This window comes from Podarcis liolepis (genome assembly GCF_965112155.1).
Source record: "Podarcis liolepis genome assembly, chromosome: 6".
Taxonomy (NCBI): Eukaryota; Metazoa; Chordata; class Lepidosauria; order Squamata; family Lacertidae; genus Podarcis; species Podarcis liolepis.
Genome location: NC_139559.1, coordinates 6,469,554 through 6,574,352, shown reverse-complemented (window position 1 = coordinate 6,574,352; position 104,799 = coordinate 6,469,554). Strand labels below are relative to the sequence as shown.

The window sequence follows — 104,799 nt, the reverse complement described above, 5'->3', positions numbered from 1 at the left end:
AGTTTAGCCCTTTAGCCATTCACGCTAATGTAACGTACCTCTTCTTCTGCTTAGCTTATTTCAGGTGTAGGGAGCCTGGGACCCTCCCAGGGGCTGTTGCATTGTGGTGCCCATCACCTTTGACCTTTGGCCATGCTGGCTGGGGTTGGTGGGAGCTGGAGTGCAAATGCTCCCTGACCCTGGCTTATTTGGTGGGTTGTTCCCTCCCTCTTTTATTTGGCATGCCGAGGAATGGCAAGAAGCAGCCCAGGAGACGATGCCATCACCGCTGCTGCGGAATGCGTGCTGGCGCTTCATGCCTGCCCTGGGAGCGTCCCTCCAAATTTCGGCTCCCAAGAACCCCCTCCAAGCCACTCCTGCTACCTCAGTTTTCTTAATGAAAAGCTATTCACCTCAACCTGTCGTTGATTTTGAGTGGTGTATGGCGAAGGAACCAGTTCAGGACCCCTGTGAGTCACCCAGTCCAACATCTCATTCATGTTTGTTTATCCGAGTTGCATGTTTGATTGGGGGATGTCAAGTGAGCTTGAGATAAGTTGAGAAGGGCCCTCGACACTAGCTCACGCGTGCTCCAAAGGAATGATCTGGGCCATGCTCCCCAAACCTGGTGCCTTCCAGATGTTGCTGGACTACAACTCCCATCATCCCTGACCATGTTGTTGGCGGATGATGGGAGCCGGAGTCCAACAATCTCTGAAGAGCACCCGGTTGTGGAGGTGAGCCTGGATAATGAATTCTGTTTCTTGGGCTTCTGAAACCTCCTCTTCCCAGTCCCACCACCACTCCCTGGTCTCTGAGCCTTCTTCTTCCCTGAAGCGTGGTGTAGTGGTTAAGAGCGGTGGACTCGTAATCTGGTGAACCGGGTTCGCGACCCCGCTCCTCCATATGCAGCTGCTGGATGACCTTCGGCCAGTCAAACTTCTCTGAAGTCTCTCAGCCTCACCTCACAGAGTGTTTGTTGTGGGGGAGGAAGGGAAAGGAGATGGTTAGCCGCTTTGAGACTCCTTAAGGCAGCGGTTCTCAATCTGTAGGTCCCCAGATGTTGGACTACAACTCCCATCATCCCTGAGCTCTGGCCTTGCTAGCTAGGGATGATGGGAGTTGTAGTCCAACAACATCTGGGGACCCACAGGTTGAGAACTGCTGCCTTAAGGGGAGTGAAAGGCGGAATATCAAGTCCAAACACCTTCTCTACTTCTTCTTCTTCTTCTTCTTCTTCTTCTTCTTCTTCTTCTTCTTCTTCCCTTGAGGGTTTCCCAGCTGGTTCCTCCCACCATTCCTCTGTGCCCAACCAGTCCCTGACATGATGCTTCAATCTTCCAACACTTACTTTTCCTTCTTGGGGGTCTCCAGCTAGGCCAAGGGTGGGGAGCCTCGGGTCCAGGGGCCCAGTGTCCAGGCCTCTCCATCTGGTCCTCAGAAACTCTCACCAGGCCACGCCCCTCTTGACAGGCCACACCTCTTGGGCCCGGCTTTGCGCCTGCCTCAGGCGTGTTTGGGTGTAGGACAAAGGGGGTGTGTGTGTAGGAACTAGCCTACTTTTGCTTCTGGCCCCACCTACCACTGGGATGTGGCCCCCAGAAGAGGAAATGGCCCTCAGGATGGCCTAGACTGTGCAATAACTCTCTTTGGGGGGGGGGGAATCTAAAGCCATAGAGCATCGTCCTCTTGGGGAAAGCCATCAACATCTTTGGACTCTTGTCCTGAAGAAACTAGATGTATTGCAGCTGATGGGATTTGGAGTCCAAGCATCGAGGGCACCAGAATGGGGGAGGCTGCCTTAAACAGATACAGCTAGGTGAGAGATCTGAAGTTTGAGTGGCGTGTGTCTTGGGGATAAAGGGGCCGGTTCACAAGACGTTTTGTTTCTGAACCGTGTGGCTCTTGTTCTGTTAACCCCCTTCTAAGCGAAGGACGTAGAAGCTTGCACTTAGATTTTAAAAAACCCACCAAAATCCCCAAATAACAGGAAGAGAAAATATATCTTCAATAACTGAAATAATAAAGTGTGGAGACTTTACGCATGCTTTCCTGTGCACAGATTATTTTCCCCAGTCTGAACATTTGTGGATTTTTATTTTTATTTTGTAAAACTAGATTTAAGAAGGGTTGGGAACAACGCATCACTGGGAAGGGGCTAATGTGGGTGGGTGCAAAATATGATGGGCTGTTTTGGGGTGGGGGAGGGAACTGGAAGAAGAACTCCTACCTCATTTTCCAGCCAGTGCAACCCAAACTTCCTCTGGCTCATAAGCCTCTAAATGACTTCAGGGTTTTGTTTCATTTTCCTGCCTCGATGAGGGCCAGGAGCTTATTTTTTACACAATGAAAACCAACGTTGCTCAGGGTTCACCGTGAGCAGCAACCTCTCGTCCTATTTGATCCTGTGCTCACATTTGACCTCAGAAAAGTTCCGCCGGAGCTTTTCTCCCTGCGACTGCTGCCCTCACAACACGACTGAATTGTATGTGTGGCGGGTCGTTCCATCCGAATGGGCCATTCATACTGGGTCGCCATCATTTCTCCGCAAATTGTGTTGCAGCCACCACCATAAGTAATTTCTGGACCAGCTAGCAAGTGAGGTGTTAAAATTTCAGTTTCAGGGAATATAAGGTAAAGGGACCCCTGACCGTTATGTCCAGTTGTAGCCGACTCTGGGGTTGCGGCGCTCATCTCACTTTATTGGCCGAGGGAGCCGGCGTACAGCTTCTGGGTCATGTGGCCAGCATGACTAAGCCTCTTCTGGCGAACCAGAGCAGCGCACAGAAACACCGTTTACCTTCCCGCCGTAGCGGTACCTATTTATCTACTTGCACTTTGACGTGCTTTGAACTGCTAGGTTGGCAGGAGCAGGGACTGAGCAACGGGAGCTCACCCCGTCGCGGGGATTCGAACCGCTGACCTTCTGATCGGCAAGTCCTATAGGGTCAGGCAATAAGCATCCTATATGTATTTTAAGCCCTCTGCCCCTGAGTTTCTAGAAGCAACCCACCCTTTCCCACTGCCCCCCAAGACTTGGGCAGATTCAGATTTTGCTGCTGAGAGGGAGGTTGGAGGAGCTTAAACAAACATGTGCAATCACCTGTGTGCACCCAGAGGTCTCTTTGCAGCATCAGCTGACCTTGGCAGAAATGCTCACAACTTCTTTTTTGAGATGGTCATTCATTGTGCGTCCCCACACCTGCGATTTCAGGTGGAAATCACCAGCTTTTGGCCTTCCTTCCCCCATGAAAGGCGTCCTGTTGAATGAATGGGCTGCCACCCTTCCAGAAGGTCGTTCCAGGTTTGGCCTCTGGCATCTCAAGTTAGTAGGCCATTGGTAGCCAGTCATGGGGGAGCCTTTGCCCGCAGAACCTGGAAGAACTGCTGGCAGTCAAAAGTAGGCAGACCTGGAGCGAGGATGATCTCAGATTTCTGCCTCCAGAGAGGCCAGTTTTGAATCCACTTCTCCGTCAAAGCAAAGAATTCAAAACCTCCTTGCAGGCGAAGAAGCAGCACTTCACAGCTCATTTATTTGTTATTTATTTAGAAATATTATTACGCTTTTCCTTACAAAATAAATACAGTGGACGCTCGGGTTGCAAACGTGATCCGTGCGGGATGCACGTTCACAACCCGTGTCTGTGCACGCACGTGTTGCAATTGGGCGCTTCTGCGCATGCACAAAGTGCAATTTAGCACTTCTGCGCATGTGCGACCGCCGAAACCTGGAAGTAACCCATTCTGGTACCTCCAGTTTTTGGCAGTCCCCAACCCGAAAAAACGCAACCTGAAGTGTCTGTAACCCAGGGTATGACTGTACATGCAGCCAGAGTGGTCTTGCAGCATACAAATTCATATAAAAACACATGGAACTTGGGGTTCTAGCTTAGCTTCCCCTCCCTGCTCTGCTCCTTTTTTAGGGTGTGACTTCGTCATTTCAAAAGCACAGGGGAGTGTTCAAAAGTCAATTCCTGCACCTGCAGCCTGAAGTGGTATAGTCATCTCCCTCATGTCAGGACTCTCCCACTTCATACCACTGGCTGCTCTCAGGCCTCAGATGTCATAAGATGTGTTTTTGTGTGTTAGCTGTGGCTGTACGTGAGCACTTTTGAGTACTGGTTATGCGCTGGAGCTGTCCCAGGGTTGCAGTACCCCTTATGAAGTGTGGTTGGCTTTGAACGTCAGCTGTTGACACTGAAAGCTCAGTTTGTTGCCACCAGGAGCTGAAGCTAGCATTTCTGGAGAAACCTGCATGCGAGGGGACCATAGCAGATGAGTCTCGCGTGGCTGGGACCTTGCACCTACCCTGTGCCCTTGGGGAAGGTTAGGCGCATCACCTTTGCGTGCAGAAGGTCCCAGGGTGAAACCCGGGATCGGGAGAGGCTCCTGCCTAAAACCTTGCAGAGCCGCTTCCAGACGTTGTAGACAGTACTGAGACACATGGACTAATCAATTCATAGAATCATAGAATTGCAGTATCCTGTACGCTCAGTCATTAAAAAAGAAATAAATTAAGGGAGGACAGGGGAAGGCGATCTACAGCGCTGTCACTCCCGAACAACACCCCTGGACCGTGTGGAAGTTTTTGAGAGTGAGCTTGCAAGTACAACATCAGTCTTCCTAAATTAGTAAGACTTGGACGGTCAATTGAAATCGTTTACAAGTTCTGTAGGGTGGTCTGGACTCCCAATTCCCCAGCAACCTGAGGTGCAAAGCGGAAAGTTTGTGATAGAGGAGCGTCCCGTTAGCAGAGTAGCTAGTGCAACTGCAGCAACTATAGTGCAACTCCAGCAACTTTATATGAGATGATGTTTTCTCAGCATGAAATACTTGCATGGAGGCAAGCCAGGGAGAGGCCAGACGGATTTCAGATCTTAGCAGCATTGCTTGTGTGGATGCTATGGGCTCGCAATTCCACGCAGCCATGACCATCTTAGTCCCGGTATTGTCATGCTCAACCTAACCTACCTCGCAGGCTTGTTGTGAGGATGTACTGGCAAGGGAAGAACCTTTAAGCTCCTCAAAGGACAGGTTGGATATCGTAATGGTTTATTATCAGCTCTGCATAAGACTGTTTTCCCAGGTTGATGCTGTTTCGTATGGCACAGCTGGAGGTAATCTTAACTGCTATAGGATTCTCACTGGACCAGCTGTGGTTTGTGTTAAATTAGTGGTGGTTTTGTTGCCACGACCGCAATAAATGACTTCAGTGATAGTTTACTAACTAGTGTTTCCCCTGGGGGGGCTTGTAAAAGACAGCAAAGTCAGTTCTGCCCTGCACCATCCATCTGTCTTCCTGGGCATAAAATGTTTGGTACAGTGTCCATTAGAAAATGCACCATTCTCCCATGATCCTTCACTCAGTGGACAGGAATATGGGTTAGTTAGCCGCTAAATTTATTAACACGGAGGCAAAGCAAGAACTGCAACTGTTGTCTGAACCCAACAGAAAAACCGAATCGTCAAAAGTGCCGAAGTTGTTTATTGCAGGAGTTGCAAAGGGGAGGGGTAAACCCTAATTTATTCCTTGGTGGCTTGCTAAAGTGAGTCCATTCACACCATTGCTTTCTCACCAAGTGATCAAGTTTCTCAGTCGCTTTGGGATGGCGGTTTGCATCATTTGGTCATTTGGCCAAGGTGAAGTCTTCAAAAAGTGAACTGTTGGATTTCTACCGAACTTTTCAAATGACCCTGTTGCGTACAGAGCTCTCAAAACATCTGAAAACCATGGGGTTGGGGAGGAGGGATCAATTGAGTTGGCGGCTTCCCACAGCTTAAGTTGCATTTAGCTCTGCCACATAAAGTAATCTCAAAAAAATTGCTTTTGTACAATGAAGTGGTTGCACTGAATTTCTCCCTACGGCACTTGGATGTCCACTTCTGCTGAAGAAAGGTGAGAAAACAGCTATTTGAATCCACACCGAAGCTTTTCCGCTATCTTGACAATCAGGTCCTTGGCGTTAATGGGGTAAGTGGCAAATGTGCCCAAAGGGTCTTTGCACACCACTGAAATTCAACACACTTAATGGGGCACCCTGGCCCTATGCAGAGTTAGACTGGGCCTAAGCCCAGTGAAATCAAGGAGCGCTGAAGCTTCTAATTCTGCCTTAGACTGGACTGTTAGTCGCATTAAAATCGGACGGCACAATGTGCTTTTGTGCTCGATGCCACAAAAAGGGCTACAGATGGAGAAACAGTCCTATGCATCCATCAAAATGTGCTTGGGCCCTGATCTTGCCATGCGCTCTTGGAGAGACCAGCCCAGGAAAGACCCAAGGGCCTTTCCTCCTTACCAGGAGCATTTTATGTTGAGGACAAGACTGCCACATGCAAAGCTGGCATACCAGCAGAGCGGGGTGGGGTGTGTGTGGAGGAATTTATCATCTTGCTACTGTAGTTCTCCAACTCTACGGAGATCAAACGTCACTTCCTAGAACGATGCATTCGGAATTAAAGACAATCACCCTGAACATGGTGCCCATCACTGGGATGTGGGCACACATATCTGCCACCCCCATCAAAGTGGACCAGGGGCAGTTCTGTGAGAGAGATGGCGGGAGGAGAGGGGAGGCAATGGAAGCTGTGCTTTGGTGTGACACATGTGCTTCCATGCGTCCAAGGAGGCCTGCCCCCGTGATACATTCTCGCCCATATATCCGAAACCATCTTTCCTTTTCCCCTCCCACTGCATTCCTTTCTTCGTGGTACCCATTCCCGGGCATCTCCAAATGTTGTTTTGAATTGTTTCTTCTTTTTTTGTCTTTTTCTTTCTTCTGATGCCAGGCATTAATGCATAAGTGTATTTTGAAAAGTTAAAATGGGGAGGGGGAAAAAAAAAGATTTTCAGTCTATCACTTGTAACCATATATAAATAAATATATATAAATATATATTAAAAAGTGTTTATTTGCAAAAAAAAAGGAGAAAAAATCCAACACAAAAAATTAAAAAATGTTTTAACTGTAAACTCTCTTATAGACTTCTGATTTGTGACGACCTGTCCTTTTGGTAATCATTGACAAAATAATTCATCAGCTTGAGTACTGTAATAAAATAAATATTAATATCGGCGCCACTGAAAACCCTTGAAGGGAGAAATCTATGTACTGTATGTATTTAAAAAACAACAACAACCCACAGCTGTATGAAATAAATGTTTATTGCCTTTTTTCATACTTGGCGTGAGTTTCCTTGCTGGTGAAAAGAAAGCGTGGCAGAGCTTGACCCAAAGAGCCTTATGCACAATTATGTATTGTGCTCTGATTCACAACTTTCAGGGAGTATTTTAAGGTAGCATCTGCTAATGCATTCACCTCACATACAACTACCAGTTATAGGGCTGATTCACACATAATACTAAGCAATTATTCTCCAACCTTGTGCCCTTACGTTGTGTAGGACTGCAAATCCCACCAATCAAGGCCGATGGTCGGAGATGATGGGAGTTGTAGTCCAAAATGTCTTGACGGACCTAGGTTGGGGATGCCTGCACTAAACAACAGAGGAGCCTTCAAAGGTCATCACATCCATGTTCTTTCTGTTCCCCACTTGATGGACACCTGTCATTCGTGAACTGAAGCCAACCATCGTTTGCTGCATTTTCTGAACTGCTGGGGGTCTGCTTGTTTCCAAAGGATTGGGAACGAGTCTGGTTTTTCAAGCTGATTAAGATGAAATCACGTGGGTGGCACTGTGGGTTAAACCACAGAGCCTAGTACTTGCCAATCAGAAGGTCAGCAGTTCAAATCCCCGCGACGGGGTGAGCTCCTGTTGCTCGGTCCCTGCTCCTGCCAACCTAGCAGTTCGTAAGCATGTCAAAGTGCAAGTAGATAAATAGGTACCACTCCGGCGGGAAGGTGAACGGCGTTTCCGTGCACTGCTCTGGTTCGCCAGAAGTGGCTTAGTCATGCTGGCCATGACCCGGAAGCTGTACGCTGGCTCCCTCGGCCAATAAAGCGAGATGAGCGCCGCAACCCCAGAGTCGGTCACGACTGGACCTAATGGTCAGGGGTCCCTTTACCAGATGAAAATGCAAACCATGGTTTGCCTTAAAAGGAGGAGGGACGAAATTGCCACACGTCAGAAAGGAATGGATCTCTGGTTTGCTCTTTCTCTGTGCAAATCCAAGTGTTTCACCACGTGCCATTCAAAGTTACACGCTTCTTGGCATTTAAATTAGGCGCATTTTGTATCTTGAGTTGAGCTGGTAAAGTGAACAGGTTCCTTGCTGCTAGAGAGAGCTGAAATCCCACTGAAATCCTTGCAACATTATGGTCTGGATCACAAATAATGCTAAGGCATGGCATTTTAATAAATCACAGATTAACCACAAACAGACAAAAGTTTACTTTATTTTCCATCTGCTCCTGCCTTATGTTTAATGTAGTTTGGTGAGCTTCCAGCGTGGGGTGATCAAACAAGCCATAGTTAATGAAGAGTGCTAGGTTCACCAAACCATAGTTAAAAGGCTTGTAAGCCAACAACCAACCCTGGTTTCAGACAGTGGCTTGTTGGCTGTAAACAAACTGGGCAGGCTTCACACATAATGTTAAGCCAGAGTTCAATAAACTATTGTTTAATAAGCCATGGTTTACTGATTTCTGCAAACCGGGCCTATTTCCACCCAAATATTAAAATAATAATAATAATGGTGCAAAATGCAGGCAAAGCTGCTGGTAGAGTTTTCTAGCGGCAAATTCCATGTGTAAGTTCTTTTCTTTTTTAATAACCCCTCTGTGTTTACGCTGTTGGCTGAAGAACGAGAAGCACTCGTGAGACAAAATTGACGCGGCTTTTCCATCTGCTTCCTGCAGCCGAAGCCTGACAGCTGTCCTGAAAGCTTGTAGTTGTAAAAACCAAAGCTGTTTTCGTGGAATAAACATGGCGCATCAGGGAATGGGTGGCTGGAGCCAAACAGCGGCGCCTGATGTGTTGGCGTTGAGACGGCAGCATCAGGTGGAAGCTGACTGGAGCTCGCAGCTCTCCTGGGGATGAGCTGGGAACACGAGAGGGGTCTCTCGGGAGATGTTGTTCCTGTCGTTCGCAACAAGGGGGCATGGATGGGAGGGCACAGACATGTTTCTGCCTAACGCCAAGCTTTTGTTTGTTTGCTGTGCCGCTGGGAAGCTTGCCAATCTGGCAGAGACTGGCGATTCTTTCTGATGCTGACCATGGCACCGCAAAAATTAAATATACCACTGTGGGGTTTTCAGGGGAGGGGACAGGAATTATTGCAGAGAGCGCTGAAAAGAAAATTGGAATCTGTTCTGTTTCCGCTGTCAGCTTTTACACAAGGCCTTTCCATTCACACCAGGCTTCTTGCATAGCTCAGTTGGTTGGTAATAGCAAGGTCTCAGGTTTGATCCCCGTATGGGGCATATTCCTGAATGGCGGGGGGGGGGGGTTGGACTAGAATCAGGGGCCAGCAAACTTTTTCAGCAGGGGGCCGGTCCATTGGCCCTCAGACCTTGGGGGCCGGACTATTTTTTTTGGGGGGGGGAATGAAAAAATTCCTATGCCCCACAAATAACTCAGAGATTCATTTTAAATAAAAGCACACATTCTACTCATGAAAAACACCAGGCAAGTCCCACAAATAACCCGGAGATGCATTTTAAATAAAAGGACACATTCTACTTATGTAAAAACACTCTGATTCCTAGAGCATCCGTGGGCTGGATTTAGAAGGCAGTTGGGCCAGATCTGGCTCCCGGGCCTTAGTTTGCCTACCCATGGACTAGATCAGGCATCCCCAACCTTCGGCCCTCCATGTTTTGGACTACAATTCCCATCATCCCTGACCACTGGTCCTGTTAGCTAGGGATCATGGGAGTTGTAGGCCAAAACATCTGGAGGGCCGCAGGTTGGGAGTGCCTGGACTAGATGATTGTTGGTGTCCATTCCACCTCTTCAGTTCTATGATCTTCTACATGAAAGAATATAGAAGACTTGACATACCAAAAGGAAAGTAAAAAACAAACCGCAGGTACCACCTTAGATTACACTCTAATGGGCTGCAAGTTCTCATTTTTTACTTTGCAGTATTTTCCATGGAGAAATTGAAACTTGCCTTGTAATACTGGTTTAAATAAAGAGAGTTATATTTATTTGGCTTGCTTGTCATTTGTGTGCCAATCAGAAGGTTGGGGGTTCGAATCCCCGCGACGGGGTGAGCTCCCGTTGCTTGGTCCCTGCACCTGCCAACCTAGCAGTTCGAAAACACGTCAAAGTGCTAGTAGATAAATAGGTACCACTCCGGCGAGAAGGTAAACGGCGTTTCCGTGCGCTGTTCTGGTTTGCCAGAAGTGGCTTAGTCATGCTGGCCACATGACCCGGAAGCTGTACGCCGGCTCCCTCGGCCAGTAAAGCGAGATGAGCGCTGCAACCCCAGAGTCAGCCACGACTGGACCTAATGGTCAGGGTTCCCTTTACCTTTTACACATAGAAAGCACCTCAATTGGGACGCTGCTACACAGAACAGGCATCATATGATTTCTTCTCATGCTGACGGCATTCCTCCAAGGTTGAGGGATCATGGCAATAGGTGATTCGATCAATAGGCACAAAGTTGGCTGGGTGTGTGATGGTTATGCAAAATAAAGAGGGGGGTGATCTCCAGGGTCCCTTCCAACTCTTTTGCACTTGGGCAAAAAAAATGAGAGGCACAAATACAAGATGGGTGACATCTGGCTTGAGAGCAGTACATGTGAAAAGGATCTAGGAGTCTTGGTTGACCACAAACTTGACATGAGCCAACAGTGTGACGCAGCAGCTAAAAAAGCCAATGCAATTCTGGGCTGCATCAATAGGAGTATAGCATCTAGATCAAGGGAAGTAATAGTGCCACTGTATTCTGCTCTGGTCAGACCTCACCTGGAGTACTGTGTCCAGTTCTGGGCACCACAGTTCAAGAAGGACACTGACAAACTGGAACGTGTCCAGAGGAGGGCAACCAAAATGGTCAAAGGCCTGGAAACGATGCCTTATGAGGAACGGCTAAGGGAGCTGGGCATGTTTAGCCTGGAGAAGAGGAGGTTAAGGGGTGATATGATAGCCATGTTCAAATATAGAAAAGGATGTCACATAGAGGAGGGAGAAATGTTGTTTTCTGCTGCTCCAGAGAAGCGGACACGGAGCAATGGATCCAAACTACAAGAAAGAAGATTCCACCTAAACATTAGGAAGAACTTCCTGACAGTAAGAGCTGTTCGACAGTGGAATTTGCTGCCAAGGAGTGTGGTGGAGTCTCCTACTTTGGAGGTCTTTGAGCAGAGGCTTGACAACCATATGTCAGGAGTGCTCTGATGGTGTTTCCTGCTTGGCAGGGGGTTGGACTCAATGGCCCTTGTGGTCTCTTCCTACTCTATGATTCTATAATTCTGTGATTCTATGAAGTACCATCAACCAATCATGAGGTTACAATAGACCATTCTACATAGTAATTACAACCCACTCCATTAAATCTAAGCCAGTCAGATGTTCAGATTTTACACAAAGATTTCAAACTACGTGTGTGCCAAGAACCTTTCAACTCCTCAACATAGTGCTCTTATTCATTAACTTGCGATAGCGCATTGTGGTTATCCATCACTGATTCCTACATTATTCTGTCAAGTCCATGTGCTGGCCATACCGGGCACAGTGTTCTTTTTCAATCTATAAACTTCAACATCCTTTTCCAATACCTCTTGGTTCATTATCTTATTCATTAGCTGGGTTCCATTCTTATCCAAGAACAAACGGTTCAGTGAAATCGTTCCGCATAGAGGATTCCCTGCATTCCTTTGCCGGAGACGTCTGCGCTTTTGTGCCAAGCTAAAAACTACCACGAAAATGGGCATCTTTAAGAAAATGCAGTTTTAAGGAAACAAGAGTTTTCTTCTCTGTATGTTCCCACCTTTGTGCTCTAAGTGCGGCACGAGCTTTCGTGGAAAATGGCCTGTTTCATGAGAGGCATTTGTCGGCACATTCAAGATTTCTCTCTCACAATTCCCATCAGGCCACTGGGTGGCGGGCTTAACACAGATTCTAAGGCATTGCACAAAGGCTACAGTGACTAGTCACAAGAAAACTGAATTCTCCGCTTCTGCAAAGCTGGCTCTAGCTGTGTGGTCTTTCTGGGCCAAAAAGGCCAGCTTTGAAACCTGCCATAGCTCAGTTGGTAGAGGGTTGCGGGTTTGAGTCCCACCTTCAGCAAAATATTACTGCCTGGCCAGGGGTTGGGCTAAATGATCATTGTGGTCCCTTCCAACTCTACAATTCTATATTTCTATGAAAGGCACTAGCCTTTTTCTAGTCTGGGAATGGCAATGCTTCACAGAAGCAGAGATGCACCTAGGGGTCCTTTGCACCCTCAGAGGAGGAATGGCCAGCTGAGAGAAGCACAGAAAGAAGAAACGTCATGGTGTGTCTGCAGCAACACAACCAGATGCCTTCATCTGCCCCGGCTGCAACAAAACATGTCTCTCCTGCATCAGTCTCTACAGCCACAGCAGGCGCTGTAACTCTCAGACAGTTTGACTTCACTCCCAAAGGCGCCCTCTTCCATTGTCTCCCAAGACAGATGGATGCCTATATACCGTAAATATAATATAATATAATATAATATAATATAATATAATATAATCATAATACAGTGGTACCTCTGGTTGCGAACCGGATCCATTCCAGAGGCCTGTTTGCAACTTGAAAATAACGCAACCCGCGTCTGTGCATGTGCGTGGGTCGTGATTTGCCGCTTCTGCGCATGCGCGTGATATCATTTTGCGCGTCTGCACATGCGTGAGCGGTGAAACCCGGAAGTAACCCTTTCTAGTACTTCCGGGTCGCCGCAGGACACAACCTGAAAACGCTCAACCTCAAGCAAACATAACATGAGGTATGAATGTAATCATAATTTATTATTTATACCCCTCCCTTGTTGGGTGGCTTTCAACAAGAAATTAAAAATACATTAAAACATCAGTCATTAAAAATTTCCCTAGTTGCCCTGGACACAGAATTGACCTGCGCCTCCATGAACAGCTGTGAGTCCAAAATGACTCCCAGGCCGCGCACCTGGTCCTTCAGGGGTACAGTTACCCCATTCAGGACCAGGGAGTACCCCGCCCCTGCCCGCCCCCTGTCCCCCAAAAACAGTACTTCTGTCTTGTCAGGATTCAACCTCAATCCATTAGCCGCCATCCATCCTCCAACCGCCTCCAGGCACTCACAGAGAATATAATATATACTGTATTTTTTGCACCGTAACACTCACTTTTTTCCTCCTAGAAAGTAAGGGGAAATGTCTGTGCGTGTTATGGAGGGAATGCCTACGGGTGGCATGCCTACGGATTTTCCTCCTCTAAAAACTACGTGCGTGTTATGGTCGGGTGCGTGTTATAGAGAGAAAAATACGGTATATTATTGTGGGAAGGGGGATATTGATTTGTTCTTGTTTTGTTCTTTGTTACGTATTTTGTGTTCTTATTTTGCAGCTTCCTGCTGTGAACTGTCCTGTGATCTTTGGATGAAGGGCACTATACAAATTTAATGAGTAAATAAGTATACATTTGGTTACCCGGAAGCGAAGCCATGCTGGGCTTCAAAAACAAGCACATGCACTTTGGATTATGTTCCCCCACGCTATTTTTTTATTATTATTATTATTATTATTATTATTATTATTATTATTATTATTATTGCAAATATAGCAAAGGAAGAACAATCCAACTTCAGATTGTGCTTGGAAGCAGACCAGTCGCTGTTGGCGTTCTTTCAACTCAGGCGAGATATGTTCCCTCCTAGTACTTCATAACAGCTGCATTTTATACAAGCTGCAGTTTCCAGGCCATCTCCCAGCCCCGTGTGCATTGCGGTAGTCCAGCTGTACATTTGAGGGAACCATTGCCTTGCCCTTTCGCTGTGCTCCCCTCCAAAGTATCAGAGAAATTCTGAGACCCAGATGACCGGTGGAGATGGCCTGAGTTTAAAAAAGGATGACTTGTGTTGCCAAAGTGAAATTTCCATTATTCGAATCCTTGTGCCTTCTTAATTTGCATGCTGGTCTTCCTGTGCCCTCACGAGAGGCTATTAATGGCTCCCCAGGACAGCTGCGCTGACAGTCAGAGAGATACCAGAGAGCAGGCTGTGTTGCCTGCTGCCTTCTTGACTTCAGCTGGCGGCATGTGTCTTTCCTGCAACAGCAGATAATATTCTATCAGCAGGGTGGGCATGTATGTAAAAAACAGAGGAGTCTCTTGTTGCGGAATCAAGCAGAGAGCACCCTTCCTTTTGCAGGAACGCCTCTTCTGCTCAACAAATGTCTGGCGTGTGTGTAATAAGAGTCCGTTTGGGAGAGATTGAACCCTTTCGGCTCCAGAAACCCAAGTGGCTGGTTAGACACCTCAATCCCATGCACAACTTGGCGGCATAGCTGTCAAGCGTCCCTTATTTGGCGGGACAGTCCCTTATCCCAGCGCCATGTCCTGCTGCTGTCCCTTATTGATGAAGCTTCGTTTGGCTGCTGGCTGGGCTTTCTGCCTTTGGCTCGGAGGGGCTCAGAAACTGAACATACCTGTGCCCTGAAAATCCCTTATTTTGACTGCTGATCCCTTATTTTCGAAGCTGCTGGTCCCTTATTTTCAAATCTGTAAGTTGACAGCTGTGCTTAGCGGAATAATTTATGGAACGCTAGAAGCCGCAGAGATCAGGAGCTCCACATTGATGCTCCCCCTTCGAGGCCTCGCCCCACTGCTAGGCCCCTATGTGGGGACACAGCTGTGCTATATAAATATCTTCAGCAGATCTTGGGGGGGGGGTTGAGGGCAGGGGGGGACAAAGTCTCCATACTCTGTATCTTGTGGGTCGTTGGTCAGCCAGGGAGACAAGAATAGCAATGCAGCCCAATGCTCCTGTTTCCTCCCCATCCTTTTTATTAACATATAAAACACATACATATACATTTACACAATACACGTACACAACACACTACCTAAATTTCATAACATAAAACATACCTACATTACTCTATATAATACCTACCTATACTATACATAGGGGACGCGGGTGGTGCTGTGGGTTAAACAACAGAGCCTAGGGCTTGCCGATCAGAAGGTCGGCGGTTCGAATCCCCGTGACGGGGTGAGCGCCCATTGCTCGGTCCTTGCTTCTGCCAACCTAGCAGTTCAAAAGCACCTCAAAGTGCATGTAGATAAATGGGTACCGCTCCGGTGGGAAGGTAAATGGAGTTTCCGTGTGCTGCTCTTGTTTGCCAGAAGTGGCTTAGTCATGACCCGGAAGCTGCACCTCGCTTTATTGCCCGAGGGAGCCGGCGTTTGTCCGCAGACAGCTCCTTGGCAGGAGCAGGGACCGAGCAATAGGAGCTCACCCCGTCACGGGGATTCAAACCGCTGACCTTCTGATCAGCAAGTCCTAGGCTCTGTGGTTTAACCCACAGCGCCACCCGTGTCCCTACTAGCATATATAAAAACAGACAAAATATGTATTTTCTATATATATTAACACAGCTTGAGAGGGAAGAATATATGACATATAAATTTTACAAATCCATTAAGCTGTTATTCAAATTACCTCAGTCTACTCTAAATAGGTTGTACCAACCTCATGGGAACCCCATAAACCATGGGAGAAGTCTTCGTGCTCAAACCCCATTGGAATGAATGGATCTGCCTTAAAATGAACGGACATGTGGCAAGCTGTGATCGGGCAATGGTTTAACCATCCAGACAAAAGTTTCCCTCTAAACATTGGGATTGGACTAGATGACCCTTGGGTCCCTTCCAACGCTATGATTCAGTCATGTTTACTTCCCCATAATAAACACACCGAAGGTCTCAGATGGAAAGTTTTACGGAATCAAGTTCCACGACAAACTAACCCGTGATCGTGACTTAGCTTGAATCATCCAGAATGGAAAGAAGTTCATTGCGCAAGCGCTTTTTCCATGGTCCAACCGTATTAAGCATTTCCCCGTTGCAACCCAAAATGGCAAAATCTTGGCCAAACTGGTCAGAAAAAAATGACTGTGGGACCAGATGATGCCCCCAAACTGGGGGCTATCCACCCCACCCCCCAGCTTCCAGAGTGGGTGGCTTGGTGTACGGTTCATACGGCCTCGGTCCAGTATACCTGAAGGAGCGTCTCCACCTCCATCGTTCTGCCCGGACACTGAGGTCCAGCGCCGAGGGCCTTCTGGCGGTTCCCTCATTGCGAGAAATGGGGTTACAGGGAATCAGGTGGAGGGCCTTCTCGGTGGTGGCGCCCGCCCTGTGGAATGCCCTCCCATCAGATGTCAAAGAGAACAACAACTACCAGACTTTTAGAAGACATATGAAGGCAGCTCTGTTTAGGGAAGCTTTTAATGTTTAACAGACTATTGTATTTTAATATTCTATTGGAAGCCGCCCAGAGTGACGAATGCCTCGCAAGACGGAAAACTCGCTAGACGAAAGAGTTTTCCATTTTGGAGGTGCTTCGCAAAACGAATCTCCTATGGGCTTGCTTTGCAAGACGACAATGTCTTGCGAGTTCCTGCTGGTTTTTCCCCCTTTCCCCCCTTTTTTCTAAGCCGCTAAGCCACTTATCAGTTGATCCGATCAGCAGATAAGCCGCTAAAAGCCGCTAATAGCGCTAATCCGCTAATCCTTCAATGGGCTTGCTTCACAAGTCGAAAAAACCGCTAGACAAAGAGAATCACAGAACGGATTCTTGAGAGCCAGTGTGGTGTAGTGGTTAAGAGTGGTAGACTCGTAATCTGGTGAACCGGGTTCGCTTCCCCGCTCCTCCACATGCAGCTGCTGGGTGACCTTGGGCCAGTCACACTTCTTTGAAGTCTCTCAGCCCCACTCACCTCACAGAGTGTTTGTTGTGGGGGAGGAAGGGAAAGGAGATTGTTAGCCGCTTTGAGACTCCTGAAGGGGAGTGAAAGGCGGGATATCAAATCCAAACTCTTCTTCTTCTTCTTCTTTTCGTCTTGCGAGGCACCACTGTATTGAAAATGCATCTCTGGGTTATCTGTGGGGCATAGGAATTCGTTCATTTTTTTCCTTTCAAAATATAGTCCGCCCCCCCCCCCACATGGTCTGAGGGACAGTGGGCCAGCCCCCTGCTGAAACAAGGTTTGCTGACCCCTGATGTAATCCAACCCCATGATGCAAGAATATGCAGCTGTCCCATGCAGGGAATCGAACCTGCAACCATGGCATTATCAGCACCATGCTCTAACCAACTGAGCCATCTGGTCTCAGGCATTATGTGAGCCTGGTTTTTGACAGCTTTCATACATAATTTCCAGATGATGAGGTTGGATAGATCTTTCTATATCCTTTTTTGTTTTTTTAACATTAAATTTTATTCGATGTTACAAAAAAAAGAAAAGGAAAAAAAAGAAAAGAAATAGAAACAAAACATAACCATGTATAAAAACATTTATCTACACAGTTTTCCAGAATGTAGACTAGAAAAGAAGAAAGACGAAAGTTAAAAGAAAAAGAATGAAGAGAAAAATACTTTTCATAATCAATAATTCCAAATTCATACTTCAAACATTACAATATATAAATCCTCGGGTTAAGTATTTAATTCATTCCAGAGATCTGTTCTTAACCTGAAACTGTTCTTAACCTGAAGCACCACTTTAGCTAATGGGGCCTCCTGCTGCCGCCGCGCCGCCAGAGCAGGATTTCTGTTCTCATCCTGAAGCAAAGTTCTTAACCCGAGGTACTATTTCTGGGTTAGTGGAGTCTGTAACCTGAAGTGTATGTAACCTGAAGAGTATGTAACCTGAGGTACCACTGTATATAAATCCTAATTAATATCCTTTTTTGGTTTTGGTGGCTCTCCTCCTTAGGAACATCCTTGCTGGGTTTTAACGACCTAGGAAAATAAAAAGCTTGCCTTATGGGGAGTTAGGTTACCGGTTCATTGTGCTCAATGTTGTCTACACTGACTGGCAGCAGCAGCAGCTCTCCAGGATCTCAGGATCTCGTAGCCCTACCTGGAGAAGCCAAGGGTTGAACCTGAGACCTTCTGCCTGCAAAGCAACTGCTCTGCCGCTGTACTAGCCTAGTTGATATTCCTGCATTGCAGGGGGTTGGACTAGATGATCCCTGGGGTGCCCTCCAACTACAGTTCTGTGATTCAAAGCAAGTTGGTGCTGCAGGTGGGAATTAAATACACTGGCGCAGGGGACCTAACAGAACTCCACCAAAGCCAGCAGGCTCAGATTCAGCAAGGGGGCGGGGGGGGGGGGGAGAGGGGCTCTGCCTTCTCCTTGCTGATAAGAAATCTACTCATCTTCTTGACCCAGGTTTGAGATCTGTAATGCCAAGCAGAGCATAAACCATTCCTAAGGACAAAAGAGTCTTGCAGGGCCAGGGCCTTTTCAGTGATGGCTCCGACCTGGTGGAATACTCTGTCCCTTCAGGATTTAACCTTCTTCCGCCGGGCCTGTAAGACAGAGCTATTCTGCCTGGCCTTTCATTTGAATTCAGCCAGATCTTTTATTTCCTTTCTCTTCCCTCCCCCTCCCCTTTTATAAAGACTCCACAGCTAATCCTCCCCTGGCCTCCTCGCTGGCCCAATTAGGACCAATTCAGCCAGCTAGCCCTGGGGATTATCTAATTGATTTTTGAATTCTGAATTTTATTGTTATTCATGTTTTTATACTGTGTTTTATGCTGCTTTTATAATTAAGTGTTTTAAATTTGTTGTTAACTGCCCTGAGCCCAGGTTTTGAACCGGGAAGGGCGGGGTATAAATAAATTATTATTATTATTATTATTATTATTATTATTATTATTATTATTATTATTGATTCACAGATTTGTTATACGGCCCAAGGCTCCTTGCAATAAGTAACCTGGCTACCTTTTGTTTTGTTTTTCAAGTTTTTATTTATACTTTTCAAGTTTATACATTTTGTTAGTTTTACAATCAATCTAACATTTCAAAGTCTGACCTCCTTTCCCCTCCTTCTGCGGTTCCTTAAAATTTATTTTTAAATATCTCCTGCATATCCAAATTCATTTAATTTACTCATTTAATCATCTACCTTAAATATATACTCTTATGAAACTGCAGGTTATTACAATAATCCCGCCAATGTTTTTATCTGTTGGCAATTTATCTGCAAATATTCAATCAACCATTTCCATTCCTTTATTAAAAAGTTTGTTTTCTTGTTTTCTTATTCTTCCTGTAAGTTTCTCCATTTCTGCATATTCCATACGTTTTTGTATCCATTCTTCCTTTGCTGGGACTTCTGCTTCTTTTCCGGTTTGGGGGCAAGTAGCAGGTAGTTCTGTCCCTATAATTCCCAAAGGAAAAGCTTCTGGTTTGGTTTGGTTTTTACAAAAGTGATTTCAAACGTCCTTTTCCATTCCTTGTATATAATCGATAACCTGGCTACCTTTTGGGAATCATATGGAGATTTTCAGATCCAGGTAAGCAGGTATTTTAATAGGAAACAGGGGGTCATCCTCCGCTGGCCTTGGGAATGTTTGCGCCTGGGAAAGGCAAACAATGGGAGGCAATTTCAAGGAATGCCAGAAAGAGAGGTGGAAGCTGGAAGCTGGACAAAGGCTAATCAAACTAATAGTTTCAGTTTGCTCCGAGATAAGGACTGCTCCAAGGCTTCATCGGTGGTGAAAAATTTAAGGTGGCAGGGAGAGAGAAAACGCCTTGCTCTCATAGAAAAAGCACATTGTTTTAAGTCAGGGGTGAAGAACAGTTTTCTGTCTGAAATTGGGTAACTTTTGTGGAGGCAGCCGGGGGCCATGCCACTGATGGGTAAGGCCCTGGGTGTTAAGTTGTGGGTGAACATATCAGACGACACAGCGATTCTTCAAACAGCTCTTGTTTCTTCACAGGCCAGAACAGAACTGAACTGAAGGGTTCAGCCAACCTGCTTATATAGAGCTCAACTACAAAGCAACTGTAACAACTTTCTGTAACTATCCAATCACTGAACATCATTTTCAATCCCTTATTTGCATATGTGGACCTGAGTGAAAACTATCTACAGTATCCCCCCCTGCTGGCCCAGGGTGAGAACTTCAGTACATAACACTGGGCGTAGCAGGGCTTTTTGTTAGGGGCAGGCATTTGTTAGGGGGGTGTAGAACATGGGCGTAGCCAGTATTGGGGGGGCCAGCTTTTTTTTAGGAAATCAAATTTGTTGAGCTTTCTTGGGAAATCATGGGTAAAAATACCCCGTAAATAGGACATTGAGGGGGGCAGGCTTCTGCTGGAGGGGCAGAACATCAAGATAACTGAGCACTCTCTATGCTTTCCAATAATATTTGTGGATCTAAGGGGGGGGAGCTGCCTCCCTGCCCCCCCCCGGCTATGCCCATGGGTAGAGCCTCAGATTTGTATTGATTTTTTTGTTATGGGGGGCACGCTCCCCCCCCGACATGGGCATAGCCAGGATTATTGGGGGGGGGGGGAGAACCGACGTGATTGGTCAGTTAGTTAAGTATTTCTATTGTTTTACTTGATCTGGGGGGAGGCAGCTACGCCCATGCCCTCTGCCCGCCTTGACTATGCCCATGGGTGAGGTCACGCTTTCCTAGGAGTAAGCCCCGCTGACTTAAGTGGATCTTATTTCTGAGAAAATGTACATAGGTGGCTAAAGCTCTAACTATCTTTTTAAGCTCAGCCCTTTCTAAAAATGCAGAACGATAAACTGCTTGATATTGGCATTTATCTAAGCAGAAGTAATGTCGGGCGATGATGGGCCGATCTGTCCTTTGGAACCAAGAAGCACCAAGGTAGCTCAGTCGGCAGAGCAGGAGACGCTTCGTCTTAGGGTCCTGGGTTCGAATCCCGAGTTGGTCAAAAAAAAAAAAGGCGCTTGGACTAGCGATGACCCTCGTGCTGCCTTCCAAATCTAGACTTCTATTATTCTCTTCTGCCCAACTAATTCCTCTGCAAAGGCCGAACTCTTTCAGTTTCTATTCTCTCCCTTTGCGTAAAGCTCTGCTTTGGAGATCCTCCCAAGGCGCAACAAAACTACAGTTCCCGTCGTGCACCGGACAGCAAAGCTTCCGGGTGCTTGTAGTCCTCTGGCGCTCCCTCTTGCCATGGCATCGGGGGAGCCGGGCCCGCCTGGCGAACTACAACTCCCATGGTGCCGCGCGGCGCGCCTCCGCTTCGCCCCCCCCTCTCTGTCTCCCTCTGCCTCTCCCCGCTCCGCGCTCCGAACAGCTGATCGCGAGGCGCAATGGCTGCAGCAACCGCCGCGGATGCGGGGCGCGGGACGGCGGAGAGCGAAGCGGGAGGCAGGGATCTCGGGGGCGACAGGTAAGGGGAGAGACCCCCCTTTGGCAGACGCGCACCTTTGGGTGGGGGGGAAGGGAGGGAGGGAGGGAGCCCCGGTGCTTCTTCCCGCCCGGGGGTTCCCCGGGGAGAGACGCGCTCCGTTGCGCCTGGTTGCGAAGGGCGCCCGGGGCGGCTGGATGCGAGGAAAGCGGAGCCCCGGCCGGGCTGAGCTCGCTCGCCTTCTGCGCGGATGGTCCCGGGTTCAATCCCCGGCACCTCCCGGGATTTGCGGGGAGCGGATCCCATCAGGAGAGCGACTGCCCATTGGCGCAGAGAATGCCGAATTAAAGGGACTCAAGGGTGCCCACTGGAATAAAACATCGGGGAGGGGGGAGAGGTAAGCCCTGTCCCACATAATTGTGGCGCAGGTACACCATTTGAATGGCCTTGCCTATCAGCTTGGAGGGAGGGGGCTCAAATATTTCGTTTGCGCCCTGGCACCTTCCTTTGCGCACCTGAGCACTGCCTCGCTTTGGGTTTCAGTAGTTGGCATGTGGAAGGGCTCAGTGGTCATGGAGTTGGAAGGTACCATGAGGGTCATCTTGTCCAATCCCCCAGCCAGGAATCATTTGGGCCAACCTGGGCTCGAACCCACAACCTTAAGGTTTAGAGTTTCATGATCTAGTGACTGAACTATGTGGGAAGACTAGGAGCCCACTGGGGGCATACAATGGAGTTGGCGAGTTTGGCCTCTTACCAGACATCCCCAAACTCGGCCCTCCAGCTGTTTTGGGACTACAACTCCCATCATCCCTAGCTAACAGGGCCAGTGAGAATTGTAGTCCCCAAACAGCTGGAGGGCTGAGTTTGGGGATGCCTGGTCTCTACCATAGGAACCAACTCCTAGGGGCCAAGGTCCCTTTGCCCCCCCCCAAAATAAAATGCCCCCCGAGTTGATGGGCATTGCCATTCAAATGATGTGCATGCACTGCGTCATGTGATTGATTACATGGGGTGGGGTTTACCTGTCCCCCTCAATCTTTTATTCAAGTTGGTCCCCCTGGTGCTTGCCAAGGAAGGAGGCCCAGAGGGGCACCCAAAAACACATCTCTCACCTCTGGCTCACACGCTCCCTGGGCTGTCTGAGTGAGGCATGCGGGCACCTTTGGGTGCCTTGGCAGAGAGGTACAAGGTGGGGGCAGCAGTCAGGATGACAACTTGGATAAAATATTTGCGGGGGGGGGGGAGGCGGGTAAGCCCTGCCCCATATAACGGATCACAATCCACATACACCATTTGAATGGCAATGCAGGTCAACTTTCTTGGGGGGCTGGCCCCCTGAAATACTTTATGGGGGGACGAAGGGTGTGTCCAGGGAGCTTCTTGAAGGGCCTAGGAAGAAGAGGAATTTAGGCAGAAGGAGAGATTTAGACAGGCTAGGAGACCTGAATTTCACATAACATGTGAAAAACAACGAGGCACTTTTGACACCTTAAAGACTAGTCAATTTTATTACGGATTAAACTTTTTGCAGACCAGGGCCCAATTCATCAGATGTAGCACACTTATTAAAATCTGCTCGTCTTTACGGTGCCCCAAGATTGTTTTCGCTACAGCAGACTTAACACCCTTTGAATTGTGTTTGCAAGTTTTGAGTGCTTGTATATATCATTGTCCTCATCCGGTGATGACCTTTGGGATAGGATAGGCGTTTAAACAAGCAAATAATACTGACCACCGACGAGGTCAAACATTGCTCTTTCTGTTGCCGCAAACTCTCTTCACACCAGAGCCGTAGCTGAGTGATCTTGTGTCCCTGGCAGAACTGTCCAGATTGGGCCCCTAGGTCAGTGTTTCCCAACCGGTGTTCCGCGGCACACTAGTGTGCCGTGAGACACCGGCTGGTGTGCCGTGGGAGGGAGGCGGGCGAGTCGGGCGCCTAGGAGAGAACAAAACCAAGTGAGCAGCGCGCGAGAGGGAAGCGACCCGAAAAAGAAGCGCGTTCGGAGTCCGGAGGCACTTTTGGGGCTGCGTACGAAGGGAGGGGGGGCACGGACGGCGGAAGGGGGCGGGGCGCGGTTGCAGAAACCCGCCAATGCTTCCACCTCATTGGGAAAGGGAAGGGGTTGGGCCACCTAAAACTCTCCGCCGGGGCCACATCCTGCCTCCCAGCCCCCTTTCCTCCACCCACGGAGGGAGGGATGTTTTTAACACCCCCCCCCCGCTCACAACCCTTTGGTAGCGTTTCTCCAATCTGAGGCGAGCGCCCGCCGACGCCCCCTTCCCCTGCTCAGTCGCGCAAAAACCGAAGTCTCCTCCCTACCCCTTATTCCCTCAAACCCCGTTTCCATAAGGGGGGGGGAATAACCCCTTCCGTCGCGCGCAAAGCCCAGCTCCCTCCGCCCTTCGCGGTCTCCTCAGCACTTCAGCCAGCCGTTTACACTCTCGGAGCCACTGGGCAAAACTCGCTCTCAGAAGCGCACGCGCGCGGAGAGAAAGAGAGAGGGAAACAAAGTTAACTTGTGGGGAGAGAGAAAGAGCGAGCGGGAGCTAACTTGTGTCCAAAGGCAGATACAAAGTAGCCCCCCCCCCCCCGCCCCGAAGGCGACCTCTCTTGCTCTGCTCCTCTGGGGTGGGGAAACCAACTCCACCACGCGGAGCAGCCCCGAGGCGGGGAATTTCGCCCCTTCGTAATGTATGCATGTAAATGAGGCGGGCGCAAGGGGTGGGCGCGGAGAGGAACTCGCGCCTCTGAGGCCGCCGCCTCCTTCTCCTCCTCCTCCGCCCCCCCCCTCAAACCCAGGCGGCGGCGGCGGCAGGAGGCAGCAGCGGCAATAACAGAAGCAGCTGCGCTGACAACAACACGTGTTCGCTCGGGCACCATGGAATTCGAGGAGCTGGGGATTCGGGAGGAGTGCGGCGTGTTCGGGTGCATCGCCTCCGGCCTGTGGCCCACGGAGCTGGACGTGCCCCATGTGATCACGCTGGGGCTAGTGGGGCTGCAGCACAGGTAGGGGACACGGCGGTGGGGGGGGAGACGGTCTGGGGAAGCGGGGGGAGGGTGGGTTGCTTGCGAGACAGCGGAGGAGGAGGAGGCCGGCATGTCCGGGCAGCAGCAGCAACAGCAGCAGCAGCAACTCCCGGCGACGGCTCCTCCTCCGCCCGCTATCGCCGCCGCCTCAGCTGCCGCCGTCCCTCAGTCCCTCGCTCTGCTGCCTCCTCCCACCCCGGCAAGGGGAAGGAAAAAAACTTTCACTTTTGTGCGTCCCTCCCGGCGTGACGCTGCGCGCTGACGTCACGGGGCGGGGCTGTAATGGTGGTGTGCCGCGAGATTTTTTTCCGGTAAACAGGTGTGCCGTTGCCCAAAAACGTTTGGGAAACACTGCCCTAGGTAAAGGTAATGGGACCCCTGACCATTAGGTCCAGTCGTGATCAACTCTGGGATTGCAACGCTCATCTCGCTTTATTGGCCAAGGGAGCCGGTGTACAGCTTCCGGGTCATGTGGCTAGCATGACTAAGCTGCTTCTGGCAAACCAGAGCAGCGCACGGAAACGCTGTTTACCTTCCCACCGGAGTGATACCTATTTATCTACTTGCACTTTGACGTGCTTTCGAAATGCTAGGTTGGCAGGAGCTGGGACCGAGCAACGGGAGCTCACCCCGTCGTGGGGATTCGAACCACGACCTTCTGATCAGCAAGTCCTAGGCTCTGTGGTTTAACCCACAGCACCACCCACATCCTATGTTGCATTCATAGCTCAGTGTAAAACATGGTTCACCTCCCATCCTCAGTTAATCCGCACAATGACCCTGTGAGTTAGGTTAAGAGGTTGCTACCGACTCCAAGATCACCCAGTGAAACTTCATGGCTGAGTGGGGATTTGGACCCTGATCTTCCATGTCCTAGTCCGACACTCTAACCTCTACACCACACTGCCTTCCTGGAGTTATTCTGCTGTGGGCCAGCTCTATAAATCAAGCAAGTGAATCAATATGGGGAAAAGCCAAATGTCACTTAGAGAAGGATCTGAAATGCCGTATGTTTCGGTCTATAAGACGCCCCCATGCATAAGAGGCCCCCTATTTTGGGGGGACTCAGATTTAAGAAAATGGGGGGAGATGTATCTGTGTATAAGACGCCCCCTAATTTTTGACATTATTTTTTAGGGGAAAAACCTAGTCTTATACACGGAAAAATACAGTATTTTCATTGAAGCTTGAATTTGTTTACTTCTGGATTGTTTCATTTGATGTTTTCATGCATTGTAAACCGCTTTGAGATTTTTTCCCTTTAAAATATAAAGTGGTATAAAAATGAAATTATTAATAATAATAAAAAATAATAATGGTAAATTTCACCACGAAAAGCTGCCTAGACATTCCTTTTTTGTGTCTGTAACCTAGGTTTAAGGTGCCATTTGGCGATTAGCTTATATATCTGAATTCCTAACACTGTCAGCTGGGCTGGGCTTTTTCTTTGTTTTGCCGCTGTAGGTCTGGAATTTAATCCACTGTGGGGATTAGCCTTCTGAGAAGCATGGGCAGTTTTAACCTGTTGCTGACTTGCACGCCTGGCTGTTTTCGAAAACACCTGTGATGTTGTCCTGAATATCACGCACAGGGCTCTGGAGTTGCACATTTTGACCAACAATAATAATTTATAATAATTTATTATTTGTACCCCGCCTATCTGGCTGGGTTTCCCCAGCCACTCTGGGCGGCTTCCAACAAAGATGAAAAATACACTAAAATGTCACATATTAAAAACTTCCCCGAACAAGCCAAAGGCATACCCAAAGTTTAAAAAGAGGAAGCTTCCAGCATGATGTCAGTTCTCTGGGAGTTTGTCCGTCTCTGTATACATACATACAAAGAATATATCTGAATGACAAAAAACAGACAACACACACAAAGAGAAAGGCAAAACAACTAAGTTCAACGAGAAGAGCTTTAGATAATGAAGTCAAAAGAAAAAGTAATATCAAGAGTGAATGAAAATGATGCAATTATGAATCTACAACCGGGGAATAAAATACAGCTTGCATGGTGCAATGAAAGAGATAGGCAATTCCCTCCCGCCCCCTTTTTTTTGTATTTACAGATGCCACCAAATAAAATCATATTTCTAAGGGATTTGTCACGCATGTGACAGTGCTGTGCTATATTTAATAAATAAAACCCCCACAAACAGAGGTGAAATGAGAAGGCTCAACATCACCCCAGCTGCAGAAAAATAACATGCCATTTTTTTCTGAAAAAGCAATGAACATAACTGTTTTTAGAGAATATTTACAGTCATACCTCATGTTGCGTACTCTTCAGGTTGTGTTTTTTCGGGTTGCAGACTGCCGAAACCTGAAAGTACCAGAACGGGTTACTTCCGGGTTTTGGCAGTCGTGCATACTCAAAAGCGCCGAATTAGGCTTTGCACATGCGCAGAAGCACCAAATCACAACCCGTGTGTGTGCAGACATGGGTTGTGAATGTGCATCCCGCATGGATCACGTTCGCAACCCGAGTGTCCACTGTATAAAGCAGATAACTTTCTTGCACAGCTTAGGGGCCACCACAGAGAAGGCCCTCTCCCAAGCCACCCCCCCAGCCTCTGAGGGCAGAGGAACTAGTAAGATGGCCCCCTCTGCCAATCTTAGCACCCCAGAGGGACTGTAGGGAGGAAAACATTCAGATATTTGTTTGAGAAAATGGCCTCAGGCCCCAGGATCTCGATGGAGGCACTCCCAGCCTCCATATCTGGGTTCGTGCAATATTTTGAACAGCTGCGCAGGTGTGTGGAGGGCAGGGTAAGACCAGCAACTGGCTAAAATGTCAGTGCTTTCCAGAAACTAATGCTAAACCATTGACTAACTTCCTGCTGAGTTACAGTATGGACCTATTATTCCTCCATCCCTTCCTCTCCAGAGATTGGAGCACTCTCTTAGCCTGGCAACAAGCCTGAGAGGTAGGCAAGGTATATGTTGCACTACTGCGGAAGAAGAGAAGGATGTGTTGTACGGGAAAGGAATCCAGTTTCTCAAGAACGTTCAGCTTTTAAAAGGAAAAAGAACCCAAAGCTTATCTCCGATGGTTTTCGTGTAAATACATTTTCAAGGCGTCGCTCCAAATCCTGGCAGGTCCGCTATCTGGGGAGAAAAAACACATTTTTCTAAGCAACAATAGCCTGCAATTTGAATGCTGGGGGGGGGGGGAGCAACATCCTTGAAAACAGAAGCATTTCCTTGAGGGGTAATTTCTGAATTCCACGCAGTTCAGTTAAAAATAGCCTGTTGATAGATTGGGTGGAGCTCCACTGAGCCTCCAAGTTCCCAGTCCATATGGAACATCTCTCTGAAGCAAGCCATGCTGGAACAAACCGGGGGTCTGCTGGAGCCCAGCCGCCCATGAATCCCCTCTGGTTTAGCAGGCGTTGTGCAGGAGATCTTCCTCCCGGTGGATCGCCCTGAAAAGTTCCTTTAAGATGTTTCAGTTCTTGCAGTTCTGCTCCAAGGAAAGCTTCCTTGCTTCTCCCCTCTTCCATTCACTGTTGAAATTCAGATTGTTGGCACTTGGGACTAGGAGGGCTGTGTTTTGGTCTTATTGACAAGAGTGTGACATATGCACTGATGGTTCTATGCACTGAATGGCCATGCTGCCTACTCTAAAGGCAACGAAGGCCTGTGTCCAATGCTTGCCCTACTCAAGGTAGGCCCATTGTAGGTAATGACTGGGAGCGGCCATTGAGACCACATAACACCGGTCTTGAAAGACCTACACTGGCTCCCAGTACGTTTCCGAGCACAATTCAAAGTGTTAGTGCTGACCTTTAAAGCCCTAAACAGCCTCGGTCCAGTATACCTGAAGGAGCGTCTCCACCCCCCATCGTTCTGCCCGGACACTGAGGTCCAGCGCCGAGGACCTTCTGGCAGTTCCTTCGCTGTGAGAAGCCAAGTTACAGGGAACCAGGCAGAGGGCCTTCTCGGTAGTGGCATCCGCCCTGTGGAACGCCCTCCCACCAGATGTCAAAGAGAAAAATAACTACCAAACTTTTAGAAGACATCTAAAGGCAGCCCTGTTTAGGGAAGCTTTTAATGTTTAATAGGTTATTGCATTTTAATGTTTTGTTGGAAGCTGCCCAGAGTGGCTGGGGAGACCCAGCCAGATAGGCGGGGTATAAATAATAAATCACTATTATTATTATTATTATTATTATTATTATTATTATTATTATTATTATTATTATTGGCATGGTTACCTTACTGCAATCTTAGGCTTGGATTCAGCTATGTACCCTACCCTGGAAGTAAGACCCATTGCATGCTATGGGCCTTCTGAGAAAGCATGATGAGTCTCTGTGACTGCGAGAACGACTTTGGAAACAAGTGTTCCTGGATATTGTTTCTCTTACCAAAGCATGCAATCGCATTCCCCTGCTGCTGGCTTATTTTCAATACTTGCCTTTTGGCAGCGGGAGCAGAGCAGAGACGCTGGCAGGCCTCTGGACAGATCCTGTAAACAGATCAGTTTTGTTTGGCCCTTCGCAATTTTTCAACTGTCTTTGCTCGGAAAGGGGGAGGGATATTTCCAAGTCGTAAATGAGAGGCAGACGCCATGCAATATTGTTCTCTTGGTGTATGGATGTGATGGCCCACCTATAGCTACATGCATGGAGATCTTGCATGTAAAGCTACCACTGGATGGCCCCAGCTTCATATGGATTGCAGAAGCTGTGAAGTGGTCAGTTTGTGGGGTGGAACGGCTTTCTCCCGGCCTCTAGAGCACTGTCTGGAGAAGGCAGCGATGCCCAAGAAAATATACCGTATTTTTCGCTCTATAAGACACACCAGACAACGAGACGCACCTAGTTTTTGGAGGAGGAAAACAAGAAAAAAAAAATTCTGAATCTCAGAAGCCAGAACAGTAAGAGGGATCACTGTGCAGTGAAAGCAGCAATCCCTCTTGCTGTTCTGGCTTCTGGGATAGCTGTGCAGCCTGCATTCGCTCCATAAGACGCACACACATTTCCCCTTACTTTTTAGGAGGGAAAAAGGGAGTCTTATAGAGCAAAAAATACGGTAAGTCGATCCCTGAAAGAGAGACCTAGTTCTCACTGAAATAGTAAACTGGTGTCTTGGCAGTACCACTTCATATTGCCAGTAGGGTTTGCATTACTGGCTATACACCATTTCCCCACCTCATAGAAAGCTAGCATCTCAGCCCTTCTCCTGGACAGCTAAGTTTCTTTCTGCAGGGAACTGTATTTTAATTTTTTTCTAGCAAGGAGACATGCGAGCCTCTACATGCATTCTGAAGTGGGTTGCAGCCCAAATAAAAGGTAAAGGCAAAGGGACCCCTGACCATTAGGTCCAGTCGTGACTAACTCTGGGGTTGCGTGCTCATCTCTCTCTATAGGCCGAGGGAGCCGGCATTTGTCCACAGACAGCTTCCGGGTCATGTGGCCAGCATTACTAAGCCGCTTCTGGCAAAGCAGAGCAGCGCACGGAAGCGCCGTTTACCTTCCCGCCGGAGTGGTACCTATTTATCTACTTGCACCTTGAGGTGCTTTCGAACTGCTAGGTTGGCAGGAGCAGGGACTGAGCAACGGGAGCTCACCCCGTCACGGGGATTAGAACCGCCGACCTTCTGATCGGCAAGTCCTAGGCTCTGTGGTTTAACCCACAGCGCCACCCGTGTCCCTATTGCAGCCCAGATAGCTCAGTCTAAAAGCACGAGATTCTCTTAGTCTCAGGGGCACGGGTACAAGCCCAATATTGGGTGAAAGATTCCTACATTGCCCGGGCCAGAGGGTTGGGCTAGATGACCCTCGCGGACCCTTTGTGACTCAGGCTTCGAGCCACAGCTTGAATCCCTTCATGAGAACCAGAGCATTTGCTGAGATTAATGTGCCGTTCAACAAGACAGCGTCCTTTCCGCCCACTCTTATTTGGACGGCGCTGCTTTCAATATAAACCATTAGCCAAGGCAAACACGCCTTGCTTATCTTTTGCGGTTGGTGCCAAGCTGCCATGAGTCTGCATTTTTGCGTGTGGCAAGTGAGGATCCCAGTTGCTTCACCATGTGTTTACTGGAGACAGGGCGGCTGGCGTCCCTTGTTTCGTTTCTTTGAGGAAGGTGCCTGGTTGCTCATGTGCCACTAGGGGGAGATGTAAATCCTGCAGCTCAACTGGAGAGAGGGCCACGATTCAGCAACTCTCACTCAGTGTACAGTGGTACCAGGGCCGTCTTAAGCATATGCGGTGCTGGGGTGCAAAGATCTGCCCGGTGCCATCCCCCCCAGGTTCCCCAGAGTTGTCAACCTTTTTTAAGGGGACTAACACCATGCTTTTCCCAGTAGTGATGTATGGAAGTGAGAGCTGGACCATAAAGAAGGCTGATCGCCGAAGAATTGATGCTTTTGAATTATGGTGCTGGAGGAGACTCTTGAGAGTCCCATGGACTGCAAGAAAATCAGACCTCTCCACTCTGAAGGAAATCAGCCCTGAGTGCTCACTGGAAGGACAGATCCTGAAGCTGAGGCTCCAATACTTTGGCCACCTCATGAGAAGAGAAGACTCCCTGGAAAAGACCCTGATGTTGGGAAAGGTTGAGGGCACAAGGAGAAGGGACGACAGGGGACGAGATGGTGGGACAGTGTTCTCGAAGCTACCAGCATGAGTTTGACCAAACTGCAGGAGGCAGTGGAAGACAGGAGTGCCTGGCGTGCTCTGGTCCAGGGGGTCACGAAGAGTCGGACACGACTAAACAACAACAACAACAACACCATGCTTATCTCTGCTCAGGAAAAGAAGAAAGGAAACAGGTGCCTGGGGCTGCAAAGATGAAGGAAACGGACTATGTGGGGAGCAGGATTTAAATCCACACTCACACGCTTAAAAAAAAAGAAATCCCCCATAAACGCTGCTAATAGAATCCAGCCAGATGGGTAGGGTATAAATTTTAATTTTAATTTTTATTATTATTATTATTATTATTATTATTATTATTATTATTATTAATTTTTAATAAGATATTTATTAAATTTTTCAAAGTATTACAAAGTAAAAATAAAAAAGATAATAAAAAATACAAAATAAAAATGGTTAAAAACAACTCATTCTTTCCATTACTTATTTTTCATTAGCTTATTTCCCTGACCTCCTCACGCCTCCCTTTTTTGTATTCCAGTTCAGTTTGTTGGTTCAGCAAATCCTTACCCTCTTTATTTATCCCAATCATTAATCTTAAAATATTATAACGTTGAATTTTTGCCTATTAATAATCCATTTTTCATATTCCCTTATAATATTACAGCTGAAAACCACTTAATTTCTATCCAACATCATTCTAACGTTCATTAATTTTACAATATTTCTGTAGATAGTCTTTAAATTTATTCCAATCTTCTTCCACCGACTCTTCTCCCTGGTCTCGGATTCTGCCAGTCATTTCCGCCAGTTCCATGTAGTCCATCACCTTCAACTGCCATTCTTCCAGGGTGGGTAGATCTTGTGTCTTCCAATACTTTGCAATGAGTATTCTTGCTGCTGTTGTGGCATACATAAAAAAAGTTCTGTCCTTCTTTGGCACCAATTGGCCGACTATGCCCAGGAGAAAGGCCTCTGGTTTCTTCAAGAAGGTATATTTAAATATCTTTTTCAGTTCATTATATATCATCTCCCAGAAAGCCTTAATCCTTGGGCACGTCCACCAAAGGTGAAATAATGTACCTTCAGTTTCTTTACATTTCCAACATTTATTATCGGGCAAATGATAGATTTTTGCAAGCTTGACTGGGGTCATTTACCACCTGTATACCATTTTCATAATATTCTCTCTTAAGGCATTACATGCCGTAAACTTCATACCTGTGGTCCATAACTGTTCCCAGTCAGCCATCATTATGTTATGTCCAACATCTTGTGCCCATTTAATCATAGCAGATTTCACCGTTTCATCCTGAGTATTCCATTTCAACAGCAAGTTATACATCTTTGACAAAATCTTAGTTTTGGGTTCTAACAGTTCTGTTTCTAAATTTGATTTTTCCACCTGGAAACCAATTTTCTTGTCCGAATTATATGCCTCCATTATCTGATAATAATGAAGCCAATCTCGCACTTTGTTTTTTAGTTTCTCGAAACTCTGCAATTTCAGTCTATCTCCCTCTTGTTCCAGAATTTCCCAATATTTCGGCCACTTGGCCTCCATATTGAGCTTTTTCTGTGCTTTTGCTTCCATCGGTGACAACCACCTTGGGGTTTTGTTTTCTAGTAAATCCTTATATCTTATCCAGACATTAAACAATGCTTTGCTAACAATATGATTCTTGAATGCTTTATGTGCTTTGACCTTATCATATCACAGATATGCATGCCATCCAAATACGTTGTTAAAGCCTTCTAAATCCAAAATGTCTGTATTTTCAAGAAGCAGCCATTCTTTCAACCAGCAAAAAGTTGCTGATTCATAATAAAGTTTAAAGTCTGGCAGGGCAAATCCACCCCTTTCCTTTGCATCAGTTAATATCTTAAATTTTATTCTGGGCTTCTTGCCCTGCCAGACAAATCTAGAAATATCTCTCTGCCACTTCTTGAAGCAATCCATTTTGTCCACAATTTGCAATGTTTGAAACAAAAACAACATTCTAGGCAAAACATTCATTTTTATCGCAGCAATACGACCCAGCAGTGAAAGCTTCAAGTTTGACCAAATTTCTAAATATTTTTTCACTTCAACCCAGCATTTTTCATAGTTGTCTTTAAATAAATTCCCATTTTTTGCCGTCATATTAATCTCCAGGTATTTCACTTTCTTAATCACTGTCAATTCTGTCTCATTCTGAAACCTCTCTCTCTCAATCGGTGTTAAATTTTTCTCTAAAACCTTGGTTTTTAACTTATTCAGTTTAAATCCTGCAACCTGACCAAATTCTTGAATCAGTTCTTCTTATTATTATTAATATACCACCTTTTCCTCCAAGGTGCTCAAGGTGGGGCACGTGGTTCTCCCTCCCATTTTATCCTCAAAACAACAACCCTGTCAGATAGGCCAGGCTGAGAGATGGTGACTGCCCCAAGGTCACCCAGTGTGCTTCATGGTGGAGGGGGGATTCGAACCCTGGTCCCAGTCCGACACTAACCATTACACCACAGAGGCTCTCTGTTTCAGCGTCACACATCTTAAATCTTTAATCTTATGGTGAACGTCATCATTGTTTTTTAAAATCATTTTTATTGGTTTTCCCAATACAACGTTGTAAACAAAGAATAAAAAAGTATATTCAAATAAAGAGATTCCTCCAGGTATCCGGACTCTTCCCCGCCCCATCCACCCCATGGTGTCCCATTTTGAACACTAATTACTGCATATTCTTTCATACTCCAATTTTTATATCAAACCACATTTTCCGTGGTAATTGCTAAACTACAAGTGAGATCAAAATCCTGCTAATGTTTCCATCTGCTTACAGTGGTCTCCTAAGTAACTTATAAATTTTTCCCATTCTTTTATAAACTTTTTGTCCTGTTGGTTCCCAAGTTTTCCAGTCAGATTTACTATCTCGGCATAGTCTATCAGCTTGCTTTGCCTCTCCTCTCTGCTAGGGACTTTGTCTTCTTTCCATCTCTGGGCTAGTAACATCTGGGCAGCTGCTGTTCCATACATAAAAAGTCTCTTCTGTTCCTTTGAGATATCAGTACCTATAATTCCTAACAGAAAAGGAATTAACAAAAGTTATTTTTTGTTAATTTGGTTTCTTAACAAAGAAATTTGGTTTCTTAACAAAAGTTATTTTAAACATTTTCTTCCTTTCATTATATATCATCTCCCAGAAAGCTTTTTTTACCTTACAAGTCCACCACATACGATAAAAGTTGCCTTCTTTTTCTTTACATTTCGAACAAGTATTTGTAGTTGTCCTATACGTTATGGTGAACATCATTTGATCCACCTGTCAAGCTGCCCCGCTCAGTTACTTTCCACATGCGTTGTGCAATTTTGAATCAGTGTTCCCATTTTTTATATATGGAAAACTGAGGCCAAGGTGTTGCACTCATTCATTGCACCTGTAGGTCACACCCAAGCACACCTCTGTTCTCCTGCATAAACTAGAACACGTCGTGCCTCTTGGATAAAGGGCAGGTCAGCCAACATAAGCTTTGTGGAAACATCTAAACAAAATGGGGCAAGCTCGGAGTTAGGCATATTTGGGACAGTAGCATTGCCCCCCACAGATTTTTTTACTGGGGAGGGGGAAAAGGGGGAGTGTGGGCTAGTTTTCCCACCCAACCGCAATATAAGGAGCATTTGCTCTCGTATCTCAGGTTCTACAAATGCTAAAAACTTTGGCAAAGTCTCTTGTTCAATGAAATCTTGCCCCACACCGCACTCCCCAATCAGCTCTGGGGATGCCCACTAATACTCAAGCAGTTTGGAGGAAGGAGAAAGGGGGGAAGTTCTGTGGTGCAAGCATAAATGTTCTAACACTTTAAAGATGCTCTCAAGGCAGAACTTTAAAAAAAATTCAGTACAATCACAGATAACTGGGAAACACTGGCCTGCGAGCGCTCCAATTGGAGAACAGAGCTATTGCACAGCCAACCTTACTGTATGCTAGTGAAACATGGACCACTTATAAACGCCATCTCCAACTCCTCGAAAGATTCCATCAATGGTGTCTCTGAAAAATTTTACACATCACTTGGGAAGACAGGCGAACTAATTTCAGTGTACTGGAAGAAACAAAGATCACCAGTGTCGAAGCAATGATTCTTCAATTCGTTGGACTGGTCATGTTGTGCGGATGCCTGATGATCGTCTTCCAAAGCAACTACTCTATTCCGAACTTAAAAATGGAAAGCGTAATGCAAAAGAGGTTTGAAGACTCTCTCAAGGCAAATCTAAAAAAATGTAGTATAAACACAGACAATTGGGAAACACTGATGTGCGAGTGCTCCAATTGGAGAACAGCCTCTACCAAAGGTGTCGTGGGTTTTGAAGACGCTTGAACTCAGGACGAAAGGGATAAACGTGCTAAGAGGAAGGCACGCTTGGCAAATCCACACCACAATCAACTCCTGCCTGGAAACCTATGTCCTCACCTTGGAAGGACATGTGGATCTAGAGTTGGCCTCCACAGTCACTTATGGACTCAATGTTGAAACCATGTTTATGGAAGACAATCTTACTCGGCTACGAGGGATCGCCAAAGAAGAAGATATGTTTTAACAGAGGAAGACCACTGGACGCTACCATTAAGGGGGTGGGCATTCAAATGAAGAAGAAGAAGAGAAGAAGAGTTTGGATTTGATATCCCGCCTTTCACTCCCCTTCAGGAGTCTCAAAGCGGCTAACAATCTCCTTTCCCTTCCTCCCCCACAACAAACACTCTGTGAGGTGAGTGGGGCTGAGAGACTTCAGAGAAGTGTGACTGGCCCAAGGTCACCCAGCAGCTGCATGTGGAGGAGCGGAGACCCGAACCCGGTTACCCAGATTACATGACTACCGCTCTTAACCACTACACCACACTGGCTGGGGATTTCCCCCCTTGGCACCCATTGATAGCAAGCAAATTTCTGCCCTTCATAGGCAAGGGTTGCACAAGGCAGAGAGGCCTTCTCCGATTTTGGCAACATAGTGGAATCTTCCAACTCATCCATTGGTTTTGTTAACTGGGAAAGAAGGAACTGAGCAGTTAGTCTTGGTATCTATTCGATTTTTATTTAGCAAGATTTATATATCACTTTGTCAAAATAATATGATTCTCTCAACGGTTCACATAAAAGATGTAAGATAAGTCACAAGCAAATACTGCTGAGATCAAAACATGTTTTGAAAACACCTGGCTGTAATAAAATGTATCACAGTATAGGGAAAAATCCTATATTTTTAAAGACAAATGTGCACCATAAAAAATGCACAAGTCTCAGTAGGCTCAAAAAGCACTTTTTAGCTGGCGCTGAAAACAGTACAAAGGAGGTTAATATTAATAGGCTGGGAGTTCCAGAAAACAGGGGATGCCAATATTGATTTCTTGCAAGTGTGTTGCAAACAAAGTGGTTGAGTATTGAGTGCTTTTCAAATGGATCTGGAGGCAGAGGAATTGAGAGTGGGTTTGGTTGTTGTTGTTTTGTATCTTGTTGTTTGGCAAAAACTTTCAAGGCCACTAAAAGTCACAATCCAAGGATGTGAACGTTAAACTTGCAACTCACAAAACAGCAGCAGTGAAAGCAGGCATGCGTGAATCCATAATAAAACCGAATGCCCTTGATTTCATGGAATGCTCTTTGTGAGATGGCTTTGTTTGCCGGCTGAAAACATACTCTCTCTGTGCAGGCTTTGGGGGGAGTTTAATAATAATATTAATAATATTAATAATTTATTATTTGTACCCCACCCATCTGGCTGGGCTTCCCCAGACACTCTGGGCAGCTTCCGACAAAAATTAAAAAGACATTAAAATGTCACACATTAAAAACAGGGCTGCCTTCAGATGTCTTCTAAATGTCAGGTAGTTGTTTATCTCTTTGACATCTGATGGGAGGGCGTTCCACAGGGCAGGTGCCACGACCGAGAAGGCCCTCTGCCTGGTTCCCTGTACCTTGGTTTCTCGCAATGAGGGAACCACCAGAAGGCCCTCGGTGCTGGATCTCAGCGTCCGGCAGAACGATGGGGGTGGAGACGCTCCTTCAGGTGTACTGGGCCGAGGCCATTTAGGGCTTTAAAGGTCAACACCTATATTATTAGAAAGGCAGTTCTGAATATCAGAAGAGCCATCCTGTTAGATCCAGCCAGTGGTCCATATTGTCCACTGTTCTTTCAGTGACCAACCAGCTGCCTCTGGAAGGCATGCAAGACAGATCTGAGAAAAACAAGAGCTTTCTCTCCACTTGCAATCCCCATCAGCTTGAATTCAGAGTGGCATCTTTGGCTCGGCGTTTCATCTGCTCCTCTTGTTTCATTAATTGGATGGCAGTCACCTTTTATGTTTTGAGGATTTGGCATGCAACCCTTCCCTGCAAAATACTGATGCAATCAACAGCACTTCTTGGCTGAGTAAACCTCACCTGGGAATTTCAACTGTGCTGTTTCAGGTAAATGTCTCGTCGTGAGGAGGAGCGATTGCCTCTGGCTTTAAAAGAGGCTGTTGCGCGACCGCTCCTAAAGAACACAACTTTGGATGAAACTGGGGCGAATGTTTATTGCCCAGTTGCCAACATTCCTTTTGAGTACAAGGCGATCAAGAAAGTAGTCGCAGCACAATGATAGAGACAGGCTTGTGGTTTCAGGGTGGAACTGGCCTTGCCCTCCCTGACAGAGAACCTTTATCAGCAAAGGGACGTCGAGAGTGTGACCTTGCATTTAGCACGGCCGCACCAGAAGTTTGCAACACTGCTCCTAAGGAAGTCAGCCAGACGCCCACAGCCCTGATATTTCATTTTCAGCTGAAAATGTGTTTCTTTTGACAAGTGTTATTAAAGAATTGATACGATTCAGCTCGGTTGGCAGAGAACGAGGCTCTTCATCTCAGGGCTGTGAGTCCAAGCCCCATAGTTGGATTCTATGACTCTATGTAGTGTTGGTTGCTTGTTCTGTGTTTAATAGTTTTATGATGTTTGAGCGATTTCATTGTACATAGACTTAATATTTTTATGAGCTGCCTGTTTATAAATATTAATAATGGTAGCAATTGGGACGTGGTTGGCGCGGTGGGTTAAACCACAGAGCCAAGGACTTGCTGATCAGAAGGTCGGCGGTTCAAATCCCTGAAATAGGGTGAGCTCCCGTTGCTCGGTCCCTGCTCCTGCCAACCTAGCAGTTCGAAAGCATGCCAGTGCAAGTAGATAAATAGGTACTGTTCCAGCGGGAAGGTAAACAGCGTTTCCGTGCGCTGCTCTGGTTTGCCAGAAGTGGCTTAGTCATGCTGGCCACATTACCTGGAAGCTGTAGGCCAGCTCCCTTGGCCAATAAAGCGAGATGAGCACTGCAACCCCAGAGTCGGCCACAACTGGACCTAATGGTCAGGGGTCCCTTTACCTTTACCTAATGGTAGCAATCAAAATTAGCAGTGTAGGAGAATAACATTGTCTGCACCAGACAGAGGGCCTTCTCGGTACTGGCACCCGCCCTGTGGAACGCCGTCTCATCAGATGTCAAGAAAATAAACAACTATCTGACTTTTAGAAGAAATATGAAGGCAGTCCTGTTTAGGGAAGTTTTTTATGTTTAATGTTTTGTTGTGTTTTTAATATTCTGTTGGGAGCTGCCCAGAGTGGCTGGGGAAACCCAGCCAGATGGGCGGAATATAATTAAAAATTATTATTATTACACTCAAGAGGTAGCATAGTAAGTGTCTCTTGTGAGTGTATTGTACACAACCCAGGTGCCACCAGTGAAAAGGCCCTGTCTCCTCACCTCCTATAAAGGCCTGTGGAATGGAAGGTGAGATTTAATTCTGATCTCATCTTTGTGTGACGGATCCCAGCAGAAGTCACTGTGGCCACCTTGCCTTGTCATTCAGATTGTAATCCTCCTGAGGCAGGGACCTTCTTAGCTCACGCCACCCAGTTAAGTTAGTGGTATATGCTACAGTACTAATAATGTTTAAGAACAATAGATGATATGCCTTGTGGGACACCTTTGGGTGAAGAAAGGGCTAAGGAGTAAGCCCTACACAAAGATAGTCGGATGGCATCTTCCTTCTGGCAGCTCCTGCAGCCAAGCTGGTGCCAAACATATTGCTTTCCTTTCTTTGGGATCACATCAGCAAGGCTGAGAGGAGGGGTCTTTTTGTCTGGACAGACCAGGACCTCCAGACACACTGCCCAGGCGTGCACCCTAGGGGAGTCACTTCGGTGCTACAAAGACAGCAGGGAAAAAATCTGAATTACATTAAATAACATAGTCACTTTATAGCCACAGACGCAGGTCGCGCTGTGGGTTAAACCACAGAGCCTAGGACTTGCCGATCAGAAGGTTGGTGGTTCGAATCCCCGCAACGGGTGAGCTCCCGTTGCTCAGTCCCTGCTCCTGCCAACCTAGCAGTTCAAAAGCACCTCAAAGTGCAAGTAGATAAATAGGTACCGCTCCGGCGGGAAGGTAAACGGCGTTTCCGTGCGCTGCTCTGGTTCGCCAGAAGTGGCTTAGTCATGCTGGCCACATGACCCGGAAGCTGTACGCCGGCTCCCTCGGCCAATAAAGCGAGATGAGCGCCGCAACCCCAGAGTCGGTCACGACTGGACCTAACAGTCAGGGGTCCCTTTACCTTTACTTTACAGCTCTTCCCTAGAGTTCTGGGTTGATTTAGCAAAAGATGTGTTAATATGTGTTAATATCCCTCCCCCCATACATGGTGTTTCTTGCATAGCTCATCATCTTTGTAGCTCATCACGGGTGCGAATTGCACAATTGTGTACTTCTCCACATTAGTTGGCCTGGTCATGTGAGGTTGGTCAATCAGTAGACGGACCAGACGACTTCATGTATTTGAGCAATTTAATTTCCAAACTTTTTTAGGCACTGTTGCCTTGGTTCCATAAAATCACCCCAAGGGCCCCCGCCCTGCCCTGCCGATCAAAGGTGTTATTCAGAATAGCAGTTTTCATGAGCCACCAGGGAACATGACGCAGTAAAGTTCAAAACAGTTGCACGTTTGTTCAAAAATCCAAAAACTGGGTTTCAAAGGAGGCTATCTCCAGTTCCAGGCCATGGATGGAGGTGGACGAAACCAGGAAAGGAGATTGACAGCTGTCCCAAAAGAGAATGCTGCTTCAGCACCAGTAATTACAGGCCGCTTAGTTCAGGTCTCACCAACCAGATGTTTGGACTACAACTCCCATCATCCCCAGCCAGCGCAGCTGATGGGAGTTGTCCTCAAAAATGTCTGGAGGTCACCAGGTTGGCAAAGCCTGATGTCGTTGATGTATTGCTTAGGAAGAGGAAGAGTACAGGAAAGGATGAGACAACAGTGTGAGATATCACTGCTAGCACACTTGCTTCTGCTTCCTGGCATGTGACCTTGGGGGGGGGAACCGCAAGGGCCCCCAAAATATGTTTTGTATGAGAAACCTATAAAAAGCCCCAACTGAATGAGATATTGGTGTTCTGTTAAAATCCTTGGTTCATAATAGTTTCCTTTTGTTCATAAAAGACACGTAGCCTAGTTGCTGCTTGGTTGCTGGAAATACCAGAGATAAGGCATTTGGGGAGGGAACTTCTGAAGAGTAAAATTATGGGAGTCTGGCTATGCCAGCTTACCAAGTACGACTCCCCTTATGTAGGCTTGTTATCTAAGTGAACATAAATCTCAGACTACAATTCTCCTTTCGTTAGTATGTAGGCTTGTATCTATGTAGGCTTCAAAAGTTTAGAAGCGAGGGGCCCTGGAAGGGCTGGACACACATCAAGTTGCAGGCTGGGCATCCAGAAAGTTGTACCCAATGAGTTATTGCCAACTACTCTCTGCTAATGTTTGCAGCGTTTTGATTGGATCTTATATGAATTCTTTGTCTGCAAACCCATCACTTGGTAAGACAGGCAAAATAATGCCAGTGTACCGGAAGAAGCAAAGATCACTGGTGTTGAAGCAATGATTGGACTGCTCATATTGTGCGGATGCCTGATGATTGTCTTCCAAAGCAACTACTCTATTCCGAACTTAAAAATGGAAAGCGTAATGCTGGTGGTCCACAAAAAAGGTTTAAAGACTCTCTCAAGGCACATCTTTAAAAAATGTAGTATAAACACTGACAATTGGGAAACACTGGCCTGCAAGTACTCCAATTGGAGAACAACCTTTACCAAAAGTGTCATGGGCTTTGAAGACACTCAAACTCAGGACGCAAGGGAGAAACGTGCTAAGAGGAAGGCACGCTTGGCAAATCTACACCGTGATCAGCTCCCACCCGGAAATCTATGTCCCCACTGTGGAAGGACGTGTGGATCCAGAATTGGCCTCCACAGTCACTTACGGACTCATTGTTAAAACCATGTTTATGGAAGACAATCTTACTCGGCTACGAGGGATCGCCAAAGAAGAAACCCTATAAAAGGTCCGGTGTGTGTGTGTGTGTAACACACGCCCTTTCAGCCTTTGTGGAAGTGACTGCGCTGAACCTATTTACTGCAGTAAATAAATTTTGGGCTCTTTCTTCAACCCAACTCATGAGTAGTTAATGGTACTAGCGAGACAAGCAGATTTGCCATGCAACAACCTAATCAGCTTTTTCTTAGTCCCCATTTTTGGCAGCTTGGTTTGCTTGGACAGCCAGGGCTCCAGCAGGCATCCTGAAAGGGGCCTTCTCCATCTTGGCACCCATTGGCACCATGGAGAAGTCTACAGATAAAATAGGTAAAGCATGGCTTCAGTTTCCCAAACAACTAGCTTTTTAAACTGCACAACAGGTTATCAACAATATCAGACCATGACTCCATGGTGGAGATAGTTACAACTTTCTTTTTATTTTGTAGATGGCAGGAAATATTTATTACCTTCTGAGGGATGCAAATAAGCAAACATTAAAAATGCAGCATTTTTTGTTAAAACTGGAACAGGATCACCACTTTGCTGCTTGTTGTTGTTGTTTAGTCGTTTAGTCGTGTCCGACTCTTCGTGACCCCCTGGACCAGAGCACGCCAGGCACTCCTGTCTTCCACTGCCTCCCGCAGTTTGGTCAAACTCATGCTAGTAGCTTCGAGAACACTGTCCAACCATCTCTTCCTTCTCCTTCTCCTTGTGCCCTCCATCTTTCCCAGCATCAGGGTCTTTTCCAGGGAGTCTTCTCTTCCCATGAGGTGGCCAAAGTATTGGAGCCTCAGCTTCAGGATCTGTCCTTCCAGTGACACTCAGCACTCGGGGCTGATTTCCTTTAGAATGGATAGGTTGGATCTTCTTGCACTCCATGGGACTCTCAAGAGTCTCCTCCAGCACCATAATTCAAAAGCATCCATTCTTCGGCGATCAGCCTTCGTTATGGTCCAGCACTCACGTCCATACATCACTACTGGGAAAACCATAGCTTTAACTATACGGAGCTTTGTTGGCAAGGTGATGTCTCTGCTTTTTAAGATGCTGTTTGTTGCTAATCTGCCTTTGTTTATTTGGAACAGAATCTGTGGGCATATCCGCTCTGTGTGCAAAAGACTTTCTGTACAACTGGAACCCCGATTTGTCAGGGCTCTCAAAATGTATCTCCAGTTGAATGTGCCAGTGGTGGGGTGGTACCAGCAGTTACGTTGCCCACTGAGCATTCCATGTTTGCAGTGCTTCTCTTTGCAATAACAGTTTCATTAGGGGAAAGCTTGCGGGAATCCCCCTTTGACTTTCTTTCTCTTTACCGCAATGCGTTCTCATCCTCTTTCAGGCAGATCCACCCTTTGTATCTGATGGGTTTCGTTTCCCACAACAGACCCTGGGGCATGTGATGGCTGTAATTTATCCGAGAGGGCAAGCAGCCAGTCAATTTGCTGAGAGTGCAGAGTGAGGAAGCTGCAGTGGGTGGCGATGAGGGGAGTTTATTCTTAGATGTCTTGATGGCCCAGATGGACGGCCTGCGTTGGGGCTTATGCAACCACCTCAAGGAGGAACATCCAAGGCTGGGGTAGCTTAACCTGAGGCTAAGCATGGAGGAGAAATTCGATTCAGGGCACATTTGAAGGTGGACTTATCAGATTTGCACTCTACTCTCCAAAACAGATATCCTTCCAACTTTGAAATTACCCGAATTTTGCAATGCAAAATTCCAACCAAGCAATGTTTGCAAAAGCGCATCTGTTAGGAGGAAGTGTGTGAGAGACAAAGACAATATCAGGGAAAATAACATATTGCAATGCGTTGTAGAAGGAAAAATTGCTTCTGAAAATGTGCATGCTAAACTGAATATACAATTGTACCTTGGATCTCGGACGACTTGCAAGATGAATGTTTTGGGTCCCGAATGCCGCAAACACGAAAGTGATTGTTCCAGTTTGCGAACATTCTTTGGAACCTGAATGTCCGACAGGGTTTCTGCAGCTTCTGATTGGCTGCAGGAGCTTCCTGCAGCCAATCAGAAGCTGCGCCTTGGTTTCCAAACATTTTGTAAATCAAACGAACTTCCAGAATGGATTCAAACCTTCCAGGGTACCACTGTAAAAGCATGTTTGTTAGAAGAAATTCACACTAAAATGCAGATTAATTTCCATGAGGTTTTTTTTTAATTATTATTGCATGGAGAGCTTTGAGAAACAGAGAACCAAAACTCCCATCTCCACCCACCTCCTCCCTGCAGCTTTCCAGTCGTTGTTGGACTGTCATCAGCCCAGCCAGCCAATGTTCATGGATGGCAGGAGTTCTAGTCCCGCAAAATCTGGAGGAGGGCAGATTAGCTGCCCCTGCACTAATGTTTTGCTTTGCAGCAAGATAATTACAAGCTGAGGAGCCTCTGCTCACATTAGCGCCTAGGATCTGGGAGTGTAGGACTAAGGCAGCTTTCCCAGACCTGGCGCCTTCCAGGTGCCTTGGACTACAACTCCCATCTGCCCCGGCCAGCTTGGCCCACCTAGTCCAGCATCATGTCCTCACGGTGACCCAACCAGATGCCTGTGGGAAACCCACAATCAGGATTCAAACCCAAGAGCGTTCTCCCCTCCAGTGGCTTCCAGCAGCTGGTACTCATAAGCATTGCTGCCTAATCTTATTTTAAAGCGATCTGATTTGTTGACCACCCCTGCGTCCTGTGGCAGTGAGTTCCACAGTTCATGCTCTTTCTTTTATACGTCCCGGATCTTCCAACATTCAGCTCCACCGGCGTTCTCATGCTGAGGAGGGAAGAAAAGCCTTCCTCTGCCCTCTCTTCCCATGCCAGGTGTCTGCCCACCTCTCTTGTGCATTGCCCTTTCTCTGCCAGGCCCCGGACACGCTCCAAATGTCAGGAGCGGCTGCCTGTGGCCCTCCGCCAGCCATTTTTTGGTGTCTCCGGAGCAGAGGGGCTGCTTGGGAGGCTGTGCCGTGCGACTCCTCCTCTCTTTACAAAGTCAGTGCTATTAATATCAGGTAATGAACATAATCTCTAGGTTAAGCTATCCTCTTATGCGTGTTGGCTACTCTCTCGTTCCCCGGGCAGGGCTCTCTTTTCCCTCCTTCTCTCGCTGTTGACACCACACCGGACTTTTTCGGGTCTCCTTGAACACTACCAGTTTGTAGGTTCTCCCAAGCCCCTGGGTGGTGTTTTCCACCCCTTTCCTCCCCTTGTGATCAGAGTGGCGAGACCCACGTTTCGTTTCACTGTAAAGGCCAGAATGCATGTAGTCAACTTCCTAGGGACTCTGAATTCTTTGAGGCTGCGATGAGACACACACACACACACACACACACACACACACTCCACAAGCCAGCTCTCCCAGAGTCAAAAACACCTGAAGCCTTTCTGCCACTTCCACAGTCACCCCAGACCCTTCTCCGGCTAGGGGGAGATGAACAGATCCCCTGTATATTCGGGGGTCAGGATCTCTGGCTGCTGGGCCCTCGGACCTGAAGGCAGGTGAGTGCTTTTGTCCCGTACCCCCCCTTTCCGGATGTAAATTAACTCTCGGATGCAGGATGGACGAGTTTTTAGAAGGCTTGGAGGAGGGGGTGGCGAAGAGAGGAGAGGGGAGATCCGCTTTCTGGATTGCAAAACAAAACACTTGTTTTTGGAAATTTCAGGAGCAGCGCATTAGAGAACTGGCTGTTTCGCAGATATCGGGAGGGTGCAATGCGGGGGGTGTGTGTGCGTGCAACTGGGCTTTTTTTGGGGGGTGCTGCCTTTCATTCACCTGGGCTGGTTCTTTCTTTTGTGAACTGATTCACTGCCCCACCCCCTTAATGGTAACTAGGGAGCAAAACGTGTTTCTGCGGGAGAACGTGCTCTTCATAAAACATGCATCCTTTGGTCAGCCGGAGGCAGGTGGAAAGGTTCTCAACTTGCCCCTTACTGGACCTATGAGCTATCTGGGGAGATGAAAGGTGGGTTTTGATGCATCATTTGAGCCGAAAGACTATTCTGCGCTGTACTGATGATAACAGGTGCATGGTAAAGGGGTTTGGATGTTATTCCACATTAAATCTCAGAGGGTGGGGAGAATGATCGTTCCCTCTAATTCTGATGTTCAAGCTGTGAGTGCCATTGCTTGTGTAGTCAGAATAGACCCACCCACACACGTAAGAGAGAAGTATCTGCAAACTTGGAGGATCCCAAAGTTTGCAATAGAAAAAAAAGTTTGCTTTTTTAAAAAATGGTCAGGAGTTGGTGGGTGGAGGGCAATACAACCAAATGAGGAACTGGGCATGCTTACTTATTGCAGAATGCTGACAGATTGTGGTTGAGACGGAACGGAAAACTGAGTAGGAGGGGGAATGGAATGGAGTATCCTGGAGGAACAGAAACACTCCATACTGCAACATTTTGTTGCAGATCCTACTTGTCTATTTATGGATTTGTGTGTGTGTGTTTGCTTGTGTTTCTGTTGTTTCTTCCCACCCCTGTTTTCAAGATGGAAAAATAACAGTATTATTAAAGATATCACTTCACTTCGCCCTAGCGAACGCCATACCTTCCAACTCTCTGATGAATAGCTATTTTTTTCACTGCATATTTGGCTTGCGGGTGTATATGATACAAGAGTTCATTCCCTTTCTTTCTCCTTTGACAGCGGAGACAATAATTTTCGGCAACCTTGCTGGTGTCTCCTGAATTTTGACCTTTTCACCATTAATAGTATTTTGGAGAACAGGTCGTTCGGCGTATACTCGGTTCTGATGTATATTTTGCTGTAGGAGGCTTAGTTTGGACAGAATCGAATACAGTGGTACCTCGGGTTACATACGCTTCAGGCAGGTTACATACGCTTCAGGTTACAGACTCCGCTAACCCAGAAATAGTGCTTCAGGTTAAGAACTTTGCTTCAGGATGAGAACAGAAATTGTGCTCCGGCGGCGGCAGCAGGAGGCCCCATTAGCTAAAGCGGTACTTCAGGTTAAGAACAGTTTCAGGTTAAGAACGGACCTCCGGAACGAATTAAGTACTTAACCTGAGGTACCACTGTATACCCTTTCAGAGTTAATGCCAAATACATTACTTATGAGAAATGAGCCACCATGTTTGCTAGAAGACCGTAAAAATCTGTGTCCTGGGCTTTTTAGACTCGTCTGCCCATGTACTATCTGAAACCAATGGGGCGTATTGCTTGTCACATGTGAATTCCCTGCCCCTCAGCTCTCCCACCCCACTGCCAGTGGGAAGTAGGGGCAGCAATAGGGACAAAGGCATCTCACACAAATTACCTGTAAATATTGGTGCTGCCGAGGTGCCCAAAGTCCCCTCTGTGTCCCTCTGGAGATTCCAGTGTTCAGATGCAGCAGAAGCAAACTCCTTGCGCATGAATAACAGCTACCAGCGAGCGTCATGGATTCCTGCCTTATTCCTCCCTCCCTCCTGTTGTTGTCGCCGCTTGCTCATGTCAGCGTCGCTCTGGGAACAAAGCACACTTGTTAATTGCCGCCGCAGCGTTATTCTGTCTCTCTGAGGGAGCCGGTTGGTGGTTATTTTGCAGCTGAAATGCATGTGTGCTTCCCCGGCCCCCAGTGCCTGATTCCATATTCCAGCGGATCGATGTTGCTAGGAGCAAAGTGCGAGCTGCAAGGAGCCTCTGTGTTGCGCTCACAGAGATGCCCTGCAGCTGCCCTGGCAAATTGTGAGGGGGCCCCAGCATTGTGCTTAAAAACCACCTGTCAGATGGCAGTGGTGGTTGCTCGTGAGTAACCAGTCAGGGCTCCGACCTGTCTTTTACAGGTTTTTATTTTGGTGCAAACTATTTACAGTGCAGAACCACAAAGTTCATGGCTGCCTCAATCACTAGCAGAATCTAGTGGTCGTTTCTGGGCCCTCCCACAACATAATACTTTAGTCACCCCCAGCCTTTTCCTTCCTTCTTTGCATTTTACACCTCTCTGCAGGGTAGGCAATGGAAGAGGCGTGCTTCCCCTCCTGGCCAGCTTGACCAGGAGCGGTGCTGAGGCTCCCGGCAGCATCCTCTGGTCCTTTCCCCTCTTCCCCATTGGAGGTGTGGCTTTCTCCACCACAGGAAGAGGAACTGCTTCTCAAGATTTTTGGAGGTTCCCTGTAACCCAGCTGCCCCTCAGCTTCCCTTCCCTGCTCCGATGGCAGTCCCCTGACACCACCCTTTAAAAACAGGGGTGCCAGGAGTGGGGGACCATTAGGCAGAGTGAGGCAACCAGCTTAGGCGGCTGTTGATGGAGGACACCAAACGGTAGCAAACTGTGGGCTATTTATTATGATAAGAGTCCGCTGGATCAGGCCAGTGGCCCGCCTAGCGCAGAATCCTGTTCTTCTCACAGTGGCCAACCAGAATCAGGATTTGAACACAAAACCACTTTCCCCTCCTGTGATTTCCATCAACTAGTATCCAGAACCGTGGCTCAGCTTCAGATTTAGGGTGGTGCGGTCTGAAGGCAGCCCTGTGTAGGGAGGTTTTTAACATTTGACCTTTTGTTATGTTTTTATATGTGTTGGAAGCCGCTCACAGTGGCTGGGGCAACCCAGCCAGATTGGCAGGGTATGAACGCATTATTATTATTATTATTATTGTTGTTGTTATTAATAATAATAATAATATTCAAAATTGAGAATACAGTCATACCTCAAGTTACATTTGCTTCAGGTTGCGTGTTTTCAGGTTGCGTCCCGCGGCGACCCAGATGTACCAAAAAGGGTTACTTCCGGGTTTCATGATTCGCGCATGCGCAGACGCACAAAATGACGTCGCACGCATGCGCAGACACAGCGAATTGCGACCCGCGCACGTGCAGATGCGCAGAAATGGGTTGCGTTCTTCTCAGGTTGCGAGCGGGCCTCCAGAATGGATCCCATTCGCAACCAGAGGTACCACTGTAAACATAATTGAGAAGATTCATTTGGGGGCACCAAATTTTAGCCTTGCTCTGGGCACCGTTTTACCAAAGATGATCAAAGTCTGTCTGTGGCGGCAGAGCATATCCCTCATGGCCAGTAGCCACCTGTAGCTGTTATGGGTACATTGATTTATTATTACTGCTCGGTAGTATACACAAACCAAGGGAACATAGCAACAACACTGCTTTCTGGCTCTTGGGCCCTAGTCACTTCCCAGTCCTCTCCAGTGGTTGCGAGAAGACAAAGCTTGAAGGTCCCTGGGGTAGCTCTCAGTGGAGGCCAGGCTACTGATTCGGTGTCTGGATAGACGCTCCGAAAAGGAGGCTTGTGTGAAAATCTGGATCGAAGGAGGGGAAAGTGTGGGAAGGCAGTGATGAGGAGAAGAACGTCATACAGACATCGGAGAATTAATGGAGGAGGTGCAGGAAGAGGACTATTCTCATGAAACAACAGAGTGGATGACCCTTTGTCTGTGCGCACGGGCAGTATCAACACACAGTGAACAAGGGATGGCTAGCCTTTGGATTCCAACCCCCTCTTACCCCCCTGTCTTATTTTTCCTGCTGGTTGGGGCTGATGGAAGTTGAGAGTCCTGCAATTTCTGACGGACAGCAACTTCCCTGCTCCTGCAGCTGCTGGAGCAGACCTTGAAGTGACATGCGGCTGTGAAGAGTGTTCGCATGTTGCAGCAAATGAGTGCGCACTCGAAAAGGGATGCTCGCATGTTAACGTTCAGCAGGTGTACAATCTTTGTCCTTGGTCTGGGAATACCACTGTCAGAACCTCACCCTTCTGCTCATCGGAGATGCAGGATAATTTGTTCAGAAAGCACTCTCAAACTGCAGAGCCACTTCCTTCGGCATCCAGCCAGAAGTTTGGGTTTTCAAGCCGGCACCGAGACCACAAGCAGAGTGGGGAGGGGCTCCCTCTTTCTTTTCCCTAATTGCCCTCCACGTCTGAGTGTTGGGGTGGGCGAGGTGGCTGTCCAATGGCAGCCTGGTGAGGTGATTCCTTTTAATCTCTCCTGGCAGCGTTCCAGGTGTTGCTCTCATTGCTCCCCTCCGGCAGGTTTGGAAAAGTTGCTGGTGCAGCGCTGAGCTCCCCTTCTGTATTCTGTGTAACACCCCTGGCTCTCAAGCTGTCGCTATAAGTCGGTTGGTGGGCTCTGTGTGTTTTGCATGTATCCATCTTCAAATATCTGAAGGGCTGTCACACAGAAGATGGAGCAAGCTTGTTTTCTCCTGCTCAGGATGGTAGGACTCAAACCAATGGCTTCAAGTCACAAGAAAGGAGATTCCAACTATATAATAATAATAATAATAATAATAATAATAATAATAATAATAATAATTTATTTATACCCTGCCCATCTGGCTGGGCTTCCCTGGCCACTCTGGGCGGCTTCCAACAAAATATTAAAATACAGTAATGCATCAAACATTAAAAGCTTCCCTAAACAGGGCTGCCTTCAGATGTCATCTAAACGCCTGGTAGTTGTTGTTCTCCTTGACATCTGATGGGAGGGCGTTCCACAAAGCGGGCACCACTACCAAGAAGGCCCTCTGCCTGGTTCCCTGTAGCTTTTCTTCTTGCATTGAGGTAACCGCCAGAAGGCCCTCGGAGCTGGACCTCAGTGTCTGGTCAGAACGATGGGGGTGGAGACGCTCCTTCAGGTCTACTGGACCGAGGCCGTTTAGGGCTTTAAAGGTCAGCACCAACACTTTGAATTGTGCTTGGAAACGTGCTAAACATCAGGAAGGTCTCCCTCAGATGGTTCTGGACTCTTCTTCCTTGGAGGATTTTTAGCAGAGGTTGGATGGACATCTGTCATGGATGCTTTAGCTGAGATTCCAGCATTGGAGGGGGTTGGACTAGATGGCCCTTGTGGGTCCCTTCCACCTCTACAATTCTATATGAGGCCCCCGCTCCAGGCATATGCTCTTCCCTGAAGGGAGCATGAAAATCTTTCCAAGAGGCATCTTCTCTGGAATATTTCAGCTCTCTTCTCAGCGGCCCTGGAATAAGCCAAATGCCGAGTACTGTATGCATAATGATAGAGTCATACCTCATGTTACATTTGGTTCAGGTTGCGCATTTTCGAGTTGCGTCCCGCAGCGACCCGGAAGTACCGGAAAGGATTACTTCCAGGTTTCGCCGCTTGCGCATGTGCTCAAAATGATGTCATGCGCAGAAGCGGCGAATCGTGAGCCGTGCAGACGCGGGTTGTGTTCTGCTCATGTTGCGAATGGGGCTCTGGAATGGATCCCATTCGCAACCAGAGGTACCACTGTAGTAACTTCGTTATGGGAACCCAGGGAACTCTTACAAGGAGCTTTCCAGATGTTGAGTTTCCTAGATCAAAGGCAAGGGGGAGCACTTTGCAAGACGGTTTTCCAGCTTTGCAAAACCTGAGCAATCAGATAAGAAGAGGGGAGGGAAGTTCGAGACTGCTTTTGTTTACCTTGGTACTCCTTGTGCAACTTTGAAACCCAAACACATGACCTGTCCTTAATGTAAGAGGCAGAGCTGTCCTATACACCAATTACAGTGGTACCTCGGGTTACAGATGCTTCAGGTTACAGACTCTGCTAACCCAGAAATATTACCTCGGGTTAAGAACTTTGCTTCAGGATGAGAACAGAAATCGTGCTCCGGCAGCACAGCGGCAGCAGGAGGCCCCATTAGCTAAAGTGGTGCTTCAGGTTAAGAACAGTTTCAGGTTAAGAACGGACCTCCAGAATGAATTAAGTATTTAACCCGAGGTACCACTGTACGTCTGAGGAGGAGACAGACGCTGCTTCCATGCCCATGTGGTGGGACTGCAAATTCATGGGGAAGAGAGCCATTCATGGCTGCTCAACATGTTGGCTCTGCCCTGCCCCTACAGTCGGAGGCAGCGATGCTTGTGAAGAACACTTTCTGGAAACCGCCGGAGGGGAGAGGGTGGCTCTTGTACTCGGATCGCGCTTGCAGGTTTCTCTCCATGGTCAGCCACTGTGAGAACAGGGTGCTGGACGAGCTGCTGGAAACCCACAACCAGAAAATGGCAGCAAAAGTGGCCTGCACGCCCCCTGTCATCGCTGGAAACCATGGGTGATTTTCTTGTACCAGTGTAATGAAAGTTCCACTCACTCTACGTGGGGCTGCCCTTGAGACTGACCCAGAAACTCCAGCGGTGCAGAATGCTGCAGCGAGACTCCTTACGGGTCTTCGCCACGGGATCACATTCACCTGGTGCTATACTGGCTCCCAGTGGAGTACAGGATCAGGTTTAAGGTGCTGGTTTTAACCTTTAAAGCCCTATACGGCCTAGGACCCTCGTACCTACGGGGCCGCCTCTCCTGGTATGTCCCACGGAGGACCTTACAGTCTGCAAATAAAAACATCTTGGAGATCCCAGGCCACAGGGAGGTTAGGCTGGCCTTGACCAAAGCCAGGGCTTTTTCGGCTGTGGCCCCAGTCTGATGGAACGCTCTGCCACAAGAGACCAGGGACCTGCAGGACTTGACATCTTTCCGCAGGGCCTGCAAGACAGAGCTGTTCCACTAGGCCTTTGGCCAAGGCACAGTGTGACCCCCTCCTTCGGTAATCCTCATAGAACTCTAGCCCAATGGTTGCCATTAATTTGATTTCGAATTGATTTTAGAATGAATTGGTTTTAGAATGCTGTGTTACTTTTATTGTTGTTAGCCGCTCTGAGCCTGGCTTTGGCTGGAGAGGGCAGGATATAAAGAAAAAATTATTATTATTATTAATTATTATTATTATTATTATTATTATTATTATATGTCAAATCCTACAGTCCCATGACCGGGATAGGATCGTGCCCCACGGCTGGGAAAACTTCCATTCTAGAGAGAAGACTTCCTCTCTTTATCTTTTCTCCTACTGCTCCTCTGCCTTTTCACAGCAGCCTGGCATGTGGAAACCAAATAGGCGAAGCTTCTCTTGTCAAGAAGACACCCGGCAGGCTGCTGTTAAAAGCACAGGTGTGGGGCCGGTTCAAGTTTCGAAAAGGAGGTCACCCTAAAACAACCCCAGGTTTAGGAACACAATCCCAACCACCTCTTTTCTTCAATATTTCAGCCTGACCTTGGGCTTGGAGACCACATTTTTGACTCCCTGGAAAGGGGAGAAACTTTCCCCGCAGTTACTGGGTAGGGGGGGGGTTGGATCTCCTTACCTGTACGCAAAGGGGAGGGGTCCCCCCTCTCTGCTTTCATTTGCAGGGCACTCTTATAAAGTCCCACTTTTGCAGTGTTGCTGTCGCCATCAGTGCATTGGCAAGAGGATGTGAGCCCAGGGTGGAAAATGGGAGGCGGAGCAGAGAGAGGCCGGCCGAGGGGAAAAGATCAACTATAAATAACCTGTCCTGTCCTGTCCCCGGCTCAGTGAGCTGCTGTTTTGCTCCAAGCGGCTTATCCCGTTGGCCTGGGTCCATTGGGGGTGGAGAGGGGCGGCTGCGTGCCTGCCCTGTGTTTGCCAACCACGAAAGAGCTCGTTGAGGAAGTTTATCTGCCCTGCTCCCAAAACCGCGCAGGGATTGATGGCTGAGAGAACCTGCTTCGCTGACCTTTGCCAAGTGCTTCGTTATCGTATAAATATCAGAGAGACGGTAGCCTGCAGAGCTTCATCACAGCGCCGCGGTCCGGCTGCGATGGCCACGTCGGTGCCAAACACGCCGTTTGTGTCCCTCTCTGCCCCCTCAGCTGCCGGCCAGAGGGCAGGGTTCGATATACAAGTTGCAAGAGCCTCTGTGGCAGAAGAACGGGGGCTTTCTCTGGCCCCCAAGATAGCATCCGCACCGTATTTTATTTTATTTTTAAATTATTACCAGTTTTCACATAACAAACTATTCAAACAAATCATCATTATTCCCCCCCATTTTTCCCTACCACCTCCCCAACAAATGCCTACGGCTTCCCTCACCTCCTCTCTCTGATTTCTCAACCAGTTTTAACTTCTGCCTATTATAAAATTTTATACATCCTTATATTATCTATCTACTATGTTGACCCTCCATAAATTTGTGTATGTTTATTCACAACCTGCCAAGGAGTCCAGTTCATTTTGTTGTCTTTTAAAATAGTTTGTGAAAGGTTCCCATTCTTCTTTAAAGTCGCAGTTGTCCTTGTCTTGTAGTCTGCATGTCAATTTTGCCAGTTCTGCATAGTTCATTTGAAATATACTCGGAGTCGAGAGTGGATTTCATGCTCTTTATTCAGCTCATAGTGGTGAGGAGGAATGGAAGTTCCCCCACAATATCTGCTTTATATACATTATTTACACAATGGGCTGCATGTGATTGGCTAATTCCGGGATTCTCCTGTAGGCCAATCAGGTTGTGGATTCACTTCCACCTGGAGCTGGATTGGGTGGCTCCTGCGGACCAATCATACTGCTGCATTGTTCTAGGACCAATCAGACTGCTGCATTCTGAATCCTATTGTTCTAGGGCCAATCAGTCTGCTGCATTTTGGATCCTATTCAACTCAGTAACATCATTCATTTCTCTTGCCACTGTTCTTTGGTCTGGGTTTCCTCATTCTTCCATCCTTGTGCAATCAAGACTCTTGCTGCTGTTGTTGCATACACAAATAATTTCTTTCTTTCCCTTGTCAGGTCTTGTCCTACAATCCCTAACAAAAATGCCTCCGGTTTTTTTTGGTAAAATTTATTTTGAACATCTTCTTCAACTCATTATATATCATTTCCCAGAATTTTTTAAATTTCATCCCGCACCGTATGTTTAAAGCGCTATGATACTGCTTTAAACCGTCATGGCTTCCCCACGGCCACCCAAGTATCCCGGGAGCTGTAGTTTGTTCAGTGTACTGGGAGTTGTCAGGAGATTCCCCAGTCCCCTCCCCAGAGCTACAATTCCCAGAGTTCCCCGTGAAGAGGGATGAATGGTGAAACCACTGGGAATTGTAGCACTGGGGCTAACATCTTGGATGATTTGAGCCCCTCACCTGAAGCAGGAGATCAGGTTGTTATTTCTACTGCCCTTCATTTGAGTGTCCCAGGGCAACTTACAGGTACCTGTTACAAGGGGGCATGTTCACTTTTTTCAACTTTCAAATTCCAAAAGCAAACAAGCAAAGTTGTAACATGGCTCAGGAATTCAAAAGGTATTTTGATTAAATTAATATAATTTCGGTTTGCTTGGTAAAAGTAAAACGTGCGTAAAATTGCACGGAAATCTTTAAAACTGATTTCCAGGTACTTTCAATCAGAGTATTATATTATCTATTATTATTATTGTTGTTGTTGTTGTTGTTGTTGTTGTTGTTGTTAGGATTCAGCATCACCTGACGTTCTCAGAAGGAAAAACTGAAATTCTTTGGCTTGCTGAAACAACTTTTGTGCTTCATCAGACGTAGACTTACCAATCTAAATGTTGTCCAGACACAAAAAGAATAGCAGGTTTTAGTTCCTCACACCCAGAAATGTTCTTTTCTTTTTTAAAAAAAAAACTCACTGAAGAAATTAGCAAAAAAAATGTTCCGCCCCTTAAAATGACACACCCTACTGTTACAGCTACCCTGTTACCTGCACAGGCTCAGATTTGTTTGTTTCATTACATTTAGAATAGAATTTATTATTTATACCCCACCCATCTGGCTGGGTTTCCCCAGCCACTCTGGGCAGCTTCCAACAGAGTACTAAAATACAGTGGTCTGTTAAACATTAAAAGCTTCCCTAAAGAGGGCTGCCTTCAGATGTCTTCTAAAAGTCTGGTAGTTGTTCTTCTCTTTGACATCTGGTGGGAGGGCGTTCCACAGGGCGGGTGCCACTACCGAGAAGGCCCTCTGCCTTTTACACCTTACACCTTTTACACCTCTGCCTTTTTCTGCTAAGGAGCTTGAGGCGGCCTGCGTGGTTATCTCCTTCCCTCCTCTAATCCCTCACAGCAACCCTGTGAGATAGGTTTCCCACCTCATCCGCTGATGGAGGCCCAGACTTCTCCCTCTCCTTGTCTCCTTAGCAACAGCAGCGCCGAATCCCTGGACAGGCTGCTCCCCGCAGTGGGTTCCACGAGGTCGCCGCGGAAACGGACCACCAGCCAGTGCAAATCTGAGCCGCCCCTGCTGCGGACAAGCAAGAGGACGATTTACACAGCCGGCCGGCCCCCCTGGTACAACGAGCATGGTGCGCAGTCGAAGGAGGCCTTTGTCATCGGTAAGACACCTCATTCTGAGACCGAGGGCTGGTCGCGTTTTGGGAATAAGACGGAGAGGCAGTTCATCATCATCATCAAACCTTTTATTTGCATCACATACATACATCCAAAACAAATCAATACAGAATTATCACTTCCCCAGTGGCACAAAACATTTGCTAAAAGGAAGGAGGCAGAGCAGTCTATCGTCACATTTCTTGGTCTCCAGGGAGATCAGACGTCTGCAGTGTATTTCGACGAGAAAAAACCAAATAGAGATATTTAGCCACTAACTTGATGAGCTCCTGATCATTCCCCAGTAACAGAAAATGTATGACCTCCGACTCCGGTTTCCAGTTGGGGGTGCAGAGTTGATCTAGAAATTGCTGACGGAGATCAGCATATAGTTTACAATTGAGAACCATATGTGTGAGGGTTTCCACCAGGTGGTCTTCACATGGGCAAGTTCTTTCTCCTTCCACCCTTCCTGAGAACCTTCCCCAAAGGAGGTAGGATGGATTTGAATTAAACCTGGCCAGAGAAAATGCCCTTCTTTCTTGAGGGTTAAGCAGAAACTCAAGGTAATTGTGGTTAGTTTCATGTGCCCAAGAAAGTTTAAAATAAAGAGGGGGACATGTTTTCTCTGCTGCTGCTGTTCGTTCTTGGCGTTCAATATCCCACAACCTAGTTTTTGTTATAGCCTTGGCAGATGGCAGGGACATCGATCCCAAAAGTTCCACTGACAGCCCGAGTTGCTGCCCCTTCTTATTAAACTGTTGTAGCCCTGGGGAAAGAAAGGGGTCTAAAGAAACTTCGCTGAGGAGAGGATCTTTATCAGATGTAAGGCAGATGTTTAACCAGCATAGAAGAAAGAGGCAGTTCAGTGCTGCCTTCAGAGATCACATCTGCTAGAGTTATGTGAGCAGAATTCCTCCATCTTGACTCCGTGCACAGTATGGGTCAATGAGCTCTCCACCACAAGAAAGTGTTCCCATGTTTACTGCAAACTGTCTTAAACTCATTGCAAAAAAAAAAAGTTGCAAGTACAACTCAACACACTGCTCTTAAACAACCAGCAATGCATTCTGGTTTTCTTTGACTTATTGCCTGTTGATATAGTCCAAGAACTGGGACCAGAGAGAGAATAACAACAACAACAATAATAAATTTTATTTATACCCCACCCTCCCCAGCCAAGACCAGACTCAGGGCAGCTAACACCCGATATAAAAACAAATTGATTGAAATACAACTTAAAAACAATATTAAAATACAACTTAAAAACAATATTAAAATACAACATTAAAACAGTAAAAACATTAAAATGCAGCCTCATTTCAATGGAAACTCAAATCAAAAACTTTTTGGGGGATGAAAACGTCAAGTCTTCACCAGGCTAGCTATCCAGACTGGTCCTACATGGGCCAGAAAAAAGCCAGGGAAGTCGCCAAATAGGAGTTCCATCACAGGAGGAGAAAGGAAAAAATAAGAGGGGGAGGGAATCAAATTGATTCAGATAAGCAAGTTGCTTCCTCAATATGCTGGCAATATTCGGGGAGTGGGGGGGGCATAGACTCCCAGGACTGAGCCATCAGTAAACACAAGATTGAAACGAAGTCTGCACCCAGAAGTGGAGAGAACGTTCTTCCACATGTGGTGGACTTGTAAAAGGGTAAAATAGTATTTGGAAATGATACATAATGAATTGGGGTGGGACGTTTAAAAGTACGTCCCCCCCAAAAAAACAGAGTCCTTTCTGTTGGGGATAATTCAGACTGAAATTCCCAGGTGTCAAATAAGGTTTTTTATGTATGCTACTACTGCGGCACGTGTTTCGTTAGCCCAAAAATGCAAAACGAGCGAAGTCCCAACCAAAGAAGAATGGCAACTTAAGTTGACAGAATGTGCACAATTCGCAGACTTAGCATATAGAATAAGAGAACAAGAAGAACATGCATTTAAAGAGGATGGGGAAATGTTTACTGAATATATGGGAAATAATTGTGTACAGCTGAAAACATTGGCAGCATTAAGATAAATTCAAGTGTGTAAATAAGTTTTGATGGATGTAATAATGGAATACTGAATGGTATAGTTTTTTGTAAAAATATGCAGGGGTTTATGATGTGTAAAGGGACGTGGGTGGCGCTGTGGGTTAAACCGCAGAGCCTAGGACTTGCCGATCAGAAGGTTGGCGGTTCAGATCCCCGCGACGGGGTGAGCTCCCGTTGCTCAGTCCCTGCTATCAGTTCGAAAGCACGTCAAAGTGCAAGTAGATAAATAGGTACTGCTCCGGCGGAAAGGTAAACGGCGTTTCTGTGCGCTGCTCTGGTTTGCCATGCTTAGTCATGCTGGCCACATGACCCAGAAGCTGTACGCCGGCTCCCTCGACCAATAAAGCGAGATGAGCGCCGCAACCCCAGAGTCGGCCACGACTGGACCTAATGGTCAGGGGTCCCCTTTACCTTTATGATGTGTAAAACAAACCATGGAAAGAACAGAAGGGAAGCCATTGATATCTTAAGGATGTAAAATGTTAAATTATAAAACAGAAAACTTAATAAAATTATATACAAAAAGAGAGAGATAAGAAGCGAAGGTTGCACCCTCGGTCTCTTTGCAGCTCCAACTGCAAAAGCATCCACCTGCGCTTGCTTTCTGCAAAAAGATGAAGGGCAGTATGCAAATTTAATCAATAAAATAATCAATAAAAATAGGCTTCCTATTCTGCCCTGGGATCTGCCAGGATAAAGGAAGGTTGGCAAAAATACGTTTTTAATAAACAGACGGAACTGAAACTAAGCTGATTCCTTTACGTCCCCTGCACCCCTGACCCAGGTCTCGGTGGAGGCAGTGCCTCGGGGAAGACCACCGTGGCCAGGATGATAATCGAAGCCTTGGACGTGCCCTGGGTGGTTCTCCTTTCCATGGACTCCTTCTACAAGGTGAGAGAGGCAGAGCTCAGCATCATAACCTTCATTTCTGTTTAATTTTCTTCTTTTAGGAAAGGGAACGAGGTAAAAGTGTTAGAGAAAGGCATCCTATTTGTCTATTCAGAGACATTTGTTTCATGCCTTTTCTCTTCAGCTGGAAGAAACTCCCTGGCTGCTTAGAGCAGTGTTTCCCAACCTTTTTTGGGCAAAGGCACACTTGTTTCATAAAAAAAATCTCGAGGCACACCACCATGCCAGATGGGGAAAGGTCACTTTTTACTTATGTAAAAAAAAAATAAAAAAATAGTAACAGCATAGAAGGTAATGGTTAGGCTAGCATCCCTCTTCCAAACACCAGGCGTGCTTCTTTCTCGTCACGTCCAGCCTCGCTCGGTTCCCCTTCGTTCACACAATTTCTATCGGCCCGTGCGAAACTTGCATGCCCTCCTCGGCTCTCCCCTCACCTCGCGCCCTTGGGCTTATCTCCTCTTTCCCAGAGCGCGCTTTCGGCGACCAACTCGGCGGAATGCTCCCCTCTCCTAATGGTGGCTGGGCGCGTCCGTCATCGGGAAAGGGGTGGGATCTGTGGGCTGGGCGAGAGCTTGGTTGGCTGCCTCGGGATTTGCGCCTCTCTTCGGGTTGCACAGTCAGGCGGCGGGTGTACGAGAGAGAGAGAGCCGGGCAGGTTGCTCCTCTCTCTTTCCCTCTCTCCACCCACACGCGCCTCCCCCACCCCACTCCGCCTGAGACAGCGGCGGGGACTCTGAGGCGGCGGCGGTGGTTAGAGCAAGAGCAGACGCGGGCGGGGATGGTGCGTCTCGGGGAGGCGGTGGCCTTTGCCACTGCCACCGGCGGCGGCGCTCTGCTGGAGGGGCGCCCGAGATTACTGGGGGGCAGAGCCCCCCCAAACGAATTTTTGAGGGGGCTCGGGCCCCCTCAGGCCCCATGGAGTCGCGCCTATGCTCCTCGCCGCCGCCGCCCCGCCTCTCGCTGCCCGACTCGCCCGCCTCCCTCCCACGGCACACCAGGCAACGTCTCGCGGCACACTAGTGTGCCACGGAACACTGGTTGGGAAACACTGGCTTAGAGCATATACCGTATTTTTTTGCTCTATAAGACACACTTTTCCCCTCCTAAAAAGGAAGGGGAAATCAGTGTGCGTCTTATGGAGCGAGTGCAGGCGGGAGGCTCTGCTCAGCGCTCCCTTTAAAGACCCACGTGGAGCGTGTGTGCGGCTCTTGGGGGCTTTCCCCTGAGGAGGGAGAAAACCATCACCACCTATTTTGGTAAGAAGGTTTCCAGGACGATGATCCGTCCCGGGATTTCAGCCTCGACAATGGACCCACCTCAGTTTCTTCCTGCCTGCGCGGCTAATTAAGAGGCCACCCAATTTTCTGCAAAGCTGTCAGGCTTTATCTTCCAAAGCCCACACAGTTTAATTAGCTGATCGTTGCTTCTGAAGTTATCTTTCCATGCCTTCAATCAGATCCTCCCATATCTCGTCATCGCAGCTAATCCGTTTGTTCAACAGAACACGCAGCTCATCTGCCGCCTTTATTGTTCCGTCTTCAGCAGCTCAGTGGGAGGGCGGGTGCTTGGCACGCAGAAGGTCGCGGGTTCGAATCCCATTCAGCAAGAATTGGGTAGCAGGCGATGGGAATGAGCGTCCTGAGCTTGAGACTCTGGAGAGCTGCTGTTGGCCAGAGTGAGCAATACTAGGCTAGATGGACCAGTGGGCTGAATCGGTGTAAGACAACCCTCTATGCGTTTAGTTTTCTCTTCCATCAATACGGTGCTCTAAACCTCTGTTTTCTGATAAAAACATTTCTGTTAGGCCTCCGAGGTGGTGAACCTGTGACCTGCAGATCAGATCCAGCTCGTGAAGCCAGTAGACTCTCCTTTTTTGGTTTTTAAGCAGAGGTTAGGGACACGGGTGGTGCTGTGGGTTAAACCACAGAGCCTAGGATTTGCCGATCAGAAGGTCGCTGGTTTGAATCCCCGCGACGGGGTGAGCTCCCGTTGCTCGGTCCCTGCTCCTGCCAACCTAGCAGTTTGAAAGCACATCAAAGTGCAAGCAGATAAATAGGTACCACTCCGGCAGGAAGGTAAACGGCATTTTCGTGCGCTGCTCTGGTTCGGAAGAAGAGGCTTAGTCATGCTGGCCACGTGACCCGGAAGCTGTACGCCGGCTCCCTCGGCCAGTAAAGCGAGATGAGCGCCGCAACCCCAGAGTCGGCCACGACTGGACCTAATGGTCAGGGGTCCCTTTACCTTTGCCTTTTAAAGCAGAGGTTGGATAGTCATATGCCATGGATGCTTGAGCTGAGATTCCTGCATTGTAGCGGGTTGGACTAGATCAGTGTTTCCCAACCACTGTTCCGTGGCACACTAGTGTGCCGCGAGATGTTGCCTGGTGTGCCGCGGGAAAAATTAAAAAATTCGAAAGATATTTTTTTTAAAAGTCAAATTTTCGATTGGGGCGCCGTCACTAGATGACCCCTGGGGTTCCCTCCCTCCCTCCCGCTCTGCGCCTCCCTCCTCCTCCTCCTCCTCCTCCGGGGAGGCCCTTCCTGGCTCTCGGCCAAGGCTTGGCGGCTGCCACTCACTCACTCGCTCGCCCACCCGTCCCTCCATCCCTGCACCCGGCCTCTCCCCCTCCGTCCCCAGCGCGGGGGCTGCCGGGATCCGTAGTCCCCTCGCCCTTGGGCTCCGCGCCCGCGCGGGGTGCGCAAACTATGTTTCCAAGCGTGGCCTGGCGGGCCGGGCGTTTTGTTTGAAGCGCTCTTCTCCCAGCCATGGAATGAGCGCAGCGGCGGCGGCTGGGCGGGCAGGGGCTGTTCCGCGTAGACCCCGCGCAGCCTGCCTGCGCCCCCGCGGAGATCGGGCGGCAGGATTGAGCCCGGGGATCCCCGCGGAGGCGGAGCGGCGGAGGCTGCCCCCCAGGTAGGGCTGCGTCGGGGTTTTTTTATTTTTGCAATGCTGCATCCGCGCCGGAGGGGACGCATCGGACCGCGGGGAGACCCCTTGGCGGGCGTGCAAGGCAATGCATGCGTGCAGGCGTTGCATGGAGTGCAGTGCAATGCAATGGCAACGCGGCGCCCTGCATGCATGCATGCAACTTCCACCGGCGCTCTGGACTTGGCAGGTGAGGGGGGTCCCCAGTGGGCAGCAGAGAGAGCCGGGAGGGCGAAGGGGAGCCGGGGGGGAGCAGCGCTGCTCCCCGAGCCGAGCCCGGGGGGAAACTTCGGCGTCGTTGCGCCGGGTGTTGGAAGCGGAGGCTGGCGGGGGCCCATCACCTGCAAAACCTGGTCGCCTCTCATATATTTCGTGCATTGCATTCATCGCCTGCTTTCTCCTCCAAGGAGCTCCCGGGGGCGCGCGTGGTTCTCCCCATGTTATCCTCGCAACAACAGCCCTGCGAGGTGGGTCAGGCGAGTGGCCCAAGGGAGCACCCAGGGATTGTCCTGGCCAGGTGGGGTGATTTGAACCCTGCTCTCTGCCCGGTCTTCGTCCTCATTTAGCCCCCACATGTGCATGACTGTGCATGACTGAGGTTTTCCCCCCTCGTCTTGGCTATGGTGTGATTCTGTGCTGTTAATTAATGGGGTTCTGCCTTCGGAGAAGATGAGCCAGCCCTCAAGGAGGTGATTATGTAATTTGCTAGCAATTCATGTCCCTCCCGGCGTGACGCTGCGCGCTGACGTCACGGGGCTGTAATGGTGGTGTGCCTCGAGATTTTTTTCATGAAACAAGTGTGCCTTTGCCCAAAAAAGGTTGGGAAACACTGGACTAGATGATTGTTGGGGCCCCTTCCAACTCTACAATTCCTACCCTCGATCTTTCCTCCCTCTTTCTCAGTGGTATTGTTATGAGTTTGGGGTGAGGGGGAAGCAGGCTTTTATGCAGAGAGCCTTCTCACCCTGGGATCCAGCAATAGAAGCCTGTCTAGCTTCCTGGGTTGAGGCGACTGCCTGGGCGATGGGCCATTAAAGGGAAGGGGCTCTGTGTGAGATGGGCAATGGGTGGGAAGCCCCACTCCGTCAACGGGCTGGTAGTTAGAAAAAGACCAAGGCGAGTGTTGAGACTTGGCAATGATGTGACCTAGAAGTAAAGCAGTGAGCAGGAGAGTCACGGCACCATTTGAGAACAACACTTGATTTCTCTTTGACTCCAAGCGAGAAACAAGATCCTTTCGAGGTGTTAATACTGTGAGCCCCTCCACCGTAGGCTCAGGTTATATATGTGTGTGTGCAAATAAGCCATATATCACAAGGACGCCACAGTCTCCTGTGTTCCTAATAATAATAATAATAATAATAATAATAATAATAATAATAATTTATTACTTAAACCCCGCCCATCTGGCCGGGCTTCCCTAGCCACTCTGGGTGGCTCCCAACAGAATATTAAACACACAACAAAACAACTCACAGTCCTGTCTGTTAATATCGTCTCCTACAATGCCGAGTAAAAATGCTTCTGGTTTCTTAATAAAGAGAGCGTAGAGATTCAGGGAACAGGAAGCACTTCTAGACTGTAGCCTTATTAGACTTTACTGACTGGTGGGGTCTGTGTTGCTCCCGGGAGGAAGGAAGGAGGTCAAATGACACTGAGATTGATTCAAAGAAAGAGTTTATTCTGCTCTCCGGATAGCAGAAGGCACTTGCGTGGTCAGTTCATAGCAAGTCCAAAAAAATGAGAAATTTCATGCAGTATATATATCCTCCAGGCACCCTCTCCCCCCTTCCCCAGGAATCCAACCACGTCAGCTTATACACGTGAGTTGACATCCATGCCCATAAACAAATATTCCTGTTCCAGTACTCTTGACCATAAAAGGTTGTTCCTGTTCCTATACTCTTATCTTGAGGCAGGAGGTCACCAACTCTAAGAGCGCTCCTGGCGCCGTTCCCGGGCCTCTTGTCAGACCTGACAAGGTCTGTGCGTCTTTTGTGGTCAGGATGTAAGATAAGACCCAGACGTGCCATCCCTGCTCCACTGGGACTGGCAAGGTCATCCATTGCCGTCACGGACTGATAAAGGAGAAGGCTTTGAGCACTTGTTTATACAGCTGGCTTTCTGTTTATACATTGACTCAAGAGCTCAGGTTAATGCATTTTAGAAATGCTCCCTTGGAGGAGGAAAATGAGGATTTTGGGTCCCATTTCAGACTGATGGAACAGAAAACCCATTCCTTCCCCCTTCAAGACCGTCTTATAACGGAACCACACCAAAAGAAGTGTTCCTTTTCCAAGGGCTTTCCTGCTCCCTGATTTCCCACCCTGCCCTGCCTGTCCTCCCCACAGCTGCACTTCGGAGGGTGACCCCCTCTTTCTTTCTCCGTCAGGTCCTAACTAAGGAGCAGCAGCAACAGGCATCCAGCAACGATTTCAACTTTGACCACCCCGACGCCTTCGACTTCGACCTGATCATCTCCACCCTGAAGAAACTCAAGCAAGGCAAAAGCGTCAAGATTCCCATCTACGACTTCACTACCCACAGCCGCAAGAAAGAATGGGTGAGCCACGCCTCAGGTTGTCTTTTAAGGGTTATTATATACTGTATCTTTCGCTCTATAAGACACACCTGACCACAAGGTGCACCTAGTTTTAGAGGAGGAGAACAAGGGGAATAAAATTCTCCCTCTCTGCGCAGCGCCACTCCAGCAAACCGGGAGGAGAAATGGAAGGGGCTCCGTTTCTCCTCCCGCTTCGCTGAACACAGCGAAGGCACACAGGTGGCGCTGTGGGTTAAACCACAGAGCCTAGAACTTGCTGATCAGAAGGTCGGCGGTTCGAATCCCCGCGACGGGGTGAGCTCCCGTTGCTCGGTCCCTGCTCCTGCCAACCTAGCAGTTCGAAAGAATGTCAAAGTGCAAGTAGATAAATAGGTACCGCTCCAGCGGAAAGCTAAACGGCGTTTCCGTGCGCTGCTCTGGTTCGTCAGAAGCGGCTTAGTCATGCTGGCCACATGACCCGGAAGCTGTCTGCGGACAAACGCTGGCTCCCTAGGCCCATAGAGCGAGATGAGCGCCGCAACCCCAGAGTCGGACACGACTGGACCTAATGGTCAGGGGCACCTTTACCTTTACCTTTATATATACTGTATTTTTCGCCCTATAAGACGCACCCGACCTTAAGATGCACCTAGTTTTAGAGGAGGAGAACAAGAAAGAAAAAATGTTCTCCCTCTCTGCGCAGCGCATCTCCAGCGAAAACTGACGCTTTTGGGAGTCAGACAGCTCCCGGAACAGATTCAGTTTGAGAACCAAGGTACCATTGTACTCTAAACCACTACACCACACAGAATGACCCAGACCTGTAACAGAATGGATGAGTTTGGATCTTCTCCTATCATTATTCAGTGAATCTCGGGGGTGGAACAGAGATGTTACTTGCAGAACACAAAACTCCCCCTGATCCATAAGATTGGATCCTGCACCACAGTGTTATTTTTATACAGGGCATTTTAGTTGTTTAAATATGTTCCTTTGGCGTTACACATTTTTGTTTGTTTGATAGGATTTCTTACCTGGTAAGGTCCCGGGTTGGATTGCAGGAATAGAATCGCACAATAATAAAACAATTTTGCATTGCTGCAGACCACTTAAATATTGTTAAAATAGTAAGCGGTCTAGAAATACTTTAAATGAATAAATTGCATGTGCACTCACATGCATCTGTATATCTGTATGTCCACTCCCATCGTTCTGCCCGGACACTGAGGTCCAGCGCCAAGGGCCTTCAGGCGGTTCCCTCTGTACGGGAAGCCAAGTTACAGGGAACCAGGCAGAGGGGCTTCTCGGTGGTGGCACCCGCCCTGTGGAACGTCCTCCCACCAGATGTCAAAGAGAACATCAACTACCAGACTTTTAGAAGACATCTGAAGGCAGCCCTCTTTAGGGAAGCGTTTAATGTTTGACGGACTATTGCATTTTAATATTTTGTTGGAAGCCACCCAGAGTGGCTGGGGAAACCCAGCCAGATGGGCGGGGTATAAATAAATTATCATTATTATCATTATTATCATTAGGATGATGAGATGAGGGTGCTTGCAAACATTTGCGAGATGCTGTGCCCTTTTTATTAATAATAATAATAATAATAATAATAATAATAATAAATTTATTAATACACACACAAACATACTTGGGCACTTGGCAAAGGGGAAGTTCTGGTGGCTGGCAGGGATAGTGAGCTTATGGGGCCATCCTGGTGCTTTTGGACTCCCAATAAACAAATGAAATCAAAGTCTAGAGATGAACATAATATATTTCCTCAGCACTGGCATGCAAGAACTTAAACCGGTCGATATCCAGGTGCAATCTATGACTGATAGCCAACTGAGCATGCAATCATAGCTGTATAATCTTTTATGGTTTGACGCATACCGTACGGCCCGAATATAAGCCGCGCCCACAAATAAGCTGCACCTTTAAAATTCAAGGGGGGTGGGAAGAGAAAAAGACAATGTCCGAATATAAGCCCTTAAAATTCTTCAGGCACTCACACCTGTTCCATTTTACTGTATGTCTGTTTCAGCCGCAATATTGAGGAAGCCAATTTTTGTAATCTTTTACCTAACGATTATTACATTCTTGTCATTTTTGTGCCATACTTCCCAAATCACACCTTACCTTTTATTATTTCCCCAGTTGTTGCACCTTAACTTTTATCTTTGTTTTCTTAATTGTAAGTGTTACAGATAGGTAGCCGTGTTGGTCTGCCATAGTCAAAATAAAAAAGTTCCTTCCAGTAGCACCTTAAAGACCAACTAAGTTAACTAACTTAGTTGGTCTTTAAGGTGCTACTGGAAGGAACTTTTTTATTTTAATTGTAAGTGTTTACTCAAATCCTGCTAGTGAGTCCACTTCTTTGCAATATTTCTGTAAATACAACAGATTGCAAAATTAAAGTAGAGTAAAACAGGCAGGAGAAAAAAATATTTAAAGAACCAGAAGGGGGAGTTGAGGGAAGTCATGATGATTGTGTGGAATATAAAGTAAAATTCAATAAAAATTATTTTGAAAAAAGAAGAGAAAGCCCATTTTTGTAAGGTCGCGAATTTAAGCTGCACTTTTAGCTTTTCATGGTCGGAATTTGGAAAGAAAAGTGCGGCTTATATTCGGGCCAATACGGTAAAGTTAGATGTTCTTTACATTTGGAGCGCAGCACTTGTGATCTCGGCGTGTTTGGACAAGAACACCTTTGTTCGTGTGAGATAACACGCTGCTCTTTGCAAGGAAAAGTTGTAAAAGCCACAGAAGGTCATTCCGTTTTGATTGCATATTCTTTTGGCGGTCAGCCTGGAGTCATTTCTGATGAAGGTTCACATCCTTGCATACATCCGCTGCAAAAATATATATTACTATGTTCATATGTGCCTTGACTCCTCCACACTTTTCTCTGTACTTAGCGTCTGGCTGGGGGGAATCGCAGGTTCCAGGTTTGGTTTTGGGGCTGGCAAAGGTTGAGAGCCCACCAACATCTAGGGAAGCCACAGCCTCACCCCCAAGACCTGATCTCACCAAAGGCCACTTCCCTTTGACAGCTCTCCTAATACAGTGGTGCCCCGCAAGACGAATGCCTCGCAAGACGAAAAACTCGCTAGACGAAAGGGTTTTGCGGTTTTTGAGCTGCTTCGCAAGACAAAAACGTCTTGCGTTTTTTGCAAGTTTGTTTCCTTTTTCTTAACACCCTTAATACAGTTGCAACTTGACTTCGAGGAGCAACTCATAGAACGCGGTGTGGTAGCCTTTTTTGAGGTTTTTGGCGATTTTTGAAGCTTTTCCAAAACTTTTCCGACACCGTGCTTCGCAAGGCAAAAAATTCGCTAGACGAAAAAACTCGCGGAATGAATTAATTTCGTCTTGCGAGGCACCACTGTAATGATGATGGTGATGATAATTTCATTATTTATTTACTGGGTTGCCCCGGCCACACTGGGTGGCTTCCGACAGAATATAAAAACATAACAAAGCATCAATCATTAAAAACTTCCCTATACAGGGCTGCCTTCATAGGTTTTCTAAAATGCATATATACCGTATTTTTTGCTCCATAAGACACACTTTTTTCTTCCTAAAAAGTAAGGGGAAATGTCTGTGCGTCCTACGGAGCAAATGCGTGGTCCCTGGAGCCGAATTGCCCAGGGGCAAAAAGCAGATCATGCTCTCTTTTTTTGAAAGAGGGAAGTGGGTGTTGAAACAAAGCCGCTGATCGTTTGCCGATCGGGGAGAGAGATAAGGGACGCTAGAGATAAAGGAGGCTGCCTGGGAGGGGGGAGGTAAAGACAGCAAACTTGCAAAGGGGGGAAACAGGAATACTAAAGCAGTAAGGAGAGAAATTAGAAGAAAAGGAGGAGCAAAAAACTGCTCTAGCTAAGGAAAAGACACTAAGGCAAAGAAGAGGGAAGGGAGTGTTGAAAGCAAACAGCTGATCCGTGGGATCAGAAGAGAGATAAGGGATGCTAGTGGAGGCTGCCTGAGAAGGAGGAGGTAAAAGCCCATGGATCCTCAGGATTTTTGCATTGGGTCACCCCAAATTCACCTTCAGCTCACATAGCATGTCCATGGCTACAGCCTGCACCAAAAAAAAATCACGCACCCATTGTTTCGTTCAGAATATTTTTTTTTCTTGTTTCTTAAATCCAGGTGCATCTTATGGAGCAAAAAATACGGTAGTTTATCTGTTTGGCATCCGATGGGAATGCTCCCGCCCTCTTCCTTTCTCTCTCCTCCTTGCTTGCAAGCATTTTTACGCCTGTTTCAAATCCCATATTTCTTACGAGAGAACCTCTGCTCTCCCCTTGGAAGCTCCTTGTCCCCTCCTTCCCTTTCCCCTTCTCTTTGTATTCTGATTAGAAGTGGCTCCCAGGCGGCGGCTGCTTCTTGCGAGGGAGAAGAGGGCCGAGGTGGTAGGGAAGCCTCTGTTGGGCAACCACAGGCAGCGTGCCAGATGTGCACAGCTGGTGCATTTGAACCAGGCTTGCCCTCCTCTCTTAGCAAATCAGTCTCTTAAACTTAAGCCAAGAAAGAGAATTCTCTATAAAACTGAATATCAATATACATGTCAAGACCTACATTGGCTCCCAGTATGTTTCCGAGCACAATTCAAAGTGCTGGTGTTGACCTTTAAAGCCCTAAACGGCCTCGGCCCAGTATACCTGAAGGAGCGTCTCCACCCCCATCGTTCTACCCGGACACTGAGGTCCAGCGCCGAGGGCCTTCTGGTGGTTCCCTCATTGCGAGAAGCAAAGCTACAGGGAACCAGGCAGAGGGCCTTCTCGGTAGTGGCGCCCACCCTGTGGAACGCCCTCCCTTCAGATGTCAAAACGATAAACAACTACTTGACATTCAGAAGACATCTTAAGTTCAGGGAAGTTTTTAATGGATGATATTTTAGTGGTTTTGGGTTTCTATGGAAGCCACCCAGAGTGGCTGGGGAAACCCAGCCAGATGGGCGGGGTACAAATAAATTATTATTATTATTATTATTATTATTATTATTATTATTATTATTATTATTAGACCATTGAAGAAGCCCGGAAAACTATCTTGGGAGTGGGCTACCTGCAAGCCCCAGTAAAAGGGCCTCTTGATTACTTGGACTGAAAGGGCAAAACACCTGCACCCTGTCGTCTACAACTCCACTAACATCTCTCGGTATTGTGAACAACACCGAACTTACCTTTTGCTGGTACCTTCATGAACTTATCTAAAAGACTGAGTTAAGCATTTGAAAAATCTATTGAAACCAGACATTATAAGTTCATCTTAGGTTGGGTAGTTCGCAAGTCTCTGTGGCTTCGTTTAATGTTTTGTATTTTTCTCGGAAGGTTGATAAAGAATGTATAATTTATTATTCTGTGTATATTAATCGCCAATGTGTTGCCTGAGTCACACTACTCCTCTCCTTTCCAGCAAGCACTGGCGACCCACCTGAGGAGGACGTTTTTTTCTCCCTTTCAAAGCCACGTTTTGTTTCGTTTCGCTTGTTTATCCAGTCTTCATGGCGTGCCTTTCTCTTTCCAGAAAACACTCTATGGCGCCAATGTGATCATATTTGAAGGCATCATGGCGTTTGCAGACAAGGAACTCCTGAAGGTATGGCAAGATCCCTGGTGTTTCAGAAATGGCCCATTAACCCTGTTTTTTTAATTGATATTTTTATCTGCAAAGAAAGTGAAGGCCCTTGCCATTGCTCAGGTGCACCTCTTTTTTATTTATATATATAAGTCGTGTAAAAAAGGAGACAGAGGACTCCTTTTAGGGAAGGATCTGTTTCTACTTAAGGTAAAGGGACCCCTGACCATTAGGTCCAGTTGCGGATGACTCTGGGGTTGTGGCACTCATCTCGCTTTACTGGCCAAGGGAGCCAGCGTACAGTTTCCGGGTCATGTGGCCAGCATGACTAAGCCACTTCTGGCGAACCAGAGCAGCACACGGAAATGCCATTTACCTTCCTGCCGGAGTGGTACCTATTTATCTACTTGCACTTTTGTGCTTTCGAACTTCTAGGTTGGCAGGAGCAGGGACCGAGCAACGGGAGCTCACCCCGTCGCGGGGATTCGAACCACTGACCTTCTGATCAGCAAGTCCTAGGCTCTGTGGTTTAACCCACAGCGCCACCTGCGTCCCTTCTTAGAATGTCCCTGATTCCAATCGTTTCCAGATTTAAATGCCCACGTATCAGAGGGTGGGGAAGATTTCTCTCTGCCCGAGAACTCGAAAATCTGCTACTGCCGGTCCGAGTTGACAGAGTAGGGCTAGGTGGACGAATGGTTTGACCTGGGGCACAAAGTGTGTCTCCCCACAAAGAGTGACCACAGCTCCCTAAGGATTGTTGTTGTTGCTGCTGCTATTATTGTTGTTGTTATTATTATTATTATTATTATTATTATTATTATTATTACTTATTACTATTATTATTATTTCAGTTTATATACTGCCTCTTTATTCAAAGATCACAGGGTGGTGTCCAACATTAAAAACACAATTTACTACCACCAATAATAATAACAAACAATAAACCGATCACAGAAAAAAAATCATAATGTATCCTGGACGTTCCTTTAATGGTCTGTTTCACAGTCGGGCAATCTTGGGGCAACAGTGACCTCCAGTGGCCAGCTGGGGAATTGTCAGCAGAGAAGGATCTGCACTAGAGAGAGGGGAGTGGGTGGTTTGGGGCTGCTTCTCTTGCTTAAAAGACAAATCTGTGAATGGAGAAAGCCTTGGCACTTCCTGCCCGCAGCCCAAGCGCTCCAGGGTGGGCTCCACTTTTGCAAGCAAGTCTTCTCAGCTCCACTGTTTCCTTCTTTCTGGATGCAGCTGTTCCCTGCTGTTGAGTACCTGAAACTCTCATAGAATCATAGAGTTGGAAGAGACCACAAGGGCCATCGAGTCCAACCCCCTGCCAAGCAGGAAACACCATCAGAGCACTCCTGACATATGGTTGTCAAGCCTCTGCTTAAAGACCTCCAAAGTAGGAGACTCCACCACACTCCTTGGCAGCAAATTCCACTGTCAAACAGCTCTTACTGTCAGGAAGTTCTTCCTAATGTTTAGGTGGAATCTTCTTTCTTGTAGTTTGGATCCATTGCTCCGTGTCCGCTTCTCTGGAGGAGCAGAAAACAACCTTTCTCCCTCCTCTATGTGACATCCTTTTCTATATTTGAACATGGCTATCATATCACCCCTTAACCTCCTCTTCTCCAGGCTAAACATGCCCAGCTCCCTTAGCCGTTCCTCATAAGGCATCGTTTCCAGGCCTTTGACCATTTTGGTTGCCCTCCTCTGGACACGTTCCAGTTTGTCAGTGTCCTTGAACTGTGGTGCCCAGAACTGGACACAGTACTCCAGGTGAGGTCTGACCAGAGCAGAATACAGTGGCACTATTACTTCCCTTGATCTAGATGCTATACTCCTATTGATGCAGCCCAGAATTGCATTGGCTTTTTTAGCTGCCGCGTCACACTGTTGGCTCCCCTAACACTGCTCTCCTTTAAAACGTGGAGTTTGCAATGTTGTTAAGGCCGGCTTTGATGGATTCTGAGCATTATTCACTAACAGCTATTACGGAAATGACGGGGGGGGGGGCACATCTTTAAAGTTGTTACATTGATACAAATATTATGCCTGAAAGTATCCTTTCGACTTGACAGCTCAGAGAAGATACCTAGCTTTATAAATTCGTAGAAAATCCATACTTTAACCGACTCTCCTCATTCCAACGCCATTTTAACCCTTAAAGAAAGGTGAATTTGGGCTCCAGCTTCCTCCATGAACCAAGAAGCAGGAAGTCACTGTAGGCAGCAGGATCAGGGCATCCCGTCATAATTCCCCAAGCAACAAGAGACATCCACAGAGGCAGTTTAGCAAGTCAGGTGTTCTGGAAGCCCATCTCCAGACAAGTCCTGAAGGCAAGGATATGTAAAGAGTTTTATTGTTATTTCAGAGATGAGTACTTAATTATTATTTTTATAAGATATTTATTAAAGTTTCAGAAATAAAAAAGAAGTTACAATAGTAATGGTAAGAAAAAGAAAAAGAAAAAAAGAATAAAAAAAGAAAAAAGAGAGTACAAAATACGAAAAAAGTAAAAACAATTAAAAACAAATCAATCTTTCCATATCTTGTCTTTCATTCACTTGTTTCCCTGACCTCCTCACACCTCCCCTTTTTTGTATTCCAGTTCAGTAAGTTAATTCAGCAAATCCTTTCCCTCTTTGTTTTTATCTTAAACCTTTGTCTTAATATGTAATAACTGTATATTCTCGTCTGTTAACAGTCCATTTTTACATACTCCTTATAACATTGCTGCTAAAAACCCCTTAACTTCATTCCAACATCATTCTAACATTCATTAATTTTACAGTATTTCTGTAGATAGTCTTTAAATTTCTTCCAATCTTCTTCCACCGACTCTTCTCCCTGGTCTCGGATTCTGCCAGCAGAGATGAGTACTTAAGAGGTGCTGGGAAAGGTGTCTGATAAAGTGACCTAATGTTGAATTTGCGTAACGCTTGTGTAAAGGTAAAGGGACTCCTGACAATTAAGTCCAGTCGCGAATGACTCTGGGGTTGCGGTGCTCATCTTGCTTTACAGGCCAAGGGAGCCGGCGTTTGTCCGCTTCCGCAGACAGTTTTTCAAGGTCGTGTGGCCAGCATGACTAAGCCGCTTCTGGCGAACCAGAGCACGGAAACACCGTTTACCTTCCCGCTGGAGTGGTACCTATTTATCTACTTGCACTGTGTGCTTTTGAACTGCTAGGTTGGCAGGAGCAGGGATACAGTAATGCATCAAACATTAAAAGCTTCCCTAAACAGGGCTGCCTTCAGATGTCTTCTAAAAGTCTGGTAGTTGTTTATCTCTTTGACATCTGGTGGGAGGGCGTTCCACAGGGCGGGTGCCACTACCGAGAAGGCCCTCTGCCTGGTTCCCTGTAACCTCGCTTCTCGCAGGGAGGGAACCGCCAGAAGGCCCTCGGAGGTGGACCTCAGTGTCCAGGCAGAACGATGGAGGTGGAGACGCTCCTTCAGGTATGCCGTTTAGGACCTAATGAGTGATTCCCTGGGAACACATTGTATTCAGTAAGTGGAATATCTGCGAGTGCATCATCCCCTCTCCCTTCTTCCAGCTTCTAGACATGAAGATATTCGTCGACACAGACTCTGACATCCGCCTGGTCCGGCGCCTCCGCAGGGACATTGGCGAGCGCGGCAGGGACATTGAGGGCGTCATCAAGCAGTACAACAAGTTTGTCAAGCCGGCCTTTGACCAGTACATCCAGCCTACCATGCGGCTGGCGGACATTGTCGTCCCTCGGGGTAGGTGTCCCTTCTCTGGTCTCGCCTGGCGGGACAACAGCTTGTCCAGTGCTTAAATTCTGCATATTTTCTGCGCAGAATAAGGCTCTCCATGGTTGTGAGACATGATGGGTATAGTGAGCCTCGAGGCCCACACAAGTGTCAGGGGCTGGACTGAGGAGGAATGGCCCTTTTCTGAACCTTCCCAAGGGCAGGAGGGCAGTATTGATTTAGAACAGCAGTTTGCAGAAGGGCATAGTCCAGAGGGGGAAAGCTGGGAAGTACTGGGTGAGGAATAGCTAGAAGAGGAAACACCAGGAGAGAGACAGCTGGAAGGTTCAGTGTCCTTGGACAGCATTCCTGACGCCCCTTCGCCTAAGACTAGACGGGCTTGGAAAGTGATAGAACAGAAAGCGCAGCGGCAACAAACTCAGATTACCCAACGTAGGAGTGATGTAGATTAATGGGGGTGGAGGGGTGAACCTTAACTGGGAGCAACACCATTTCTAGAGAGAGATTCATTCCTTTGTCTCTTGCTGTGATTATTAAGGAAACTGAATATTAAGAAGGCTCCTTTTGTTTGATCTGCTTATTTACTGCAACCGGGGGAGGGATCCGATTCCTCGAAGCATGACTCCCCCCCCCCCACCAGGGAAGAAGGGGTGAGTGATGATCTACATCAGAAACAAGGGGGAGATATAATAATATTTATTATTATTCGTACTCTGCCCATCTGACTGGATTGCCCCAGTCACTCTGGGTAGCTTCCAGCATATACAGAGACATAATAATTCTAGAGTTTGAAGGGACCCTGAGGGTCATCTAGTCCAACCCCCTGCAGTGCAGGAATATTTCACCCAATGTGGGACTCAAACCCACAACCCTGAGATTAAGATGCTCTACCAGCTGGGCTCTCCCTGCCATGACATGTAGTCTGAAGCAGCTGGAAGGAACGCTGCCTTGGATAGTTGCCGTCTTTTTCTCAGCTGGTAGAGCAGGAGACACTTAATCTCAGGGTTGTGGGTTCGAGTTCCACATTGGTCAGGGGGTTGGACTAGATGACCCCCAGGGTCCCTTTCAACTCTACAATTCTGTGATTCTATAAATCCCAGTTGGTTGGAGCTGATGGGAGTTGTCATCCAAAACAGCCAGAGGGCCCCACGTTGGCAAACAGTGCTGTAAGCAAAGGACATTGCAATGTTAATTCGATTGCATACCGGTTGACTGTGTTCTGCTGCCCTCTAGTGGCTTTTCCGGATCATAGCTGTTAGGAAACAGGTATCCACAATTCTCTTTCTCTCTCTCTCTGCTCCGCTCCAGGCAGTGGGAACACCGTAGCCATCGATCTGATCGTGCAGCATGTCCACAGCCAGCTGGAAGAGGTAAGAACTGCCGTGGGACGGGGCAGGAGGAAGGGCTGAACTCTGGGTGTGCTGGTTGGGTAGGGGGATTCTTGCAACCCCCTCCTTTGCTTCCACATCTTCGGGCAAACAGAGCTGCCAGGGTGGGTTTTCCGGTGGGGTCTGCAAGGAGGCCCGGCTCCTTCCCAGAACGTGTCCCAAAGACCCTCAGATTCTGCTGAAAAGGATTCCAGATCAGACTCCATACTTGGCCCAGGCTTCCCAGTCATCTAGCAAAGAGGACAAGGGAACTCTCAAGGCCATCTTCTCCAGCTGGTCAAATTCCAGACATCTTCAGGCCATCTTGGGGAAGTCTGCCCTCATGCAAATTCTCCGGGCAGGACTGCAAATGTCATTTTCCATGTCTTTATCCCGCCCTTCCTCCGGCAAACTAAGGCAACCTATCAGGTTCTCTTCCACATTTTCCTACACAACTTGAGCATTTGATCCTTTCCACCTGTGAGGTGGGCCACGGGCGCCCGATCGCCCAGAGAGCTCTGCGGCTTTGCAGGCAGCCAAATGCTAACCGGCTCAAGTCCTAATCCAGTGTACTCTCCCTGGCTTCCTCCAGCCTTGCCCCTTCCAGATGTTGATGCGCTACAACAACCCATAAACCCCCCAGCCATTGGCCACACGGGCTGAGGCAGGTGGCCGTTGGAATCCAACAACATCTGTCGGCATCGTTAGACTGGGGCAAGGCTGGGGCAACCAAAGCCAGGGCCGTCTTAAGCATATGCGGCGCCAGGGTGCAAAAATCTGCCCGGTGTGCCCCCCCCCCCAGGTTGCCCAGACTTATTGACCTTTTTTTAGGGGGAGAACCCCAAAGTTGTTGACTTTTTTTTAGAGAGCTGACACCACACTTATCTCTGCTCATCAAAAGAAAACAGGGAACATAAAGAGCCCAGTGCAACAAACCAACCCGAGGTGTCAGCGTATTATTATTATTAATAATAATAATATTTATTTATACCCCACCCATCTGGCTGGGCTTCCCCAGCCACTCTGGGCGGCTTCCAACAAAACCCTAAAATACAATAACCTATTAAACATTAAAAGCTTCCCTAAACAGGGCTGCCTTCAGATGTCTTCTAAAAGTTTGATAGTTATTTTTCTCTTTGACATCTGGTGGGAGGGCGTTCCACAGGGCGGGTGCCACTACCGAGAAGGCCCTCTGCCTGGTTCCCTGTAAATTGGCTTCTTGCAGCTAGGGAACCGCCAGAAGGCCCTCGGCACTGGACCTCAGAACGATGGTGGTGGAGACGCTCCTTCAAGTATACTGGACCGAGGCCATTTAGGGCTTTAAAGTTCAGCACCAACACTTTGAATTGTGCTCGGAAACGTACTGGGAGCCAGCGTAGGTCTTTCAAGATTGGTGTTATATGGTCTCGGCGGCCACTCCCAGTCACCAGTCTAGCTGCCGCATTCTGGATTAGTTGCAGTTTCCGAGTCACCTTCAAAGGTAGCCCCACGTAGAGCGCATTGCAGTAGTCCAAGTGAGAGACACCTAGAGCATGCACTGCACCAATCCCAGGTACGCAGGAGGGTGGAGCCGGCCGGCCGCCTCAGCGACTCGCTAGCTCGCTCACCCCCAAACTCACATCACAGAGCCGTCCGCAGTAGAAGAGCCCTCCGCGGCGCTCCAACCAATGGCCGGGCTCTTCCCCGGACTCCAACTCTCAGGGCCCGGACTCTCAGTCTGGCGCCCCTGAGAGCCTGGGACCCAGGTGCCCCACACCCCTGCCGCCAATGGTTAAGACGGCCCTGAACAAAGCAGAAGGGTGGCATTATTATTGTTACTACTCTAACCACTATGCGGCACTGCCCAACACAACTGAGGCAGAGTGTGACCGCATAGTATTTGATTGGGCAGCAGTTCTGAGCTCACATCAAACTGCTTCTTGGCACTGGATCAGATTCTACGATCCTGTGGTGAGGATCAGCCCCACATCAACTAACTGTGTAGAACAGACCCAACTGCAGAGAGCGGCCCTCTAGATACTAGTGGACTCCAACTCCCATCATTCCTTGTCAACCTGGCCAGTGTTCAGCGCTGATGGGATTTGTAGCCTGGGGGGGGGGGAAATCTGGAAAGCCACCAGTTCTCTGTCCTTGCAATAAATAATACGGGAAGCCACTGCAGCTGAATTTGAGAAGTACTGGTCTAATTGGGAAATCCCAGGAAAGGGGGAATTTGCTCCCACTCCACTCCGACCCTTCTGAGAAGTGGGGTGGGGAGTTTTTTGTAGTGGGGGGGAGCTGCCCCACCCCCTCCATTTAGGGACCATCAAAAAGGATCAGTAATCTAGAAGACAACCAAGGAGGAACCGAAGAGCCTCTGCCCAACTCTTGAGTTGCATATATAGGCAGCAAGTTAATTTTTGTCCTGTCTGAGAAGGTTCTTGGGACCTGCCCCCGAATGACTGGGGGGGGAGGAGGGGGGGGCGAAAGGCGCCAAAGGTGGGGGCAGGTCTCCGGAACTCACTTGCAAACTAACCGCATGAAATCCTCTGTTGCCCACCGGGTTGTCAGTTTGGGTACTTGGATGTCTTTATTCCAACCGCCCGTCCCCGTTTTCTGTGTTATTTCTTAAAAAGCTGTTTGCTTGCCCAGCTTCTTTGCTCAGTTTGCAGCTCTCACAGGGTGGGGAAAAGATTTCAACTCATGGGGGGGGGGAGAAGGGGGCGGTTTGCAAGAAATCTGCAACTTGGGGCTGCTCAGTATATGGAGCAAACAATGGACAAAAAATCTTGTAGTCAAATTTCTGAAAGGTGCTCTCATTTGATTGCACCGCACTTTTTAAAAATCGTAATTTTTAATTCAAGGACTAAACCATACTAGCAGGGGGGATATGACGAAACCATTTGTCTCCCTGCCCAGGAAGGCATAGCTTCTATACTAAAACGCCTGTGGCCCTCAACTGCACCCCCTAAAATAGCTCCCCCCCAGCATGGGGCCTTCCAGATGTTTTTGAACTACAACTCCCAGGGCACGCAACAGCCAGGGATGATGGGAGTTATAGTTCAAAATATCTAGAGGCCAACAGCTTCAGGAAGGCTGCTCAAAAACCACTCGCTTTTCTTCCTCAGAGATAATATTTATGCAAACGTCTTGTGTGTGAAGCGCAATTTCGTACCTGCTGCCGGCTGGTGGAAACACCACAGATCAGTTTAAAGGAAAACACCAGGAAACCAGTTTAAACAATGGCAGGAATTTGAACAAAGAGCATGAAAGAACCAGGAAGAGCACGCTTAAAACCTTCAGTGCTGAATTTCAAAGAGCTGAAGTGAAATAAATCTTTCTGTTCTGCCTGCCTGAGAGTCACCAGGGATGGGGCCAGAGCAGTACCCCCAGGGAGGAAACCCCATAACCTGGGGGGCTGCCACAGAACTTAGGCAGATCTGATGGATTCTGAAGCTGAACGGCAGGGTGACATTTCCAGTGGCTTCAGCTGACTCAAGATGTCTTTATTTGGTCATTGGCCCATGGGCTTGCGCACCATGTGGGTGTTCAGAGCGAGAATTCAACGGGTCCCTGTAACATGCGCCATTCAGACTGCGCGCGCGCACACACACACCCCAATCTCTCCCTCCTCACAGTTATTTTTAAATGCTAATTTTAAATTCTAGGGCTAAATCATACCAGACAATTCTGAAGCTGCCCTTACCAGTTTGGGGTTCAGGCGTATTTCCCCCCTTCTGTTTTCTCCCCACCACACACACTTTTTTAACCCTTTCAGTCTCGAAGAGACACCGTAAGAAAAATTAGATTTGAGCGAAATCCTAAATCCAATTAAATATGTACGCTACAGGGGGTTTTTTTGGGGGGGTGAACCTGCCAGACATGGCGGTATTTGGGAAACATAGTCGCACGGTTAGTTGTGGCCACTTTGCAAAGCGGCCTCCCTGCCCCCCCAAGAGAGCTGCCCCCTGAGCAAAGCTGAAATCGCAGCGGGTGCTTTTTAGAAATAATAATGATAATAATAAAGATGCTAACTGCTCCAAGTGCTGTGAATCCCGGGAAAACGTGTCTCCCTGTGTTTTTGTTTCCCTTTTTGCCTCTTAATGCCCTGCTGGTGTTTCCACTGTTTTAATACGGGGTTTGCTCGCTGTTCTTTGTGTTGCCGCGGCAGAGGGAACTCAGCGTCAGGTAAGGGCTCCTCCTAACTGTCTCCCTCTCTGTGTGTCCTCCTTTTACTGTCTGCAAGGACAAAAATGCATCTTAATAACCGGTGCTGCTAAGCCGACTGTTTGCTGAGGCTGTGTGTTTGTGTGTGTGTGTGTGTGTGTGTGCGTGCATATTTGTGTGCTTAAACATTCAAATTCCTGCAGAATCCTCACCGGATACATGCACAGAGATCTGATGGTCAGGGGGCAAGGGCCATCACTTATCTGCGTTATTACAGAATCACAGAGTTGGGAGGAAACCTGAGGCTCATCTAGACCAACCCCGCCCCCCGCCTCCCCCCCAGCAGTGCAGGGATATGCAGCCATCCCTTACAGGAATCGCTGCCCCCTGTCCCTGCACGACAAGCCCTCAGGTTCTGTGTTGAAGTGCTCTTGCGGTCCATTTGGTGAGGACGGTTGGTCCTGTGATAAGAATTTTAAGGTTCCCGCCTGGCTTGACCCAGCCAACCTCCCAAAACAGGAAGGAGCCTTTTCAGGGGAGTATCGGGGAGCGCAGGTAATAATAATAATAATAATAATAATAATAATAATAATAATGGTTTATTATCTATACCCCGCCCATCTGACTGGGTTTCCCCAGCCACTCTGAGCGGTTCCCAACAGAATAAACATGATAAAAGATCAAACATTAGAAACTTCCCTGAACAGGGCTGCCTTCAGATGTCTTCTAAAAGTCAGGTGGTTGTTTATTGCCTTGACATCTGATTGGAGGGCATTCCACAGGGCGGGTGCCACTACCGAGAAGGCCCTCTGCCTGGTTATATAATCATAATCATAATCATAATCATAATCATAATCATAATCATAATCATAATCATAATCATTTATTATTTATACCCCACCCATCTGGCTGAGTTTTCCCAGCCACTCTGGGCGGCTCCCAATCGAGTGTTAAAAACAATACAGCATTAAATATTAAAAACTTCCCTAAACAGGGCTGCCTTCAGATGTCTTTTATAGATAAGATAGCTGCTTATTTCCTTCACATCTGCCGGGAGGGCGTTCCACAGGGCAGGTGCCACTACTGAGAAGGCCCTCTGCCTGTTTTCCTGAAACCTTACTTCTCGCAGGGAGGGAACCGCGAGAAGGCCTTCGGAGCTGGACCTCTGTGTCTGGGCTGAACAATAAGGTTGGAGATGCTCCTTCAGGTATACAGGACCGAGGCCGTTTGGCGCTTTAAAGGTCAGCACAACACTTTGAGTTGTGCCCAGAAACGTAATGGGAGCCAATGTAGGTCTTCCAGGACCAATGTTATGTGGTCTTGGCAGCCGCTCCCAGTCACCAGTCTAGCTGCTGCATTCTGGATTAGTTCAGTTTCCGGGTCACCTTCAAAGATAGCCCCACGGAGAGCGCATTGCAGTAGTCCAAGTTTGGGGCTTCAGCTTGCTACCATGAACATGGGAAGCTGTACTGAGTCAAACCAATTGTCCTTCTAATTTAGCACTGCCTATGCCAGCTAGCAAGGGACGTGGGTGGCGCTTTGGGTTAAACCACAGAGCCTAGGACTTGCCAATCAGAAGGTTGGCGGTTCGAATCCCTGCAACAGGGTGAGCTCCCATTGCTCGGCCCCTGCTCCTGCCAACTTAGCAGTTCAAAAGCACGGCAGAGTGCAAGTAGATAAATAGGTACCGCTCTGGCGGGAAGGTAAACGGCGTTTCCATGCGCTGCTCTGCTTCGCCAGAAGCAGCTTAGTCATGCTGGCCACATGACCCAGAAGCTGTACGCCGGCTCCCTCGGCCAGTAAAGCGAGATGAGCACCGCAACCCCAGAGTCATCCACGACTGGACCTAACTGTCAGGGGTCCCTTTACCTTTACCTTATTATAGATTGATAATTCATTGTTGTGGCTGATAAGTGTTCAATTATTATTTGCTGATGTTTAATGTTTACCTTTACCTATGCCAGCTAGCAACAACCCTCGAGGGTTTCAGTCAGGGGTCTTTCTCAGCCCCCCATGGAGACATGGCTGGGGTGGTATTTGGGACCTTCCCTTGAGCCATGCCCCCTGCGCCCTGCCTGACAACCCTCCCCTCTTTCGGCCCCCCCTCATATCCCCCAGTCTCTCCGCAAACCTGAGCCTGCAGCCACCCATGGGCCATTTGATGCTGTTTGGTAAAGATAAAGGGACCCCTGACCATTAGGTCCAGTCGTGGCCGACTCTGAGGTTGTGGCGCTCATATTGCTTTATTGGCCGAGGGAGCTTCCAGGTCATGTGGCCAGCATGACTAAGCCGCTTCTGGCGAACCAGAGCAGCGCACGGAAACGCCGTTTACCTTCCCGCCGGTACCTATTTATCTACTTGCACTTTGAGGTGCTTTCGAACTGCTAGGTTGGCAGGAGCAGGGACCGAGCAACGGGAGCTCACCCCGTCAAGGGGATTCGAACTGCCAACCTTCTGATCAGCAAGCCCTAGGCTCTGTGGTTTAACCCACAGCGCCACCTGCGTCCCTGTTTATGCTGTTCGAGTTACCAGCTAATTGGGGAGGTCCAGAACATCTCCGTTCCCGACAAAGAATAGAATTGCTGGGAGGGAGCAGTTAGAAAGTGTTTAAATAATTGGAGCCCAGCCGAATAGAAGATACAACTTCTCTTTCTGCTTTCTCCACACACACACACACACACACACACACACATTTTTCTATATGTCTGGAAATGCTTTTTGGAAGAAGAAAAAGTTTTTAGGAGACGGCGTTCCAGAAATAGATCCCTCCGTGTGGATCTGCCATGCCTTACCTCAGCTCCCAGCCTTGATCCCCTCAAGGCGCCCTCCTTATGGGTGCCTGGGGGCACAATAGCCCCCACATCTTGGAAATGTCAAGCCACTTCAATGCTGCCCTCCTCCCCGTTTGAAAAACCTCATCTGGGCTGCGCTCCTTCCTCTCCCTTCCTCTGTCTTCTCGCTTTTTCTCTTGTCTGCTTCCTGTTTGATTCTGCGAGAGCGCAATGAAAGGAACCGGTGACATTTACCGCCCTGCCTGCTTTTTTTGTGGGGATTTGTGTGTGTCTTTTGAGCTGGTCACCCGGCCTTTTTGAAGGGTTTTTGTTCTCCGGGGAAGAAGGCTAAGGAGGAGGAGGAGAAGGGGGGCAGAAGATTTGGTTTCCAAATGCGAGACTTAATTTTTTAAAAAAATAGATGAACGAGGAAAGGAAAAAGACCAAAAAAAGAAAGAAAGACGCCATCCGCTTAAGGCTGCTTATCAGTTTTTTCCACTACCGGTCAGACACAGCAAAGAGGTGGCAGGAAGCGCCAAGTACCTGTGTACAATTCAGGGGCGAAAGGAAGGCGACCGCTTTAGGCATGATAGAAGTTCTTAAAATAACGCACGGAAAAGGGAAAGAGGAAAGACTTTCTCTCTCATAACGCCAGGCCTCGACCTCCAATAAAGCTGTATGTTGGAAGAGTCAGGGCAGATAAAACAATGCTGTCCAGGGTCGTCAAGACTGCGGAGAGAATAATTGGGTGCACTCTTCCCACCTTGGATCAAATCTATGCTTCCCGGTGCCATAAGAAAGCTGCAGAGATAGTGCAGGATAGTGCGCACCCCCAGAAGTGATCTCTTTCAGCTTCTGCCTTCTGGAAGAAGGTACAGGGTTATAAAGACTAGGACTAGCCGCCTGGGAAACAGCTTCTACCCAAACACGATTTTGGTTTTAAACGCAGTGCAAGGAGTCTGTATGGGAGTATATTGTATTTTAAAATGGGGTGTCAGAGTTTTTAGGGGGGCAACCTGGCTGGGATAGCTGGGATAGCAGGCTTGTTGGGTTTTGAATGTCCTTTGTAGGTTTTTCAATTTCGTTGTTCTGTATGGGACAGTGACAATAAAGATTATCGTATCGTAAAAGAAAGCGCTTCTTCACACAGTTAAACTGTGGGACTCCCTGCCACAGGAGGGCAATCATAGAATCATAGAATCATAGAGTTGGAAGAGACCACAAGGGCCATCGAGTCCAACCCCCTGCCAAGCAGGAAACACCATCAGAGCACTCCTGACATATGGTTGTCAAGCCTCTGCTTAAAGACCTCCAAAGGAGGAGACTCCACCACACTCCTTGGCAGCAAATTCCACTGTCGAACAGCTCTTACTGTCAGGAAGTTCTTCCTAATGTTTAGGTGGAATCTTCTTTCTTGTAGTTTGGATCCATTGCTCCGTGTCCGCTTCTCTGGAGCAGCAGAAAACAACCTTTCTCCCTCCTCTATGTGACATCCTTTTCTATATTTGAACATGGCTATCATATCACCCCTTAACCTCCTCTTCTCCAGGCTAAACATGCCCAGCTCCCTTAACCGTTCCTCATAAGGCATCGTTTCCAGGCCTTTGACCATTTTGGTTGCCCTCCTCTGGACACGTTCCAGTTTGTCAGTGTCCTTCTTGAATTGTGGTGCCCAGAACTGGACACAGTACTCCAGGTGAGGTCTGACCAGAGCAGAATACAGTGGCACTATTACTTCCCTTGATCTAGATGCTATACTCCTATTGATGCAGCCCAGAATTGGATTGGCTTTTTTAGCTGATGCGTCACACTGTTGGCTCATGTCAAGTTTGTGGTCAACCAAGACTCCTAGATCCCTTTCACATGTACTGCTCTCAAGCCAGGTGTCACCCATCTTGTATTTGCAATGATGGCTACTAACTTGGACTAACTTAAGAAAGGACAGGTTCATGGAGGAGGGGGTTGTTGGTGGCTACAAGCCATGGTGGCTGTGTTCTGTCTCCGTTGTCAGAGGCAGCAATTCTTCTGAGAAACAGTTACTGGGGAACACAGGACAGGGAGAGGGCTAGAAACCTGCTTGTTGGTTTCCCACAAGCATCTGGTTGGCCGCTTTTGAGAACAGGATGCTGGACTAAATAATAATAATAATAATAATAATAATAATAATAATAATAATAATAATAATAATAATAATAATTTATTATTTATACCCCGTGCATCTGGCTGGGTTTCCCCAGCCACTCTGGGCAGCTTCCAACTGAATATTAAAAACAATACAGCATCAGACATTAAAATCTTCACTAAATGGGGGCGCCTTCAGTTGTCTTTTAAAAGTAAAATAGTTGTTTATTGCCTTGACATCTGCTGGGAGGGCGTTCCACAGGGCAGGCGCCACTACCGAGAAGGCCCTCTGCCTGGTTCCCTGTGACCTCACTTCTTGCAGGGAGGGAACCGCCAGAAGGCCCTCAGCGCTGGACCTCAGTGTCCAGGCTGAATGATGGCGGTGGAAACGCTCCTTCAGGTCTACCGGGCCGAGGCCATTTAGGGCTTTAAAGGTCAGCACCAACACTTTGAATTGTGCTCAAAAACGTACTGGGAGCCAGTGAAGATCTTTCAGGACCGGTGTTACATGGCCTCGGCAGCCGCTCCCAGTCACCAGCTTAGCTGCCGCTGGATTAGTTTCTAAGTCACCTTCAAAGGTAGCCCCATGTAGAGCGCATTGCAGTAGTCCAAGCAGGAGATAACTACATGAGCCACTGGCTTGATCCTGCAGGCTCTTCTTGGGTTCTGAACATTCTTTCCGTTTTAACACACTTGCTACTGGGTTATTTTAATAAAGCAGACCTCCAAATGCGATGCTATTTTGGCAGTAATGGCCCTGAATCGTCGAGAAGGCGTTTGATACACTTGAGAGGTTCTCATGGGAGAATTCCCTGAGTTACAGCTTCTCCCAGCTCTTGCAGAAGTTGACACCTCTGCCCTGTGCAATCCTTCAGAGGCTGTGCCAGAAAACACCCTGTAAGACTAAGTTGGTGTGGGAGCGGGCAAAGTTTGGTAAGGACCAGCCTGAGGGCCACACGACCTTGCAGGCAACCTCCCAGGGGCCGCATGTGACAAATTCCATGCCAAAGCCAGGCGTTCCTACTCCTCTCCACCCAGCCATACAAATGATTTTGTTACAGGTCAAGGATTCTGCATCCAGGCAAAAGAGATGCAAGACGCTTTTCCAGGGCAAATTCCCCCCCCTTTTTTTAAAAAGAATTCAGTGCTCTTATTTCCCTGCTTTATTTTCTCTTCCCTCCTTCTTTGGTTATCTGTGTCTCTCTGTGCGTTTGGTTGTCTATTACCTGCTTGGCTCATCCCTGAACTACAACTCCCATCTGATGAACAGAGGAAACTTCGCTGGGATATGTGAGGATCAAATTGCACCCTCCGACTTACTATTTTCTTTTTTTTCTTTTGGTTTGGTTTGAATACTAAATCGAGTGTCAAGCTTTTGCCAAAGTCTAGGTCTAGGCCTGCATGATGAGGAATCTACCGTGTGGGTCGGCGCACCCCCTATAGCGGGGGTATCTTTTTAATTAAGAAAGTTATATACCTCCACCCCCACCCCCACCCCACCCAGCTATAAGCCACTGGAAGGTTTATAGCATAATGAGCAACTTAACATACGAGAGAGCTGGGGAGTCCCGTGGTACCCAGGATATAAGGCGTGGGGCAGAAATTCAGTCTGGGTCACATGTCAATGCAAACCCAGCCCAATTTGCGCTTCCCCAAACAATCTATGAACTGGAGCACAGCCTTCCTTTGAACTTCTCCCAATTTTGCCAGGAGGGTGTACTATTATTATCGATTTGCTAATTGCCTGCTAAACAACCATCTCAGGGCGATGTACAACAAAGACAATTAAGAACAGATGAGAACACAAAAACAGCAGAAACAACAACAACAAAACAGTCTTGAGGGATCAAGCAGCTGTCGCTCATTAAGCTGAATCAAGCCCCCCCCCCCGCTCCCCCCAAACTGTTTTATGACTGTTTTATCCCAATGGGACCATGGCATGGATGGAGGGAGTATTTCACAGAATAATTGAAATGTTATATTGGAAGGGATGCTGAGCACCGTCCAGTCTAACCCCTTGCAATGGAGGATTGAATCTTTAAACTCCCCCCCCCCCGCCTTTTACTATGGTCCTAGTAAATACCCCCCCAACAGTTACTTGTTCTGGAAGGGAAGCTTCTGCTGGCTTCTATTTGGGGATTAAAAATATATTAATCAGGGGTGCAGCATTGAGGGATAAACTGTTCCTCTACCTCCCAATACGGTCCCAGTGCAGATCAGGGTCTCCCACGGTTGCTATTTTAAAAATCCTTTAGTAGAAACAAATTCACACACACACACAAACACACAAGTAAATAAGTAATGAAGGAGTTGACAACATGGCGCCCGTGGGCACAAGGGCTCCCTTGAGATCTTCCGCCAGAACCCTTGAAAAGTCCATAGATCTGAGACTCTTTCTAGCTCCTTGCTAAGCATTCGTACAGCTCTGTACCATCTCCCTGACTCCTGATTAACCCTCTTCCATTCGAGTGGCTTGTGGCTGGTTCTCTGTGTGTTTGCGTGTTCGCCTCTTTCTCCCAGACCCAAAACTGGCGAGGCACAAACCTTTAACCAGCTTCTTTTTTGCGTGTGCATGTTTTAATGTTCCTCTTTTTCCCCGCTCGCCCTGAATTAAGGCTCGCGTGTGTGCGTCCGCGAGCGGAAAGGATCTCCACAAGGCACTTTGCCCACCCAAACCAACCACACAGACACAGGGGACACAAAAAGCCTGGCGTTGAACAAATAAAGGGTGTCCTAATTAGAAGCTCCTTCCTCTTCCTCCTCCAAGCTGCTAGCTAAGCTGCCGGCCGCTCCTCGAAACCACCGGTTTGTCATTCAGATGTGACTCATCCTGACCCTTTTATTCCTCCAACAACTAAGGAAGCTGGGCTCCAGTTTTCATTTTGGCAACGAGGCTTTGTCCTTCGCCCCACCACCCGCAGAAGACAGAACTCCACCCCTTAGGCTGCTTTGAAATAATAATAATAATAATAATAGTAATAATAATAAATAAATAAATAAATAAATAAATTTATTATTTATACCCTGCCCATCTGCCTGGGTTTCCCCAGCCACTCTGGGTGGCTCCCAACAGAATATTAAAACACACTAGTCTATTAAGCATTAAAAGCTTCCCTAAACAGGGCTGCCTTCAGATATCTTCTAAAAGTCTGGTAGTTGTTCTTCTCTTTGACATCTGATGGCAGAGCGTTCCACAGTGTGGGTGCCACTACCGAGAAGGCCCTCTGCCTGGTTCCCTGTAACTTGGCTTCTCGCAGCGAGGGAACCACCAGAATGCCCTCAGAGCTAGACCTCAGTGTCCGGGCAGAACAATGGAGGTGGAGACACTCCTTCAGGTCTACTGGACCGAGGCCATTTAGGGCTTTAAAGGTCAGCACCAACACTTTGAATTGTGCTCGGAAACGTACTGGGAGCCAGTGTAGGTCTTTCAAGACCGGTGTTATGTGGTCTCGGTGGCCGCTCCCAGTCACCAGTCTTGTTATCTCTCTGTCATCCATCTATCTACCATATTTTTTGCTCTATAAGACGCACTTAACCCCCTCCTAAAAAGTAAGGGGAAATGTGTGTGCGTCTTATGGAGTGAATGCAGGCTGCGCAGCTATCGCTGAAGCCAGAAGAGCAAAAGGGATCAGTGCACACCGATATATAGAGCGAAAATACGGTAATTTATATCCCGCCCCTCATCCCAAAGGTTGCCAGTGCCCTGACCCCACAGTTGGAGGCAGCAATATTCTGGAAACCAAAGGAGGGAAGAGTCGGTCCTGTGTTCGGATCCCTGGGCAGGTTTCCCAGAGGCATCTGGCTGGCCAATGTGAGATCAGGATCCTGGACCAGATGGACCCTGGGCCTGATCCGGCAGGCTCTTCTTGGTTCCACCCTGCCCAACCTCTGGTGGCAAGTTCAGCCACGGCTCCCTAAGCGCTGCCAATAACTTACTCAAGAGAGGTGGCCGGGAGTGAGATTCATGGGGATGATTAGGAAGGCAGGAGAGGATATACTATTTCATGATATCCTTCCCAACTTGCGCCAGCAAGTTCCATATTCTAGCATAGTTCCAAACATCCCCCTTTTTAAATTACAAAGCAAGCAGCTTGTTGCGGACTCATCTGAGTCTTACTATTAAAAGATTCCTTCCTGGTAAAATCCCTCTTAAAAAGAATAAACACAAGAATCTGATTAACGTTAATATAAATGTAATTTACTCACAGATCCAATCAGTTTCACAGACATGTCCCTGAAGGCAGGCTTAGGTTTCATAACAACTAGAACTACAGTCATACCTCATGTTACGTCTGCTTCATGTTACGTTCTTTCAGGTTATGTCCCGCGGCGGCCCGGAAGTACCGGAAAGGGTTACTTCCGGGTTTCGCCGCTCGCACATAAACAGAAGCGCAAAATGGCATCACAAGCATGCGCAGAAGTGGTGAATCGCATGCATAAATGCACCGCTGTGGGTTGCGCTCTTTTCATGTTGCGAATGGGCCTCTGGAATGGATCCCATTCGCAATCAGAGGTACCACTGTGTTCCATAAATAAGTTAGTCCCAAGTGACTGAGACTAGACAGTCACTTCTCCAAACACACAGCAACATACAAAATGGAGAACACACACTGATCAGAACATGGAGGCCGTGTGCTCCTCCATGCAAGTACAACAGACCACCCTCTCTTCAAGTCACATATAGTGGAAGTCTGTCCCAGCTCAGGAGGAAACAGGAAGTCTTCTCCTGAGTGGTGCAAAACATCCCCTAACATGTCCACTGTAGGAATGTTGTACTGGACTGCAGTTTTACATCCCACAAGATTCCCTTCCCCATTGAGCCTGTCCATGGGGTGTTTTAGCCATGGCAAAAGGTCTGTGTGGTTGGTTCGGATGAGGAAAGCTGTGGGATCTTTGGGGTGGCTTCTCTGGCTGGGGGAGGAAGCAGGACTTCCCCAAGAAGCCTTTAACTTGACTTTAATTCTCCTCTTTTTCTTCAGGGCAGCACTGGCCTCGGCCCACCAATGCCACCCTCTCCCCAAGACTCTCAGTGTGCTGAAGAACACCCCGCAAGTGAAAGGCATGCACACAATCATCCGGTGAGTTGGGTGCCTTGTTCTAAGTTCTTTTCAGCACTACGGAGAGCTCCTGGCGAGCCGCTTACTCCATTGAGAGCAGGAAGCAAACTGTTGCCTGTTGAGCATCCATCTTTAGACCCCCCCCTTTCCTGTACTCTGCCACACAAGTGGCAAGAAAGGAGAGTTTGACAAAACAATGGGAAGAACTTTCTGACAGTAAGAGCAGTTTGACGGGGGAACCGTCTCCCTCGGGAGGTTGTAGACTCCCCTTCCTTGGAGGCTTTTAAGCAGTGGTTGCGTGGCCATTTGTCATGGATGCTTTAGCTAAGATTACAGCATCGCAGGGGGTTGGACTAGATGACCCTCAGGTCCCTTCCAACTCTTATAATTCCATGAACCTAATACCTTCTTTCTCTCCTCTTTGTTACCCTTTCAGGGACAAGGAGACAAGTCGGGATGAGTTTATATTCTACTCCAAACGGCTGATGCGTCTCTTGATTGAACATGCACTGTCCTTCCTGCCTTTCCAGGTAGGCTGATCAAAGCGTTCTTCCAAACTACGGGTAGGCAAACTAAGGCCCTGAGGCAGGATCTGGCCCAATCGCCTTCTAAATCCGGCCTGCGGACAGTCCAGGAATCAACGTGCTTTTACATGAGTAGAATGTGTCCTTTTATTTAAAATGCATCTCTGGGTTATTTGTGGGGCATAGGAATTCATTCATTCCCCCCCAAAAAATATAATCTGGCCCTGCCGCCCACAGGGTCTGAGGGACAGTGGACCGGCCCCCTGCTGAAAAAGTCTGCTGACCCCTGTTCCAAACCATGGCTGAGCTGAAAGGGATCAGGACTCTTTTGAAAGAGGATCCCATCTCTTTGGGTGATTTGTCGCAGTATCATTGGGAGGGAGCAGGCAGCATGCTCATTTTGCATCCTCTTGATTGGTTGGGATCACCCATGTGACCTCTATAAGTGGCATTGCCCTCGCTCAAAATGGCGCCCATCTCCCATCTGATTAGTTGCATTCTATTGCAATGTTGCCTCCTGTGTATAATCTCCAATGGCTTGGGATTGCTTGAGGCAAATACAGAGGGGAAATGACTGATTTGGCACCAGACTGTGAGGCAGGGAGGTGATTTGTGAACAGCGTCAAACAGCTATGAGAAAAGCAGAGTTGGGGGGCTTTCAGAGAGTGAGGTTTGCCCCACCTGAAATCATGGATTTCATGCTAGAAGGTGGACCTGGAAAACGTTCTATTCAGCCCTAAATCTAAGAAGAAAATTTGAGGGCAGGTGATGCCACAAAAGCAGTGGCGTTCAAGTCCAGAGATGAGTTTTCTTCTCTTGCTGAAAACAGTTTAAAGAAGCAATATCAGGCTAAACTTAATTATGCCCCAAAAGTGACCTTCCTTGCTCATAAAATCCTCTAGAACCTCACCCTCTCTCTCCACCCTTTTTGTGGCCTGGGAAGAAAGCTGGATAGAAATGGTTTCAGCGATGGGCGCTTGCATTCTGTCCTAAGGAAAGTTGTTTTTTAAAAATGCACACGTCTGTTTGTTTTGCGTAATTTATTCTGCTTTTCTGCCACTGATGAGCCCCGTATTTCTCACTTGGACTCTGTCCCTGCCCAAATTCCCTATTAATTCCTGTGTGCTGTTGCCTTTCCAGACCTGCACAGTTCAGACCCCGCAAGGGCAGGACTATGAAGGCCGAAATTACAGTGGGAAGCAAGTAAGTGTCGCTGGCAGAGGATTCTCAAAGCAGAGTCCGGAGAAAACCATTGGTGTGTGAAACCTCCTCCTGTTTTGATTCATAGTTCCAGCTTTCTGCTTGTGGCATCTTCTATTTGGGACAAATCTTAACTCTCTCCTTTTGCATTGCGGTGTTTTGAGGGGATATTTGCTGAAGCCTTTGACAGGTGCTGTGCTGGCAGTCACTCCTGAACCTGTCGGTGTCACAATAGTGACCCCTGGGTTTCTGTATCTGCACATTCAGTAGTTTTCAATAACTCAGAGCTTTTGGACAGCTTTCTCCTAAAAATAGCACACATCTGGGTCTGAGCATCCTTGAGTCTGGTGCACCTGGAGAGTGTTGGAACCGTGGGATGGAAAGCCAGCTGGCTTGGCCCCAGCCGGAGCGTGTCCCTTCTCAGCCTTGCCATTGCGGAGATCCATCAGTCATCCTCCTCCGACGTGCGTCCGCGACTCATGCTACTGTGCATGCAAGAGCACACATTACTCAGCAGAGTAAACACACAACAGATCAGGCTCGAGGCGTGGATACTATACTAAACTACGCATTTATGATATATAAATCAGGACAAAGAAAAACATGGCTTCTCTCCTTGTCGTTTTTCTCGGGGAGAGAGAAAACAAAAGCAATACAGAGCGGAACGTCCGCTCACGGGACTCCAGCAATCTGTGCTGGAATGTAAACAGACATGTCACATGTAACAATCCCACGTATCTGCAGCAAAGGGTGGAATGGAATTCCCAATTCAACCTGACACAAAAGGAAAGAACAGGCCCAGTTTCTGTTGAGAAGAACCCACCAGCAACTGAAGGAAGCAAGAGGATTATGTAGCAAGAGAAAGGTTTTCTACTATTTAAAAGATTTTCTAATTGATTAATTGCCTAGCTTCACTCGGTTTAAAATTAATTAACTGATTCAATTCAAATGCATTTGGTATCACTTTAATAAAGGCTCCTTTTCCAGGATCCTGAAAAAGAGGGATAATTTATCGGAGAACAGCTGGGCAGGATGACAAACTCCCACTGAGTCTTCCTGAAAAACATTGGTGTTGATTTTTTAAAAAAGGAATAATTCTCAAGAATGCTTGGAGTGAAGCGGTGGGGAGATTTCAGTGTTTGATTAAGTATTCTTAGAGAAGCACACACACAAATCCACACTAGGTTTAAAAAAGGGTAAAAGACCCCTGGACTGTTAAGTCCAGGCAAAGGTGGCTATGGGGTTGCGGCGCTCATCTTGCTTTCAGGCCGAGGGAGCCGGCATTTGTCCACAGACAGCTTTAAACTGCTACTGGTGCACGGAGGACCGTAACGAGTGCCAGAGCACATGGAAACACTGTTTACCTTCCTGCCGCAACGGTACCTATTTATCTACTTGCACTGGTGTGCTTTTGAACTGCTAGGTTGGCAGGAGCTGGGACAGAGCAACAGAAGCTCACCCCTTTGCGGGGATTCGAACCGACGACCTTCCAATCGGCAAGCCCAAGAGGCTCAGTGGTTTAGACCACAGCGCCAACCACATCCCTTAGCAAATCCACACGACCAGAGGGTGAAGCGTGCACTGACAATTCTTGCAAGGGATCATGGGACTGCTGTTTCCTCTGCCTCCCAACTCAATGTAGAAGGCAGAGTAACCCCAAGTACCAATCTTGCCGGCAGGAAATGACTGTCCTAGGGAAATTGTGTTTGCCCTGCAGCCTGATTTCCGCTTAACAACCGGGTGGAAAGAGCTCTCCTGTCTCTGGCAAGCCCACCTCCCCACCAGCTACCCCCTCCCTTCTCAAAGGAAAGGAGCTTTCTACTTGGAAAGGGTTTGGAACTTGCAAGGAGAGCTGGCCAACGTTACAGATGAACCCCTTTTCGAACTGAACCCCGTCTGGGCCCACTTTGAAACGGAGTGGAGCTTTTTCAGCTCACTCATTTGTCTAAGGCGGGCATGAACACAACTCCACAGAACTTCGCTTGAAAACGGAAGAACAAGGCAGCGACTCCTTTGTATTCCTTTATGGCAACGACACAGCCTGATCACCTGGAGGTGATTCTTTTTACTTAGCCCAGCCACGTTCTAAGAAATGCAGAATGGTGAGATAGAAGGAGGAGGAGGAGGAGGAGGAGTTTGGATTTGATATCCTGCTTTATCACTACCCTAAGGAGTCTCAAGGGGATGCGGGTGGCACTATGGGTTAAGCCACAGAGCCTAGGACTTGCCGATCAGAAGGTCAGTGGTTCAAATCCCTGCAACGGGGTAAGCTCCCGTTGCTCGGTCCCTGCTCCTGCCAACCTAGCAGTTCGAAAGCATGTCAAAGTGCAAGTAGATAAATAGGTACCGCTCCGGCGGGAAGGTAAATGGCGTTTCCGGGCGCTGCTCTGGTTTGCCAGAAGTGGCTTAGTCATGCTGGCCACATGACCCAGAAGCTGTACGCCGGCTCCCTTGGCCAGTAAAGCGAGATGAGTGCCGCAACCCCAGAGTCGGCCACGACTGGACCTAATGGTCAGGGGTCCCTTTACCTTTAAGGAGTCTCAAAGCGGCTAACAATCTCCTTTTCCCTTTCTCCCCCTCAGCAAACACTCTGTGAGGTGAGTGAGGCTGAGAGACTTCAGAGAAGTGTGACTAGCCCAAGGTTACCCAGCAGCTGCATGTGGAGGAGAGGGGAATCGAACTCGGTTCACCAGATTATGAGTCCACCACTCTTAACCACTACACCACACTGGCAGTAGAGAGCTGGAGGAATTATACTTGTGGGTTTCCACCTTGTCCTCTGTCTTCCAGATTACTGGTGTGTCCATTTTGAGGGCTGGGGAGACCATGGAGCCAGCGCTGCGGGCCGTTTGTAAGGATGTCCGGATCGGCACCATCCTCATCCAGACCAACCGGTATACGGGGGAGCCAGAGGTAAATGTCCAGGCCTGGTATGGGGCAAGGGCTTGGTAGTGGCCTGAGCTACTTGGCCACCTATCTAGCGGTATCCCAAACCCCTCAAAACTCAAGGCATTGTTGCTCTGCACTGTGGTCCTGTTAATACAGTTATTGGTCACTTTTGTGGCTTGTTATTTTATGATTTTAATGAGACTGAGTTTGGGGCGGTATCCGGCTAACGTGTCCTTCCAGCACAAGGATCTGTGCTCCTGCAAGAGAACTTTCCCCCCTTTCCCCCTTGCACCCCCTTAATCTGTTCCAGGGGCTCCCCCAACCCATCCAGAGCAGATTTGGGAAGGGCGCTGGGTGTGCCTAGGGAGAAAGTTCTATTGTGCAAGCATTGCACTGATATTATTTGGATACCATCGTCAGTCTTTAATTCTGATATTTTTGTAACCTGTCCTGGGACCTTTTGGTCCAGGGCTAGCCAGAAGTGGGTTGTGGCCAACTAAATTTTGGGTCTGCACCCATTGAAACGGATGTTTCCATTAATTTCAATGGGTCTGCTCTGAGCATGACTTGCATTTGATACAATCTATTATTATTATTATTATTCAGCATCTTGTTCTTTGAGGGCTGATGATGGAGAAGCAGAGTGATAACAAAGATATTTAAGCAGTGTTGCTCAATAGATACAGGCCAGCCCAATGTCCTGTCCGGCAAGATCAAAGAGATCAGGTGGATATTGAAGGAGTCCATTAATTTTGTGTAGTCCATCCTTTGCCAGCTGAGTGTCCTTCAAATCTTTTGGACTACAATTCACGTCAGCCCAGCCACAATAGGCAATGGTGTACAGTGGGCATGAATAAAACTTAATATTGCTGACAATGCAATGCTTTGCAGCACTCTTTGACCAGGAGTACGTTTCCAAGCACAATTCAAAGTGTTGGTGCTGACCTTTAAAGCCCTAAATGGGCTCGGTCCAGTATATCTGAAGGAGCGTCTCCACCTCCATCGTTCTGCCCAGACACTGAGGTCCAGCGCCGAGGGCATTGTGGTGGTTCCCTTGCTGCGAGAAGCCAAGTTACAGGGAACCAGGCAGAGGGCCTTCTCATTAGTGGCACCTGCCCTGTGGAACGCCCTCCCACCAGATGTCAAAGAGAAAAACAACTACCTGACATTCAGAAGAAATTTGAAGGCAGCCCTGTTTAGGGAAGCGTTTAATGTTTAACAGACTACTGTATTTTAATATTCTGTTGGGAGCCACCCAGAGTGGCTGGGGAGACCCAGCCAGATGGGCAGGGTATAAATAAATTATTATTATTATTATTATTATTATTATTATTATTATTATTAAGCTTTCCAGAAGTTGTTGACCAAAACACCTGGGGGGCACCAGGTTGGGGAAGACTGGCCTAGTCTATATCCACCTCTGGGCTCACTTGATGGTACTCGCCAACTTTTGTCTTGGGGGATGTGGGTTGCCAACAGTGACCCTATGCAAGGAATGAGCAGGGCACTCCTGCTGGGGACACTTCCCTCCCTGCTTGCCGTCTCCGAACGCTCCCTTCCTCCTTCTCCCTCCTCCAGCTGCATTATCTGAGGCTTCCGAAGGACATCAGTGAAGATCACGTGATCCTCATGGACTGTACGGTCTCTACAGGAGCGGCAGCCATGATGGCTGTGAGGGTGTTGCTGGTAAGGGAGGCAGGTGGCGTGGGACAGCTTTGACTTAGCTGTTGGGAGAGAAGGAAAGAGGCTGTTGGGAGGGAGGGAAAGAGGCTGTTGGGAGGGAGGGAAAGAGGCTGTTGGGAGGGAAGGGAAGAGGCAGTTGGGAGGGAAGGAAAGAGGCTGTTGGGAGGGAAGGGAAGAGGCTGTTGGGAGGGAAGGGAAGAGGCTGTTGGGAGGGAAGGGAAGAGGCTGTTGGGAGGGAAGGGAAGAGGCTGTTGGGAGGGAAGGGAAGAGGCTGTTGGGAGGGAAGGGAAGAGGCTGTTGGGAGGGAAGGGAAGCGGCTGTTGGGAGGGAAGGAAAGAGACAGTTGGGAGGGAAGGGAAAGAGGCTGTTGGAAGGGAAGGGAAGAGGCTGTTGGGAGGGAAGGAAATAGGCAGTTGGGAGGGAAGGAAAGAGGCTGTTGGAAGGGAAGGGAAGGGGCTGTTGGGAGGGAAGGAAATAGGCAGTTGGGAGGGAAGGAAAGAGGCTGTTGGAAGGGAAGGGAAGAGGCTGTTGGAAGGGAAGGGAAGAGGCTGTTGGAAGGGAAGGGAAGAGGCTGTTGGGAGGGAAGGGAAGAGGCTGTTGGGAGGGAAGGAAAGACGCAGTTGGGAGGGAGGGGAGAAGGCAGTTGGGAGAGAAGGAAAGAGGCTGTTGGGAGGGAAGGGAAGAGGCTGTTGGGAGGGAAGGGAAGCGGCTGTTGGGAGGGAAGGAAAGAGACAGTTGGAAGGGAAGGGAAGAGGCTGTTGGAAGGGAAGGGAAGAGGCTGTTGGAAGGGAAGGGAAAGAGGCAGTTGGGAGGGAAGGATAAAGGCTGTTGGGAGGGAAGGAAAGACGCAGTTGGGAGGGAGGGGAGAAGGCAGTTGGGAGAGAAGGAAAGAGGCTGTTGGGAGGGAAGGGAAGAGGCTGTTGGGAGGGAAGGGAAGCGGCTATTGGGAGGGAAGGAAAGAGACAGTTGGGAGGGAAGGGAAAGAGGCTGTTGGAAGGGAAGGGAAGAGGCTGTTGGGAGGGAAGGAAATAGGCAGTTGGGAGGGAAGGAAAGAGGCTGTTGGAAGGGAAGGGAAGAGGCTGTTGGGAGGGAAGGAAATAGGCAGTTGGGAGGGAAGGAAAGAGGCTGTTGGAAGGGAAGGGAAGAGGCTGTTGGAAGGGAAGGGAAGAGGCTGTTGGAAGGGAAGGGAAGCGGCTGTTGGGAGGGAAGGGAAGAGGCTGTTGCGAGGGAAGGGAAAGAGGCAGTTGGGAGGGAAGGATAAAGGCTGTTGGGAGGGAAGGAAAGACGCAGTTGGGAGGGAGGGGAGAAGGCAGTTGGGAGAGAAGGAAAGAGGCTGTTGGGAGGGAAGGGAAGAGGTAACAGCACTCCCCTCTGAACATTAGAAATGAAGGGAACAATGCTGAATATTTCATCTGACCGTTCGCCGGAAGCATAAGCTGGGTGTGGGAAAACCAGATGTTGCTGAACTACAATTCCCACCAGCCCTAGCAAGCACAGCCAGTAACCAGGGTTGCTGGGAGTTGTAGTTCTGTAACACCCAGAGGGCCAAAGGGCAAGCTGGGGAGTGAAACTAAATGGCTGAAACCCTCTTCTTTCTCTTAGGACCACGACGTCCCAGAGGACAAGATATTCCTCCTCTCCCTGCTGATGGCCGAGATGGGCGTCCACTCTGTCGCTTACGCCTTCCCGCAGGTGAAGATCATCACGACAGCCGTGGACAAGAAAGTGAACGACCTCTTCCGCATCATCCCTGGTATTGGTGAGTGGCCAGGGTTAGGAGGGCCTGCCCCTGGTCTTGAGCCAGCGAAGCTTCTGAATACCCGTTACTGGAAACATCAAAAGGGGAGAGTTTCTCTTATGCTCATATCCCAATTATGTGTTTCCACTGTGAGACCAGGATGCTGGACTGGAGTGGCCACTGGCCTGATCCAGCAACCAGCTCTTCCTTATGTTCTTACGGTTGTCGGATCCCTGGAAAAGCTTTTGAGTTTTTCATTCTCTGATGGCTCAGAGCTGCTTGCAAGCAATAATAAAATTCCTAACCACCACCATTGATGCAGAAAATAAGGGGTCGTTTCTTAGCATTGTGGTTTTTTCCCTAGCTGCAGACAGTTTGAATAAGGCAGGCATAGGCAAACTTAGCCCTCCAGATGTTTTGAGACTACAGTTCCCATCATCCCTGACCACTGGTCCTGTTAGCTAGGGATGATGGGAGTTGTAGTCGCAAAACATCTGGAGGGCCGAGTTTGCCTATGCCTGGAATAAGGCGTCTGAAGGCAGCCCTGTATAGGAAAGTTTTTAAATGTTTGATGTTTTACTGCGGTCTTACAGTTGTTGGAAGCCACCCAGAGTGGCTGCGGTAACCCAGTCGGACGGCATAGAAATGTAATAATAATAATAATAATAGTTGTAAAAACAAGAAACATAATTCCAACCACGGCACACCAGTGGGTCCCACAAAGCAGACTTTTTTTCAGCATATGACAAAAGCCGGACAATGGAGATTCATCTCTGTGGGGAGTTCCACAATTTAGGGTCTGCCTCAGAGAAAGCCCTCTCCTTGGCCAGCTTTCCCCACACTTCCGAGGTTGTTGGAAATACCCAAGAGAGTCTCCTCTGCCAGATTTAACACCCGAGAAGTGGGCAAGGCTTCAAGCATGCTCCTGCCACCCCCCTCGATTTGTGAAGGTGGCAAATTTCTAGGATTTGCTGAACGCGCATGAAACGGGTTGCAAGAATGAGAATCTAGCAGAAGGATTTTGGGGTTTTTGCCAGACGGGAACGTTCTGGGCACATCTCTGAATAGCACAGACACAGCTCAGCGTGCTTCCTACGTGAACAAGGGTTTCTCGTAGCTCTTCCTAATTCCCGTTCCCTCCTGCCTCCCTCTAGGAAATTTTGGAGACCGATACTTTGGCACGGATGCGCCTCCCGACTGGAGTGACGAAGAAGACCTCCTGGACTCGTAGCAAGCTCCTCTTTTGTAAAGGAACCACTCTGGAGGGAAAGAGGCTTCTGCACTGCACCTTAACCCCCCCAAAACGCCCCCCCCAACATTTGCAAAGAGACTATCGCACTGCACCACAGTTTTTTCTTACTCATCTTCCATCAGAGGCCGTGGCTGAGAGCATATTTTTTGGGAAATGGAGCGGATGACGAGAGATGCTTGCTGCCTTTTTTTACGTGCTCAAGAGCGTTTCTGAGCCTAGAGGCAATGTATTTTAATTTAAAGATTTACTATAACTTATTTTATTAAAAAAAGAGAGAATGTTTCAGCTATGTTTCAAGTGTCTTGTTGACAACTGGTGTCACTCATGCCTGACTAACCCATCAGTTCAACCATCTTTTGTGTTAACCAACTTTCGTCTCCTGGCGGAGATTTGAACCCTGGACTCCCAGGTCCCAGTCCAACACTTTTAGCCACCACACCAGCTCAAGAGTTTTTAAAACGGTCTTATCCAGATGGGGTAGCCCTTAGGAAAAAGAAGCATTGTGTCGTATCAGCCTGGAGCTGCAATAGTTTATACAGAACATAGAATACAGTCATACCTTGGAAGCCAAACGCCTTGGCACTCGTACATTTTGGCTCCTGAACGCCGCAAGCTCAGAAGTAAGTGTTCCGGTTTGCAAGCGTCCTTTGGAACCCGAACATCCAGCACGACTTCGGCGGCTTCCGATTGGCTGCAGGAGCTTCCTGCAGCCAATCAGAAGCCGCGCCTTGGTTTCCAAACGTTTTGGAAGTCAAACGGACTTCCGGAACGGATTCCGTTCGACTTCTGAGGTACAGGTGTACTGGAAAGGCATTCCTCAGTTGAGAGAATGGCTTTTATGTACAGAAGAGTTAGCAGGAATAAAGCTGCAGAGGAATGGAGAAGCTTTAGGGAATTTTTGAATGCAGAGTAAAAACTCTAATTAAGAGCCACACCTTCCACTTAACCGTAATCCTTTATAGGAGTGTTTTTGATATTATATGACCCATTTTCCAGAATACCATGATTTGTAATTTGGGCTGTTTATTCTGTTGTGCATTGCAGTTTTGATGCAGTTAGTAAAAAAAAAAAAGTTTTTTAAGTGCACTCATCCACCAGTTCAGCTTCTGGCCAAACTGTTTGCAGCGGTGGCAGCTGTACATGGGAGCTAGTGCATCGAGTTTAAAAAGCAACAACATTTTCAGTGAGACTCCAGGCCATGTGAAACTTGATTTGGGTATGTTTTCACATTGTTTGTGCCTTCCGCATCTCCTGCAAATGGACTCTGTGATTCACACTCTGAAATATAAACAAGCTGGAGAATGAAGTGTTCTCAGGAGTTGTTGTCTTAGGAGAAATGTCAAAGCAGATGAATCCCAACACCTCTCACAACATGGGTACCTTGCTAAGGGCATAAAAGTGGTAGATAATTCAGGAGTAGGGAACTTGTCTCCGCTCTCCCAGATGTTTTTGGATTCCAACTCCTACCAGCTCCTATCACCAAGGCCAATAATGAGGTATGATGGGAGTCATAATCTAGCAATGTCTGCGGGACTAACCAGTTGGGTACAAAACAAGGCTAGCTAGGTTGCTTGCCTCCATTTTGATGTGAAATGGGCACCTATACTCTGCGAGAGCAGACCTACTCAAGATGGCAGTTGGGGCTGAGTGACATGCAGTGCTGCCATCTTGGATGCGGCCAGTGGGCTAATGAACAACACATGACAAGTCACGTGATGCTCCAAGATGGCTGCATTCATGAGAACTCTCTGGCACCATCCTGTTTCTAGCTTGGCAAGAGGCTCAAACAGGCCAGATTTGAGAAGGGCTTTCTGGAGAAGGAGCCCTAGAAAACAGGAACCAGAACCATCTCTCTGATTATAGCAAATCCCGAACCAGTATTTCCACACAATTTGGCTTGGCTTCCATGCGGTGATGAGATTAGCCAAGGGACAAAAAGTACCTGTGAAGAAGTCTTGCTTTCAGCCAGGAAACTGTTCCACCAAAGCTAGTGCTACCTGTTCGGGCTGGCAGGGGCTCTTTGGGGTCTCAGGTAGGGATCCTGCCTGGCCCTTGTATGCTGAGTGCACTACTGGGTTTCCATGTGTTTGTTAAATTTATGTCATCCAAATTTATATCAACCAAATGGGGCTCAAGATGGCTAGCAGGAGAAACATAAAAATAGCAATTTAAAAATGTGAAAGCAAGCTACCTTTGAAGGTGACTTGGAAACTACAACTAATCCAGCATGCAGTGACTGGGAACGGCTTCCTGGAACATATAACACCGGTCCTAAAAGATCTACATTGGCTCCCAGTACGTTTCTAAGCCCAATTCAAAGTGTTGGTGCTGACCTTGAAAGCCCCAAACAGCCTTGGTCCAGTATACCTGAAGGAGCATCTCCACCCCCATTGTCCAGCCTTGACACTGAGGTCCAGCTCTGAGGGTCTTCTGGCAGTTCCCTCACTGCGAGAAGTGAAGTTACAGGGAACCAGGCAGAGGGCCTTCTTGGTAGTGGCACCCGCCCGCTGGAATAGGCTCCCAGCGGATGTCAAGGAAATAAACAACTATTTGATAAACAAATATGCAACTTTTAGAAGACATGTGAAGGCAGTTCTGTTCTGTTGAGTGAAGTTTTTAATGTTTGACATTTTACTGTGGTTTTATAAATTGTTGGAAGCCACCCATAATTGCTGGGGCAAGCCAGTTGATGGGTGGATGAACTATCAGCCTGTCAGTCCTTTCCATGCCCGTTGAGTTTCTAGTCCAGGATTTTTTCACTCTTTTTTAATAATAATTTTTATTGAGTTTTCCATATTTAATTACATTTCATTACATAAACCTATAACCTTAAGCATTGCTCAAAAAGAACATCGACCTCCTTCCCTCCCTCTTTCTGACTTCCAAACATCTTTTAATAAATTCTTAGCATTTCTATAACCACTTTTTTACCTTCTATCTTCTTTTAACATTTCACCTCATTATATGTAAATCAGCTCCTTATTTTCACATTACGAAACATTTCAACTCAAACCTACAAACGTTTTCAAATGTTTACAATTTTCTTTCATATAAAGTATAAATTTGCTCCAGTCCTTCTGAAACAGTTCGTCACGTCGATTCCAGATCTTCCTCGTCAGCTTTGCCAGCTCTACGTATTTTACCATTTTTATCTGCCATTCTTCCAATGTAGGAAGTTCCTGCCGCTTCCAGAAGTATTCTTACAGCCATTGTCGTGTACATGAACAAATTTACATCTTTTTTTCTGAATTTCCCCTCCAATTAACCCTAACAAAAATGCCTCTGTTTTTTTTGTTGAAGTTATATTTAAAAACCTTTTTCAACTCATTGTATATTATATCCCAGAAGGCTAAGTACCTTAGTACAAGTCCATCACATATGAAGGAAATTCCCCTCCTTCTCCTTGCATATCCAACTGTTTTTATCTTGGTTTCTATACATTTTAGCAAGTTTAGTCAGTGTAATGTACCAACGATACATCATCTTCATTAAGTTCTCTTTACGTGACACACATGCTGTGAATTTAATTGTTCTTGTCCACAATTTTCCCCACCTTTCAAAGTCAATATTATGTCCCAAATCCTGGGCCATCTAATCATAACACTTTTTCCCTCTTCATCCTTTGTATTCCACTCTAATAATCTTATACATTTTCGACAGTATTTTCCTTTTAAAGGTAAAGGTAAAGGTAAAGGGACCCCTGACTGTTAGGTCCAGTCGTGGCCAACTCTGGGGCTGCGGCGCTCATCTCGCTTTATTGGCCGAGGGAGCCGACATACAGCTTCCGGGTCATGTGGCCAGCATGACTAAGCCGCTTCTGGCGAACCAGAGTGGCACACGGAAACACCGTTTACCTTCCTGCCAGAGCGGTACCTATTTATCTACTTGCACTTTGACGTGCTTTCGAACAGCAATTCTGTCTCAAGGAATTTTTCGCTCTTTCTGGCTGGAACTTCCTTGAGGTCTCAGGTGGGTTGTCCGTTCTTCAGCCTCTCAACCCAATACAGTGGTACTTCGGGTTACATATGCATCAGGTTACATATGCTTCAGGTTACAGACTCCACTAACCCAGAAATAGTATCTCGGGTTAAGAACTTTGCTTCAGGATGAGAACAGAAATTGTGTGGTGGCGGCATGGTGGCCCCATTAGCTAAAGTGGTGCTTCAGGTTAAGAACAGTTTCAGGTTAAGAACGGACCTCGGGAACGAATTAAGTACTTAACCCGAGGTACCACTGTACCTCTTTTTCCGCTGGCAATGCCGGGGATTAAATTGGGGACCGTCTGCCTGCAGTGCCTGCGCTCTACCACTAAGCAAAGCTCTTCAGCTTGCAAACTTTCCAGTGCAATTTTAAATTTGCTGCATCGCTCGTCTCCTGACCAACCCTGCCTTAAAGGGCTGACCTTTGAGAGCATCCTGCTGGTTGTGGCAGCTGCCCCACCACACTGGAAAAAGCGTGTGGGCGTCCTTGCTAACCCAGTCCCCGATTATGATCATACCCTGCCCCTCCCTTGCCGAGTGACCAGAAAACCCAGATTTGTGCTGATAGTGAAAACAGCGGCAGATAGAGATCTCAGATAGGCCAAGCTGTCAAGCTCTTCCATATATAGCTCAGAGTGAGAGAGTCTATTCTTTCCAGCGGAAGCATCCATTACGGTCAATATCCTATACAGAGACTGTGTGCAGGTAGGGGGAAATTTTACAGGTCCTTTTATATACAGTGGTACCTCGGGTTACATACGCGTCAGGTTACATACACTTCAGGTTACAGACTCCGCTAACCCAGAAATAGTGCTTCAGGTTAAGAACTTTGCTTCAGGATGAGAACAGAAATCGTGCTCCAGCGGCGCGGCAGCAACAGGAGGTCCCATTAGCTAAAGTGGTGCTTCAGGTTAAGAACAGTTTCAGGTTAAGTACAGACCTCCGGAACGAATTAAGTACTTTACCCGAGGTACCACTGTATTGCAGGGTTTTGGACTAGATAATGCTTGGGGGGTTACCTTCCAACTACATAGGCGCTCCAAGCCCAGCAGAAAGGATTACACAGGTGCAGTCCAAAAGGTGTAAGAATTGGAAGGGTGGTGCTCTGTTATTTCAGAAGTAAAGCCCTTAGAAATCAACTGCTCTCTAATCTTGATATCGTGAATCTGGTGCACCTGAGATGGTCTCCCCCAGCACCTATGAGGCCTCTGCAATTCCTCCCACATTTTTTTTAATCTCCTTTGGAAGTGGGGAGAAATAGAAAATAATAATATTAACCACGACCTATCCATGCTTCAAATATCATCTTACTTTCTCTTTGTGTTTACAGGGTTGTGGAAAATAAAATATCTGTTATATTATATATATATTTTATTTTAAAAAATGCTGATGATTGTGTTTTTTTTAAAAAAAAAAAGGAAAAGGAAGTGGGGAGGTTCTGACCACAGCCATAAAAAGAACAGAGAGGAAGTGAAATGGGCGTCACTCTTTCCTACTTCCACCCTGTGAACTTTGCCAGCCTGGCTTTGGCACCCGGGTAGCCAGGCAGGAAAGAGGGAAAGTGCCTGGAGAAAACGTGTTAGAGGGCAAAGAGGGAGGGACAGAAAAAATGTTATTTTGTGAGGAACAGCAGCCGTCATTAGGACTGATTGAGGACTAATTTGCTTTTTCTTACTCTTCTGGGTTTCCCTCTTTGTTTCTGGGGCTGGGTTGATGTTTATCACTCTGTTGAGCTGGGTTTGGGTATCCTAGAAGTGGGTCCATTTGCTTTCCGTCAGGTTTTTGTGACTGGTAGCCATTTTGTGAATAGCTACCCCCTCCATGACAGCCATTTTGTGACAGTGCCCACAGCGCTCTGTGTTCCCACAAATCCCAAAGGATTAACAATAAATACGCTTTTCTGGAGCGAAGTGAGGCCAGAAATATCATTGGTCTGAGCACCAGCATGTCTGTTTACATTTTAATCCTACCTTTTTCTTCAAGATGCCATTTGTATGGTTGGTTCCATCCCATTCCCCTTTTATTTTCCACAATGACTCTGTGAGGTAGGTCATGCCAAGATCTTGTGTATTATGTACTGAAGTTCTCACCCTGGGCCAGCAGGGGGATACTGTAGATAGTTTTCACTCAGGTCCACATATGCAAATAAGGGATTGAAAGTGACGTTCAGTGATTGGATAGTTACAGAAAATGGTTACTGTTGCGTTCTAGTGGAGCTCTATATAAGCAGGCTGGCTGAACCCTTCAGTTCCGTTCTGTTCTGGCCTGTGAATAAACAAGAGTGTCGTCTGATATGTTCACCCACAACTTAACATTGTGATTGTCCCAATGAGGTCACCAAATGAGCTTTATGGATGACCAAGGATTTGTGCCTTTGTAAGTCCAATATTCTGGCCATGGCATGTCACTATTGGCTTTCAGGGAGTGGAAGGAGAAATTATCATTAGCCATTACATCTAGGGACGGTTTATCTTTAGTCTATTTCACTTTTGCATTCGTTCATGTTTATTTGTAAGTCTGTTCCACCTTGCTTCCTAGTTAATCTTTGTCGTTTCTCATCCTGCATGAAAAAACACATTTAAATACATAATTCGAAGCACATACCATCCCTAGTGGATTTCGCTCCAGTAGCTGGGATTCAGAGACAACCTAACTTCAAACATCTCCGTCTTTAATAATAATTAGGGATGCTTGAAGAATTTGATCCTTGCAAATTCAGAAACAGACCCACACAGCACCTCCCAGACTTACATGTGGATCAGAATGTTGATATATATTACTTTATTTGGAATTAAAGGCAACCACCCATTTACATGGGGATCACGTCATAAGGATAATTATATTACAGTGGTACCTTGGGTTACAGATGCTTCAGGTTACAGACTCCGCTAACCCAGAAATAGTACCTCGGGTTAAGAACTTTGCTTCAGAAATTGTGCGGTGGCAGCAGGAGGCCCCATTAGCTAAAGTGGT

At 47.6% G+C, this 104,799-nt stretch overlaps 1 protein-coding gene and 1 long non-coding RNA gene across 7 annotated transcripts; one reads left to right on the top strand and one right to left on the bottom strand.

Annotated features, from left to right (window-relative positions):
• Positions 1–21,159: 21,159 nt before the first annotated feature.
• Positions 21,160–98,131, top strand: UCKL1 (uridine-cytidine kinase 1 like 1). Of its 5 annotated transcripts, none has more exons than XM_083507484.1 (15): positions 21,160–21,285; positions 55,172–55,365; positions 58,184–58,290; positions 63,626–63,796; positions 69,311–69,382; positions 72,918–73,107; positions 74,407–74,468; positions 84,774–84,793; positions 88,483–88,581; positions 88,997–89,090; positions 90,225–90,287; positions 93,075–93,197; positions 94,752–94,859; positions 96,459–96,615; positions 97,749–98,131. In XM_083507484.1, exons 1-15 carry the CDS (start codon positions 21,206–21,208, stop codon positions 97,823–97,825), a joined length of 1,617 nt encoding a protein of 538 aa, XP_083363610.1. In that variant the 5' UTR covers positions 21,160–21,205; the 3' UTR covers positions 97,826–98,131. The 5 variants fall into 5 exon arrangements, with proteins under 5 accessions (XP_083363610.1, XP_083363608.1, XP_083363609.1 ...); XM_083507482.1 differs by lacking the exon at positions 21,160–21,285 and adding an exon at positions 43,748–44,267; XM_083507483.1 differs by lacking the exons at positions 21,160–21,285; positions 84,774–84,793 and adding exons at positions 43,749–44,267; positions 78,616–78,632.
• Positions 33,447–52,531, bottom strand: LOC310708905. 2 transcript variants are annotated; one of them, XR_014527190.1, is made up of 3 exons: positions 52,367–52,528; positions 46,536–46,722; positions 33,447–33,945 (listed from the first exon to the last, which is right to left on the bottom strand). It is a non-coding gene; the product is annotated as an uncharacterized lncRNA (long non-coding RNA). The 2 variants fall into 2 exon arrangements; XR_014527189.1 differs by lacking the exon at positions 33,447–33,945 and adding an exon at positions 45,990–46,415 and having other exon boundaries at positions 52,367–52,531.
• Positions 98,132–104,799: the final 6,668 nt, after the last annotated feature.

Excerpts from the sequence above, each read along its gene's own strand:
- UCKL1 (XM_083507482.1), top strand. The coding sequence starts at position 44,140 with ATGTCAGGAGCGGCTGCCTGTGGCCCTCCGCCAGCCATTTTTTGGTGT. Across the intron at positions 58,291-63,625 it reads CCATGGACTCCTTCTACAAG|GTCCTAACTAAGGAGCAGCA; the intron begins GTGAGAGAGGCA and ends TTTCTCCGTCAG. Across the intron at positions 90,288-93,074 it reads GAAATTACAGTGGGAAGCAA|ATTACTGGTGTGTCCATTTT; the intron begins GTAAGTGTCGCT and ends TCTGTCTTCCAG.